The 106932-nt window shown below is 35.1% G+C and overlaps 2 protein-coding genes and 1 non-coding gene across 13 annotated transcripts; 2 read left to right on the top strand and 1 right to left on the bottom strand.

The window, feature by feature from the left end:
* Positions 1-8151: 8151 nt before the first annotated feature.
* LOC123535656 (putative uncharacterized protein DDB_G0277255) lies at positions 8152-16821 on the top strand. Its single transcript, XM_045318396.2, has 7 exons — positions 8152-8302; positions 8534-10060; positions 10596-10674; positions 11229-11304; positions 11981-12050; positions 12551-12696; positions 13680-16821. Exons 1-7 carry the CDS (start codon positions 8279-8281, stop codon positions 14602-14604), a joined length of 2847 nt encoding a protein of 948 aa, XP_045174331.2. The 5' UTR covers positions 8152-8278; the 3' UTR covers positions 14605-16821.
* Positions 16822-26650: 9829 nt separating this feature from the next.
* Positions 26651-103641, bottom strand: LOC123536288 (uncharacterized). Of its 11 annotated transcripts, none has more exons than XM_053527592.1 (9): positions 103560-103641; positions 94088-94187; positions 76233-76552; positions 71051-71223; positions 46980-48408; positions 36326-36753; positions 34429-34710; positions 33351-33623; positions 26651-32146 (listed from the first exon to the last, which is right to left on the bottom strand). In XM_053527592.1, exons 3-9 carry the CDS (start codon positions 76444-76446, stop codon positions 31973-31975), a joined length of 2973 nt encoding a protein of 990 aa, XP_053383567.1. In that variant the 5' UTR covers positions 76447-76552; positions 94088-94187; positions 103560-103641; the 3' UTR covers positions 26651-31972. The 11 variants fall into 11 exon arrangements, with proteins under 11 accessions (XP_053383567.1, XP_053383568.1, XP_053383570.1 ...); XM_053527593.1 differs by having other exon boundaries at positions 76239-76552; positions 103560-103640; XM_053527595.1 differs by lacking the exon at positions 76233-76552 and having other exon boundaries at positions 103560-103639.
* Positions 103642-103724: 83 nt separating this feature from the next.
* On the top strand, positions 103725-103796 carry Trnaq-uug (transfer RNA glutamine (anticodon UUG)). Its single transcript has one exon. It is a non-coding gene; the product is annotated as a tRNA-Gln (tRNA).
* Positions 103797-106932: the final 3136 nt, after the last annotated feature.

Here is a 106932-nt window from a genome sequence, read left to right on the forward strand (position 1 = left end):
AAAGTTATGATCGTTTTATTTTTCTTTTAAAATGATGTCTATATTCCCTTCATCGTCTTGTTTACTATAACTGCATTTATATACACCATGGTTTATTTTGTGAAAACAATCTGGTCTTATATTAACAAAAAATTTTCTTCTCGACTGAGTTTGATAATTAAATTTTATTTGCAATTTATATCTAAAATGTAATTTATATCTAAACTGGATGTCTAAAAATGAATGTTAGGTACATGACTATTTCCAAGTAACTGTTCAGTATTGATGGTCAGTCTCAACTGGAATCCAATCTTGAAGTTCTAGTAAAAGCTGCAGTTAAAATTTAACAATCAGAAAAATTATTTTGTGAACATGTTTGTCGATCTGTTCATTCCCGCTACTTAAATGTCTTAACAATGCCAACCTTGTCGAAAGACTGTAAGTGGACAAAGAGGTCAGTGGCGGATTTAGTATCTGTGTTGAATTTCCGGCAATGCCTTTTTTCCAGGCCATTAGTGAGGATGAATCATTAAGAAATAAAGTTCTTGAAGCTTTCAAAATGATGCTAGATTTCTATGGAATGGAACTTGAACTAGAGCCATTGACGTTCAAACGCGGATACAACTGGAAGGAGAGATATGAGCATCTAAATAGGTAATATGTCTGTTCATTAACTATATTTATTCTGCTAAAAGAAACAGTGTGCTTTTCAAAAATAAATATGAAACGAAAGGAATTGAAGGTGGAAATCCGATTAAATATCATGAAGATGCCTGGAAACCTTTCATAAACATTCATGACACGGTAAATAGAAAGTTCTTTGTTTTAGAGGAGTATGTAGAGAATTTTTACGTGAGATAAAAACAAAATATTGATGTAGGTAGCCGTATGCGATTCCAGCAAAGGAAATCGGTTTTCAGGTGAATACTATTATTTCGTATGTAGAGATTTATAACTTAAGCGGTCTGATATTTCTTCCGTTTGCTATATTTACATCAGAGTTGTTGCCGAGATCATCATGCATAGCCTCCTTCTATTCAGTTCTATAAAAAAATCTCATTATATTTGTATACATTCCGTTTAGACTATTTACCTCTTCCAGAAGTTATGCGCCCGCCCGCTTAGCTCAGTAGGATCGCGGGGTCGTGAGTTCGATCCTCTGGCGGGGCGTATATTCTCCGCGACTATTTGATAAACGACATTGTGTCTGAAATAATTAGTCGTCCACCTCTGATTCATGTGGGAAAGTTGGCAGTTACTTGCGGAGAACATGTTTGTACTGGTACAGAATCCAGGAACACTGGTTAGGTTAACTGCCCTCCGTTACATGCCTGAAATTCTGTTGAAAAATGGCGTTAAACCCAAAACAAACAAACAAACAGAAGTTATGCCATTTGACTTCATTGTGTTAGTTAGGTTTTAAAAAGCAAGCCAAATGAACAGCGTCACAGATCCAGTAGTAATAGGGTCGTGTCAATCATGCAGTTCCACTAAATGATTTTAATTGCTGCTTGAGTATTAGTTAGATGAACGTCATTTCCTAATCTCTTAACAACTATACAGGTTTTTAACAACTGCGCCATTTCGTCTTTTCTTCTATCTACAGACGGAATCGTTTGTCTGCCTCGATAATAAAACTCATTTCTGACTAGAGACTAGCTTAACCAGCGTCATCTGTATTGTTTCCAATACAGGGCTGTGGCGTTTAGAGGCGGTGCTTTTTTCTATTTAGCTTCCGTTACATGAATCTTTTGATTTGTCTGAATGATATTCCATTGATATGTCGTTTAGTTTAGAACCACACTTTCAAATTTATCATCTATACTCTAATGAAATTAAGTTTCCTATATTTAAAGGTGTTATCATTTACTTTACTGTTTCGTAAACAAGACCTATTTAAGTCTATCTATGACATTCTGTTATGCTGCTGATACAGATTCATGGCAAGTTCTCCAAGAGCCTTAATCACTATTAAATATTTTTCATCCGTATTTTTCACAAGAATGGGAATAATTGACATTCGAGTTTTTTATCACAGCTGACAGAACCAGCGCCACAAGATATAATATATACGGCTTTGCGTTTCCATTCTAGTTTCAGTGAGTCATAGTCTGTGTAACACTCTGTTTATTTATTTTTTTTAATCTCTAGTTTTCACATTGAACATTATCATTAGCCGTAGTTCACAACTAAATATCGACTTGTGCTGATTCATAAGTTTTATTTCAGGTCAATACACAACTATTTCCGAATAACAAGAATTATAAAAGCGCTTGGGGAGTTGGGTTGGCAACATCTACAGAAGCCTTGGTTAGAATTCATGATACATGAAGCAACTATAAATCAAGCTCTACCAAAACTGAATAACTCCTCTACTGTGTGTCACTTTATCGATGGTTTAAAAGACGTCGAAGATCAAGGAATGATATATCATTTGATAGCTGACTTGAATGATCTGTTACATAAAAACAATGCTGATGTTAGCAAGAATGATGGTTAAGATGCTTCTAATAGGAGAGATAAAGATGATGAAGGAAGCGAAGACAACAGTGTAAATGATGATGATGATGAAGAAACTTTATTTGGGAAATAGATTTTACTTTTGCGTGCTTTGTTTGCAAATAAAACACGGTTTTGAGTTCAGATGCGTAGTAATCTAATCACGAAGGCCTGAGTGATTAATTACGACGCATTTGAACGAAAATTGCCAACAAAGCACGCAACACTAAAATCTATTTCCATTCTAACACGTTCGAATTACACCAGGACGGGATACTAGTCTGGAATCCTTTTTTAGGCGGAATTGCCAAAAGTAGGTCATTTTGTGAAACGTGTTTTAATCGACGAGACAATACACGGTAAAATCCTTCTTTGTTTATATAAAAGAAACTATTAAAAGTGTTAGAATGATAGATAGCACATAAAGAGTCAAAAATGATAAAAAAAAAACTGACAGGAGTGAAGGAACATAGAAGTCCTGTTATCGGTAAAGAAAATATAAATCAGCATGATATTTTAGAAAACAGAACCGTTTTTGATAAACGCAATGCTAGAGATATGATAAATGAATTTACGGATAACAAAATCTTCGTTGATCGGATATTGATAATCGCCAGAAATGAAGTAGTTGAAGGCAATGAAAGTCACAACGGTGAACGAGAGTAACACATAAATGGATATTCGGATACTAAAAGCAATAACGCCGAGGACGTTGTAAGTGACGGAAAGAGAGATCAAGAAGAAAAGTTTTTATGCCAGGCAGAAAAAAAAAACATATCGGCGTCGCCAATATCATTTTGAATATTTTTCCGCACGTAGCTTTACATGATTCGAAGAGTATACTGAGTGTTTCTAAAATGTAAAAAGAGAAAAACATAATTGAGGGTACTTGTGTTGCCATATTATGTGTGTCTATAAGTGATGGCGAGTAACAGCCACGCAATAATATATATATTACATTATTTCAAGTTTTGTAACAAAGTATATTTCTCTGCTATTGAATCTGACGTTCTTATCAAAGTCAATCCTGATCCGAAAAAGCCTAAGAGACACATAATATCCCAACCGTGGAAAACATCGGTCCGAAAACATGAACAAACGGCCAAACAAGAAGTAAATCTGTATCTAGTAAATAAATGCAGTCCTACGACCTATTGGCTGCTGTAATTTGAATAATGACTTAAATGAACTGCTATAATCAACAGACAAACACGCTACATGTAGGCAATAAAACAAAGTCTTCCAGGCTCTTCCTTTTTATATAATGGCTCAATAAACAAGATCCTGATAAAAACCAACAAATATCTGACACTCAAAGAAGGCAAAAGATGCTAGAATGGAATATTAAAAGTGCACCAGAGTGTTTCTTTGCAGCTGAAATATTAGGTGCTATAGTATATCACCATACCCAGCAGACGGAATGCACTTTTGCTCGCCGGTCTTTATCGTCGGGAATCAATGTGACTCAACTTGTTGTCTAAATGCCCTTTTGAGTGTACGTCAAAAGACTGCACATACACTTTTATTAAATGTAAAACGTTTTCAAAGATCAGACAAAACACTGGTTGACATTGTGAATACGTCGCTGTATTTGGGATGAACGTAAATTGTGTAAGTTGTACAAACAGATTATTTGTTGAGAAACCATCGGTAACAAATCTTTTTTATATAGCATGTAAACACAACGATCAATGCCAACTAACAAAGCTAAAAAGTGTGAGATCTGGATACTTGGTCATCAAAGTTTTAAAGCTCCTTTGATTTAAACTTAAGTCGGGTACTTTTTTGTTTTTCTCTCTTTTTATTTAGTTATCTTTGTTTAACGTCACACCAACATAATTGTAGGTCATATGACGACTTCCTAGCTTTTTTGCGAGGAGGAAGACCTTAGTTGCCCCTGTGAGCCTCATTTTAGGCACGGGAGGGCACCTGGGTAGAATCATGCGTCTTCCTTAAGCCAGTTCGATGGGTTCCTCGCATGAAACAATTTTACACCCATAGCATGGTTTTAGGCCCATATCGGTGAAAGGAGAATGATTCAAACTCGGCCAAGGAAGTCTCCTAGATCCCTAGATAATAATGTCTGTTTGAATATTTGTAGAGCTCAGACAAAAATTCATATTATGCAACATGAAGGAATTTAAAAACAAAATAACAGACGCATTCAAAGAACGGGACACAATAAAACAGAACTATAAACCAGTGTGTGTAAGAATATGTACATAATGGACATGTTCACAAAAAGAATGACGTAACAGTTTAAGGAGATCTCTGTGACAAATGTATATATATTGCGTATTATGTCAGCATCAGACAGTACAAACTCTCACACCATACATATTAATTTCAGTACTTCAAATCCTGCTAAATCAAGGTATACCATTTTCTTTTATTGTGTAAGTTAAGCCAGGGACACCATTTTACAAATCAACTGCAGGCCCGTAGATCAGGAAACACTGTTCTTAATATATAAAGGACTGAGCGTTCTAAAATAAATATTAAACGATTCCCTCAGATAGTTCTTATTTGTAACTGTCGATACGTTCCAGCATAATTATATGTATACATATGATTATGTTTGACTTTTAAGTTAAACATAATGTAACATGTTAGAAACATAAACATGAAAATGAGTTGATTTTAGTTTGAAATACATATATAAATATATAAATCCATTGCGGCATTTACATTTTTACTGAAAGATTTTTTTATGTTGTTGTGTTTAAAGGAAATAGCCTGTGTTTCAAGTCCCTTAATAAAGATTTACCTAGCTGAAACCACTGGCACCAGACCAGATAGAAAATGCTTCTTTACATATTATACCCTACCCCTATGTACATAGTCATGGACGGGAAAATATACTAACCAATTTCAATCGCACATTTCATACCTAAAACGCGCAGTTCGGTAAATGCGAGCTATGGATATTGAACAAGTGTTAATTTATCTTCCATTGTGTACCGGTCACATTTCTTCAATATTAGTTCCGGTCAGGATTACAAACGTTAATACGCTAAAATGTGTATATGCAACATAAATATGCAATATGAATTAATTAAACAGTACAACTGTATATATTCAAAAATCAAAATTATATTTAAAATGAATTTCATTCATCATTTTGAGTTTTATTGTAAAACTGTGAATATTTTGCATTCTGTTTTAGTTTGTTTACATTTCGCTGAACATGTGCACATTTCTGTGACCTTTAGACCGGATTTTCATTAGGGCAGTTCAGGCAAGTTTTTTTTTCTGTAACGTTGACGAAAACATAACATATTTGAAGTATCTCTGCAATATGAAATGTTGAGACAATGTGCCTGGTGCACGATTGAAGATAAATTACCGCTTGTTCAATATGCTTGGTACCCATTCACCAAATTGCGCGTTTTAGGTGAGAAATGCACGATTGAAATGGGTAAGTGCACTTTCCCATTCATGACCATGGTTCTTATAGTATACCTAGGCGTAGGATATAACATGTATAGAGGCATTTTTTCTGGTATGGCGCCAGTGGCTGAAACTACATGCTACATGCTACATAAAGTTATAGCAGCATGCTACATAAAGTTATAGCCATGAAGATTAGATTTCATTGTCTGATTTTTGAAAGAAAAAGTGACAAGTCATATAACGTCAAGAATCAAAAGGCTTTTAAAAATGAAAATTCTTCAAGATGTTCATCAATATGTAATAAATCAACTTCTATTTATATGTCAGTTACCTTGCCCATTACATGATTCTCTTGTTGACGCTAGCCCGCCTGCTGAGCACAATAGGGCGAGCGCACATGAACGGATCGCGAGGTCGCGTGTTCGATCTTCGGGCGAGGCATATGTTCTTCTTGACGATTTGAAAAAAAAGGCATTTTGTCTGAAATCATTCATCCTCTACATCCGATTCATTTGGGGAAGTTGGCAGTTTTTTGTGGGGAACAGGTTTATACTGGTACAGAATCCTGAAACTCTGTTTAGGTTAACTGCCTGCCGTTACATAACTGAAACACTGTTGAAAAACGGCGGTAAACCCAAAATAAACAAATAAACAAACCTTATTGCTGCTTATCCCATATACATAGTTTTTATGATGAGGTCATATAAATTTACATACTTAATGACACAAAACTTTGAGAAATAGAAAAAGCCATCTACTAGGATGTCTGGAAGTTTTCTCATACAACTGCTGGTTAACAAGTATGTGACAAAACTAAGACTAAGACTTACTATTTTTGTCGAAATAATTGTATGTTGATTCAGTTTTATTTCATTTTGATGCATGCATGTAGTTTTATGCTGGATTAATGTTTCCGGCTCTGAATCTAGTGGGGATTTTTGTCGTTTTGTTTTGTGAATTAGGCGAAAAAGTATTTCTTTTTGTTCATACGAATAAAATCGTTCGACCGTGCGAAGTGAACACATGAATCATTTAACCTACTTTCGTTTTCAACTGTGACAAATAACACAGAAATCGTCATGAGACCTGTGACACTTTGCTCACAAATCCGTTGCCAAGGCTCGTCCAAAACCATTTCTTCGTGTGACTGACATCACTAAACGTTGATAGGTGTCATAATATGCAGTAGCACGAGGTTTCAAGCTTGCTAGGAGACACCGACTAAATCATAATTACAGACATCCGATATAAGACAAAATAAGATAACAGACAAAAAGCAAAGTTATTACTTTATTTAATGTCACTTAAAGCAATCGAAGAAGTTTATTTTGTATACAATTTTTATCGGACGCAGGTAAGAAGAACTGAGAACTGTTTATAGCCCGCCCGCTTAGCTCAATAGGGAGAGCGCCGATCTACGGATTGCGGAATCGTTAGTTCGATCCCTGGGCGGGGCGAATGTTCTCCGTGACAATTTGATAACATACATTGTGTCTAAAATCATTCGTGCTCCACCTCTGATTCATGTGGGGAAGTTGGCATTTACTTGCCGAGAACAGGTCTGTATTGGTACAGAATCCAGTTACGCTGGTTAGGTTAACTGCCCGCAGTTACATAACTGAAATACTGTTGAAAAACGGCGTTAAACCCAAAATAACCAAACAAAACATCTCTGTATGTATTGTATCCCTTATATGCTTTTTATATTGTAATATGTAAATGATAATCAGAATTACACTGAATAAATAGTTCGACTGAAATGCTTGCTAAGAGTACACATCGTGTAATTCAAAATATTTAATGTTTGATTATATGTGACACATAATGATATACGGTCTGTTGTTCGGTTTCCAACGACTAAATGTACCAACATATATGTTGTGCTTTTTATTTTGTTATGATTCCTAATAAGGTTATCTGAGATGGTTGTCCATAAGAGAACTGGCATTTTCAAATTATGATACCGACATTTGCAAAAACTTTGCCGAATCACAATAGCTCATCTTTGTGCTACTACACTATATCATCATTTACATTGTTATCATTTTGCATATGCCTATATACGTTTAACAATGACAAATCCTATCGTTTATCCATGAGGTGGTGATAGCACTTATGTCTCCATATATCTTTGAACAGGTTAGAAAATAAGATTTCAATATTTCCTGGCTGTAAAAATATGAACGACAAAACTCCTACGCCCATACAACAAATCATTTCCATTGTATTGCCACCTAATATGTAGGAAGAAATAAGATTGATCGCGCTTTTAATTGCAACAAATATTTCTCTGTTAAACTAGGTTATGATAAAAGATAACGGTGTTAGGGGCTGGTTCCCAGCTGATCTTGTGTTAACAACGTGAGCATGAAATAAGGAAGTAAATTATTATTCAATATGTAAAATTATGGGCTCTGGGATTTCCAGAAAGGTAGAGCTAATTTTTCTATTGTGATTAGTTTAGTAACAAATGAAGCTAAATAAATATCTAATTTATATTTAAGTTTACTTTCGGTTTTAACAAAATTTCTTGTTTCGGTTTTAAATTTAATGAGTGTATATATGTCAGTTTCATTGTTGCTAGATCATATCAAGTGTTCACTATTAGATTACACTTGATTAAACAAGCGTATTTCGTGTTTCATGGTTATCAAATTTTCAGAAAAAGGAAAAAGACGAGAAATCAGACAAAGAAAGCAAGAAGAAAAAGAAACCGTCAAAAACTTCAGCTCGTTTGAAGAATAATAACAATTTAATAAATGCTGAGGAAGGAAACGTCGGAAGGAGGACGGAAGATACACATTCAGATACAAATACGGATATGGATGTTGGAGGCAATATAAATGGTAGTTCGGCTTTAAATGAACAAACTAAAAGCAAAGTGGTCCAAGTGTATAACAAATCAACAAAAGACATGGAGAAACTGAATTACGATAACAACGCGATAAATGGAAGGAAGGAGGACGTACAGTTTGATAATTCTTCGATGGATATGTCAGAAAATTCGTCTCCGGCAGACAATACATGTATCGGTTTGGACACTACCTGTGGAACAGAAAGTACTGGGAGAAGTGCTGAATTTTCAGAAAACGAAAGTGAAACTACAACAGCCGAAAAAAAGAATAACAATGTAGTGCCTTTGGACAATGTTAGTTCTGGTGATAAAACTGAACCAAACAACAAAGCGGGAAAAGGTCAGGTATATGACCAAATTGATAGTTCTACTGGCGATAATACATTTGACAACAAAACTGGAAAAGGTCAGGTATATGACCAAGCTGATGGTTCTACTACGAAACATTCTGGTGACAAAACTGGATCCAACAACAAAGCTAGAAATGGTCAGGTATATGACCAAGCTGATGGTTCTACTACGAAACATTCTGATGATAAAACTGGATCCGACAACAAAGCTGGAAAAGGTCAGGTATATGACCAAGCTGATGGTTCTACTACGAAGCATTCTGATGATAAAACTGGATCCAACAACAAAGCTAGAAATGGTCAGGTATATGACCAAGCTGATGGTTCTACTACGAAACATTCTGATGATAAAACTGGATCCGACAACAAAGCTGGAAAAGGTCAGGTATATGACCAGACTGATGGTTCTACTACAAAACATTCTGGTGATAAAACTGGATCCAACAACAAAACTGGAAAAGGTCAGGTATATGACCAAACTGATGGTTCTACTACAAAACATTCTGGTGATAAAACTGGATCCGACAACAAAACTGGAAAAGGTCAGGTACATGACCAAACTGATGGTTCTACTACGAAACAGTCTGGCGATAATACATGCGACAACAAAACTGGAAAAGGTCAGGTATATGACCAAGCTGATGGATCTACTACAAAGAAACAAAGCGAAAACGTTACAAGTCAAAATGAACCTGCTAATGATGATGATGCTGATGTTGAAAGACCTGCGAAGGAATGTAAGAACGAAACGTTTGAAGAGTTTCCCCCAAAAGAGGAAAATGGCTCCAACGTACTTGAACCTGTCAAATTAGAAACTGTACCGAAAATATCAAATTCAGATGCCACAAACAGTGATTCTAAACAAGAGCAATTATCATCTTCTGAGGGCAATGGGAAGACTGAAAATTCCAGAGATGAAGCTCCTGCCAAAACAACTGATGGGCAGGGCACAAGTGTCTCTACAGATTCTAACAAGGAAGAAAATGTTAGTTATTTTTGTTAGATGTAAAAGATTTTTGTTCTATCTCGTAACTGCTGATCCGAATGAAATGAATACAAGGTTTAGTCCATGCAGCATGTTGTTTTTATATTCTGATACACTTTTGTTCAAAACAATTTTACTCATGTGCTCTTAGCTATATCGTAGAACTAAGTTCAAGCATTGCTATTAAATTAAACGAATATGTCTGTGCAGTGCGTATGTTGTTTTTTTTTTTATTATTAATTTGCTTAGATGTATTCCAAGTTTAAACAATTTTATGTGCTCATTGCTACATGTTTTCAGCCAGATTGCGAAATTAAAGGAATATACGTATGTTGATGTAACTATCTACATGTATAACTACATGTACTTATATATACATATAGAGAAGCGTGAGCGTAGATCCCTGTTTATCAGTTACTGAGAGGTGAAAAAAATATGTGCTTTACAATCCCATTTCGCTAATCGTGTGGTGTTTCAGAAGGTCAATAATATAAGAATTCCTTTCAGATATAAAGCCAATTTGATTTCATTTCAGAAGCAGGCGACAAAGGAGAATAGGCTGAATGACAATTTAGAGTTCTATAGAAATGAACTGTATTCAAGACCGTTCCCGGGTAGGTGTCTAGCACTCTTTTCACTATCTATACATTACATTCTTCATTCATGTAAAATCAATAGTAGTACCAGAAACAAGCGCATTCAGTTTTTTATCATTCTTTGAAGCAAATAAATTAACTATGCATTATCCATGTTTACATGATATAAACAATGTTTTATTGATAAAACGTATTGTTTGCTAGATTGAAAAAAGTACACACTAAATAACTTAATAGATGTATAAATATCTAAACACATTATGCGTTCGTATTGCCGCTAAAAACTGTCTTCTTTATTTTTTAACAAATGGCTATTAGTAGATGTGATTTTTTATTGTGATGTCAGCTTCTAATTTATTAGTCAAAGTTAAATACATAGACGTTTAAAGTTTATTATCTAATGATAAAATATTTTTGTGTAAGATAAGCGTAGTGTATCTTAAACTAAAATGTGACAAAACCAAAAGTATTAACAGTTACATGAAATATTTATCCTGAAGTAAGATATGTGTAACAAGCAATATCATGTTTTGTTTGTATACTAACATAATTTCAATTTATGTTTGTGACAGGTGCAAAGATTGAAGATATGTTAGAATGGAAAGGCGATTATCTAAGGCTAGAGCGAACACATTCATATATACAATGGTGAGTTAATTAAGTCACAAGTTACATCAAGAATGCTATGTTTAACAGTCATGTATATCAACACATCACTCTTTTCTATAAATTAACAAAACGTAAAAACAAATCATAACAGCAAAATACTAGCATATACTCATTTAAATGGGTCAACAGTGTTGTTGTACTTATAAAATAGACTGGCCCTGTTTAAAGGTTAGTCAGGGCTACGACCAAGCAAAATAATAGCAGACTCTGAAAGAGTCTGTTCTTGACATGTACCCCCAAAACAGCACATATTTAAAGGCTGCTGCTGTGGAGGTGAATAAAATGATATTAATAGATATTAATACAATACTCCAAGTGGACTACATAAGGACTACATGTTCTACCTTCTTCTTTAATTTGTTTTGATCACTTAAAGCGTAATTATCCGCTTATTGCAATTCATTATGTCGGAGATTGAAGTTATAAACAAATTTTACAAACTTTGAGTGTATATATGTATATATATTTGTGTATTAGAGTTTTAGTTAAGTCTACACCACCAAACACACACCTCACCAAAAAGACATTTTTATAAAGAGCATATTTTGATAACAAAACAAAAAAATCTCCCAATTTAGAAATGAACTATTGCTTAGAGTCACAGAATTATAAAATGTATATCCAAATCAAAACTGACTTTTTAATAATATTTCAGGCTTTTCCCAATACCAGAAAGTAGGGGTATGAATTATTCAGCACAACCTCTCCAAGAGCATGAAGCACAGGTGAGCTCTTCAGAAAAAAGATAAAGTTATCGTTTTATTTTTTCTCTTAAAATGATGTCTATATTCCCTACATCGTCATGTTTACTATAACTGCATTTACACACAATGGTTTATTTTGTGAAAACAATCTGTGCCTCGTGTTAATAAAACATTTTCATCTCGGCTGAGTTTGATAATGAAACTATTTGCAATTTAGATCTAAAACGTTGCAATTTATATCTGAATTGGATGTCTAAAATGAATGTTAGGTATGTTATTTTTAAGTGACTATTCAGTATTGATGATCAGTCTCAACTGGAATCCAATCTTGATGTTCTAGTAGAAGCTGCAGTCAAAATTTCAACAGGCAGAAAAATTATTTTGTGAACGTGTTTTGGGGCCTGTTCATTTCCGCTACTTTCCTAAATTGTCTTAACAATTCCAACCTTGTGTCGAAAGAAGGTAAGTGGCGGATTTGATTGAGTATCTATGTTGAATTTCCGGAAATGCCTTTTTTCCAGGCCATAAGTGAGAATGAATCATTAAGAGATAAAGTTCTTGAAGCTTTCAAAATGATGCTAGATTTCTATGGAATGGAGCTTGAACTAGAACCATTGACGTTCAAACGCGGGGACAACTGGAAGGAGAGATATGAGCATCTAAATAGGTAATATACCCTTGTTTGGTTTGACACCACAGTCTTGGTCGTAATTATGGCGACTTTCCAGATAGTATAAGTGGAAGAAGGCCCAATGTGCCCCCTCTTGCCACTGAGTATTATCTCGGACAGGGGTGGTAACCTGGGAGGAACCACCAACCTCCTAACGTGACGATCCGGCGAGAATATACCGATATTTCGTCTATCCACATTTATATTTTTAAGCCATCTTTGATTCACTCCCGTCTGGTAATTATACTTTTGATAAAGGTGGATGTTGTCGATATCCCCAGAGATGAAGTTTAAAAAAAAATAAGTTGTCAATATATATCTAGACTCAACAGTTTTGGAACGAGGCCGTTTTCGCCTTCCAGAGGCCATGATATTTCAAGTGCTATGTTTCGTTGGTTTTCGGGCATTTTAGCATTTTCTCAATTCTGTATGTTGTATCAGTCGACAAGGAATCCCTAATGGATTCCTAAACATTATACAAAGGGTTTACAATTTCTACGTATGGTTTAGCAACAGTATCCTTCACGGTATTGTCCAATGTATTCCAATGTCTCACAATAGACTTAGAAAACTTGTTGTTAAACATAGCATAGTAGGTGTAAAATGTAGTTGCTGTGTTTTAAAAGTACTTGTCGTACATCTGTAGCAAATTACTAAACATTTACTTACAAAGGTCATAACATGATAACGCATTAAGTATAAAGAGACTCTATATTTTATAAAGGGTGGGGAGTTTTCATGGAAATCGAGATAAATGAGATACAAGTAACGCTGACTTTTTTCACATACTAACTTAAAACGCTGACAGATACTAGCGACACAAGTAATAATTTTGCATTTCGTTTTTAGCAATACGTAGTCTCTGTAACTCTTGCAGACTAGAAACCTGTGTAATTTACGTAGAAGAATATGTAAGTCGTATTTTTATCATGTTGTCATGCAAGTAAAAAATAATCTAATTTCGACATTATGTTTTCCAGGTCAATACACAACCATTTCCGAATAACAAGAATTATTAAAGCACTTGGGGAGTTAGGTTGGCAACAACTACAGAAGCCTTGGTTAGAATTCATGATACATGAAGCAACAATAAATCAAGTTCTACCAAAACTGAATAACGACTCTACTATGAGTCATTTTATTGATGGATTAAAAGAAGACGAAGAAAAAGGGATGATATACCATTTGCTAGCTGACTTGAACGTCACGTCACATAAAAACGCCGCTGATGTTAGTGAGAATGATGGTAAAGATACTTCTGATAGGAGCGATAAAACTGATGAAGGAAGTGAAGACAACAGTGTAGATGATAATAAAGGAACTGAATCGATAGAAAGTATAAGTGAAAAGAGTGCTAAAGACGGCAAAGAAGAGAAACTGGATGAAGAGAAGGAAAACAAAAATCTTGTTGTCGATAAAGCAGATGTGGATGATAATAAATCTGAAGAAAATAGCGATAGCAAAGGTAGTGATAAAAACAATAAAGGGGATATAACGAATGAAAATAACGATGAGAACAATATTGATGATGATGGTAAAAAAAGTGATAGCAAAGACACAGCTAATCCTAATGTTGCAGATGAAAATGAATTAGGTGAAGGCAATGGAACACACGACGGTGCAGATTTACGAGGGTTGAAGAAAGCTGGAAATTCATTAACGGAAATCAATAAAGAGGAGGACGTTGTTAGTGACAGACAGTATGATAAAGAGGAAAACAAAGCAAATCAATGTGGCCCTGAAAATGATAAGAAATACGCTGATAGCAAAAGCAACACAAATCTAGCTGATACTGATCAGAAAGATGAAGTAGGAGAGGTAACTGGTAAATGCAATAAGGACAAGAAAGATACAGAAGATGCGGAACAAAAAGAGGTTGATGAAAATTTAACGGAAAGAGTGTAAGAGTAGTAATGCTGGCACAAGGAAAAAAAAAATACTTACGTTTGACATAAGCATTTTCCATGAAAATAAAACTAAGTTGATCATTACATTTTCAAGGTACCTGATCACTGTTAGGGTGAAATGTTTGAAAGCATTAACTTAAGTAGATTTTGATACAAACATGAAAATAGGAGAAGTAAACGATGTTTGTTGAATATTTCTGAAACCTCATTTATGTTAGAGGATTGGGTTTGTCCATCATTTCAGAGATTTTTAACCTCCTCATCGAAACTGTACATGACCCTTAGTTTCATATATAAATAAGTTTGTACCAAAAGTCACTTTTACCAAACATTAAAGATATACTAGACCCAAATTTCAAATGTGAAAATATGAATAATTATATAAAGATTGTGTAAACATAAAGTTAACAAGTTTATGCGTGTTATCTGCATTATGCATTGGATGTAAAATACTCCATACTTACATGCAGCACATGTATATATAGCTTAACACAGTATAAATGAGTAATGCCACTACGAAAACTGAAAGTTAAGTGAAAAACGACTTTTACTACAAGGTATTTAATCGCGAATGTAGCTGAATATACACAATTAATTCATATATTCGATGAGGTTTTCATATTTGAATTAAATATCTGAAGATAAAATATTTTAGTGAAAGGTGGACATTGGATATCTTTAACCAGTATTAACGGGATGACTTTCAAAAATGATGTCTTAAAAAAAGGGCATTTTCACCGAATTATCGCGTTTTGTATTTCAGTGACAATAACCACATTCTCTGGCGTGATGTTTATGTCAGTAAATTGACCTTCCTTTAAATTAATGATTGAAGTTAATTGTCAAGGAAGACAGTAAAATTAGAAATGGCAAACATTAAAGCACTAAGTACCATATTAATTGCTAGGCTGAGTAATTGAGGTTGTTGCCGAATGTTACGTACAAATGGGCGATGAGTACATTCGTTAGAAGTCGTTCCATTAGTTTTATTTATGTGAATTTCACTTTATGCCATTCTCTACATTTTTTCGAACTTTGCTATATGTATTTTGGTGACACCATATATGACATATCTTTGTCGAATTACGTGGTATCTTTGTCCCAATATATATACATACAAATAATATGCTATTTTAAATGTTTTACTATTATAGACGGTCATATTATTGCTACTACAGTATGTTTTTTATGCCCCCGAAGGTGGGCATATTAAACTTGTAGGCCTACTGTCCGTCCGTGCGTCCGTGTAAATTCTTGTCCGGGCTGTACCTCTGACATCCATTAAGGGATTTTAAAATAACTTGGCATAAATATTCACCATAATGAGACGACGTGTCATAGCAAGACCCAGAGCCCGACCTCTAGCTCCAAGGTCAAGGTCACACTTAGAGGTCAAAAGTTAACAGGGTCTGTTTCGTGTCCGGACCATGACTCTTCCATCCATGAAGGGATTTTGAAATAACTCAGCATAAATGTTTACCATAATGAGACGACGTGTCATGCGTAAGACCCAGACCACTAGCGCCAAGGTCAATGTCACACTTAGAAGTCAAAGGTTAACAGGGTCTGTTTCATGTCGGTTCAAAACTGTCATTCATCAAGAAATTTTGAAATTTCTTGGCTTAAATGTTCCCCATAATGAGACGACGTGTCATGCGTAAGATCCAGATCCCTAGCTCTAAGGTCAAGGTCACACTTAGAGGTTAAAGGTTAACATGGTCTGTTTCTTGTCCGGTCCGTAACTCTGCCATCGATGAAGGGATTTTAAGATTACTCAGTATAAATGTTCCCTATATTGAGATGACTTGTCATGCGCAAGACCCAGGCCCCTAGCCCCAAGGGCTAGGTCACACTTAGAAGTCAAACGTGTGTAGCGCTTTTGACCCGGGCCTCTCGGGTCAAGGTCAAGGTCACAAAATGATGTGTGATTTTTTTCGCAGACAACTGTAACATTCTTGGGCTTCGGGGGCAATTATGGTGAACATTTATGCCAATGTGTGATATCTCATACTATATTTGGTTGTAACGACAATTGTTTTTAAGTGCATGCTTAAATTGTGATAAGCTTTAATCATTTAGTATCATCTTTTCTCTCTGCCTTGTAATTAAGATGCAAATGGTTATGTAAAATATTTTGTCTTTTTTTTTCTACAAGTTTATGAAACACCAGAAAACGCACGTAGCACTGTAACAACAATAAATGAAAATTAGAAAGCATGTTGTTATGTTGTTAAAGGTTGTTATGCAAAATGTGTTGAAAATTCATTATTAATCCAGTCTCAGAATACACCTTTGCCATTGATCATGTTCAAGAGTGCGCTCAAAACTAGCCAATCAGATGCCGGGATTATGTGGCTGGTCTCCCAATTGAAATAATTCTGTTAAGACGTAGGAATGTCTTTAGTTTGGTTGTATTGAATGCAACTGTAATTTCATCTGTGCATATCACTCTGTTTGACTGGGACTGTTTTCTTGAGAGGTAATGAAATGTGTCACATCCCTCACGTCCGCTAAAGCCGGCTTAGGTGGAATTCTGATATACAAGTATATAGCATGGACACAATGACCCCAAAGAACCAGAACATGCAGCGTTCTGGGATACCGTTTACAGCCTCTCCGCGTTACATACAGACTGCTGGTAATAATTGTTAATAAAAGATATAGGAATATCATTTGCGGAAGCATAGAGTGCAACCAAGCAATGTAATAGCTGACTCGATTTGATCGTAAGAGGCTATGAAATGTAGACACTTTTCACTGGTTTGAACGGAATTCGATCATACATTGAATTGACTTTTGACCTCAGATGGACAGAAAACACCGAGTCCAAGGAGACGTTTTAACCTTGAAGATTTTTGATGTTGCTCATCATGTCAATTGCGTGCCTTTCGAATCACTGATTCTGAATATTATCGCGACAAGGTCTACATTATTTTTTATCAGCCCTTGTACCGTGACAATTTCTGAGTAAGTTTACACTCAATGCAAAGTTCAAGTTAAAGCGGTCATTTCACCCACAAAGATTGCGAGTTAATCGCATTGACACACAATTTCGAGTTTCACAGATAAAAGGTAAGGTTAGATTTCCCGGAAACACAAATTTAAGAAACGAAAGAGAACTTTCGAAGGGAAAATACCCATTCTTTCTCAAAGTTCTGCTATCTTGAGTTATTTGCCTAAAGTGCCATTGACGTCAACTCACTGCAAATATTTTTGTTTGTTGTTGTTTGATTTTTTTTTTGTAAAATTAAAGACCCACCTCAGAATAAATGTATTCCTTTTTTTTGTTGTATATGATATGAATTAAAAATTGAGGAGAAAAAAACAAGAATCTAGTTACAAATTGACAGTCACGTTTATTAGGCAAGGACAATGTGTTAAATGTCGTAATATTTTTCTGAATTAATGTAGCAGTATGCACAGTACTTTATGTATTTAGTTAAGTTTAGATCACACTTTGTTTTTACTGTGTCAGATAGTTATTTAACTTTGGTTTTAAACTAAGCTGAAAGAGACTGGCTGTATATGTTTGCAATTGTGAAAAGTCATAAACTCAGGAAAGGCCTAACTTGTCCACCTGTCGTCTTGTAGAATAGCTGTAATACAAGTATTATAAAAATGATTTTCATGGAGTTTATGTGGGATGAGTGTGGAAGTAGTTCTCTATGTTGCGATGAGTCTTTAAGCAATTTGTATTTTTCATTCCCTGGTTGTGTTGACTTAGTAAAACAAGAAAGAGACAAGACAAGATGAACGTGAATTGTATACAGAATGTATTAACTGAAATACAATACTTGGTACTGGTTCCAGATTCATCAACATTTTGAGTCAGAGATTCATACCTAGAAAAAACACAAGTTGCCGTAACTTTATTAAAATGCTTTATACTGCTGAAAATATTTAGACATTTTGTTATGGTATATATGGATTTACACATCGCGCGATCCTTAGCAATAGAAGTAAATTTTCACGCATGCGCACTCTACGTAAGGCTAAAAGTACTATCAGCAAACAAAGTTTCGCGAAAAGCACTACTCATTTCTTTGGTGGTGATTTCTGAGAGCGTTAACACAGACGTGAAAGGTAGAAAAAACTGCTGATTTGCGTTTCGAGACGAAGACTCACGAAACACTTCAGACGAAGTAACGAAACTTGGCAAACAAACAAACAAAAAAAAAAACCTGACACGAACAACTTTCTACTGGCAAACGTGTCGGCGAGTTTAAAATGTGGTGTCGCCGTATATTTGACGTGTCGTCGTGTCTTCGAACCGAGCGCACGATTAAACGATAGAACACGATACACCGGACAGCAAAGCCGCGTTGAAGTTTTGATCACTGATACGGACCCCGTCTTTTTAAGCGGCAAGAAAACTGCCATTAGTATGTCCAAAAAGTATAGTGCGTTCACTTCCGCGAAGTTTTTTCCTGTTTCTGTTTTTACGTTTACGCGATAGATTGATATTTTTGCCACTTGATGTCACTCTGACGTGTATGTTTGGCAATAAACGTAAATCTAACTCACCAATAAACAATAAAACGACCGATTTTTTTGCCTTGACATCGCATAAAATCGATTATTTTTACTTGTTCTCCCGGTGCGGAATTCGAAGAATCTCGCGTCAGTTAAAAGACTTGTAACATGTATCTATTTAGACATGTCAAAGGTTCCGCATATTAAGAGCCACTTTGCCGTAACAAACGTGTTTGACAAGAGTTAGGTCACCAGAATGATCCTTGTTTTGACGTTACATCATGTTAGCAGATAAAACAGTATGACAATTTGAAATTACTTTTAAACAGTTAACGGGCGGCTTAATTGCATTGTTTATGACTTCGGCGGTAAAAAAAAGATGACCCGTATTTTTCAGGAAGTCAGTGTTTTATTGCGGATTGTTTTTCAAATTGTGTTATTTTAACATTGTGCTTGATATAATGTTTTAATTCAAATGGAACTGATTTCGGTGATAGCTTTGTGCATATTTCTGCTTGAAAAAGCGGCGGATGGTAAGTTTATTATCTTTTTAATATTTAAATTTAATCAAATATGATTTGCATAAAAACAACGAAAATATGGTATTTCTCTTGGATCTAACTAGCCTTCATTCAAATGAAAACATAAAAAAAAAGATCAGTAACAAACAAATAATAGTGTCTGAACAAAATATTGATTTCTTTGAAATATCAGACATTTTCAATAAAAATTGCTCGGATGGTTTGATTAGAAAAAAAAGAATACGTGTTATATCAATAAGATATAGCGCAACTCATGCGCCCTTGATGGGACACGCAAGGACATGGATATATTTTGGACACTTTTATTCGTTTGAAAATGTGTCAATATGCAAGTTTGTGAATTTGGACGATTTCAATCGATTTTTTTATGTGAAAAACGGACCAAAATATCACGCTTGGCTGTCAACTTAAACAATATGTTATATACGCCCTATGAGCTTAAATAACGTGTTCTGAGTTAAAAAAAATGCAGAAAGGTATTTCTTTGAATTTCGAATTTTTAAGTCTAAGCAAAATGCTCAGTTTTTGTCATTCTTAACCAATTTATCTTAATATTAATAATAATAATAATAATAATGTGAATGATAGTAATAATAAAGTAATAATAAAATAATTGGCTATAATCTAACATATGGTCCTATAACATAATAATGTAAAAATTCATCCTAAGTATGTAAATACATAATTTACAAAACATGTATTAACAAAAAATTAAAGCTTGAAGGAACATTCCACATTTCTAGTAAAATAATTGTTTGGAGTTTAGATGCGAAGGAATTATATCACGATTCTTCATTTCATCTCGAACCAAATATCCAGCAGTCCACCTTTTTTTCATTTGGGCAAAGTCATGGGGCCGTGTGTGTGTTGGGAGGGGGGAATGGGGGGGGGGGGGGGGGGGGTTGGCGGGGGCAAATGTCCGGATCCCATCGCGACTCATGGTAATAGGGAAAATCTCGGTGCAAAATTTGCAACACTGGAAGGGTCGGGGAAAGGGTCCTACATGAAATCGATTATCGAAATTCAGTATGCATGAATTTAATCAACATTAACGTAAATGACAAAATACCTTCAAATTTGCGAAGTGCAATCATTAGTAAAAGATTTTGAAATGTACTTTTTCGGTCCATACGTCGTAAGTTGTGATTCAAATTTGCAATCATTAGTAAAGGATTTTGAAATATATATTTCCGATCCATATGTCGTAAGGTGTGAATGAAATTTGCAATCATTAGTTAAGGATTTTGAAATGTACATTTTCGGTCCATACGTCGTAAGTTGTGATTCAAATTTGCAATCATTAGTAAAGGATTTTGAAATATATATTTCCGATCCATATGTCGTAAGGTGTGAATGAAATTTGCAATCATTAGTTAAGGATTTTGAAATGTACATTTTCGGTCCATATGTCGTAAGTTGTGAATCAAATTTGCAATCATTAGTAAAGGATTTTGAAATGTATATTTCCGATCCATATGTTGTAAGGTGTGAATGAAATTTGCAATCATTAGTAAAGGATTTTGAAATGTACATTTTCAGTCCATATGTCGTAAGTTGTGAATCAAATTTGCAATCATTAGTAAAGGATTTTGAAATGTACATTTTCGGTCCATATGTCTTAAGGTGTGAATGAAATTTGCAATCATTTAAGTGAAGGGTTTTGAAATGTACATTTCCGGTCCATATGTCGTAAGCTGTGAATGACGGCACTGAGCCTGTCGTTCTATGAAAGTGAAAAATGAGTATAGTAGACACGTATGTTTATAATTAATACATTTAACTCGTAAAAAAGGCAAATATAGAATCTATCAAACACGTTGCTATTACTGCACACTACAAGCAAGTACACGACAAAGCGTGTACTGTCTTCACTTTAATGTGTTTATGATGTCCGTCGCAGTGACTTTGCAAATACAAAATTTAATCTTGTCGTAATAAAATAATTCTTAGAAATGTTTTTATTTTTTATTATTTGTTCTTCAAAGTAACAGGATGTATAGATACATGGCCATTGCATTCCTTTTTCAAACATTTGTTTACTAATTTTACAAATTGTGAATGACAAACCATTATTGCAGTTATTGGATAAGGACCTTGATATGTACGTTTTGTAATGTACGCTTTTTTACAAAACATTATTTATATAGTCATTTTAACACGTAAAGGATAAAACTATTAAATTATATTTTCCTACCATATACGCTCCAAGCCAATGACATGCGTTGCAGTACAATCCTGTTAATATAATAAAAAATATTCCTAGAACTGTTTTGTTGTTATTTTTCAAATAAACAGGATGTACTAATACAGAGAAAATTAATTGTTTTTTTTTTATTATTTGTTTACTTTATTTTACAAATACAGAAAAACAAGAAAACAAATACAATGTATATGAAAATACTAGTATATTATTCCAAGGTTAAAACAGGACTACGCTTGAGCAATATTTTTCGCTGCTGTTGCCGGGATGATTAAATATATGAGCCGTGCCATGAGAAAACCAACATAGTGGTTTTGCGACCAGCATGGATCCAGACCAGCCTGCGCATCCACGCAGTCTGGTCAGGATCCATGCTGTTCGATTTCAAAGCCTATTGCAATTAGAGATACTGTTAGTGAACAGTATGGACCCTGACCAGACAGGCTGGTCTGGATCCATGCTGGTCACAAAGCCACTATGTTGGTTTTCTCATGGCACGGCTCATATTTTAATTGTTTATCTAATATGTTAATCATGGTATATTTACATATATCCTTCATATCACTTGTACTTCGGAGGATTCAGTTATCACCGAAGTAAGGCCGTTTTCAAACAAACTTTGTAACCATATCCCAAACTTTCCTAAAAAAAATGATGAACAAAAACAGTTCTTTCCATTAATACAGTAGACTTTTATAGGCAAAGTTCTATCTGCAAGATGCAGTTAGGCTTACTTTAACCTTTTAACTACTCTTTCCTGTGAAAACGAAATTGGGACTAAATATGTTTATAAGGATGATGGAGGGGGGCGGGTGACGACATCACATGTTAACTCAGTGATCGCCACACTCCCATCCCCTCTGGCAATGGCTGAGTAGGCAAAAGTCTGTATGTTTGGAGGGAGTGGGTATCCGTTGGGAGAAAGGGTAGACTAGCTCCTAGACTTTAGTATTTTTTTTTTACATTTTTATGATTTAATGTAGTGAACTGAGCCAGTCTATATCCTATGTCCAATATCATATGATAATTTTAACATCATTCCTCTGTGAAAATCTCTATTTAAATAGACTAGCTTTTGTCTCAATGGAATTCGAATTCGACAAAAAAGGGGGAAATGAAGAAATATATTTATTATCAGTCTAGTGGCTAGTCTAGAGAGAGTGTGTTACGCATATAGATGTTTTTATATATTGTATACTAGTAGCAGACATGTATGTTGTATTCTAAGTCACTTTAATGTTTCATCTGCAGGTATGTCTTTAAATACACACGGTCCTATGGATCAGGTTATACAGCTCCGGCTTCTCGAATACACAAAAGGAAGTTCTCTCGTAGAGGGACTGGTTTTGGCGGGAACAATCGTCGAGGGAGGTCCAGTCTTTGGAAGATCTCGTCGAATTCTCGGAGGACGAACGGTACATCCGGGTCTCCAACTTCTGAATTTCGCTTTCAGTATAGAACAATGTCCAAAATTTACTTTCGGATACCATTGTAAAAACTGGGTTTCACCAGAATGTGCAGTAACTAGACATCTGATGTTCCGAATGAAATTGTGTACATGTAAAGTTGATGTTTGCTGATGTTTGGAAAACCGTGTACATAAGCAACTTTGTTGTGGATGTGGCTAACGCATTCCGGTCCAAACACATCTTCGTTGGGGACATAGTGTAGGTACAATTTTGTTGGAAGTTATGTTGACACTAAGAGATTGTTTACTTTTTCGTATCTCCCTTGTAAGTTTTAGACTGTCTTACAGTCTGTTTGTATGCGCAGTGTAATTGTTAGTTTGTGCCATTGTGGATTTTGAAGGGTCCGGAAAGTCGAAATGAATGGCGCAATTCCAAATATCAGCCTGTTCAATAATAGTGTCATATGGTGCCAGAACGTGCCCACTAACTATAGACATTTTTGTAACCGCATTGAGGTTTCGTTTCGTTGCTGTTTCTGGAAGAAACAAGTTCGTTCTTTTACTTTCTTATTTTCGTGTATTTGTTAATTGTTAATAAAACAGGATGTATTCGCGCCACGGCGTACGTTTTGAAGTGTTTCTTATCTTACGACTACTTTCATTCATGTATAGATGTCGCTCTACGACAAATTTCATTCATTCACTGTGACTTTTATGGTGAATGACACTTGTCTTTGGTTTTGCTTTTTTGCTGGTATTAATAATATATTTATTGCTTCCATCGTGTCATAGCTCATGTTCCTAAATACGTAAAATCTTGATTGATAAAAGCTAATGCGTTTATGGTTACAATGGCAGGTAACAAGTAATTGATATGCCTTATATAGCTATGTCCGATGATGTTGAAACTATTATGGCGACAAGCATATAATTTGCTTATTATACATGGCTCCTAATATAAATCGCCGGTCCATATTTTGTGGTGTTGACTGGTTTACAGTTCAGCATTAAATTTTGCTGGATTACTGAATTCAAAACTTGAAGAAATAACTCAAAAAAAAAAATTCTGGTGCAATGCCAGAAGACTTATTGAATGTCCGAGGAACCGAGGGCAAAATGTTCTGAGTATTGACCTGCAAGCCATTAAGTAAGTGCATAAAATCAGTATAGAAAGTCCTCCTTTCGGGACAAAATTGTGATTTTAAAGCCGATTAAATACTCCATAACTTACTCTTTTCATCATTGCACAGGAGTATAATTAATTGATTTTTTTTACTGAAATTAATATACATATTGCGACAAATTAAAAAACTTGTAATTCTTCTTCCTCTTGTATCAACTGTCAGTTTTCCAAAAGTGAATGTAAAAAGAACACTATACAATTATGACGGATCCATTTTTCGCAAGTATCGCGAGTTGTAAAATAAATATGACCGCATTAGAACACCAAATATAGCACACAAAAAAAATGTAACCCAAAACCAACTATTGTCCGACAGACTAGTCAATAACTTCAGGCCCGAAGAAAATCGTACCTGGAGTTATTTCAAGTTTTCACTGGGTGACCGATTTTTTAACCAGGCACTGGGAATTTTGAAACTGGCCCGAGTTATTAGGGTAGGCATTTCTCTAGCCACGGGAATGCCATGGTGAGCCAGCCAAGAAAATATTATCTTTCGACAGTCTAGAGACCTTAACATTTTAACAGCAGATTTCCACAACGCCAGATCTCAGTATATTGGCCCTATTGTAACTGTTGGTATCACTTAACAACTCGACAATAACCTTCCTGTTTTTCTTGTTGAGCATATTTTCTAGTGTTAATCGCAATTCCACAAAGCCACCAACAGTAAGAAGAATCAATAACTAACAAGAGCACCGCCTTGCGGGTGCTGACGCTCATCTGATTTTTTTTGTGTAATAGAAATATTGTCCTACCCATGATTTTCTAAGTCCAAAAAGGGCCATCATTCTTGCAAAAAGCAGGATAGAGTTATGTTTCTTGATGTACAGTGTCCACTTATGATGGTGAAAAACTGTTGCAAGTTTTAAAGCAATAGCTTTGATAGTTTATGAGAAAAGTTGACTTAAACATAATACTCAACCAAGAAAATGATTTTCTAAGTCCAAAAGGGGCAATAATTATTGCAAAAAGCAGGATGGAGTTATGTTGCTTGCTGTACAGGGTCAGCTTATGATGGTGAACAAGTGTTGCAAGTTTCAAAGCAATAGCTTTGATAGTTTAAGAGAAAAAGTTGACCTAAACATAAAACTTAACCAAGAAATCTGATATTTTCTAAGTCCAAAAGGGGCCATAAATCTTGCAAAAAGCAGGACGGAGTTATGTTTCTTGCTATACAGGGTCAACTTATGATGGTGAACAAGTGTTGCAAGTTTTAAAGCAATAGTTTTGATAGTTTAGGATAAAAGCTGACCTAAACATAAAACTTAACCAAGAAAACTGATTTTCTAAGTCCAAAAGGGGCAATAAATCTTGCAAAAAGCAAGATGGAGTTATGTTTCTTGATGTACAGGGTCTGCTTATGATGGTGAACAAGTATTCCAAGTTTCAAAGCAATAGCTTTGATAGTTTAGGAGAAAAGTTGACCTAAACATAAAACTTAACCAAGAAATCTGATACTTTCTAAGTACAAAAGGGGCCATAAATCTTGCAAAAAGCAAGATGGAGTTATGTTTCTTGCTATACAGGGTCAGCTTATGATGGTGAACAAGTATTCCAAGTTTCAAAGCAATAGCTTTGATAGTTTAGGAGAAAAGCTGACCTAAACATAAAACTTAACCAGGCAACGCCGACGCAGACGCCGACGCCGACGCCGACAACCGCTCAAGTGATGACAATAACTCATCATTTTTTTTCAAAAAATCAGATGAGCTAAAAATGTTTGGCATTAATTTCCCAACATTGCAAAAATCGCACTTCTGGCGTTGTGGAAATAACGCGACGGCCCGACGGAAGGTAATAAACCATAACAGGATAGGTTCTTCAGGTAACATTTCTGTTGTTTTAAGGTTACTACACGGACAGACGGACGCACACATGCAGAAACGCACATGCCGAGTTAATCGTAATGGGGTTCGACCTAGTAAGATAACAGGACCCGCTATATGTTCAAGGATAAACAAAAAAACTGTATCAGTCTATTACACGTTTTGTTTAGTACGAAATATATCCATAAATTTTGCTTTGGCTGTACAATACGAGCTTAAACATACTTGACCAAGGAAGAAAACATGAAACAGTTTTTAGTTTCAAATGCAGCCTTGCCATTAGTCAAACTTAAGTCATTCCACAGAATCGACCAATCAGAAGCTGGATATTTCACTGATTGGCCTACACTAACCTCTTTTTGGTCTTTTATCACTGAACAGCAGTTGTAAAACAGAAAAACTAACAATCTAGTTCTGTTAACATTTTATTTCATATTTTAACAACATTATGTCAACATTTGGTAGTGAAGTAAACTTGGTTTACACAAAATTCTTTCTCCTACATTAACCTGTCCATTTACTTCATGATATAAATAGCAACATGTACTAGTATATTACTGTATCTGACCTAGATAAATCGGTAACTATCACTTGAGTCACTTTAATTCATTAATCATCTGGGTGAATCTTCTAATGCTAATAAAACATACATTTACAAAGATAAACAAAGCATTAAACTGGCCATTGAATCAATTTTCTGGCCTTTTAAGATGGTTTATATAACATTAACATAAGCATTGGAATCTGCAAGCACATTTAAAGATATACTATGCCCAAATTTCATATTTTCATCCAAAATAAAAACAGTTATTAAAAAGCATCTGTGTAAACACAGAATAAACATATTTTTGTGTATAAACAATTTTAATTGTATGTTAGGTTTAAAATAGTACACATGTTCAAAGAAACACAGTATAAATGTGTAAAGCCACTTAAACAACTGGAAGTCTTTTTAACAAACATGTGTATGCAAGGTTACATTTTATTGAAAATGCAGCTCTCCATACACAATAAATTTACATATATAGCCAAGTAAAATAAACATGACAGATATTTTCTAAATTTTAATTAATAATTCATATTAAATAAGTGCAGTTAAAAATGGGCATAGCATATCTTTAAAGAAAAACTTAATATCTTGAAAAATAAAGCAGTTTTCTTTTTATTTAGCCGCGGAATAGACAGTATACTTCTAAATCATACCCCGCCCCCCAGTTAATCATCAAATTATGCAATGACCTTTAAAATCTCATTTGTGTATAAAATTCTGCATTATATATTAAAATACATTCATTTAATTTATGTATAATACAATTTCATGCTACATAAATTTTAACACTTTTATTTCCGACCTTCATAATGGAGAAAGCCTTTTTCCGGGGGTAAATAAATTATTATCACTATCTTACAAAGTATATATCACCTACATCTCATAAATAATGCAATTATTATTCAACAAAACATTATGCAAGCAAAATATAAATTAAAGTAGCAAACTTGACTTATTATTAATTACGTTATTATGCCATTACAACAGTAACACCCAGTGTGAAAGATGCCCCTACCTCAGAGATAATGTAGATAATGGTTTACAAGGACACCATACCTAGCTGCTATTAATCAGTAAGGTATTTAAGTGTCTTATCCTTTTTAAGGTGGTTCTGCACGTTTGACAAACTTGTAGTAATGACACAAAGTCATTTATACAGATTACATGGTAACATTATTTTCTTTGTTCAAGGACAAAAAATGATAAAAGAATGTAAAAATAATTCCATATGTCATCAAATCTGCTTGAAATTTCCAGATCTCTTAAATCATATGCGAATATCTCAAGAACAAGCACAAAGACTTATATATTTTAGTTGATCATAAAACAGATAATATGTTGATTTACAACTGTGGAAAATTTCATTAAAATCTGCACAGTAGAAAAATTTCTATTCACAAAACTGTTAGCAAAATTAAGATTATCCCATAGACTCCTACACTATACAAAACTAACTTGAGCTCCAAATTTTTGAATTCAGTCCAGCAAAAAATCAAGCATAAGACCCTATCATTTTTATTTGCCACATTGTTTTCAGTTTATTCAAAAGTTTTGAAAAATTTAGGTTTAAACCATTGGTCTACATTTTAGAAGAGAAAAATGATATGAACATGCAGAATTACCTTAATGACTGTGAAAGAACACAGAACCATTTATTTAGGTGAAACTTTTGTAGTTGATTGCCAGAATTTAAATTTCTTATTTCAGTAAGTTTCAGAGCTTGTCAAAATTAAGGGCATCAAATTATTCATGCCTTTGCAAACTTGACTTGTAAAATCTAAACCTGAAATGTTCACAGATTTATTTCTAGGGGGAATCTTGTTTTAATTTTTTAAATTATCAAATGCTTATTACTGTAGATTATGTAACATTTGCAATGGTTTTGCTTTTGTCAATATTTGTGAACAGATCCACATACAAATTTAGAAAAACTGGAAAGAAAATTAGTTGCAATATATCCAGAAGCATTACCTCCCTACAACTCACAAATTGTCATCACTAATGTCTAACTTAATAAAAGCACGAAATAAACGTGATGTGAAAATTTTCCAATCTATAGCATTAAATACAAATAACCTCTTGTGGAGGGGGAGCTGTAAAATGGAAGTTATATGGTATATCGTATATCTTCAGATTAAACCATTTCCTGTTCTGCTATGAAAAGACAGTCTACCAATGTCATGTATTACAAACAGAACACACAAGTCTATGTTACTTATACTGTCATTGACTTTTGAAATTTCTGAAAACTGGGGGCCAATTTCCTAAGTAAATCCTAAGTAGTCCTTTAAATTTATAAAGGTATATTGATAATCGTGAGATGAACAAAAGCTGATACATGTGTGCCTGGCTATTTAAGAAATATGAAAACAATTCCATGATATCATTTCAGTAAAACTGCAAACACAAAAAGAAGCAAGAGCAGGCTAAAAGTTGTGGTCCAAAATTTGTGGTCCTAGAACTGAAACAGATTTGTCTATATAAAAACGAACTATATTTATAAATTTTTAGTCCTTTCTTAATTAATACAAAAAGCTTTCTCTTTACTATCAAAAAATAAAGCACATGAACCAAAAAATATAAAATCTGCTCCCTAAAAAAATGTCTTCGACGAAAAGTGAAATGTGAAAAAGTGATATTCTTTATAAGCATGAGAACTGTTGCCAAGCTTAATTTTTTGCTCTTCTTGTAGGGGAAAATGACAGGAACTGGTTGTCCGATTAACGTGAACTTCTCCTTGTGTTTTAACATTTATATCTACCTTTACTATACCACAGTAACTGTAAAATCATTAATATTCAAGGGGGACTTATTTATGTAAATCGACAAAAATAAATCATAACGAAAAAGTAAAGTTCCCATTCATTTTATATTCTAAACTTGAAATCCACAACTTTATATCCCATGAAATAGCCTTTTCTGGTCTAAACCATGAACATTTTGTCTACGAAATTAAAGATTTTACAGTACTTCAAATTAACTACTTGTCTGCACGATTTTTAATGAACATTTCTTTAAACTGACATGTTTTATCGTTACTTTTTTCACACTAAGTTTTAGACACTTAAAAATCTATCATTCCAAGATTACGAACGAGAAACAAAATAGAAAGAAGGCAGGCAGGCAGGCAGAAAAATAATAAGCCCTGACAATGGAAGTTCTTGCTTTGTTTTATGAGATTGTACAAATGAACACAAAATCTTTAGTCAAATGATAAAAAAAGAATACCTTGAACTCATCCTATATAATAGCACCAAATCAACAATATATGCCGACATGCAATGTAACACAGAACTAAACAAACATATAGGTTTAAAGAAGTGCCTCTGTGAGAATACAGTTACGGATTTGCGACCAGTTTAGATCCAGATCAGCCTGCACATCTGTGAAGTCTGATCTTGATCCATACTGTTTGCTTATCACTTACATATAAGGGCTGAATTGATAAATGAACAGTACGGATGCACACTTATCTGGTATTCTTGCTGGTAAAAAGGCCCAAACACTGGTTTTTGCACAGTGGCACTCAATTAAAAATCTGTGTTGCATAAAAACAAATAATGTGTATGGAATGACCAAAACAGTTTTACAATATGCAATATATACTGTGGTATTTATTAGGTAAAGTGCAAATGGTAGCTTTAGTTATGGGTGCCAGGTGTATACGAAAACTGCTTCTTTGCCATGGAAATATATAGGGACCTTAATTCCTTCTGGCAAACAATCAACTCATTGCACTGTCAGAACATTTTTTTTTTCATTCTGGGTCTGACAAGGCAGGGGTCTGTGCCATTTATAACAAAGGTAATACTCGAACAGTGCAAGAAAGGAAAAGAATGGTCTAAATATATCTAGCGAAAGAAAAAGAAGCAGAAAAGCCTGGGAAGGGAACACATTTCATTTTTGTATACCCAACTTAAACAGAAATCTTTCAGGAGTAACCCAACTTCGGCAGAAATCTTTCACAGCAGTTGGTCCATTTCAGTTTATAGCACCGGTTCATAAAAGACTAGCAAGCATACTGGGAACAGCAAACGAAAAGTTTGAAAGACAACACTTTGGGTAGAGAAAAAATAAAAGGTATAGCTGACACTGTGACAGTTTGACAGCTTATTACAATAGAGTGAGTTTGTGCAAGATGTGAGCCACTCACAACAGTAGAACAAACTCAAGATCCGACGAAACTAAATAATTAAACCTAAGACATGGGCTAGGGTAAACAAGAATCAAGAGTTTGTCTAGTAACAAAAGCCATCCGTGTTCACTTCGACACCCGCACCCCTTATGAATTCAAATGATAAAATCTGATCTAAAAAGTTAAAATGATTTTTCAACTTTCTTATTACAGGAGAATAAGGGATCGTAATGTGTGAGCTAGCGTAACATATCCTATCATGCGATGCAGTAATCTGCTAACCAACCGAAATTCTATACACCAATGGGTATATTGAAATAATGAATAAAACAGATGCTTTCTCTTGAAATTCCTTATAACCTTACAGAAATAAAGCGATATTTTTCATAGAAATTACTGCATTTGATGCAGAATGTAAAAAAACCCCAAAAAACATAAACAACAGAATGAGAATGGCTGATAAGCTATATGACCTTGATCAGTTACAGATTATGGTGACTGTATACACTCTTGGTTATGTCTGAAGGTAGAATACCATACTGGGTTATAACATTAGTTTTGAGAAGAGTAGCTTCCCTTTATATTCATGATGCATTTGTACCTCGAATATCTTTTATTTTTTTGTTGCAACTGATTTTTCATTATCTTTCAGAATAAGCAACACTTAGACAAACATATTTTGCTCAGTCCTTGCAGTGTATATTTCTGTGAAAAGTTAAAAAAAAAACTGTTACTATTTAAAAACCTGCAAACACATTAAAAACAGAGTTCCTTCATTATTTCCAAAAAGGACAAGTGCACTGGAATGAGAAGCGTGCTTATCCCTATAAAACATTCTTAGACTACTTATTCTGCTCAAACCTTTCCTGTAATAAAAACTTTATTACTTGCACACCAAAACCCACCGTCTTAGTGATGCTACCTTTAGAGGTGTTAAAATCCTTGCTCTTTAATAAAAATATTGGCCAATTTGTTAAGTCATTATTAAATTTGTGTCTGAACATTGAACTTTGGCTAATTAAATCCCTGACTAAAGAACACACTCAAAATCACAACACGGGAACATTGTAATGTCTATCGTCCTCTGCGATCAAGGAGACCACAGGCCAGGAATCCGTCCCGTCTTCTGGATAGTATGAAATAAAGTCCTCCTCTCTGAAATGATGCAGCCGGAAGACACGAATGCGAACACCTAAACTGTATCCTAGAAGACACATCTCAACCTGTAAAACGCAAGATTAATCTTTTATTGTATTATAATATCATTGCCTTCCACTTGAAAGAATGTTGGCACAAGTATCCATGTTTTGTATTGTTTTGGGTTTAGCACCAGTTTTGAATAGTACTTAGGTATATAATGGTGGGCAGTTAATAACAGTACTAACCTGTTCTTCAAAGTGACATCAAAATTCTCCACAAGAATCAGAGATGGAGAACCAATGATTTTCGGACACAATGTCTTCTATCAAACTGTCAAACATACACCTTACCTGGGGATCAATCTCATATGTAGCCATATCAAGTTAAGCTGGCGCCTGTAGCACCTAGGCAATCTCAAGCAATTTATGTTCACATATTTTCTACTTTCAGAATGCTCAAAGTGCCGAATAACTCTGGCACTACCCTCATCCCAATTTTGAGCTGTATGTAAAATACATGTAAATTTGGGTTTATATAAATCATCTATGACATGAAGTCTGAATGGGCATGTATTGGCAGTTCTGAAACCCTTTATTTTCTACATGCACAAGAAAGGACTGAAGTTCTGGCAATCAAACAATACAAATAACAAAAGACAACAACATTGAAAGATGTAACTATTGGAAATTTCCCTGAAATGAAAAGAATATGCTTTATTTCACTCAAAACTCTGCTAAACCAAAAGGCCAAATCACTTAAAGGTCCAATACTAAGGAAAGTGAACATTTTAATTTCTTTTAAAAAGCACAGAAACTATTTCATTTTATTGGAAAATGAAAGCTGGTATGTAGAAATTTGAAATAAATAGCAGTATATGTACAATTATTTTTCTATGAAGTATGAAGGAAGTTAAAAAGACCTGGGGGGTCATTCTGTTGATTCATTGAAATTTCAACATAATACACATACATTTCTTTGAGTTCTAAAGACCTTCTGTAAATTTTGACCTGCCAATCTTCATTATTTAGTGTCTTGCAGAAGTCTATGCACTGGCTATGAAAAAAATTGCTAACTCACTTTCCCTTAGTAATGGACCTTTAAGTCAAGCACTGCTACTACTTAGGAAGCCGCAAAATATTAAGGTACTCATAATCATCCTTGACCTTAGGTGACCCTGTGACTAGGGATGATCACTTGTTCCGTTAAGCCTGTGCAGTGAAATTTGGCTCTCTTACAATCTTTATAAACTGGTTTGACAGTATCTAATAAATTTCTATTTCCACTAACCTGTTCCAGGCCTCCAGAATCACCGACGTGGTTCAGATGATTTCTAACAAAACTGGAGACACTTTCTGATGTATCCCGTGCAAACATTAGCCATGCAAACACGGGAACATCATTTCCTTGTTCCATGTCGTTATGGAGACGTAATGCACTCAGTAACATTAACAGTTTGACCCCTTCCATAAGTTCAAGGTCACAATCACTGTCAGTGTTCAACATCTTCACTAAATATTGTTCTCTCTCGGTGTAACTGGAATGTTGAGTCATCTCCTCCATCTGGTAAGGAAGGAAATTGATACTTAAATAATAATTCACACAGTTTAAAACAATACTGGAAGTACTGTTAATTCCTCATAAATGCTCCAACAGTGTTACATTTGCAAAGGGGGAGGCATTTATTAAGGCCTTAAAAATATCTTTTACTGTAAATGTACTGTAAATGTAAACTATATATCCAATTATCAAATTTATAAGGAGTAAATTTTAACAATTTTTGCACAGCCATAGTTAAGTCCATTTAGGCGCATATTTTTCTCAGCGCGTGATATCAAATATTGAAAAATCTACACAGAAAAGATTTAAATAAATCACTATAACTTTGTTGCCTTCGTAAAGAAGTGCAAAAGAAAGAACAGAAGTCATAAATCCCTAGAATTTCTTTTTGTTGTTTTATTGCCATTTTTCATTAGTACCGGTATTTCAGTTATGTAAAGACAGGCAGGTAATCTAACCAGCGTTCCTGGATTCTGTACCAGTACTAACCTATTCTTCGCAACTAACTGCCAACTTCTCCACATGAATCAAAGGTGGAGGGCAAATGTTTTCAGACACAATGTGTTTTATCAAATCAAATTTTAAGGGGAATGTTGAGATGATTTGTGTGACAACAAAACCTACATCTTTAATCATTCTTCCACTTGCTGCGTCAAATGGGGAAAATGTCACTTGCAGAAAAAAAAGTCAGTAAACAGGTTTGCAAACCAATGCAACATGATAGGTTAATGAGCCGTCATATATGAATGAATAAATTTTTCTCATACTGCATTTATCACAATGACTGAATGAAAGAAAACACACCTACCTTTGCATACAGAGTAGATAAACAATGCTGCATAATTTCGAACTGATTTTCAGTATTATATGAGATTCTATTTGCGAAGTTCCACTGGTGTATTCCTGAAGTTCTGTTACTGTAGGCTCTCTTTAGATGCTGCAATGTCTCGCCCATAGAAGCCCAGACGTTCAAGGGAGGTAAGCAATTTACTAAAGTCTGATATACTGTGCTCCTAATACCACAGTAGTTGTCTCCTCTTATTCTTCGTAGATGACAACATTGGCAGTGCTGGGGGATGGCTCTGTATGCCTGAAATAGTAAAAGGGAGGTTAAAGAAAATGAATATTAGAATATCAAGATATTGCAGTTGCTTCCCTTTAATTTGGTTTTAAGTGCCATCATATAATACCAGTCATGTATATAGTTATAACACTTTTTCAGTTCACAGTTGGTTACATTTGTATATCCTTATTTACGAAGTATGACACAAAGCGTGAATCTGACACTGATAATTTTCTTTTAAGTTTTGTTTTCTTTTGTTTAAGGTTTAGGAGTATATCACCAAAACACAGAAATATTTTATAAACGAATAACATCGTTACCAATATCTTACCTGACCATTACATGTTCTGCCGTACTGTCCCGTACTGAAAATATTCTGAAAAAGTTGTCCCCCTTTGAAAATGAATGCCATTTGTAAAGAAATAAAAATAAACAATCGCTGAAAACTGTGTTCCACCTAGTTATGTGAAATTTCAACATTCGCACGCTATTACAAATGCATCAAAACAAACATGTGTAACAGTTCCTTGAAAATGGTAAGTTTTTAAAAGCGCTTGACTGTCTGGAAGTGGGGACTGTTTAAACAATTCTTTTTTCGGAATTCAATGCTTATATCAGTACACTGACACTTGTTTTGTAGAGTAATATAAGTAATATACACGCTATCATTACAAAAACAACACAACAAGTGTCAGTATACTAAAATAAACATTGAATTCCGAAAAAAAGACTTCCTAAATGGGACCCACTTCCGGGCAGTCAAACGCCTTCAAAAACTCACCATTTTCAAAGAACTGTTACACATGTTAGTTTTGATTCATTTGCAATCGCATGCGAGTGTTGAAATTTTACATAATTAAGTGGAACACAGTTTTCAGCAATTGTTTATTTTTATTTCTTTACAGATGGCATTCATTTTCAAAGGGGGACAACTTTTTCAGAATATTTTCAGTACGGGACAGTACGGCAGAAACACGTAATGGTTAATTAAAATATTGGTAACGATGTTATACGTTTATAAAATATTTCTGTGTTTTGGTGATATACTCCTAAACCTTAACATCGCACCAACACAATTACATGTCATGTTGCCTTTCTAGCTTGTGGTGGTGAAGCAAGACTCAGATGCCATTCTGGACATAGTTACAGGCTCGGCTCAAGCAAGCACCAGGATAGAACCACCAACCTGATGTAAGCCAACTGGATGGCTTCCTCACATGAAAGAATTCTACACCAGAAGCAAGGTTTTAACCCTACATCAGTATGGGGCAAGCAAGCTGAAATCCCTCACCTTAACTACTTGACCACAGAGCCCCTACTGAGTTGTCTTAAGACATGAAGATCAAGTCTACTGGAATGTCAGCAGTATTTACTGAGCATGTTTCAAATCCTTTCCTTTGTAAATACATGCAACAGGATGCATCCTGCAAATGTTTACAGTTTTGCGCAGGATTTTTACATTTAAAGTTAGGCTAATTCAGTGGTAAGGCTGTCAAGCCTTTGGAAAATGTTTTTGTTTAAAAAGCAATGTAGATCATTTTGATTTTTCCTTGGGGGAATGTTTACTGAAATAAACTTGTATTATTAAAGTAGACAAGTCAATTTGTCGACTGATTTGTGCATATTATGTGAGATCTTTTACCTCTCGTATGAGTTGAGCCCTAGGCGTGTCTCCTTTCCACTCACTGTCAGCATAGTCTGTGATATCCTGTTTATCACTAATATTGCATAGGACAGACAAACTGACGGGTAAACATAGTTCAAGTTCTGAGCTGACATCTGTTGAACAAGGAATACTATGCACATCCATAGAACAGTAACCATTATCTTGTTGGTTGGTTCCCAGTTCTAAATGATTGTGACCATTTTCTACAGGATTGGTTCCTAGCTGTGAAGACACAGGAGCATTCTGGGATAAAGTTTGCTTGGTTTCTGGCTGTGATGAGCTATGGCCATCTATTTCCAGACTGGTACCGTGTTCTAGAGGTATATTATCAGTGTTATCACAGGCACAATTATTACTTTCAGGACTTGAACCACATTCTTTGATCACTGGCAAGGCTTTTGTACCTGAAAAATAGAACAATCTTTAAATGAAACTATTACAAAGAGTATCAAGGGAACATTCCCCTCATCCCTCAAGCATCAATGGCTCAAGCACAATGGCTGACTGAAGCAATCCATCTGGTTCGCAGCCAACCAGGGCTGACTGAAGCAATCCATCTGGTTCGCAGCCAACCAGGGCTGACTGAAGCAATCTATCTGGTTCCCAGCTAACCAGAGCTGACTGAAGCAATCTATTTGGTTCCCAGCCAACAAGGGCTGACTAAAGCGATCCATCTGGTTCCCAGCCATTTCTTGTTATTCTTTTATGTTTGGATTGCTGGGAACCATATTTAACTTGAGCAGTTTTTTTTTCCTTGCGACGTTGAGTGATCTGTGTTCTACCTTATATTACATAATGCAGCCTGTCGCACATTTAAAGTTTAAGGTACATGCTATAAGCTTAAGATATTATGTTAAACAAGAGCACCGCCTACAGGTGCCATCGCTCGTCTGCAAGTGCTGGTCAGTATGTAAGAAAAGAGTCATAGCTAGAATTTCTAAGTACATAAAGGGCCATAATTCTGACAAAGTGCAGGTTAGAGTTGTAGTTCTTGGCCTACATAGCCATCTAATGGCGATAAATAAGTGTGCAAAGTTTCAAGGCTGTAGCTTTTATAGTTTTTGAGAAAAGAAGGACCTAAACAAAAATTTGAACCAAAAAACTCAAACGGCATAATTTTGACAAAATGCAAATCAGAGTTATGGTTCTTTGCCTACTAAGTCATCTAATGATGACAAACAAGTGTACAAATTTCAAAGCTGTAGCTCTTGTGGTTTTTGAGAAAAGGTGGACCTAAACAAAAATTTTAACCAACGCCTACACCGGCTATCAAGTAACGACAATAACCAGACAAGCTAAAAGCAGCATGCCTCCAGATTTGGCTAAAAAATAATCTTTCTTTCAAACTAAGTTTTTTCATATTATGCATTAGAATATGAATTTTTGTTTCTAACATATTTCAAAAGTTCCAAATCAAGAAAAAAAAATGACCGCGTCGGGAATCGAACCCCAGACCGCTGCGGCAATAAAGACATTTTCCCGTCATCGTAACCAATAGCGCTATATCTGAAGTAGTGAATAATGACTTCAAAATATAGATGTTTATAATGGAGACAGTTTACCTGGAGTAAAAGTGTGACAAACGTTTATCGATTCTCATCGCAAAAAGTAAAAACAGCAAATTCTCATGTGTATCCATACCAGAAAGTTTGTCAGTAATTAAGTTTTAAAGCCTTCTTAAGAAATGTAGCATTTATTTCAAGATATCTAAAAAAAAATTATTTTTTTTGTTGTCAAACGATCTGGAGGCATGCTGCTTTAAGATGTCTGGCTCCAAACTGCAGATAGCTTGAATCCTGTACATTGAAACCTCTTTAGAAAGAACACCCCTTGGAAGATAGAAATGTATATCATGCACATAATCATAATGAGAAAAAAAATACAGTCAATCTTGTTTTCAGCAGTCAGTCAAGGATGAGACACAATCTGGATATTTAAGGCAGATGGCTGCTAAAGACAAGACAAAATTAGAACAAAATGTGAACTTAGGAAGGTCGCAGACTGACTGCTTTTAAAGGCAAGCGACTGCTGAATACAGGTGGCCACAAAGGCAGGTTCAACTGTATTTTCCTTTGTTTGGAGTTGTGTGTTATAAGGTATTCTTAACCCTTATCATGCTGGACACGATTAATTCTGCCTTTGCGACCAGCGTGTAGATCTGCACTTTTCACCATTCAGTCAGTACATGTATCTTTTTGGTAACATCTCTTTTAATAGTTAATGGTATTGCCTAAAATAAATGACGGACCAGTCCATTTTAGAAATCTCGCAGGCTAAAGGTTAACAGAAGTTTAACTGTACTGCTGTAACTCATGTTTGTTTTTTGCAACATTATCTAAATTTATTGTAGCCAAAAATTCAAGCTACATAGGTAATATCACCTTCTGGTATGCAACATATCCCTTGTACATGAATTAGTACAATTTATCATATCTAATGGCTAAAACGGTTATATAAATACAGTTAAAATATCACTAATGGAAATAAAAACTTTGTACACAGTTGTATCACTTAAGTTTTGTTTTATTAACCTGATAATCTTTTGTCATAACTGCTTGAGTTTCAGAATTTGATACGAAAAAGATAACAATTTTCAACCAAGTTACTGTTCCAGTTACAAATTTGATATTTGATGAGGATAAATTTGTTTACACTGGAAGACTATGGACAAATGCATGTTTAACAGTCTTTTTTAAAGGTAGCACCATCAGCCTCTGAATTTCAATCAGAGAAAATCTTCTTACATGCCTGTTCACAAAAGCCTGAGTAAAGAAACAGAAATACATACAGGGCATCGTCGCTGTCATCGATTCTCGAGAAAAATTTTCAAAACATTTAGGGTTAAAATAAATATTTTTACAGCCAATCTACGGGTTACAAAATTGAAGAAGAGATTTCTGAAAGAATCGAAAACAGTCATGTTTTACCATGTTTACAAATGTTGCGACATTTCCTTCCTAAATTTGTCAGGTACTTATATCAAAATACTGTGAAATCATTAATATTCATGGAGGACTATTTTTCGTGGATTTTGTGTTTGAGCAAATCCACAAATTTCAATCCCAATGTACAAGTAAAAATGTCATACATCTAATTTGAAATCCACAAATTCATTTCCCAGTAAAATAGCCGTTTTCACCCAAATCACAAAATTTTGTGCTCGCGAAATTAAATGGTTCTGCAGCAGACTAAGTATCATGATTCTTGTCATGGTATCTACAGCTGTTAACAAACCTGGTAAAACCAGTAAACCATTGAATACAGCACATCCATAACAGATAAAGATACATATTCGAATGGAAATAGCTAATTGAGCCGTGCCATGAGAAAACCAACATAGTGGGTTTGCGACCAGCATGGATCCAGACCAGCCTGCGCATCTGCGCAGTCTGGTCAGGATCCATGCTGTTCGCTAACAGTTTCTCCAATTCCAATAGGCTTTAAAAGCGAACAGCATGGAGCCTGACCAGACTGCGCGGATGCGCAGGCTGGTCTGGATCCATGCTGGTCGCAAACCCACTATGTTGGTTTTCTCATGGCACGGCTCAATTGTTATAATGGGTCCACCAACTTAATAGATCTATAAATTTTTATTGTTTGTTTTGTTGAGTTTAATGTCGCACCAACACAATTTAGGTAATATGGCGACTTTTCAGTTTTGATAGTGGAGGAAGACCCCAGGGGCCCCTATGTGCATTATTTCATCACAAGCAGGCACCTGGGTTACTAAGAACCACCGACCTTCTGTTAGCCAGTTGGATGGCTTTCTCACATGAAGAATTCAACGCCCGAGTGAGGCTCAAACCAACATCGGTGAGGGGCAAGTGATTTGAAGTCAGTGAAGTTAACCACATGGCCATGGAGGCCCCTAGATCTGTATTTCGAGCTCCAAATTTGACTACCCTATCGGCCCTCTGTCAAACAGCATAACGCCATTACATGCAATCAGCTGTTTAGATGGAATTGACTTCCTTAAGTATCCTTATGTAAAAGTTCATGCATTGTACAAATAATCATAATATTTGGAGTTTGACCAAAGATTTTTGGAATGTATTATTGGTAACATAAACAAATGGAAGGGTTAACCTTTGTGCCAACATTTTAACTGAACAATAATATCTCCAAATACCTCTTAATCTACTCCCAAACAAATTTCTACAATTATATAAAACCTGAATACCCAAAGTAATGAGTATTTCAGTTATTTGTTGTCTTCTTTCAGAGCATCTGTTTTACGTAATATGGCAGATATTGTTTCGATAATACAGAGAACGGGCAGAAATCAACTGTAGCTTCCAATAATGATCAGACTACATATGAAATAATATAATCACCATCTAAATAATATAATTTCTCAACTGTCTGACAATTTGTTTTCGTTCCAATGTTTTCCCCCAAAGGAATTGCTTTGTACAATTCTACATTATCCCATTCACATTCCAGAACAACTACATTATTATGGTATTACAACGTATATTTACAGAGAACTGTCTTTTCAACTTGGATCACTCATGAAAATTGTTCTATTTTGGCCAGTGTCACATCGAACAGAACTGTTCTGATCCGACAATCATTTTTAACTGACTTAAATTAATTTCATAACCTAGACAGAATCGAACCTGGGCAGACCACAAAACCAACTTGATGGTAATCCTTAAATAAAAGAATAAAAGAATTCCACATCCCTTGTAGGTTTTCAAACATGCAAGCGACTGGAAGTAAAGGAACCACTCAGCCACGGCAGCCCCAGAAATGGTTTAAATTCTTGCAATTTCGTACAAACAAATTAAAAACCATCACTGGGTATTTTTCAAATTTCATGTAGTACATGTATTACAATGAACAAGTCAGAATGCTAAAAGTTGTGAAGTAGATAATTGAGTCCTCTTGAAAATATATTTATTATCTTTTAAGTTAAAGCTTACTTTTGGCAAACAAAACTATCTATAAATATATACAAATATGAATAGTTTACCAATAATTTTCATATATGTGACTGGATAACACCTGTGTAGGCATTTCTTGAAGATGCAACTTTTATGTGTTATATGTGAAGTATATGATATAAGTAGTTCATTGATGCCGGTAGTCACAGTCCTAAGGTCAAATTTAGGTCAAGAAATTAGGTCAAAGGTCATTAAGTGCAGTTTTTACAAATTTCACTTCTATGGCATCATATCTTCGCCATTTGAGTAATAAGTGAGCTAAAATGGTATTTAATTGTAGCCAAAGGATTTAACTATGAAATTAAATCAATATATGCAAATTAGCTTATTTGCATATTAATCAATATTAATGAAAACGGCAAAATCGTACAAAATTACGATAAAAATTGGCATGCATGTACATCATCCTGGCTATACATTTGTATATATAGGCTACTAAGGGTATCTTCAATTTACATACACACCATTCTGGGTATCTTGGGTATATAGATATGCCATCAGGTCACTTTGGATGGCATTGGTATACAGACAGGTTACCTATGTATCCAAGGTATAAAGCCATGCCACTCTGTGTAGCCTGGATATCTAAACATGTCATCGTGACCATATATACTGGCCATTATGGATATCCCGGTTTTACATATAATAAGCCTTTCTAGGTAAAAACCCTGGGTATACAGGCAGACCATCGTTGCTATACACTAGGCCAGTATATGCGTTGAGTATGCTTGGTATATAGATAGGTCACCTGAGTCCATCCTAGGTAGGCCACCTTGAGTATCCTGGATATACAAACATGCGATCCTGACCGTTTACTTAATATCACCACTATGAATATCCTGACAATAAAGTTGTGACATTTTTAAAACAATGTCCTCTGGTATTGTGTATAGAGAAAAAACTATGAGCAAGACTGAACTGTGTGAACTACGATATGCAGTATTTCAATGTGTTAAATAATAATATATATTCTTAATGTTTGGAATATTTACAAGCTTTACTTGGACATTTATAAAACTGATAAGATTCTTATCAATGGTTAAGAACAGATATATGTGTACTAAATGAACGTTTAAAATGCATATTTGATAAATTTTAATTAATATTCATGCATGCATGAGTATGCAAGTGAGCTGAAAAACACTTAATTAATATTTCTGAAGAACATTATTACAAAATCAAAACATCTTACTATCACAAAATATGGTTTATATGTGAGATATATAAATATTGTCAGTTTCTTTAATATTTGTCTTTTTAATGATTATTATACCCCACCCACTTTTGACAGTATTTACTCTTGCAAACAACAAATAATGCTACAAACAAATATATATTTATATAAAGTAATGTGTAATGTTCAAATGTAATAATGCTTAGTTTTGTCCATTTATAAACACAAATAACGGAGATTTGATCGTTTTATTATTTGAAAATATCATTTTTAATGAATTATTTGCCAATTTTTTAAGTTTTCATGAATATTCATAAGTATGTAAATGAGAAAATTTTTGATTAAGTGTTTGTAAATAAACGTACAAAGCCCTGGCTTCATTTTGATACCATTGTTGTTTTTCTACACCGATAAATGACCAAGATACAAAGTATTTATGTGACACACATGAAAATATGTACCAAATGAACTTTTACCTCGTTTATTTCACTTTAAAGGGCCTCTCAATGGTGACTACCGGGCAAGTCTTTCATGTGGCACCTAGTAGTTAATGTTTAACATGGTAGTCATCCATCTTCAGAGAATGCCTACGTAAGTCACAATTTTGAAAACTCTATGCATACTAGAAGTCATATTCTATTTCAAAATTATACAGTGTATTGATATCATATCTGGTTGTCTTTATTAGATCATTTCCTCATCTTGTAGGTAGTAATTTATGAACATGTTTAAAAATAGCTTTCACTTTGCCTTTTATTTAAAGAAACTTTAAGTCATGCAAATTTAAAGTATTTTCCTATCTCTGTAAAATTGGTCTTTTTTCTGCTCATGGAAGACCCACGTCAACAACATTTTTTCCTCAATCCCCTAGGACCATTAGTTGCGCACAAACTATTTTTGTTGGACATTATTAGCAGAAAAAATTCATTCTCAGGGGTCCATTATAACCATTTACTAAAGACATTACGTGATAAATCTTCATGTACTGCCTACATTTATCATGAAATATAGATGGACAATCACAGAACTGATGTAAAATATTTCCCAGACCTTCTCAATAACAGTTGTTTACTGACCTTGTCAATGTCCATTCCTACCCCTTATTCTAAACAATTTTTTTGTTTTTTTTTGTTTAACACCGTTGTTCAACAGTATTTCAGTTATAGAATGGCAGACAGTTAAATAAATGTATCTAACCTGAGTGTGCCTGGATTCTGTACCAGTACAAACCTGTTCTCCGCAAGTAACTGCTAACTTCCCCGCATGAATCAGAGGTGGAGGACAAATGATTTCAGACGCAATGTCTTTTATCAAATCATCACAGAGAACATATGCCACGCCCAGAGCTCGAACTCACGACCCCATGATCCGTAGATCTGCGCTCTCCCTACTGAGCTAAGCGGGCGGGCAAACAAAATGATAGTGTGACATCTGGGCAGTATTTATTTGATAAAACCATTTATGTTGTTTTATTGAAAGCCCTTCCATTAGTCATGTAACAGAAATGTGACATAAAACAAGAGGACCATGATGGTCCTGAATCGCTCACCTCTTCCCACATGACCCAGTTTTGAGTATAACGTCGTTTTTTCTATTATTTGATGTAGTGACCTAGTTTTTGAGCTCATGTGTCCCAGTTTTGAACTTGATCTAGATATTATCAAGATAAAAATTCTGACCAATTTTCATGAAGATCTATTGAAAAATATGGTCTCTAGAGAGGTCACAAGGTTTTTCTATTATTTGACCTATTGACCTAGTTTTCGAAGGTATGTGACCCTGTTTTTAACTTTACCTAGATATCATCAAGGTGAACATTCTCACTAATTTTCATGAAGATCTCATGAAAAATATGGCCTCTAGGGAGGTCACAAGGTTTTTCTATTTTTATACCTACTGGCCTAGTTTTTGACCGCACGTGACCCAGTTTCGAAACTGAACTAGATATCATCAAGGTGAACATTCAGATCAATTTTCATGAAGATCCATTGAAAAATATGGCCTTTAGAGAGGTCAAAAGATTTTAATAATTTTAGACCTACTGACCTAGTTTTTGACCGCAGTTGACCCAGTTTCAAATTTGATCTAGATATCATCAAGATGAACATTCAGACCACCTTTCATACAGATCCCATGAAAAGTATGGCCTCTAGTGAGGTCACAAGGTTTTTTGATTATTTGACCTACTGACCTAGTTTTTTAAGGCACGTGACCCAGTTTCAAACTTGACCTAGATATCATCAAGGTGAACATTCTGACCAATTTTTATGGAGATCCATTCACAAGTATGGCCTCTAGAGAGGTCACAAGGTTTTTCTATTTTTAGACCTACTGACCTAGTTTTTGACCGTACATGACCCTGTTTCGAACTTGACTAGATATCATCAAGATGAACAGTCAGACCAATTTTCATACAGATCCCATGAAAAATATGGCCTTTAGAGAGGTCACAAGGTTTTTCTATTATCTGACCTACTGACCTAGTTTTCGAAGGCACGTGACCCACTTTCGAACTTGGCCTAGATATCATCAAGATGAACATTCAGACCAACTTTCATACAGATCCCATGAAAAATATGGCCTCTAGAGAGGTCACAAGGTTTTTCTATTATTTGACCTACTGACCTAGTTTTTGATGGCATGTGACCCACTTTCGAACTTGACCTAGATATCATCAAGGTGAACATTCTGACCAATTTTCATGAAGATCTCATGAAATATATGGCCTCTAGAGAGGTCACAAGGTTTTTCTATTTTTAGACCTACTGACCTAGTTTTTGACCGCATGTGACCCAGTTTCAAAACTGACCTAGATATCAACAAGATGAGCATTCTGTCCAATTTTCATACAGATCCCATGAAAAATATGGCCTTTAGAGAGGTCACAAGGTTTTTCTATTATTTGACCTACTGACCTAGTTTTTGAAGGCATGTGACCCAGTTTCGAACTTGGCCTAGATGTCATCAAGATGAACGTTCTGACCAATTTTCATGAAGATCTTGTGAAATATATGGCCTCTAGAGAGGTCACAAGGTTTTTCTATTTTTAGACCTACTGACCTAGTTTTTGATGGCACGTGACCCACTTTCGAACTTGGCCTAGATATCATCAAGGTGAACATTCTGACCAATTTTCATGAAGATCTTGTGAAATATATGGCCTCTAGAGAGGTCACAAGGTTTTTCTATTTTTAGACCTACTGACCTAGTTTTTGAAGGCACGTGACCCAGTTTCGAACTTGACCTAGATATCATCAAGATGAACATTCTGACCAACTTTCATAAAGATCCCAAGAAAAATGTGACCTCTAGAGTGGTCACAAGCAAAAGTTTACGGACGCACGGACGACGGACACCGCATGATCACAAAAGCTCACCTTGTCACTTTGTGACAGGTGAGCTAAAAAAGAGCAAAATATCTGTTGAATTTAACATCAGACTCATAAAACATATCAGATATATCAACTGAAATATCATGGATTGAGTTACTGATATCTAAAGATTTATTATGACTGTGCTGCTATCTATCTTTTTTAAATTTCTGAAGTTTTAATGTTCATCTAGCAGTGTCCCCTTTCACGTGATTCATCCCTGTATACATGTACTTTATTTTCATTTCTCATATTTTGTTATGCATAACTTATTGATGGTAGTACTGTGGTATCTGTCACATTTATTATGTTTATGGTAATATGATTGTTTTATAAATAAAATGAAGATAAAATGCACATGGTGCACAAATCACTTAAAATTTCACCTCACATACCACTTTTTATGTTAGGAGATATATACGGTTTCAGAAGATGTTTTGTGAGCTTTTTATTTGGCACATAGCAATGAAATACCATAAAAGTAAGTTGCCTATAACCGGAATCAATATCTCATCAAAAATTGTCAAACACATTTATTAGAACATGTGATTGAATTTCTCACAGTTAATCCAATATAGTCCTGCTTGTCATTTACGTCCAAAGAATAGCCTGTTTTTTTCTCATATCAATACAAATCCCCTCAGGCGAAGAAAGTCTGGCATTTAATTTAAGTTACATAGCCATAGACTCATTTAATTAGCTAGTCCGTAAGGAAAAAAAATCAAGGTCTGAGGATTGAAAGCAGTTCTGGGACCAGTCAAAAAGAATCTCGCATAACGATTGGTTCATTTTATGCACAATCTCAAAACTGACCAACTGCAAGCTAGTACTTTGAGACTGGTCTCCAAATTCAAGTTTTTTTTTCACCTTGGACCCAGATCTGTTCTACATATAAATCTCACTTTGCAGAAAGATGGTTTGTTGATCACCTTTATAATAAACTTTATCATTTTACTCAGGTCTTGTTTTTCCTCTATGTATTTACTGTCGGGCAGTCAGAAGAGAATATTACATGGGCCTTAGCTCTGCTTCAGTCCAATATGTAACATGTTTGGTCTAACACCCCAATCCCTAAACCTGCATAATGTACCTCTGTGCCATGTGCTTTCTTAATCTGTGCTTCAAATTTATATACATACCGAGGTGGAGATGAAATTCATCCTCGTAAAGACTTCCGCCCAGATCAACACTGCAGTTCACTGAACTGCTGTTCTGTGATGTGTTCACACTGGTATTGGATGGACCAGCCCTTTCATCAGCCACTTTATTTAACTTCTGCGCCAGTGACTGAGCCGCCTGCGCAGACTCTAACCCTTCACTATACACCATATCCATCATATTTTCAAGGTCCCATGACAGATCTTTGTCAGTCTCCTCATCCATTGACAAACTATTTCTCCTTTCTTCGTAATCGCTTTCTGATCCTGCGTAGTGCACTCCTCTCTCTGATTGTCGAACACGAATTGAGGGGTATCTTTGAAAAATGTCTTTAAAAATTTCTGAACCTGTGTCTATGTGTTCATGTGTTGAATAACGTTTAGTCAATTCTTGAATATCTTTACTTATACTTTCGAATTCGTCTTCCACTACATGAATTTCATCTTCCAATTTAACAAAAGTGCCTGTATTCACCACCGATTCTTCACCATTTTCACTATGTAAAAGCTCCAAATCAGGGGAGCTAACTCCCGATATACTATTCTCCGGTAAACTTCCTGTCCGTTTGTGTCCGTAAGAATAGGAATCTGGACTTGTGCACGAACTCGAATTTGCACTAAGCGAGGAACTACGAGACCTGATTTCCTCAAGTTTTAGTTTCAGTGTCCGTGCATGCGGAGCTTTTTCAGGACTATTATGTTCTGGTTTATCATATGGTAAGGGAGACAACTGTTCTCGTTCCTCATCAGTTTCAAATTGTTGTAAATCAGCTAATTCACTGTGTATATCTGACACATCTGATTTTGTCGACTGCTGACTTACTTGTCCTATACCAAGTAAGGGATGACTAGAAGAACTCTCGTCTTCGGAGGGAGGAGTTAATAAAACACTACTCTTTCCTAAATCGGTATTTAAATCCAAATAATCAACTTTTGGCGAAATTCCTGCACCGTTAACATCAACAACACCATTCGTATCAATATTACTCTCTGATTCAACACCAATTCTGAAGTTCTTTTCACAGAGGGAGGTTGGACTGAAATTCCCCTTTAAGGAGTTACTTAATTTATCACCATCTGCTTCTAATCCTTCTTCATCCACAAATCCACTCTCATCAATTTCGATTCTCAATTGTCCTAAATCTCGTACCCGATTTCGAATATTTCGATCATTTATTGCTTGTGCTTCATGTTCTCCGTTTGAATTTTCAGTCGCTACCAGTCCATTTTTCGTACGAAGGTTTCCTTTAACGATAGTTTCAGCAGCTTGAGGACCTTTAGCACCAGGTTTACGATTGCGTAGTTTTCCGCAGTCTATCGGCTTGTTGAAGGATACACCATAGCCGGCCTTGAAGTAGACGGGAATGTCTACCGGCGACGACTGCTGGTTCCCCATCTCCTCATGCCCCTTCTGAAACAGATAATGTTGTCTTTATATACAGTTCTTTTTTTTTCTTTTAAAAACGCTTGGACAAAAAGTACTAGCTAAAATTGTCTCCCTATTGATTTAAAATCAATTCACATTTTGCAAGCTATTTCCTCCTAAAACTGTCATTTCAGACATCAACATCAGAAAATTTTCTGTGGCTAATTCTAAAATTCTTCCACTATTTGTAATAAAAATGCCTCAATAGAGGTCAACTGATGTAATGTTCATCATAATCCACTTGGATGTCTGCCTCATTTATTTTTCTAAATCAAGAGTTATCTTTTTATTCCATGGGTGCTGGACATATTTCTATTTGAACGACAACGATAATGCCAGTAATGGTGATGCTGGTGATATTTACATAATGGTGATGATCGTAGACATGATATGCTACAAGAGGAGATAAAAACTGATTTTTTTTTGTTTCCTTTTTTGTTAAATGCTTTTTCACCACTTGTGTATTTCAGTTTTAAAATGGCAGTCAGTTAGCCTAACCATAATATTGCAATAACCTTTCTGTATCAAAGCATGATCTGCCAAATGTATCAAATTTTCTTCAGTGCAAAAAAGTAAAATTGGGTAAAAAAGCTTTAGTAGCAATTTAATTTTTTTTTCTCTCAAAAATTTTCCTTCATTATTTCTTTCAAAACAGCATTATGATACAAATTGATGATATTTTGTGTAACTAACAAGTACTAAATATGTCTGGCACCCAATAATAATACCCTTGTCAAATTACCAAAAAATGATGTATCATTGTTGTAAAACAAGTACCATGAAATGTGGCCACTTTCCTCTTTGTGAAAAAGTATTTGAAATATGAACTAACAATTTAATTCCGCTCTCATACCTCTGTGATGGGATGAGTTTATTACAATAACAACAACAGCCCTATAAAAAGTAAATTGTCTGGTTACAAACATATAAATAAGTTGAACATCTAATCAATAAGACTTGAGGATATAAATGCCCCTAATATGTGATGTGTAGGACAAAAGAGTGTGTTCTGTGAATAACAGCACTGAAGACAACTGGTCAATCTTGCACTGTGACCTTGACCTTTGAGCTGCTGACGTACTTTAATACCACACATCATATTTTTATGGTGATCATTATTTTGGGCTAGGTAATTTCAAAACCCAATAAGCCGCACTGAACAGGAAAACAGTTACTGTTATGTCATTATGGTTTTGAACCAAGTTAAGTACCCTCATAGTGACCTTGAACTTTCAAGCTGGTGATATGGTTCATGCCTTGTTATTATGGTCATTCTATGCAAAGTTCATTCAAAATCCTGCCATTAAAAAGAGAGTAAAATCTCGGCTGGACACAAATTTCCAACCAGATGCACATACAGACAGATGTCTCAGTATAAAACACTTGCCATAACTGCTGGGGCATATGAAAAACACAACTAAGCCGCAACTCAAACCTCAAAATACTGACCCAGGCTATAGATAGCTTAGAGCAAGTAATATTTCAAGATTGCATGGCAGATGGGCAATAATGTTCAAATTTAACTTGCAACAATGAAAGAGACAAACACTACCATGGTCAAACAGATGACTGAAATTTGAAAGGTATAATGGGGGGAAGAGAAATGTCACATTAAAATGACAATCGTAACCAGCATAGTTATGGAGACTCAAGTAAATAATGACCAAAATAGTCTCTGAAAAGCTTGCAAAAGCTGTCACTTTACAGCGAAATTTATGTTATTTCTTTCACTAATGAATACAATTTAGGCTTTACTGCCCATTACAATTTTCCTGTCTTCTCTTTTTCAGAATCTGTCTTATTTAGAGACATTTACAAAAGGCAGATTAAGGACCTGTCAGAAAATAAGCTTGTCTTTACTGTTAAAGCAATAAAGATGTTGTAGAGAACATAGGGTTATTCTGTTTTTTCCACAGTTCAATGTTCCAGACAACATGATTGTGTTCTGGAGTGAGCTGGACTAATAAATATAACACATATATTACATTTTACCAGAGTTATATAGTGTCCTTTTCATGACAAACACGTTCAAAGACCCTTTGTACTGTAAAATCATTTAATTTCGTGAGCATGAAATTTCGTGGTTTTGGTCAAAAAGCAAATCCGTGGGATATGAATTTGTGGATTTCAACTTTTGAACATAAAATGAATGGGAATTTTACTTGTTCCTTGGGATTAAACTTTGTGGACTGACTCATCCACAAAAATAAGTTTCCCACGAATATTAATGAACTCACAGTATATGTTACACTAGCACACAAAAATGTTCATTTTCCTGCTTTAACATAACCTTTTGAAATAAAAACTGCAATTGAATTAGGTAGAAAATTCATCAAACTACCCTTTAACCCAATAAAAATCATTTAACAAGCATTATTATTAGGTAAAAAGGTAAAAATAAAATTTTATTTGAAACAATTAACAATGTTAAGCTTAGTTTATTATAGAGATTTTGAACTATCCCTATTTTAGTAATTAAATCTTACCTCTAGCAATCGCCTGGTACTCATTTACATTTGAGACAACTAAAGAAACCATTGTTACAATAGTGCCTTTAACCCTTAGCCTGCTAAATTTCTAAAATGGACTGGTCCATCATTCAATTTGGGCAGTACCACTTATTATTCAAAGGGGTGTTCACTGAAAATTTACTGACTGAATAGCGAACAGTGCAGACTATGATCAGACTGCACGGATGTGCAGGCTGATCTTGGTCTGCACTGGTCGCAAAGGCAGAATCAATTGGCGCCAGCAGGCTAAAGGTTAACCAAAAACTCACCACATTTTGGAGCAGCCAAGATTTGAACCTGCTGCTCTTCACTCCTTTGCATAATGTCTAAAGCTCTCTAGACCAAAGGGTCAACACATGATTCAACAAACCTGACGTTTAAGGGAGTCCTTTTTGACAGACTGTTACCAAACAAAGAGATAAAGAAAAATCTTACCTTAGCTGCAAATCTCCAGCAAATACAGGAAAATACACTGTTACAGTTCCCCATTTAGTTTTTTACTGATTATTTCTAGTCTTTAACTCCTAAGTTCCTCCATAATAGGGAAACCTTTCTTAACACAGTACATAACAAACCATAAAAATCTAGGCACAGTAGAAATACTAAATGTTTACTGGATCATATATCACCATTAAAACAAATAAAATTTTCACAGTTTACGCCTTCTTTTAATACTTAATTGTCAAAAAAATTCGGAACAGCTGTTAAGATTTTACTCCACGAGTTAAGATTCCTCCATTTTTCACACTTCAGAAATTTAAAAAATACAGTTTTTATACAAAAGTAAAATAACACTTTAAAATATGTAAGTAAAACCTATTAATATATTTTTCTGTCCTTAATTATTAAGCATGTTATATTAATATCTTTATAAGTATTTATGTAAGTTGACAATAAGTTATTTGTTAACACTTTGTATTATATAATTAGGGTATCAAGTCTGCAGACAAAACAGCTGGATAATCTTAGTAGCAATTATCAGTAAATCTCTCTTAATATTAAAATTTTAATACTAAAATATCCAGATTTTAGAACTTGTTTTCCCACTGTGTAATAACACAATAAGACAAAACATAAGTGTCCAAGTGCAAATATCCGTCAGTTTTTACGTCCGCATCGTCTCGGGGGAATAAATTCCATAGTAGCCGCATATAAGTAAAATTCTGACTATCCTCTTAGTATCGAATAAATTATGTTCAAGGGATTAAAATCGGAAATTAAATCTGCTAAAATGGTGTCGGATGGTGTCACATCGCCAGTAGCATTTTCGAACACAATATACGGGAAGATAACCGTATTAATTGACCTGTCACTTTCAAAACATCATCTACCCGCAATAAAAACAAAACACCATGACATTCTTAAAACACCTGTCAGTTAGATCAGGTACATCACAAAAAATCCTTCAAGAAAATGAGGAGCTAACTAAATTGGATCTTATTAATAAATGCTATCTTGTCAAAAATAATAATGCCCCATCCTAAATAATTAAAACGACAGACTCTTAAACATTTAATAAACATTTTTTAGGATGAAGGGATAGGATTTTTTCTTGTAAACATGTCATACAGTGTAAGGTATAGCTTTGACTCACATTTTTATGAGGATGAAAAAATTTAATGTATTAGTTTTTGCATTCCTTTTGTCATTTTGACAATTCAACTGGTTACAAAAAGGAAAACTTTATTCGACTTCTGAGTAGTACATATTAAAACATGAAACAGATGTCATTTCAGTTGCTTGACACCAGGGCATTTATTGTAACAAATTTACAAAATGAAACCAAATAAAATTCTACCACAATTTAAAATACTAAACAAAATTATAATTATGTCTGTTTATACTTCTATGATATGTCTGACTTTTTAAAGTCATATTTTATAACAGTTAATTGTGAATAAAATGAGCTATAACTGATAAAAAGTCAAACCTGTATTAAACAGCCAGCCATGGAATGTACACAATCTATGTGCTTAAGACAGCGGGCTGCTTATTACAAGTTAAGATTGAACGATGAGTCGATATGTGAAGTTAGCTGACTGGCTGCTTAAGACAAGTTAAGACTGAACTATGAGTCGATATGTGAAGTTAGCTGACTGGCTGCTTAAGACAAGTTAAGACTGAACAATGAGTCGATATGTGAAGTTAGGTGACCGGCTGCTTAAGACAAGTTAAGATTGAACAATGAGTCGATATGTGAAGTTAGGTGAACGGCTGCTTAAGACAAGTTAAGACTGAACTATGAGTCAATATGTGAAGTTAGTTGACTGGCTGCTTAAGACAAGTTAAGACTGAACAATGAGCCAATATGTGAAGTTAGGTGACTGCCTGCTTAAGACAAGTTAAGACTAAACAATGAGTCGATATGTGAAGTTAGGTGACTGGCTGCTTAAGACAAGTTAAGAATGATCAATGAGTCGATATGTGAAGTTAGGTGACTGGCTGCTTAAGGCAAGTTAAGAATGATCAATGAGTCGATATGTGAAGTTAGGTGACTGGCTGCTTAAGACAAGTTAAGAATGATCAATGAGTCGATATGTGAAGTTAGCTGACCGGCTGCTTAAGACAAGTTAAGACTGAACAATGAGTCGATATGTGAAGTTAGCTGACCGGCTGCTTAACACAAGTTAAGACTGAACAATGAGACGATATGTGAAGTAAGGTGATTGGCTGCTTAAGATGAGTTAAGACTGATTAATGAGACGATATGTGCTGCTTAAGACAAGTTAAGACTGAACAATGAGTCGATATGTGAAGTTAGGTGACTGGCTGCTTAAGACAAGTTAAGACTGAACAATGTGTCGATATGTGAAGTTAGGTGACCCGCTGCTTAAGCCAAGTTAAGACTGAACAATGAGTCGATATGTGAAGCTAGGTGACCGGCTGCTTAAGGCAAGTTAAGACTGAATAATGAGTCGATATGTGAAGCTAGGTGACTGGCTGCTTAGCCGACTTGGTTCTCCAGGCAACTTTTATCAGTTATCTGCTTACAGCTATAACATGGAAATTTAATGGCCATTACGCCCAGCATGAATTGCAAGAGAGCAATTAATTCGGTCAGTTTTCGGAATCAGGTGTGTGTTGTTACATGTTGAAATTTCACACCAAGCATGTATGCTGTATAAATATCTCTGAGAGAAAACAAAAGTTCAACTCTGAATCTCAAAAAATATTCACACAAAAAAACAAGATAAAAATACACAAATTAAACTATAATTCAGCACTAACGTTATTATGACATTATGGTATTTGTGTCACACTAAAAAAACACATGAAGTAATGCAACTACTTATATCACAAAATAAACTACAACAGTGTATGTTTATTACTGTATCCATGTCGTTATCCATTCACTTGCCCTAATTGATTAGGCTTATTATATTTCTACAGTATATTATTATTCATTATACATGTATATTAATATTATCATTCCATGAAGTAAATCCATATCTTCGGGAATATTTGATATGTAATTTATTGTAAATACATTTATTGTTACATATATGTAAATTTATTGTATATTATTCTTTCTTCATCTGTTTATATATATGCGCAGACATTTATAGTTATGTAAATAAATTACTATCAGGCCTTTTCTTCATCATTTTGGGAATGCCAACAAAACCAGTGGAATTGAGATAATGCTCTTGTGGGAATATTTTCATTTCAAAATCTACGTAAAAATATTAATAGATTGCATAATAAAGCATTTCAGTAATTGTTAGACAGTATAACTGTTCCTTTGGTAACCAAAATATACATAAACTTTATCAAAACTATTTTAAAACAGCAAAAAAAAATGAAATGAAAAAAAAGGTAACACTCATTTGGGAATCTGGAATAAAGACAGTTGTTTTTTTATGCTTTGGGATTACCTCGTTTTACCGGGGGTGGGTGGGTGGCTGGGTCGGGGTAGATTTATAGGGGGAAAAGTCCTAACTATTATCACATTCATGATTGTGTTATTTTGTTTGTTTGTTTTGGGTCTAACGCCGTTTTTCAACAGTATTTCAATCATGTAACGGCGGGCAGTTAACCTAACAAGTATTCCTGGATTCTGTACCGGTACAAACCTGTTCTCCACAAGTAACTGCCAACTTCTCCACATGAATTATCAGAGGTGGAGGACGAATGATTTCAGATACAATGCCTTTTATCAAATCGTCACGGAGAACATACGCCCTGCCCGGGGATCGAACTGTCGACCCTGTGATGCGTAGACCAACGCTCTCTAGTTGTCTTATATTTATTTAAATAAATTACTTTCATCACATTCATTTCAGTCATGCACATAGATAGTAATGTACAGTGTCACCTCAAAAGGGTGACGAAATGACCAATTTGAAATCACCGAGGGGGACGAAATGACCAAATAGGGAACGAGTTGACTAGGGGACGAGTTGACTGTAAATCCATAATTGTCTCATATTTATGTAAATAAATTACTAATATCACATTTAATTACTTTGAAATACAATAGATCTTAGTATGTGTTTCATAAAAACTAACCCCAATGATGAAAACGATGAAAGATATATTTCAGAAAAACAGAAACTCAAGTACTAAGTAATGGGGGTTTTAGTTCCCAGACCCAGTGATTGTACTACAAATGATTCGCAGTGATTGAACTGTAAATTATCGAATTACTGGTATATATATATCATTGCACATGACATCTGACTGAATATTTTTTCTGTATCACAAGTGCAATTCCACACTGGAGCATGAACATATTCTCTGAGAGGAACCAAGATGGTCTGTGAGCAACCATGTCCAGCATTATTGCCTTAGTGTGTACCTGGTAATGGCTGATCATTGAAATGCGATAAACATTATGATAAAATGGGCATTAATGTCAGGGAAAACCACAAGACTCTGGAAGCTAATTTATAGCCAAGTCGGCCCTTTAAGACAAGTTAAGACTGAACAATGAGTCGATATGTGAAGTTAGGTGACCGGCTGCTTAAGACAAGTTAAGAAGACTGAACAATGAGTCAATATGTGAAGTTAGGTGACCGGCTGCTTAAGACAAGTTAAGACTGAACAATGAGTCGATATGTGAAGTTAGGTGACTGGCTGCTTAAGACAAGTTAAGAAGACTGAACAATGAGTCAATATGTGAAGTTAGGTGACTGGCTGCTTAAGACAAGTTAAGAAGACGGAACAATGAGTCGATATGTGAAGTTAGGTGACTGGCTGCTTAAGACAAGTTAAGACTGAACAATGAGTCGATATGTGAAGTTAGGTGACTGGCTGCTTAAGACAAGATAAGACGGAACAATGAGTTGATATGTGAAGTTAGGTGACTGGCTGCTTAAGACAAGTTAAGACTGAGCAATGAGTCGATATGTGAAGTTAGCTGACTGGCTGCTTAATACGAGTTAAGACTGAGCAATGAGTCGATATTTGAAGTAAGGTGACTGGCTGCTTAAGAGGAATTAAGAATGATCAATGTGTCAATATGTGAAGTTAGGTGACTGGCTGCTTAAGACAAGTTAAGACTGAACAATGAGTCGATACGTGAAGTTAGCTGACTGGCTGCTTAAGTAAAGTGGCTGTTTAATACAGGTGGCTGCTAGTGCAGGTTCTACTGTAGAAAACCACAATGTGCTCAGAGAAAGTGCAAACATTAAGACTTTAAATCTGAACTTAAAACTTTACATCCTGCTTCCTGAATCAAATACCGCTGAAATATGAACTCAAGTGCTGTTTCTAAAATAAAATTACAGTGCAACCTGCCGTTAGCAGTCAACTGTATTGTGCAACCATTTGCCTAAAGCAGCCAGTCAGCTACTATTCATACTCATTTTCTGTTCTAATATTAACTTATCTTAAGCAGTCATCTGCCTTTAGCAACCAGACTGTGTCATTCCCTTGACTGGCTGCTTAATACAGGTAGGACTATAAATTTTGTATGAAAACAATACTGAAAATAATATGAATACAATAATGTAACTTTCCAATTATCAATAAAAGAATACCCATTTTATGGAAAATTTATTACACTGTGCATTTTTTTTTTGAAGTTTCAGTTTCGGTTTCATATTTAGCTGAAAATATAATATATCATTAATGTTCATATACCTTTGATTTGATCAATATTAAAACGACATGATACAAATAATAAAATTAAGGAAGTGTTAAAAATAAAGAACTGATACCATAATATGTCCTACGATGTTAAACATCATGAATTCACGACAGTCAGGCAAAGACAAACTTCTAGTGTAAAATTCAACAGATAACTGGTAGTATCTTGTAACAAGGAGGAAGAAAATTTCCCCTTTTCCATTCCATTTAAATCATTTCCTTTATCAAGTTTATAACTATAATTGCATGTTCAGCTCTGCATGTTCTCATAAACTTTAACTTCCTTTAATGAAGGTTTACTTATAAGTGGTTTATTCATGGAAGAGCCAAGAGGCCATGCCCTTTATGAATGCATTATGAAAGCTTAAAGGCCCATATTCATAAGATTTATAGATTCCGAAACTAAAGAAATGCAAGTGTTAAATTTTCCTTAACTTTCTTTGTAGCATGTTGATACTGGTGAAGTTCTGAAGGAATTTCTGAAGGTGCCCACTGCACATTTGTGTAAATTTAGTTTCATCGTGATGTGTGCACATATAAATACGAAAGAGCAAAAAGAAAATTTTGCATTTTAAAGTCTAAGTCCTTGTTTCAGATTTAAAATATTAATGAATATAAGCCCAAGGGACCCCAGTAGACAATATGCTAAATTCCAATTCAGTTTTTTTTAAAGCAAAACTGCCAAAATATTGAAAAGAACATGCACAGAAGACCTGCTTAAAAGTACTTTTCTTGTTTATGAAAAAATTTTTTTTCTCAGGTCACCAAGATGTTACTGATGAAAGACATAACTTTCACCAGTGACATAAGGCCAATTAAGAAGTAGGGATCAATGACTAACTGTGACAATTAAGACAATTTTAAGCATGACAAGCACAAATTTTTTATCAGATCTAGTAGCAGCATGAACTCGCAGATATACCTATTTCAATAAATATCAGGATCAATAGTCCCTCTTAGATTATCACAAGCTTTTTTTCTACAGTTATCAAACAATTTAGATAAAATGAGCCACGCCATGAGAAAAACAACATAGTGCGTTTGCGACCAGCATGGATCCAGGACAGCCTGCACATCTGCGCAGTCAGGTCAGGATCTATGCTGTTCGCTTTTAAAGCCTATTGCAATTAGAGAAATGGTTAGCGAACAGCATGGATCCTGACCAGACTGCTCAGATGCGCAGGCTGGTCTGGATCCATGCTGGTTGCAAACACACTATGTTGGTTCTCTCATGGTACGGCTCAAATAATTCCACCATGACATCTTAGCAACAAATATATTCCCTTATGGAACAGTCAAACCTGCGAACAAAGACCACATGGCTCTTACTGCAACCATGGCAGTTTTATTTCTAGTTTAAATATTAGATGACTGTAATTTATTACCTAAAACAGACAACCAGGTCTGCCAAAAAGGACCATTTTTTTACTCTTTCATGTCGGTTTTACAGTATGAAGTTTTTTCCAATTATGAAAACAAAAAAAATATTTCACTGTATCTCTGCTGCTCCCGTGAGCTTTGTCAGTACTCGTACAGAAGTTAGGCTCGCTGCAGGTTGTTGAAAAATGGTGTTGCACTAGCTGGTGTAAAACATAATTACAGAGATCAAACTAGCCATATTGCAGATTTCCATAAAACACGTTACTCAATAAGCTAAACGTACATTTTACTTTCAAATTTGTGTCTTGTCCTCGAAAGTGCTGTTGTTATTAAAGTTTGCTTCAGTTCGCAAGAGTTTCTTTTCTTATCTTTGATAACTCATCAGTTTAGCGATGCAGCGAATGAGCAAATATAAAACACCCACACTTACGCCCAATTTCATTGCCTTTATGCAATAAACCATCAGATTAATCACAGTAAATATATTTTGAAGTAAATTTTCACTTTTCCAGTATGCTGCGTAAGTATTTTTCATGTTCTCTGCAGCTCAATAACAGATTTCAGTTGGGTTTTGATGTCACATAGACAGTTCATATGGTTGATTTCCATCTTTAATGGAAGGAAACTTCCCAAAATTAATTCCCTTCATGACAGAACGAAATACTCTAGGCAGAAACACTGCCATTCCACAACCCAGCTAAATGACAGTAACTATTAGTGCACCTAAATATTATGATCAGAGAAGGGTTTTCCTCTGTGTGCATACATGTGTTTTTAAGCTTATTTGTAGTCACCACCAGTAACCAATACCCCCAACTCCTCAAGAAGAATGTTTGTAATTTTTAATGAGAGGAAAGTGCAAAATACAAAAGATGCTCCAATTCCAAAAGTTGCAATTTTTAGTGCTCCAGATGTAAAGCATCCCTGGAAGGGATTCTTACACAAATGCATGAAATCTTTGTTTGAGGAACAGGGGTTCGAACTCAACATCCCTTATTCATTAGTCAGACAGAGTTCACACTGGGCCACCGTGTCCACTCTAATGGGATTAACCTTTACCATGCTGGACACGATCAATTCTGCCTTTGTGACCAGTGTAGATCATGGTCAGCCTGCACATTTGTGCAGTCTGATCATGATCTGCACTGTTCGCTATTCTGCCAGTATCTTTTTGGTAAGCATCTCTTTTTACAGTTAATGGTATTGTTCAAATTGGAAGATGGACAAGTTCATTATAGAAAGGTTACTACCGCTTACATGGCAAAGTTTTATAAAAACACTTATAAACAACAAGTGGAGCACAAATATTTTACAAAAGCACCATTATTCTAGCTTTCAATGCCCTTTAACTGACATGCTCTTGAGATATACATCACAAGTATAGTCACTCCATCAAAACAAAATATTGGCAGTTGGTCAAAAACACCAGTCAGGAGGGAACAGATCATTGACAAGTGCCAATATGAATATGGGTAATCTTTTCTTGCTATGTCAGAACTTATCTTAAAAGCTAATGCTGAGATTTCTATAACTGGGTAAAACATTGGCCCAGATTCATCCATCATTTGTTTCAGAGTCCATTATTTTGTTTGTGATCAAAAGCTTTGAAGTTTATGATGTTCATGCAATATTAACTCCTTGATGGTTTCTTACTGATATGGAAGTAACTGCTCCCTAAATTGTCATGAATTTCTTTTTATTATTTATTAGTCATACATTATAACACTGACTGTAAGTACAGTTAATCCTATAAAAGCTTCATAAAATATTTAAGTACTGGCCTCTTTCTAAAGGGACTGTAACTCCAGTTTCAATTCTGAATACCAATAGTGACTTGACTGTAACCTTGAGCCCATTTGTGGAGGACCAGAACTGACCTGACCATCCAAGCATTGGATCTGGATATAAACTGCTTTATTATTTAAGGTCGTTTTCATGTAGTAGTGATTGGCTGACTCAAAGTCTTGAGAAAATTAAAACATTCTATATTTAAAGTCGCTCTTCTCTCCATGTGACCTACAACTGGCCCAATGGTCTAGTGGTAAAATGCTTCACAGGCAATCCAGAGGTCTGGGGTTCGAATCTGGGTCCAAGCTCTGGAAAATTCTCAGATGCTCTTGAGTGCATGTCTCCCATTTAACTTAGAGGCAAGAACTGCAGGTGCTTCCCAAGAAAGATGGTTTTGCGTGTATTGGTGTTTTACACCTGCCAAGTGAAAGAACCAGAGTGTCAGTTCAGAAAAAGCTAGCCAGACATGCCTGTATCTAAATGATTTCTCTGATTCTGTGGGGTTTCTCTTGCTCTGTCCTTTTAGTCAGATTCTTCTGTGTCTGTGCTAGTTAAAGATGACTTTAGCACCCTGAGTGGCTGCCTTCCCCTTTGAACTTATTCTATTATAAAAAGGGGGCTATAAATCTGGTATATTATCATATAACTTTAAGTTAATTCACAGCTTTCCTAAGACACATCACCTTCAGTCAGATCATCACAAGAAATGTTTCTAGAGCATCAAACTCACAACTAATGGATGGGTGGTCACGAGAACCCCATACTGAAAAACTGACTTTTTGATTTCCTAAACATTTTTGTTCAAATGTAAACACAGATTTAAAGCGGCATGCCTCCAGATCGTTCGACAACAAAAAAAATGATTTTTATTTAGATCTCTTGAATAAAAGCTATATTTCTTAAGAAGGCTTTAAAACTTAATTACTGACAAACTTTATGTTACGGAAACACATGAGAATTTGCTGTTTTTACTACTTTTTATGATGAAAATCGAAAAGGTCACGCTTTTACTCCAGATAAACTGTCTCAATTATAGATATCTATATTTTGGAGTCATTATTCACTACTTCAGCTATAGCGCTATTGGTTATGATGACAGGAAAATGTCTTTATTGCCGCGGCGGTCCGGGGTTCGATTCCCTATGCAGTCATCTTTTTTTCTTGATTTGGAATTTTTAAAATATTTTAGAAACAAAAATTCATATTCTAATGTTCATAATATGACTAAAACTTCAATTTGAAAGCAAGATTATTTTTTAGCCAAATCTGGAGGCATGCTGCTTTAAGTAAATACTTTCTTGACGTTTCTTGATTTACCTCTACCAGAAAAAAAGATCATTTAACTTAATAAATTGCCATATTTCAAACAATTTTAAGAAAGAAATTGACCAGGATGACTCAATTACACTTAATTAGTCTCTACAACAAACTAAAAAGCTAATTTCAACAACATAAAATGTGTCATGTAAAAACAAAAGATGGAATAAAGAGCACCCTTTGTTGAGAATTGGATCAATAAAACCCTTACAGTTTTGGAACAATAGCAATTGAATGAAACATTTCATGCTATCTGAATGTAATCGTAATCGACCAATAAGCGACCCAAAGTTATACCATGTTAAATACAAACAACAACGAAAGCAAACTTGTTTTCAATAGAAGAAATTACATTTTCAAAAGAAGTTTTGTTGCATAACATTTTTATTCATTCATTATATGAAGTTTAATTGAACTGTGATGCATAACCCTTAATGCGTTAATACATGTTTTAAAGAAGAGTAAAAAAAAGTATACATACCTAAAGGTTAATTATTCAATTTCTTGCTTCCAGTTGGAATTTCCCATTCACTTAATTAGATTCCATCTCATGCTTTTAAATTATTTAACATTTTTGAAATGCAGCATTGTTGTTTAGTAAACAACACATGTACACACAAAGTATAAACTTTAATCAGGAATCATGCGCATGTGATATTAACCAAACCATGACATTGAATATGGCTTATGAATTAGGTTAAATTAATTTAACAAGCTGTATTCAAAGCGATCTGACATAACCGGTGTTCAATAACATAGCAAAACACTTAAATATAGCTATACACTAGGAAGGAAATCCGTTTTCAATCAATTCCTGACCTCAAACTGGCTGGGTCAATAAAATCAGGGGAGGTAAATCTTCCATGCATATTGGTAATCAATAAATCAAGGGAGGGAACTGCTAGACATACTATTACTCATATGAGATGGAGAAGATTCCCAGTTTCTGGTAATTGCTAAGAGGAAGAAAATTATATCTTTAGCAAATGGAGAAAGGTCAGTCTGATTAGATGGACATCAAGCAGACTGCTCCAAGGCTGCCGTGACCAGTTTTTTATGCAAGAAATTATTCAAGTTTCTGGTTTTGTTTCAATAGTTATTCTTCTTGTATAATCTAATCCCTGGCCCTAACATAAATTGCCTTATTCTGTGAAATCATTTATATAATTGAGGGACTAATTTTTGCGGATGTGTCTATCCATGAAATTAAACACCAGAGAAAGAAACAAAATAGTCATTTTGGTCAAAACCTCAAAATTTTATGCCTATGAAATTAACCCTTAGCCTGCAAAATTTCTAAAATGGACTGGTCTATCATTCAATTTGGGCAATACCATTTTTTATTCAAAGGGGTGTTCACTGAAAATTTACTGACTGAATAGTGCACACCATGATCAGCCTGCACGCATGTGCAGGCTGATCTTCGACTGCACTGGTCGCAAAGGCAGAATCACTTGCCGCCAGCAGGCTGAAGGTTAATTTAAAATGATTTCCAATAATATAAGATACTAAAAAACAACATGCTATTTCTTTTACAATTCATGTCAAGTGCACTATATAAGGATCAATACCGTATCAAATAGCATGGAAACAATTCACTGTTTTTTCCTTTCTTATAACTTTACATAGACTAACAAACACTTCATATCAATAACATTTTTATATGTGTTCTGATTTTACGATATTTTGCTACTGGGGTAAAACCATTTAATCAATGGTTATGCTTTATCATTCTTCGGCAGTTCTTGGAATAAATGATTCATACCTCAAATGCACCGAGTGACTTATAAGTCATATATAGAAATTTTTCTCTTCTTTTATAATTTATTTATTCCTATTATTGACTACATGTACTTTACTCCTATTTTTGTCTTTACCTTTTTATACTCTCGACCTTACTTATTCATATCTTTGAATTTACTTGTTCATATTCTTGAATTTACTTATTCACAATCTTGACATCTAAATTCTTGACTTCACTTACTCATATTCTTAAAATGGAAAACTATCAAAGCAAAGTCATGCGAATAGTTATACAATCTTTTTGATTAATCAATGGTACATAGTTAAGCCTACACCATCTAAACCAATCTTAGCCATTATCTAACTTGAACTAGATCTTATACATTCTGTACAGAGAGTATACAAACTGATGAAAAAATGATGGTAACTTAGAATAAAGATTGTGAAATATGGCATTTTTCGTCCATAAATCAAGTGCAATTAAACTCTGGACCCACTGGTTCTGAACTGGCATAATGTTCTCTATCTAAATATGATTAAGATTTAGTGAAGAAACGAAAATGCCAGAGTTTTAAACTTGACTGCAATTTTTGCATTTTTTTATGAATCAAGGGATGTAACTCTAGACACTATGGTCAGATTTGGCGCCTAATCGAACTTGACCTAGATCTTATCACCGTATTCACTGTGTCTTAGAATGATTGATAAAGATTGCTTCAAAAATAGGGATACTGGAGTGTAAACAAACATAATGTGAATGCTCTATGACAGATGTCAAACAATCCTACCACCAGATCTTTGATAACCATCAGCACTTTAGTGCTCAGGTGAGCTAAGAAGTTACCATTTTCAGCAAAGAACAAAATTAAGGTTAGCCTAACCAGAAGCCTGAACCCAAAAAATAATATTAAACCTTATCATGCTGGAAATGACTGATTCTAACTTTGCGACCAGTGTAGATCATCTGCGCAGTCTGATCATGATCTGCTCTGTTTGCCATTCAGTCAGTATATTTTTGGTAAACAACCCTTTTTACAGTAAATGGTACTGCTGAAATTGAAAGATAGACATGTTCATTACAGAAATTTAGCAGGGTAAGGCTTAATAACATCATGGAAAGAAGATCTAGTTTAAATTTCTTACAACTGGGAAACATAGCTCCCTCAACATTGATGGTTCGGACACCAGGCCTGATCCAAGTTATACATTTAGTCTCCAGTCATTTTTCTTGTACATGTATTTGTAAGTTTGAATTCTCAAAACCCTTAATAAGTCAAAGGGTTTTACCCATCCCCTTGCAACTTCAAACAATCATGTTTTTTCTGTAGTTAATTATCTCCAGAGAAGAATTTTGCAAAGAGAATTGTATGTATGTTCTTAAACACTTGTCAGCAATGAAAAAATGTTAATCTGCAGCGAAAATACAGGAAGAATTATTTTTTTAGGGTGTACCTATTTGTTTTCCTCTGATAATTGCACTTGCAGAATGTAACACTTGGCAAAGTTTTTGAAAAAACTGACAAAACCTTGTTATTTAGCGTTCAATGTTAAGGTAGAATTAATGTACAATCATGTAAAGACTTATATAAAGCTAAGAATGTTAAAATTGTTATTTCTGTAAATCTTTTTATATATAGTCTAACCTGTACTAACGGTCATCTCCTATCGGCGGACACCTCCATTCAGCAGTCATTTTGTGACTCTCCCCTATGGATTTTCCTCTGTTTTATTACTTTATTCAGCAGTCACCTCCCAGCAGCCACCGGAATTACTTCCCAACCACCATATTTGACCCCTTTCAGTGGCCATGTTTCTTTCAAAACATATTTTTGGGTGAAAATTGCAGAAGATACCCAATTCTTGAGGAACATGTGATTGCTAAGTTTCGCGTTTTACTCATCATTTTACCAGGATACACTGACGTGCATTTACCTCTGTAGATACCCGTGTATAATGCGCACCCCCGATTTGCGCCCAAAATCATGAGAAAAAAATATTTTTGGTCAATTTTGAGGTAGATTGAAAACAAAAGTAGGATTTAGATCAACATCAGTAATAATTTACCCCCACGGCGAAGGGTGGAATTGGTCTCGCTGTACTACTGATTTTTTGTTTTCTTGAAAATGAAACCAAGAAGATATCGTTATTTTTAACATTTAAATATTTTTTATTTTTTATAAATTTTGTTTAATGAAAAATAATGTACTATTACCTAATACCTTATACCAGCAGTGGTCCTGCGTCGTATAAAGATAATACGTTACGTAACGGCAATCGAAGCTTTTAGCCTAGACAATTAGCGCGGAGAGTAGTTTCCCTTTACTAAAAGCCTTACCAAAATGACAAAAATCATACACAAACTCGTTTCGAACTGGAAATTGTGTATACTGTGCATAATGTGCACCCGCAATTCGGAGGTGGTCTCGGGGGTCAAACAACTGCGCATTATATACACGAGTATCTACATTGCGAAGGCAAATGCACGTCAATGCGTCCTGGTAAAATGATGAGTAAACGAAAAAGAAACGGGCCTAAATTCATGACAGAACACTGGTCAGAAGTCTGAAATATATATACACTGGCTGCCCTTCCAATCAGTGGTCACCTGGCTTAAGCAGCCAAATTGTCTGTTTCCCCTGGCTGGCTGCTTAAGACAGGTTAGACTGTAGTCTAACGTAGTGAACAGCTGACATAGTTTCATAAATTACCGATAGATTTCATACTGACTAACGTTTTGACCAGATTCCTATTCAGATTTCATGCAAATCAGGTAAAGAATATGACCTATAACATATTAATAAATGTTTTCTATGGTATGACCATGAGATTATAGTTCTTGACCCGAAGCGGCCAAGTGTTGAACTTGACCTAACAGAATGTGAAAGGAAAGCATTCAGATTACGTTAACTAAAGTACAAATTGTTAGAAATGAGTCAACTGAAGGGTTAACAAGCGCTGTTGGAGGTCACAGCGCTCTTGGATGTTCCTATGCTTGATAATGAAATAGGGCATATATGAGCCGCGCCATGAGAAAACCAACATAATGGCTTTGCGACCAGCATGGAACCACACCAGCCTGCGCATCCGCGCAGTCTGGTCAGGATCCATGCTGTTCGCTAACAGTTTCTCTAATTCCAATAGGCTTTGAAAGTGAACAGCACGGATCCTGACCAGACTGCGCGGATGCGCAGGCTGGTCTGGATCCATGCTGGTCGCAAAGCCATTATGTTGGTTTTCCCATGGCACCGCTCAATTATTGGGAAACTTGAGCTTAACATCTGCAAATGTGGATGCACTGATGACGTGGGAAAACCATTTTGTAAGTTTAAGTCAAATGTATTCAATAATAACAGAGACAGACTGAAATTACATCAAAATATTAATCACAATTTCTGACCCTTAATGATGCAGTCAAGGATAGACTTAATATGAGGCCTCTTAGTATCACTAAGGTTTTTCTACAGTCTGGCCTAGCAACCTACATTTTTTTACCTATTTAACATGGACCCAGAACAGAAATTGTCTAAGGTTGTCCTAGGGAAATCATTCTGTTCCATTAATAAACTAACACTGCGACCTCTATAAGGTCAACAATAAAACTGTGCACAATGGGTGTATAGATGGCTGGAGCCGCACCATCTACCTATACTCAACAGTCACTGTAAACATTTGGTTCCTGTAAGCTATAAACTTTATTTGAACCGCACCATGAGAAAACCAACATAGTGCATTTGCGACCAATTCCAGAGCAGCCTGTGCATCCGCGCAGTCTGGTCAGGATCCATGCTGTTCGCTTTCAAACCCTACTGCAATTAGAGAAACCTTCAGCAAACAGCATCCGCGCAGTCTGGTCTGGATCCATGCTGGTTGCAAATGCACTATGTTGGTTTTCTCACAGCGCGGCTCATTTAATGTTTTGAAGCAAACAATGAGAAAGCTGATACAATACCTATACCTGATCAGGAGATGAAAGCCCACAAGATGTTTGACTAGGGCATTTTATCTGTTGACTTACCTTCAGAAACTTTCTATACATCAAAGCTAAGGAATCTAACAGCGTAACAGTGGTTGAGATATCTTACTTGTATGGGTGTGTGTATGTGACAACCATTTGAAGAATAAAACTTAACAAGAGGACCATGATGGTCCTGAATCGCTCACCTGTCCCCACATGACCCAGTTTTAAACCGAGTATGATGTCGTTTTTTTCTATTATTTGATATTGTGACCTAGTTTTTGAGCTCATGTGACCCAGTGTTGAATCTGATCTAGATATCATCAAGATAAAAATTCTAACCAATTTTCATGAAGATCCACTGAAAAATATGGCCTCTAGAGAGGTCACAAGATTTTTTATTATTTGACCTACTGACTTAGTTATTGAAGGCACGTGACCCAGTTTCGAACAAGACCTAGATATCATCAAGGTGAACATTCTGACCAATTTTCATGAAGATCCATTCAAAAGTATGGCCTCTAGAGAGGTCACAAGGTTTTTCTATTTTTAGACCTACTGACCTAGTTTTTGACCGCAGTTGACCCAGTTTCAAACCTGACCTAGATATCATCAAGATGAACATTCAAACCAATTTTCATATAGTTCCCATGAAAAATATGGCCTCTAGAGAGGTCACAAGGCTTTTTAGCTATTTGACCTACTGACCTAGTTATTAAAAACACGTGACCAAGTTTCGAACAAGACCTAGATATCATCAAGGTGAACATTCTGACTTATTTTCATGAAGATCCGTTGAAAAGTATGGCCTCTAGAGAGGTCACAAGGTTTTTCTATTTTTAGACCTACTGACCTAGTTTTTGACCACAGTTGAACAAGTTTCGAACTTGACCTAGATATCATCAAGATAAAAATTCTGACTAATTTTCATACAGATCCCATTAAAAATATGGCCTCTAGAAAGGTCACAAGGTTTTTTTTGTTATCTGACCTACTGACCTAGTTATTGAAGGCACGTGACCCAGTTTCGAAACTGACCTAGATATCATCAAGGTGAACACTCTAACCAATTTTCATGAAGATCCATTCACAAGTATGGCCTCTAGAGAGGTCACAAGGTTTTTCTATTTTTAGACCTACTGACCTAGTTTTTGACCGCAGTTGACCCAGTTTCGAACTTGACCTAGATATCATCAAGATGAACATTCTGACCAACTTTCATACAGATCCCATGAAAAATATGGCCTCTAGGCCATACCAAATTGATTAATAGTTCTTCGGAAAATTTTCAAAAAAAAATAGGAGCGGGCGAGCGAAATTTTTATTTTATTTTTTTTTTCTCAATTTTGTTTTTTTCAGAGGCGGGTAGATTTTACATGGAGCGAGCGGGCTTTTTTTATTTTTTTCCCCAGCTTGGATCTTTGAGGAGGCGGTTATGATTATACATAAAGTTAACATTTCTTTAGAAATAACACAGAAATCAAACATTTACAGTGTGGGTATCACAGTATATAGCTTTTCTATATGTTTTAAAGACTACATGAATGATTTTGCAAATAAATTCTTGCCAAAACTCACTGAATCACTTTTTTTTTATTTTGTAATTATAATTACTAAGGGATGAGTGTCTTATTTTTAATTTTGATTTTTCTACATTAATCTGAAGGCGTTGCCTATTTAACGGTACATGATGAGGAATATTTAAGACAAAACAGGCACATGTGTGGAATAACATTTCTTCTGAAACACAGTTAGATGGCTTTGACACATGAACAAATTTGTGCCCCTAGTGGAACTCCAACCCATAGAGGTGAGGGGAAGTAATAAACCACTTGACCAGTGAGACCAAAGGGGGTTGGGCAGACAGATGCTTTGACATTGCTCAAATCCCTTTGGAATAATTTCTTAACAGATCAGGCTAGCTTAAGTTTTTGTGGTAGAGATTCATTTCAGGCAAAAATGATAACAGACGGTCAAAGAATGATCCCAATATGGCCACCCTTAAAAGTGGTTTGTTGTGCTTTGACTGAACTAGAAATTTAGAGTTGGGGGGGGGGGGGGTCTGTTTTTTTCAGTTTCTTTCGTTCAATCAATTTACAGCCAATTAATATATCCTGGCGTCATGTGTACAAACAGGCAAAAATGGGGTTACAAAAGGACAGATTTTGTTAGAAATTATTTTCATATCAACACTACTTATTTGAAAAGCTAAACAATTTTTAAATTGACAAAATGCGTTTTGATTGAATATCTGACTGCTGTACTAAAAAAGTTACGTTCAAAAAGATTTGGGCCGAGACAATGTGATAGGTCGGTCAGGATCTGTGAACAAATATTTTTTAAGATAGTAGTTGGCCTCAGCTTTGGGCTCTAGATATAACATGCTGAACTAAACAACTGATAACAAATGGTTTGAAAACTTTATATCTGAACAATATTTCCAAATACTTTTAACTGCATCCCCGTGCACGTCTTACAAGTCGGGCTTCGTTCTTTTCACTGTATTGAACAAAAGTAGAATGTGCCTACTTCATTACCTACCGGCACATCGAAGGCCATGTGTGGCACTAGCACAGACACTCCAGATTTAAAACAAATGATGAACAACACCATAATTCCTGACTTTTTGAGTTTGGGACATCAGCTACATGTATTATGGACGTATGAAATCCGATCAATATCACTTTGACGCATTAAAACAGCGATAAAACCTGTTTTGCCATTATTATTCCGGACCGCGTAATCGGAAAAAAAAATTTTTTTTCGGAGATTTTTATGTACGTGCGGGCGGGTGATTTTTATTTTTTTTTCTCGGGAATGAAATTATTGATGCGGTAGTTCCGACGAACGACATATCAATTTGGTATGGCCCTAGAGAGGTCACAAGGTTTTTTTATTATTTGACCTACTGACCTTCTTTTTGATCGCAGTTGACCCAGTTTCGAACTTGACCTAGATATCATCAAGATGAACATTCTGACCAACTTTCATACAGATCCCATGAAAAATATGGCCTCTAGAGAGGTCACAATGTTTTTTTATTATTTGACCTACTGACCTAGTTTTTGACGGCACATGACCCAGTTTCGAACTTGACCTAGATATCATCAAGATGAACATTCTGACCAACTTTCGTGAAGATCCCATGAAAAATATGGCCTCTAGAGAGGTCACAAGGTTTTTTTATTATTTGACCTACTGACCTAGTTTTTGCCCGCAGTTGACCCAGTTTCGAACTTGACCTAGATATCATCAAGATGAACATTCTGACCAACTTTCATACAGATCCCATGAAAAATATGGCCTCTAGAGAGGTCACAAGGTTTTTTTATTATTTGACCTACTGACCTAGTTTTTGATCGCAGTTGACCCAGTTTCGAACTTGACCTAGATATCATCAAGATAAACATTCTGACCAACTTTCATACAGATCCCATGAAAAATATGGCCTCTAGAGAGGTCACAAGGTTTTTTTATTATTTGACCTACTGACCTAGTTTTTGATCGCAGTTGACCCAGTTTCGAACTTGACCTAGATATCATCAAGATAAACATTCTGACCAACTTTCATAAAGATCCCATGAAAAATGTGACCTCTAGAGTGGTCACAAGCAAAAGTTTACGCACGCACGGACGCACGCACGGACGCACGCACGCACGGACGACGGACGACGGACGCTGCGTGATCACAAAAGCTCACATTGTCACTTTGTGACATGTGAGCTAAAAATATACTCACTTTCAAATTCTTATACACAACATCCATTGTTGCTTATTATCAACTCGCCATGCTCTTGAAGCTACAACAAAAGCTTTAACCCCCAGGTTATAAAGTCATACTTACGTTTTCATTGCACAACTCATCCTCTTCGGCCTCTTCACCATCTGAGCAGTACTCTCCTTCGCTGGGTTTACGTGATTTCGGGGGTCGGACAAACTTGTCGTAGATCTTATATAGTACGTATGTACCTATGCCAAAACTTATCCCGAGCACACATAATACACCTGCTGCTTTAACTGAAATACAAAATCACATGCCACTTTATATGTATATAAAAGTGAAAGTTTTCTAAAACGAAGGAAAATTTATATACTTAAATACAAACTTGTACTTCAGTAATAAGAAGTGACAGTGAATAACTTACACAGACCTAGAATGTAATAACTTTTTTATAATGAGATTACACAAAAAGCCTTCATAAATAAAGGATTTAAGAACAAGAAAATTATTAGGAAATACTTATTGAAATCAATAGTAAATTTATAGTAAAAGAAATGCTTACTAAAATCAATAGCAAACAGAGAAGGATTAATTTATAGACTGATTAAACGTGATTATATTATTTATTAATACCATCATTGAGTACATAATTATATAGCTGCATGTTAGCAGACATGCATGGTCATTTTAAAAGCATTTTCGATAGCCTCATTTTGGACAATCTCTCAGAAGAATTCGCTCATCAATCTAAATGTTAGAAAGTGGATCATAAAAGATGGTTATATTAAATTTTCAGCAGTGTCGGGTTTCTTAATAATTTTATGTCACACGCAATTTACAGAACAGAATGAGGAATAATAATATTATGACTTGCAGAACAAAGTTCTACATTTAAATTCATCTAAATTCTGTTGTTTGAACTCTCACTACGATCTTCTTTGCCCTCAGCAGTTGTTATTCCTTTTGAAGTTTTGTTCATTTAATCTTTAACTTCTCATTTCTTTTCCCTACTGGAAAAATATTGCATTTTCTTTTAGTTCTAACCTGTTCCCCTCTTCCACTTCCTACCCCTCACGCATTTAAAACAAAAAAGTTTACAAAGACCTCACCTACAGAATGGGGTATATCCGCAAACAGTGAACTCAATTCTGACAAAGCTCTGGTGTTATTATTATACGGAGCCATTGCAGTGGAACATATCATCAACAAATAGTTGGTGATGAAAATCAGATAAGCTTTCTGTATCTACTTGAAAATCCACACATATTTTTTTTCTCTAAGTAACATACGAAAAATTTTATCAATTCACATCAGCAATTTCTCGAAAAAAACGAAACTCTTTCGAAAAGTGAGAAAGAAAACATTAATCCACAAACGACTGCAAAGTATTGAACAAATATTAACGAATGACGTAAACAAAACAAATGCAACAGCTTTTCCCTTTTTTTAAAAGTATTTTCTCTCTCTTTGAAGGTGAGCATTAAAACAAATGGTCAGAATTGATTGTATACTTGGTAACACATGGAAGAAATGATACAAGTATTAAACTAACCATGGCGGCATATGGTTCTCCATTTGTAAACAGCTTTCTTTTATAAAAGACTTGTACTGGAATAATTGACTTTTATTAGTGCAGCCTAGTTTAACTGGAATGTACTGTGGAATCATTTATTTTCGTGGACATGAAATTTCGTGGTTTTTACTATCAATTTGATTTGGTAGACTGATGTATCAACAAAATCTATGAAAATAAGTCCCCCATGACTTCACAGTAAATAAAGGGAAGTGAATGAACTTTAAGAGCCCTAATATGTGCAAGAAAAACTGATTGGTTACAGTCACGATTAAGTTGATTCTAATATTCAAAATCAAAAGTCTGAGCACTTTCAGACGGGAGATTTTTTTTCTGAATTTCCTTCCAAAGGCAAGGTGAGCACGACTTATCAACTTATCAACAGCTTTATCTAGCAAATCAGGATGATAATTATATGTACTGTGTGCCCTAATGTAAATTAAAGGAAAGATTCATAAAGCAGACAATTCTCTTGTCATTCTTGGATTGGACACTATTACGTATTATGCCACAAGAGCATCCTTCACAGTAACATTGGTTTTATATTTATCTGTATAGTTACATTTCTTTTTTCTGTCAAGGGAAACACTTGCATGTGGCACAATGGTAAACACCACTGTCTTCTAAATACAGCATTTAGCTTAACTTGCTTCAAGACGGGTTCACTGTGTACATATTTATAGACAGGTCATACCAATTTCACCATCAACACTATACTTCCTAATTATGTTTGGGGTTAGCAACTTTTCCAATAATTTTTCAGTCATATTAATGCAATGTCTACTTCTAACAGTGAGCGCAATGCCCAATTATTCTAGTACTGCCTCACTAGAATATCAGGCCTTTGGCACGTGACAAAATACCCCTACCAGGCACATAATACTGACACCAGCCTAACCAGTTCTATAACTATCCTCTTTTTACTTGCCCCTTTACACTTGCAACACATACAATATATAAAATCTTTGGATATGATCCATTTTTACTGATCTTTATACAAATCTTTACAAACAAGATCCACCTGTTTGCCCTGAAGGTATATATACCTGGAACTTACTTACCTAAAAACAAACCAAAATCATCCAAGATCATCTTGCACGGCCATTATAATCTCCAACGGATTACCAACGGAATTATTCCAAACTTTCATGCAAAACACACACACAAACAATACGAATGAATACATATGCATTCCATCTAAATACATGCATTATGCATAAATAATATTGATATACACGACTTGCACAAAAAGACTGAATGAGAAGTTACTGGATTCCTTCCAGTAATAAAAACACAGAATTTCTATTTTTCCACCTTCTCATTCAAATGATTCCTACTTTTCAAAGGAGACTGGGCAATTAATTTTTTTTTCACAAGCTGCTAAAATGTGATTCCAATAAAGCTCTATAGAGCTCTATGAGTCATGCAGCCAGTGACACATGCTGCTACCGTGAGATAACAAGTTACACTCCATAATAAAACCAGTAGCACCACACGCCAGGCGCATTCTCTACATGCTTCTGCAGGTAGCTTACGAGCTCAATACTCAATACATTTTTAATTAAAAGAAATTCTCTATTTAGATTTCCTGTATAATATGTAGGAGTAAAATTAGCTGGGAATTTTCAAGATACACTTTTCTATCCATTGATTTATATGGGAAAAATATCCTACCATTTAAGTTTGAAAGGATCAAAACACAAAATCTAGGTAAGGTTACACCAAATGGAGGGTTGGCGTACGCCTCACAAAATAAAAGTTCCTTCCTTAAATAAATAAATTATTAACATAATAAAACAGCAATGAATTAGAATGTATGCAAACATTTACTTCATAAAAAAATCTTTTAAATAACTACATCAAGGTGCATTATAAAGTTCTTCATTATAGTAATGTTAAACAGGTGGGGACAAAAAAAAATTACTCCTGATGACGTGCAATTTGTCATGTCGACATACTGTCATAAGCAATTAACATTCTAACATGACTTGATTTGATTTCGAAGGAAATCAAGCACTGTACATTCTGCGATAAACAACGGTTGACATGCCGACCGGTAAGAGAGCATTATGACATCAAATTGCCGCATGAGGTCCGATACATTACTCCTCGGGTAAATGAAGTCCAGCATAATATTTATTAAAATATGTCAATAAGCATGTCAGAATAAAAACAATCAAGGCCTTCTTGTGATTTATCGTCTAATTTACCATGGTTCATCGTTCAGATGCTTTCGTATTTAACCACGAGGGCGGTTCCTATGCATCTGGACTCTGAACCTTCAGGTAAATTAGATGACAAACCACTCAAAGGCCTTGATTATTTGTTATGTAACTTAAAAGTATTTTTAAATAGTAGTGGATGTATTTTACAGTATCACACAAAAAAGTTAAAGCATATAAATATCTTTTATAGAGACAGATGTCCACTAATTTGGAAAAATTAACTCTTAAGCAATACAATATCATATCTGATCTGACAGAATGATAATAAGCTGTTTCCTTTGTCTTAAAAACCCAGAGCAATTTCTCAAGTAATGCCTGAGGATTAGTAAATTAGTAACGGTGCACTTGTCTCCCCTGCCAGACCCCACTGACAGGTACCAGGTTAGATCCTGATCTGAGCTAGCTCCAATATGCACTCTGAGTTCCAACAGTAATTTAATATACCTGTTTTCCCAGCATGCAATACTGGCACAAAAATGCTCTGTAGAAAAGATAATATAACAGTGAAAAGCTACAGAAACTAAAGAAATCAATTCATGCCATGAAAAACAAGAGGGCGTTACGGATCCTGGATAGCTCACCTGAACTAGTTTTGACACTCGATGTCAGTTTCCAACATTCTGAAGACGTTTCAAGAAGATCAAGTAGAAAATGTGGCCACTAGAGTGTTAAGTTGTTAACATAATTATTTTTTTTGTGATTTTTACCTTGTGGCCTAGCTTTTTATATTTGATGGCCTAGTTTCAATCATAAAGACGAACCTTCTGATCAAGCTGCATAAAGATTTGGTAAAAGTGTGGCCTCTTGAGAGTTAAAAAGATTTCTCTAAGATTTATCATAGTAACGTTTTTTTTCTAAGATTTGACCTAGTGACCTGGTGTTTTACATTCTAGCAGAAGATATAACTCAGTTTTTAACTTGACCTAGATGTCATAATGACATATATTCTGGCAAAAATTCATGAAGATCAGTAAGGCAATGGGGTCTCTAGAGAGTAAACAAAGTTTTTATTTTTTTTTTTAATGTTTTTGTCAATCTGACCTACATGTCTACCTATTTACCTAACATGACCCACTTTCTATCTTGACCTAATTAATGTCATACATACATTCTGTCACTGTTTCACGAAGATCATGTACACAAAGTAGCTTCTAGCGTATTAACAGTCTTTCTATGATCTGACCTAGTGACCTAGTTTTTGAACAAAGATGACCCAGTATTGATACCTTACAACATTTTATTGCTGCAAACATTCAAAGCTTCATTAAGACTGAGTCACAACTGTAGTATCTAGAGTGTTACAACTGTACAATACAACTGTTGAGATGGACAACGGATACAGGGGTATCACAATAACTCACCACGCCCACTTTTTCCTCAGGTGATCTATAAATAAACCAAAGCGAGTATAATGAAAGAATCTACAAAAACATGCAAAAAGAAGAAGTTAGTGTATGCAGACTAATATATCTAGAATGACAATATAAGATCACAAGACAACACCTACCCTTACCATTTCCGATATCTATATGAATCTGGGTACCAGGCAGTGAGAAGTGAACGATTAATCGTTTCCCACAGGGACCTGTAGAATTCAAGCAGCCAAATACATCCCAGCAGACATCAGTAAGGTTTTCCCAGGAGGAAGGACTAGGGGTCACATTGACCCCTTTTCTAAGAGAACTACAGCTGCTGCAACCCTGAATCATGGGTTTTTCCATCCCAGACTGTGTCACATTATTTTTCAACCAGCTTCAACACTCATTGTCACTTAATTAAAACTGGGAACCAGTCTGGCTGTACCCATCTTCAAGGCTAAACCTCACACTGCAAAAAGTAAGATAACTCCAATTTATTGAAGATCTTAATCAAATATTTTGATTCTGCTGAAAAGAGACATTCACAGTTCTTGACCTGTGTTAACAAAATTAAAACACCATTTAGTTTAATTTTAAAACTCCTTGTAACTCCAAAATTTGCACTCAAATATCATATTGCATAATAAAAACTTCATTTAACATTCAGATTTTTTTCAACTTGACAATCAAAGGTTCACTGAGCTGTAAATATCATATCTTACATTATCCTGAGGTGAATGTCACTGAAGCTTGACACATACACCACCAGCACTTGTATTTTTTTCTGCTTTGTTATTAACAGGGTTTTGTTTTTATTATGATTACCAGTCAAACTTGGTTACATCTACCCAGAAAACAAGACAGTTTAATTGCACTATGTAAAGCCTGTTGTTCTCTTAATCATCGTATCACAGACTGCTGCTTAAAGAAATATGCAGTTTTCTATAATATTATGTACATGTATATAGGTAAAAATTTTCCTAGACAGAATTTCTTTAAACTTTGTGTATTGACTGAGAATCAATCATGTTTAAAACGAAATGTGCATAAAAAATCATAGGTACCAGGCAGATCTTGAATCATCTTAAATTATCTTATATTGTCTGATTAAGACTGTCCTTAAAGTGTCAAAACATGATATGTCATCTGTTTGAATTGATATTTTACTTTAAAGTACTGAGCTAATGACTAATATATCACAACTGCCACAGCTACTGTAGTACCTTTTGGTCCATAGGTCATATTTCAAAACATTTGCTGACTATTACAAAAGCAAGATTGACTTCCCTACGTTTTAATAAAAGTAAGGCTTGACTTCAGTGTCTTAACAAAAGAAAGACTTACTATCACATTATTTTTTCCTTTTTCAGTTAGTATTTCTAACATACTAAAATGCTTTCTTAATTTTGGGAAAAAAAATAAACAAATGTACAGCCATCCTGCTTTAATATCAAATACCTGTTCTGCTTTAATTTTGGATAAAAAAGTCATAAATACACGCAGACCTGCTTTTAAATACCAAATATCTTGCTTTCTTAATTCATGAAAAAAGTCAAAAATCTGCACTCAACTTGCTTTAATATATCTGTTTTCTTAATCTTAAAAAGAAACAAGAGGGCCATGAAGGCCCTGTATCGCTCACCTGACCTACTGACCTAAAGATCATCAAGATTAACATTCTGACCAAGTTTCATTAAGATATGGTCATAAATGTGGTCTCTAAAGTGTTAACTAGCTTTTCCTTCGATTAACATAGTGACCTAGTTTTTGACCCCACATGACCCAGATTCGAACTTGACCTAAAGATCATCAAGATTAACATTCTGACTAAGTTTCATGAAGAGATAGTCATAAATGTGACCTCTAGAGTGTTAACAAGCTTTTCCTTTGATTTGATCTAGTGACCTAGTTTTTGACCCAACCTGACCCAGCTTTGAGCTTGACCTATAGTTCATCAAAATCAACATTTTGACTAAGTTTCATTAAGATTGGGCCAAAATTGTGACCTCCAGAGTGTTAACAAGCTTTTCCTATGATTTGACCTGGTGACCTAGTTTTTGATCCCAGATGACCCAATATCAAACTCGTCCAAGATTTTATTAAGAGTAACATTCTGACCAAGTTTCATTAAGATTGGGCCAAAATTGTGACCTCTAGAGTGTAAACAAGCATTTCCTTTGATTTGACCTGGTGACCTAGTTTTTGACCCAAGATGACCCAATATTAAACTCGTCCAAGATTTTATTGAGGATAACATTCTGACCAAGTTTCATTAAGATTGGGCCAAAATTGTGACCTCTAGAGTGTTAACAGTCAAATTGTTGACGACGGACGGACGACGGACGACTGACGGACAGACGACGACGGACACAGGGTGATCACAAAAGCTCACCTTTGAGCACTTTGTGCTCATGTGAGCTAAAAATCATTAATTTGCAGTCATCCTGCTTTTATATAAAATATTTTGTCTTGTTTTTAGTACAGAAGTATTTAATTATTCCACTGAGGCAAAAAGATAAATTATCAAAATACACTGTCATATCCATAGAAACAAAATCGGCTAATCCAAATTTTCTTTAGGTCACTTGTCATTTTCAAATCTAAAATCCATTAAGCAGATACCTTCTCTACTTGCCGATTATACCACCTTCTCTACTTGCCGATTATGCCACAAAGACATGAAATATTTAACAAAAGATTTTATATCTACAATTACAAAATGAAATATATTACTCTAAATGTCTTTCTTATCTTACAAATAGAAAGCAAATGGGAAACAATTGCATGATGATCCGTATCATGTCGAAACATTAAATGCCTGATTTCTTTCAAATACCGAAATATATCACAGTGTTGTGAATTTCACCTTTTCTCACGTTTCCACATTTTTTACATTCAGGTAGCCTTAAATATTAACAATACCTTATTGTTTTAATCAAAGCCTAATTAATGCATAACATAATCTTATGATTAAATTGTATTTAAATACATTTTAACTTCTGTTCACAATTTTAACATATGAGCCGTGCCATGAGAAAACCAACATAGTGGCTTTGCGACCAGCACGGATCCAGACCAGCCTGCGCATCCAAGCAGTCTGGTCAGGATCCATGCTTTTCGCTTTCAAAGCCTATTACAATTGGAGAAACTGTTAGCGAACAGCATGGATCCTGACCAGACTGCGCGGATGCGCAGGCTGGTCTGGATCCATGCTGGCCGCAAAGCCACTATGTTGATTTTCTCATGGCATGGCTCATATGTGTTCAAAATACCATTACATCAGCAATCTGATTACTTTATTATCTTGCAAGCCTCATCACAAACTTAAGTGTCTTTTAAAATAGCCGCCAGAACAAGAGCTGTCTGTTGACAGCATGCTCGACTATTCGAAGAATTGAAGGAAGAGTGTGGTCAAAATATTACCAGAGATTTTCAGACAAAAGAAGAAAAATAGATAAGGTAAACAATTTACCTGTATTTGGGGATTTGGCTAAGTCTTGCACTATATGGCAATGTGTAAACATGATGGTAAGCAAGTGTTCAAAGTTTCAAATCCTTATCAATATATCAAACAGTTCAGACAAAATATGGAATGGTGTATGCCAAACTTAACTAATTTCTATGTTGAAAAAGGGCCATAACTGAGCTAAAATCCTTGTCCTAATTATGTAGTCTTGCCTGCATATGTAGACTATGATGGTAACCAAGTGGTCCAAGTTTCAAAGCCATATAATTATGACAAACAGGCTAGACAAAATATGGACTGGTATGAAAAATTTAACTGATTTGTAAGTCCAAAAGGGGCCATCATTCAGCCAAAATAGTTGTCAGAGTTATGTACTATTGCCTAAAAATGGAGATCATGACAATATACAATGTTCAAAGTTTCAAAGACACATGTCAAATAGTTTTGGCAAACTGCAGACTTATACCAAAACTGAGCCAATTTCCAAGTTCAAAAAAGGGCCATAATTCTGAGTCATGTATTCTTGCCTACAGGTAGAGATTGTTATAATAAACAAGTGATAAAAGTTTAAAAGCCATATGTCAAACAGTTTACACAAAATGAACTGATACGAAAAACTTAACCAATATTTGTATGTTCAAAGGGGCCATAATTCAGCCAAAATCCTCGATGGGAGTTTTGTACTCTTGCCTAAAACTGGACAAAGTGATGGTACACAAGTGCTGACAGTTTCAAAGCTTTATCTCAAAATTTTTTGTCTAAATGTGGACTGGTACCAAAAACTTAACCAAGGTGTGATGCCGACTTATAATGCCGTGGTGAGTAGGACAGCTCTACTTATTCTTTGAATAGTCAAGCTAAAAAACAATTACAACATTATAATTTGATCCAAAAGGTTTTTCTCTAACTTACTATATCAGTTAATTTTGGTGGCACTAATATTCACACTTGCAGAACTGGTGGTCAAGACTTTTTACGACTGAATAAATTTCTGGTGTTTTTCACCATTGAAATAATCAGTGAACTGCTTTAATGGTTGCTGTAAATACAGGCCTGGTTGAAATTCACCAACAGCAAATAAAGCAACGATTTAAAAGATGTTTTAATTCAAAGAAACATTTTTTAATAACATGAGCCACACCATGAGAAAACCAACATAGTGGCTTTGCGACCATCATGGATCCAGAACAGCCTGCACATCTGCGCAGTCTGGTCAGGATCCATGCTGTTCGCTAACGGTTTCTGTAATTGCAATAGGCTTTGAAAGCGAACAGCATGGATCCTGACCAGACTGCACAGATGCGCAGGCTGGTCTGGAGCCATACTGGTCGCAAAGCCACTAAGTTGGTTTTCTCATGGCATGGCTTACATATTTACAGCTCTAACATTCCATTACGTTTTAGCTTTTTATTTATCGTCATAAAATTTGAAGACAGTTAAAACAATTTACATTATATATAAATTATGTACAGTAACGTACAAAATATTCTATTCATAGCTATAGTGTCAACATTTATAAATATGAAAACGTTTACAACACTAAAAGTAATGAAAGAATTTACGGTAAGTTCATTTTGGCATTTTATTTCTTAAATGAGCACAATTTGAATTGGGGGAATATTTAAACTGCGCCAATAAACACATTTTGATAAATCGCAAGATTTTGGTGCCTTCAAAATTAAGTGTTATACGGTAACTGTTTCCTTAAAGATTACATAAATTATGATAATGATGTGCCCCATATTAACACTTATCAAAACTTTGTTAAATGTATACATGAAACGTCAGATTTAAGAATAATCTTGTCAAACGAGAATATTAAAATTTTGCAGTAAAAAGACTTACATAGCAGAATTTTAGCTAAGCTAAGACCCCTGTTTCTTTCAGAATTCTACCATCCGGTAACCATTAGAAATAAAGATGCAATCAAATCCAAACAATAAATAAACTATTGAACAACACTCAGCAAATTTTTCACCTTCATCAATAATTTAAATCTTAGACTGTAATCAAACGTTCCGTGGGTTCCAAATAAAGACTTTCTATTTTTATGTACGAGATATATACTCAAGAGTTATGGAGGTGAAATGACGAAATGTCGTCATTTAAAACAGCTTATCACAAGGTTTTTGATATCTACAAACTTGCCGCTGAACAGGGAAATACAAAGGTATACCAGCTCCGTCGCACGTACCTGTATTGTCCATTTTCCTAATCACGTATGCACTTCTGTACTTGTTATAAAAATTACACTGAAAGTTTGATCCATGTTTGAACTGTCTAGATGTTTAAACAAGAAGTACATCTCCAAGCAAACAAAACTTTAAATGAAAGTTTGTAAATGAGTAACAGCACATTAAGCTCTGGACCTTCCAATCAGAATGAAAACCTCCTGTAACCTTTCAAAGATGTTATACAGCAAAACCTGCCATAGATAATGTTAAAATCTCCTTCTTCCTGGGTGATTCAGCATCTTGTCATTGGAAACTAAATTTTTTTTCTCTAATAAATAACTTCTATAAAAGCTTAACTTGTGACTCTGATCTTTGGGCTGGCTGAATAAGAAAGCTGATGCAGCACAGTATGTCCCAATGAGTGGAACATATTTTGGACATCTTTAACAAAAACTGTCTTAAGAAACAGCCATATCCCTACTGCTGCATTTTGTTTTATTAATGTGGAAAAGAGGGAGACAGGGTAGAAGACTTGTGGGGGTGTTAAATCAGTATTTAAAATTGATGAAGATATGGGTCTAACACATCTAGACAGTACTATCCGATGAATAAATATAAAGCTCCCTAATCAGTAATTGCAATAGGTTCTATTCAATTTCAGTAAAATAAGGGAGATAATTCAAAAATTACTTGAGACAACTTTATGGTTCTTCAACTTCTTGTACTATCTGCTCATTTCCATCTAGGTATTGTATATGTAGAAGGGGGGCATCATGGCCCTGCATCACTCACCTGAGTGTCAGGGCCTAGAGAGTGTACAACTTTGGAAGAGGACCATATTAATGTGCTCCAGGTGTCAAACATTCTACATGCAGTAGAAAATGATTACATCTGAGAATTTTTGGAAGAGAGGTCCTTACAATGATGCTACAGACCAAGTTTAATGAAGATCCGTAAAGCTGTTCAAGAGAAGCAGTTGTTTAAAGGTATTTCTATTTTTATCTCTTCAAGTGGACACTAAAATGGATAGAGTGACCTCATTTGAACAAATAACGGAGCAGACCTTACAATGATGCTACAAACCAAGATTAATGAAGATCCAATAAGCAGTTCATGAAAAGAAGTTATTTAAAGGTTTTTCTACTTTTACCTCTAGCATCGCCTAAACAGACAAAGTTTGATGATAATCCATCAAGCCAGTTCATTAGAAACAAATTGTTTAAAGGTTTTTCTAGTTTTAGCTCTAGCAGCTAGTAAAAGGGGCCTAATTCCAAAGTTTGATGCAATTCTGATATATAGTTTCAGAGAAGATGTCATCTGAAGAAAAGAGTAGCTAGACGGATTACGGACGGGTCAATTTTGGACGGCGATCGATCATAATAGCTCACCTAAAGCACTTCATGCTCAGTTGAGCTAAAATAAGAGACATTTATTGTCCCCAAACTGATACTAATACTCCATGTCCAACCATGATTGCTTGTGTTACCCAGTAATGCCCAGGTGAATCAATCAATCACAATTATTTGACAAACACAGATTAGAGATGTCTTAACAATAACTGATGAGCATTTATTAGGTACAAAAAAATAGGTTATCATTAAATTTATAAACTTTAATATCCTGACTTTTGGATAAATCTTTTGAAACCTTTAAACGGGGTCACTGTCCAACCTTTTTCAGATGGAAGGAAGGATGGACTGACAAACAAGGCAGCAATGCTGTGCCAAATGCCATAAAAAATTGCAAATACTGCATTCAATAAAATTTCAATGCAAGTATTAATTTGTACAGAGTTATCCAGACAACCCTTTCATTTCAAAGGGCCATAACCAGGCATATTACATTATGACCATATTTATTTCATAGAGATTCATTTTTTTAAGTTGCAAGCAAATCCTTGAAAACAACATTAGGACTTACATGTATCTTGATAAGCCTTTCAATGTAAAACTGAAACTGTCAGTGGACAGCAACTCTCGACAGTTGGAAAAAAAAGTCGAAACAAGAGCTGTCCATAAGACAGTGTGCTCGACTTTTCTCTGTGCTTGACTCTGAATTAGAGCTTTGCCAGTAAAAAAAATTCCAGGTTAGAAAGGGACAGAATTCTGTCAAAATTCAAATCAGAGTTATGGGAACTGTGTCTCCTGGTGTAGACTTTGATAGAAAGTAACTATTTTGAGTTTCAAGTCAAAAGCTTTCATAGTAACAGAGATATTTGACTTTATCAAAATTTTTTTTAAAAAATTCTAAGTTAAAAAGGTGCACAATTCATTCTCTCAAAATTCAAATCAGAATTATGGGAATTGTGTCTCCTGGTGCAGACTTTGATAGTAAATAACTATTTTGAGTTTCAAGTCAAAAGCTTTAATAGTAACAAAGATATTTGACTTTATCAAAAATTTTAACAAAAAATTCTAAGTTAAAAAGGGGTATAATTCTGTCAAAATTCAAATCAGAGTTATGGGGATTGTTTCTCCTGGTGTAGACTTTGATGGTAAATAAGTATTTTAAGTTTCAAGTCAAAAGCTTTGACAGTAACAGAGATATTTGACTTTATCAAAAATTTTAACAAAAAATTCTAAGTTAAAAAAGGTGCATAATTCTGTCAAAATTCAATCAGAGTTGTGGGGATTGTTTCTCCTGGTGTAGATTTTGATGGTAAATAGGTATTTTTAAGTTTCAAGTCAATAGCTTTGACAGTAACAGAGATATTTGACTTTATAAAAAACTTTAACCAAAAATTCTAAGTTAAAAAGGGGCATAATTCTGTCAAAATGCAAATCAGAGTTATGGGGATTGTTTCTCCTGGTGAAGACTTTGATAGTAAACAACTATTTTAAGTTTCAAGTCAATAGCTTTGATAGTAACAGAGATATTTGACTTTATCAAAAACTTTAACCAATGCCAACGCCAGGGTGAGTGCAATAGCTCTACATTTTCTTCGAAAAGTCAAGCTAAAAAAGGCATTATTTTGTAAAAAAAAAACCAAAAAAAAGCAAAATACAGCATGTGAATGTGCAATAGGCACCTGTGCAGTGTAAGTCAGTTCTTCACAGTGAATAAATGTGTGAAGTTAAATCCATTCCACATAGTCGAGCTTAAAACCAACTACTAAACTCTAATTATCTTACTTTGTGTATAGTTAAAAGAAATAAAGTTGAAAAACGAAAGTGGAATATGGTATTTCATAGCAATTTTCAGATGTTATCATAATGTAGCCTTATTCATCTGGCTTATCGGGATGACTTATTTTATGATCTGATATTTTAGTTGTCATCCCTCTAGGACAGCGGCAGTCAAAAGTTATCAGCTGTCCCCGATATGTCCTATTATTTGGACTATTAATGTTAAAGGTCAGATCAACAAAATATAGCCCCCACTGGACAGAATAAAGTTATCACAAAGAAACAACATTTCCTGTAAAGAGAAAAAGTGACCTTGCTGTCTAATGTGGCATGGTTTTCTGACATATTCAAAAATAATCATGTTTGACCATTCTGGTAGACCTAACAACATTTCAGTAAAAATTGAGCCGTGCCATGAGAAAACCAACATAATGGGTTTGCAACCAGCATGGATCCAGACCAGCCTGCGCATCCGCGCAGTCTGGTCAGGATCCATGCTGTTCGCTAATAGTTTCTCCAATTCCAATAGGCTTTAAAAGCGAACAGCATGGAGCCTGACCAGACTGCGCGGATGCGCAGGCTGGTCTGGATCCATGCTGGTCGCATACCCACTATGTTGGTTTTCTCATGGCACGGCTCAAATGATTTCTAAACCAGAGTAGCAACTAAGGAGAAGGCCTTGACTGAAAGATTTTTTTATTTTTAGCTCTGGTGGTCACTATGTGTTACAGAGCTAGACCATTCAAACATCTTAGGAAAAAGATTATTGAAGGAACAGTCATGAATGCCATTGGTTTAAGAGCAGATGACTTGTTTAAAGAAATTTCAACTTACAAAACCTTAACAAACGTAAAACGGACCAGTATGAAGGACCGTCATTGATCACAATAGCACACCTTAACATTCAATATTAAGATGACATCAAATATTTACCTCCTCCTTACAGAAAAACAGCACAAAACAGCAATCCAACTGCAGCAATCTCAGATATCTATTCCTTATAGATCCATTTTTCCACTTGCATAACACTCCGGAAGTTGTCAGGCTGACCCCACCATGACACGGAATCACGAAACTAGTATATATATACCTAACTCTCCAGGATATTCCCCCAATATGCAGTGAGTTTGTACCAACTATTGAAAATATTTGCGTAATTGCCCGATGTTCGATCTGGCATGCTGTATTGCTGTAGGAATACAATCTATTCAATTTATTGGAAAATCACAAAAATCCAGACAACAGACTTTAATGCAGTTTGTTCAGCATCTGTATGATGTATACCCATCTAGTACATAAGAAACATGGGAAATAATTAGATTATGACTATTTAAACAGTACAAGAAATATACTATATACATAAATGCATGGAAATGAGGCAGTACGTGTTGTATGTGTTGTACTGTTGTACGTGTGATATGAAAATGAAGAGATGACCTTATCACTCTGAGGAAATTAACGACAGATGGTTTTCTGACATCAGAAGACAAGTAGAACAATATTTGTTTGTTTGATAAATGGGTTAAGGCAGTTGACAGAAAGTCAGTCTATATTCAAGAGTTTCTTGCTTCCATACCAGTTGAATTTAAAATTTATTCTCTGCAACTAACTAACAACTTCTCCAAACCAATCAGATGTGGTCATCATCATCATCATCAGGAGGAGGATGAAAACTAAGGATATAGTGTTATCTACTAGGTCATGATAGACTACCTTGCCAGGGATCCAACTCGCAACCTCTCCCACTGATAAGCCTTTGCTTTCCATACAATCTACAAGGTACTATCTGTATCATCCTTGCAATGATGAGATTATTTAATACCATGGATATGAAATTTTGTGGTTTCTGCCGAAACAGCTATTTCGACAATTTCGTGCGGATATGAATTAGCGGATATTAACTTCGGATGATAAAATAAATGGAAATTTTATTTGTTGGTTGTGAATTAATTTTGTGCAAAAAATCCACGCAATTTTGTCCCCCATGAAATAAATGACTTAACAGTATATTATAAACATACTTGGGACACAAGCTATTGATGTAATGCAGTTGCATGTTGATGTTACAAGACTATACATTGATGATAAAATGGTAAAAGCTACAATCAATGCAACAAAAACTGTCCATTACTGCATATTTTCTTTGATCTATTCTTTGATTCCTGAAAAGAGTTTACATAACAAATAATTACTTTGCAGCAAGCAGTACAGAAGAAATACACAAGCAAATACCTTTGTGAAATTCCTTCAAGGTCAACTGATTATGACAAGACAGCATTTTTGTAAAGTTCATCTTTTTATTATATTGGTGGTTTTCTGAGTTTTTCATGGTTGCGCTATTCCATGACATGAAATTCAAACAGTTTTTATCTATTTTTATCTTTAAACTTTAAAAAAACCCACAAAATCGTGTCTCCTGTACTAAGGCAAATAATGACTCAAACCACCAAACTTTATACAAACATAAATGATAATAGACAAGCAGATATTACAACAAAATTCTATCACATTTTTTTTTCGTTTAAATTTCATATATAATATTCGTGGCCCTTGGAGACTAATGTTCATGGATTTTGTGGTTGAGTCAGTCCACAAAATTCAATCCTAACAATCAAGTAGAATCCCCATTCTTCTTTGTGTCAAAAGTTGCAGGGTTAATGCAAAAAGGTACCATAACCTTCAAATATCAGCACTTGGTACCTTTTTGCATTATAGTCTGGCTACCGACTAGATAATCTTTTTAACCTTTTTTTTTAAATCATTTCTCTTTACATTCTGAACGATCTTTCTTGGCTCTTTGAGAAAAGGGACATAATTATACAAAATTTGAATAGCCTCCGGAGTTATCTCCAGTGTGAAAAAAACACACAGTGTGAACTATTTTTGCATTAACCCTGTGCATCCACAAACTCATATCCTCATTAAGTAGCTGCCCATGACAAAAAATGAATTCACAGTAAAACTTTTTATACGGATATAAGTAAATTTTTTAAAAATGACATACTAATTAAAACAGTATTAACTTATCTGAAACCTGGTAATATCTACAGTAAAATGCAACCAAACTTACCTGAGGTAATAATTAAAATCCGTTTCATGTATGACTAATCTAGTTTTTTATATAACTAACAGGAGTATTATGTAACTACCTCATTTATCCTATGAATGAATAAATTTTGGCAGGTAAGACAGCTGCCGTAACACTTGCATATAATTTCTTGTATACACAGCAGAATAGAGGTAACATCTGTTTATATTATTCACATTCTCACCTAATCTTTCTCCTAAAAGAACAGTTACTGTAATTATTTTCAATAAAAGACAAAGGCAAGTCTCAGCATGCCCCTACAGTAACCAGTATTAATACTTCATTCAAAATTATTTGTCCCCAAACATAATTCATTCCAAATAATTTGTTCTCAAACATTACCGTACTTATAATTCCAACAACATTTATCCCCTAACATACTTCATTCTAAGTCTTTGTCTCCAAATATACTTTGAGTCCCCCAGAAGCAGAACACTTGCGGGCTTATATATCACAAAATATACCCATCCCATCCCCATCCACCTGCTCAACCAACTTTATAACACTGTGATCTGATTCTAACCTAGGTGAAACATTTTGTGCTGACAATCTGTTGAATTCAGAAAATATTTGGGTCCAAACACTCAAATATAAAATTGTTAAAAAATGCACCAAGAAGCAAGTCTAAAGTTGTTAATATAAAGTTAGAGATACCTCATAATAGCAGTAAAGGTATTCCGACAAAATTTAAAGCCTGAAATTTCAGAAACACTTTTTCGAAACTAGTCCTTCCTTACCGAAACACAGTCTGCTCTATTATTTAAGTACATGTTTGTATATATACCGAGTAAGTGTATAATTAAAATAGGCATTTATCATAATATTCACACAAAGTTCAAGCACAACAAGACAAAAAGAAACAACAGATGTGTAATACTTCATACCAACTGACAGTAACTGAGAACAAACCTGGCAGACTCTTCTCCTCACAATTAACAAGATGTACTTTTATCAATCTCCTTCAACATTTTTTTGCATTCCAGATAACTCTTGTTCAGAAAATAAATTTAAACAAACTGGCCACCATGGCCATAGGTTTGACCTTTTTTCTGACCAAATTTGGTGAAAGTTGTTTAAAGGCTTTTTGATGTTCAGGATTGGTACAAAACCATCTGCACAGGCCAAAGAAAGGTTTATACAAAAATGCTTCTAACCAAGTCAAAGTGAACATGAACAGATCATGAGCAGAAGTTGTTTAACCCTTAGCCTGCTGCAGGCGAATTTAACAGCCTTTGCAAACAGCTTGGAACCAGATCAGACGCCGATTAAATCGGCGTCTGATCAGGTTCCAAGCTGTTTGCTACTCTGACAATATTTCTTCCAATTTTGGAGCAAATTGAATGAACTTAACAATTTTAGCAGACGACATTTCCAGCAGACGACAATTTACCTAGCATGCTAAAGGTTAAAGACAATTTTTCTTTTTTTTAGCTTTGAAGTCCTCAAAAGAAGTCAAACATAACCTTTTGAATAAAATTGAAGAAGGTCAAAACAAGTAAGCTACAAACCAAGTCTGATGAACATTCACAGAGCACTTCATAAGATAAAGACATCTAAACTTAACTTAAGGTTTTTCTATTTAAAGCTCTGGTGGCCCCTAAGTGCAGTCAAGTATAACCAATTGAAACAAGAGCACCGCCTTGCGGGTGCAGACGCTCATCTGAATTTTTTGTCTCTGTATAATAGAAATATTGTCCTACCCATGATTTTCTAAGTCCAAAAAGGACCATTTATAATTCTTACAAAAAGCAGGATGGAGTTATGTTTCTTGATATACAGAGTTAGCTTATGATGGTAAACAACTGATGCAAGTTTCAAAGCAATAGCTTTGATAGTTTAGAAGAAAAATTTACCTAAACATAAAACTTAACCATGAAATCTGATATTTTCTAAGTCCAAAAGGGGCAATAATTCTTACAAAAAGCTGGATGGAGTAATGTTTCTTGCTGTATGGGGTCAGCTTGTGATGATGAACAAGTGTTGCAAGTTTTAAAGCAATAGCTTTGATAGTTTAGGAGAAAAGCTGACCTAAACACAAGTTTTAACCAAGAAATCTGATTTTCTAAGTCCAAATGGGGCAATAATTATTGCAAAAAGCATGATAGAGTTATGTTTCTTGCTGTACAGAATATGCTTATGTTGGTGAACAGGTGTTGCAAGTTTCAAAGCAAAAGCTTTGATAGTTTAGGAGAAAGGTTGACCTAAACATAAAACTTAACCAAGAAATCTGATATTTTCTAAGTCCAAAAGGGGCCATAATTCTTATAAAAAGCAGGATGGAGTAATGTTTCTTGCTGTATGGGGTCAGCTTGTGATGATGAACAAGTGTTGCAAGATTTAAAGCAATAGCTTTGATAGTTTAGGAGAAAAGCTGACCTAAACACAAGTTTTAACCAAGAAATCTGATTTTCTAAGTCCAAAAGGGGCAATAATTATTGCAAAAAGCATGATAGAGTTATGTTTCTTGCTGTACAGAATAAGCTTATGTTGGTGAACAGGTGTTGCAAGTTTCAAAGCAATAGCTTTGATAGTTTAGGAGAAAGGTTGACCTAAACATAAAACTTAACCAAGAAATCTGATATTTTCTAAGTCCAAAAGGGGCCATAATTCTTACAAAAAGCAGGATGGAGTAATGTTTCTTGCTGTATGGGGTCAGCTTGTGATGATGAACAAGTGTTGCAAGTTTTAAAGCAATAGCTTTGATAGTTTAGGAGAAAAGCTGACTTAAACACAAGTTTTAACCAATAAATCTGGTATTTTCTAAGTCCAAAAGGGGCTATAACTCTTGCAAAAAGCAGGATGGAGTTATGTTTCTTGCTTTACAGGGTCAGATATTGATGGTGAACAAGTGTTGCAAGTTTCAAAGCAATAGCTTTGATAGTTTAGGAGAAAAGCTCACCTAAACATAAAACTTAACTAGGCAAAGTCGACGTTGACACCGATCAAGTGATGACAATAAGTTGAATAACTCATCATTTTTTTTCAAAATTCATATGAGCTAGAATGGTCCACTAGAGGATGGCTATTTAATGTTTGGTGAAGATCTATGTCTAGAAGTTCATTAAAAGAAGTTGTTTCAAGGATGTCTATTTTTAGCACTGAGATCCATGCATGATGCTACAGACCAAGTTTACCTGTAATACACAAATGTACCAATCAGTACTTTCAGAGAAGATGTTAAAGTAAAAGTGTCAAAGAGGAACAATGGATGAAGGTTCCTCGAAAAATTTCTCTGGTAGAATGTTAAAGATCCAAGCAAGAAAATTGACAATCACATGTATGTCCATGAAAACTCACACTTTCCCTAGCTTCTGAAACAGCAAAAATACTTGACAAATTTCCAGTTATTATTAGCACTTTTGCAGCTGCAGTTTATCAGTATAATAACAAAGAGAAATCGTTTGAAATAGACAAAAAGTAGGTAAACAATCCCTCTATATAATACTGTGAGCCTTTAGGTTTTATCAAAGGTAGAAGCTAAAATGCAGTCTGATAGGAAGTGTGCCAGTTTCTTCAATATACCTGAAAGAAAAACTTCAATATACATAAAAGAAAAAAGCCTGTTGTGTTTACAGAGAGAAGAATTTGTTAGAGATCTTAAACCCTAGTTCAATCCAAATGCAATATGAGCAGCGCCATGAGAAAACCAACATAGTGGCTTTGCGACCAGCATGGATCCAGACCAGCCTGCGCATCCGCGCAGTCTGGTCAGGATCCATGCTGTTCGCCTTCAAAGCCTATTGCAATGAGAGAAACCATTAGTGAACAGCATGGAGCCTGACCAGACTGCGCGGATGCGCAGGCTGGTCTGGATCCATGCTGGTCGCAAAGCTACTATGTTGGTATTCTCATGGCGCGGCTCATATTTATTTACATTGTAACCTCTCAGCCAAAAAACATTCATTTTCATGCAGACATTATACCAATGTAAAATCTTTATTTCAAATTTGTCTTATATATCTTTTCTGAACATACCAACTGAACAGTCCCAATGCCACCATCTACAGGGCTCATAATAAATATCTGAAGCCAAAGTACCTTAAATTTAGTTCACTTTCCCTATAGAGTTACCTCAACAAAACACAGACAATCTAAAGTCCTATTAAGCAAATTCATTCAAATGGTTTTCTTCCCCCTCGCCCCAGAAAATATGTAAGCAGAGTGGCATGCATCAGGCTTTCTTAAGCTGCTTTTGCATGCTTGACCTTTAAAGATGACCTTAACATTGGGCTTGCTCAGCTGTAACGTAGGTCAAACACACTGTAGCCCAGCATTCAACCTATATATCCTGCAAGGGTTTTAGAAAATAATTATGGCCTTGACAAACAAGAGGACCATGATGGTCCTGAATCGCTCACCTCTTCCCACATGACCCAGTTTTGAGTATGACGTCGTTTTTTCTATTATTTGACATAGTGACCTAGTTTTTGAGCTCATGTGACCCAGTTTTGAACTTGACCTAGATATTATCAAGATAAAAATTCTGACCAATTTTCATGAAGATCCACTGAAAAATATGTCTCTAGAGAGGTCACAAGGTTTTTCTATTATTTGACCTATTGACCTAGTTTTCGAAGGTACGTGACCCTGTTTTGAACTTAACTTAGATATCATCAAGGTGAACATCCTCACTAATTTTCATGAAGATCTCATGAAAAATATGGCCTCTAGAGAGGTCACAAGGTTTTTCTATTTTTATACCTACTGGCCTAGTTTTTGACTGCACGTGACCCAGTTTTGAAACTGATCTAGATATCATCAAGGTGAACATTCGGATCAATTTTCATGAAGATCTATTGAAAAATATGGCCTCTAGAGAGGTCACAAAGTTTTTTTATTATTTGACCTACTGACCTAGTTTTTGATGGCTAGTGACCCATTTTCAAATCTGAACTAGATATCATAAAGGTGAACATTCTGATCAATTTTCATGAAGATCTTGTGAAATATATGGCCTCTAGAGAGGTCACAAGGTTTTTCTATTTTTAGACCTACTGACCTATTTTTTGGCCGCATGTGACCCAGTTTCGAACTTGACCTAGAATTTACCATGATGAACATTCTGACCCGTTTTCATAAAGATCCCATGAAAACTGTGACCTCTAGAGATGTCACAAGGAAAAGTTTACGCACGCACGCACGGACGCACAGACGACGGATGCTGCGCGATCACAAAAGCTCACCTTGTCACTTCGTGACAGGTGAGCTAAAAAAAGTCAGCCGAGACCTTGGCCTTAACTCTGTATACCTTAAACATTGGTTCTGCACCTCAAATGGCCACTCCATCTAAGTTTTATAAAATTATATATTCTTAAAGGGAGTAAAAAAATTATGGTCCTATTTTGTTAGTTACACTGACAGACAGACACACAGATGTTTGAACAACATTTCTATATCCCCACTTCCACTTTACAACAGGGGAAAACAAAATGTTTTCAAGACTAACAGTTTCAATGAGAATGTCTGAATATCTGAATACAGAAAGGGAGATAATTTTGGAGATAATTTTATCAAATTGATATCCAGAGTTATGAAACTTAATTAATACAACTGGAATTATGATGGCAAATACAACTGTAAAGTTTCTCTGACGCATGACATATAATTACTGAGATACTAACTCGCTGACAGTAACTGTTGCAAACAGAATTTTGTAGCCATATATGAAAAGAAAGATAATTTCATTAAAACTATATAAAGAATAATAGAACCTACTTAAAATTCATTTGGTTTTGCCATGGGAAAGGCCGTGATGATGTGTGAAGTGTAAGGTAGTTCCTGAAAAACTACAATGTAACTTTCTGATTATTGCAAACTGAATTTAGCTATGTACAAAAGGGGCAATACTTCCATCAAATGAAAGCAAGAGTTATGAAGCCTAGGTCATTCACAGTAAGAAATGTGCGAAACTTTGTTTCAGTGAGTTGTGGTGCATTCTAACAGAGATATAAGCTTGCTGAGAATCGTTAACACTGTACGCAAACAAAGCCGGTGCCTCAGGTAAAGCAATCACTTCCTTGTCTTTTAGCCTGATCTAAGCCACAGCAAGCAAAAAAGACCTGAAAGTACTTTAATGGCCATGCAAGCTAAATTACCAGAACAAACGGGAACAGGAGACGCTATTACCATGAAAGTTTTATTTCAAACTTACCAGGAAGAGAAACAGTAAATCTAACAGTGGATGACAATTTCTCTCGACCCTTCATGTACGTCTTCCATAACATGTCAGTGTTATGGCCATCATATATCTCCTGAAATAATACACAATTGTATTTAAATTACATGTATAACATGCCATTAAATAAGATTTTAGCTTTATTATAAAGGAATGCTTTTTAGAGATGATACATGCAGCTTAGTATTATCCTGAGGGAATATTATAACAATAACTTGACAACTTGATCTTAAAGCTACTTGCCCACAGTTTGGGTGAATTTTTTCAACATGTTCCTTTCCATCAAGGCTGTCACAGCATAGAATGTGAAAGTGAGTGAAACTAAGTAACAGATATTGGTGAAAAAGCAAGTGGAACGTTTATTTTCTCCATTATTTCGAAAGAACTACAACAGTTAACTCCCTTCTGCACAATATTTTTCTTTGGTAATTTAATAGAATATCTTGCAAACTTCATGTCAATCATATTGTACCAATGGTCACTTTCATAGCACCCACATTTAATCCATTTTCTAGCAAGAAAATATTTATAAATTCACTAAAAATATCTGAACCAGTTGCTTTAAGATCAATTATAATGAATCTGTCATTTCAACATTTAAATTTATGTTCTGTCCAAATTTCATATTTATATAAGAAGCAAATATTACTAAACAAGAAATAAACATGTTTGTGTGTATAACAATTATTTATGCTCGGTCAAATGACAAAATAACTTATATAATAATGAAAAAGCATTTTCGTGGCAGATTATACCATTTCTTTAACAAAAAGCTGTGAATTTGGAAATATATGCTTTATACTACAATATAGCCTACACTGAAAGTGTAGTTTAGAATTATCAAAACTGAAACCAAAAAGGCAAACAACTTTGATAAACAAGAAGCTGTGTTCAATAAACGCTTGATGCAATCAAAGTCCAAAACGAGGTCAAGTTCAAGGTCAAGGTCAAACTGAGGTCAGGTGATGTCTGAAGATGAGGAATGGTCACAGGTTACATCTGCATTAGTATCAAGTCATTCTAGTAAGGGGTATTGATGCTAGACGAAACGGTCCCATTTGGTTAACCTCGTATGGACGGACGAACGAACGAACAGACAGGACAATCACTATATGCCTCCTGCATCAGTAGATGCCGGGGGCATAAAAACACTTTTTGATGGAAGCAATTCAAGTTTATTGCCTGATGTCCCAGAGTATCAAGGGAGGTAAATGAAATTAGACTTGGTGGCATAAACAACACCCTAGGACAACAAACACCCTCTGTCAACATGTATTGTACTATTCGAAATGAGATAACATTTTCTAGCAAGAAAATTAGAAACTGGTTAAGAATTTATCAAAAATAACCCACATACCATGTCTTTTTCTGTCTTATCTGCATCTGTCTCGGACATTATTAAAAATCACAGTATTATTCTATCAAAAATTTTATTAATTCGACACAAAGTCCACATAAATTATTTTCATGTGAAGTGCACGCATACAGTCTATGCACAGTCATCCACTGAAAAAAACTGCATTTATAATCAGTGTACACTATCTAAATGGACTCAGACTAAAATAAATGCATGTACATTATTTTGTATGACTCACTGATAATTTGTAAATTCGTATCAATGTTGATATAAAATAAAGCTGCAGCTGATAAAAAGAGTCCATTCCAAATAAACAGAGTACTATTATGTCATGTTATATATTTCCCCATTCAACATTTAAAACTTAAATACTATGAATTCATTAATATTTGTGGGGGATTAATTTTCATGGATTTCATAGGTTGTGTCCATCCATGTAGGCATAGTAAATAGAGATCGATATAATTGCACCTTTACTAATCCTACCAGGTGTTCTGTATTACAAAAGTGGATCTATTGTGACATTTTGATACAAGCAAAACTGTATTATCTGCACTATTATTTACCTACTGGTACTTCGTTTTATTATTGGCTTGTTAAAAGTTAATTTTTTACCATATGTAAGTTGACAGAATCATAGGAACCATGTCTTGAGGGGTAAATCAAACACAAATGAATGAATCCTTAATGATTTTGTTGTGCAAAAAAGTATGATATTGTGTCTTAAACAGTTTTCATTTTCCACTCAATTGTGTAATTGCAAGGGAAGTAAACTAATAGATCTCTACTTATAAGTACTAGCCCAAGGCAAGAGTTGTCATTCTTTTGTGGATCACAACTTTAAATTAAAAATTAAAACTTCTGTTATTGATATTAACAAAAGTATCATAAACTTCACATTTGTGAAATCATTTTTGGTTATTTCAAGGACTTGGAAATTAATTTCTAGACTTTATTTAATGTAATTCTATCATTGAAAATTTTAGGGCCTATCTCTAATCCATGAAATTAAAAACCCAACAATTCAAACTTTAAAGTTCAAAACAGACGCAAATTTCTACTACTATAAATTAGTATAATGTTTGAAATCCATATTAAATTTAAGCTCCCCCACCTACCCCACATGAAATAGCAATTCTGGCCAAAATAACAAATTATAAAATGCTAACAAAATTAAATGATTTTACAGTATACAGTATAGTTGTATGGCAGTATTAATTTTATCAAAGTTTTCAATGCTAAAGATAAAATACTTACAGATAAATAGCTTGTACTTAACTATCATAGGAAATTTTTAGTGTTGCCATGACATAGTATTTCACTATAGATCTCAATCTGACTAAAGTACTTGATCTTCTAAACGAAGATCTGAGAACGACCCATTCACATTCGTCTTCTGTATATTTTGGATTTCCAGTATTGCTATTTTTATTTTATCCAATCAGACGACTTGTTCGAATGTCAAAGAGTAAGAAAAATGTGCAGACATTCTAAGGACATTCTAGGGCTCGAACCCGGGACCCCTCGCTTACAAAGCAAGTGGCCTACCAACTGAGCTAGCCGGCTATCTGATATATTACGACATAAGAATTGTAAATATCAAAAGTCAAGGCTTCAGGTAGATTTGCAAGATGTTGTAAGTTAGGCTCTGATTGGCTAGCGAAAGGGTCGTCAGAACGAGGCAATGAATAGGTCGTTCTCAGATCCTATGCGTAGCGTAATAGGATATGTACTTTAGTCAGATTGCTATAGATCTGTACATCCCTAAAACCATTACTGGTAGATCTATTTAACCTTAAGCCTTCTGGTGACAAGCGATTCTGGCTTTGCAACCAGTGCAGACCAAGATCAGCCTGCACATCCCTTCGAATAATAATTGTTATTGCCCAAACTGAATGATGGACCAGTTCATTTTTTAAACTTAAGGTATTAGGCCCATAATAGAGTACCTCCTTTTGAAGAGTATTCAGTTCCTACCATAATCCTACTTTGACTGCAATTTTTCAGGAGTGCGTAGGTTCAAGCCCCACTGGGACGAATTTTTTCTCCTTATTTTTATTTTTTTTTTCAAGTAAGTTTTGATGTCTTTCAATACTTGTTATTGATTTATTGTACAAAAGTGGAAAAAAATTCATTCGATTTCTTGCTGTTCAATGTGAATTTACCTCTGAAACTGAAGGGGTAGAGTTAGACATGATTAAAAATACTGAGTTACATGCGGTAAAAGTTCTCCATTTTGCTTTCATTCTTTAGAGTACATATTGTGGAAGAAATATAGGTAGGTTTTACTTCTGCCCCAAGGTTATTTTTGAATGAAGTGAGCAAAATTCAAAACAGACCCGCAGGATTTGCCCTTAACTTTTCAATGTTGGAGTTAGAATTCTGTCTCATTAAATCCGTTTACTTTAGGTACCCTGGAAAAAATGATACTGACAGTTTTATTTTAAATTTTATAATTGTTTACCAATAGTTTGATGTTTCTTTCATAAAAAATAATGGTATAATGAATTCTCTGCGAATGTTTTGGATAAAGGCTGCCACTTTGAAATTTGTCTCTACTTGAACTTGAGGAAATACCGTAAATTACACAGAATTTATAAAATATGGCACGGTAAAAGTCTTTAAAAATTTGCAACAAAGTGCAAAGTACGGTCAACTTTAAGAATATACAAAGCAAATGTCATTTTTTAAACATCACTGTTAGGGGCCTAATACCTTAATAGAAGGGCAAAAGTTAAAGCATCAACACCAACATGATTTGAATGAAAATTTACTTTACTATACAAATTATCTATGTTTTGGAAGGGGCCTCTGTGACCGAGCGGTTAAGGTCCCAGTGACTCTGAATCACCTGCCCCTCGCAGATGTGGGTTTGAGCCTCACTCAGGGCATTGAATTCTTCATGTGAGGAAGCCATCCAGCTGGCTTACGGAGGGTGAATGGATCTATTCAGGGGTCCACACATGATGAAATAATGCATAGAGAGGCACCTGGGGTCTTCCTCCATCAAAGCTAGAAAATCACCATATGACCTATAGTATAATTGTGTCAGTGCGACATTAATGTTTTGGTATTTTATGATTTTCAAGATAATACAAACAAGTAAAATGAAAGATGAGAACCGTAATGTCAACAAGAGCTGTCACAGGAGACAGCGCGCTCGACTATTTCGAAGCTGGATAGTGAAACTGGGCACATCTGAGGAAACTAGAGCTGTCACTGGAGGGTTTAATGACTCCAATTGTGGATGAAGATACTGCACAATAGCCTGAGTCTATGTCAAAAATATCAACTTAAAGTAATAAGAGAGGCAAAGATAAAATGTATCAAAACACTATATAAGTATATCCTAAGCAAAAAGGGGCATAATTCATTAAATATTGGTGCCAGAGTTATGCACCTTGCGTCATATGATGTGGGTGATGATGTTGCACAACTATTTTAAGTTTGAATCAAATCCATTCAGTAATAACAGAGACAGAGTGAAAGTGCATCAAAACTTTAACCTAAAATTGTAAGTAAAAAGGTGGAATAATTAATGAAAAATTGGTGCCAGAGTTATGCACCTTGCATCATATGGTGTGGGTGATGATCAAATCCATTCAGTAATAACAGAGACAGAGTGAAAGTGCATCAAAACTTTAACCTAAAATTCTAAGTAAAAAGGGGAAATAATTCACGAAAAATTGGTCCCAGAGTTATGCACCTTGTGTCATATGATAAGGGTAATGATGTTGAACAATTGTTTAAGTTTGAATCAGATCCATTCAGTAATAACAGAGATAGAGTGAAAGTGCATAAAACTTTAACCTGAAATTCTAAGTAAAAAGGGGAATAATTCATGAAAAATTGTGCCAGAGTTATGCATCTTGTGTCATATGATGTGGGTGATGATGCTGAACAACTATTTTAAGTTTGAATCAAATCCATTTAGTAATAACAGAGGTAGAGTGAAAGTGCACCAAAACTTTAATCTGAAATTCTTAGTAAAAAGGGGGAATAATTCATGAAGAAATGGTGCCAGAGTTATGCACCTTGTGTCATATGATGTGGGTGATGATGTTGAACAACTATTTTAAGTTTGAATCAAATCCATTCAGTAATAACAGAGATAGTGAAAGTGCATCAAAACTTTAACCTGAAAATCTAAGTGAAAAGGGGGGATAATTCATGAAATATTGGTGCCAGAGTTATGGCCCTTATGTGAGATGATGTGGATGATGATGAGGAATAAGTATTTCAAGTTTGAATCAAATCCATCAAGTAATTACAGAGATAAGTTGAAAAAAGAGAAAGTGTAAAAAAACTTTAACCAAGGTGGGGATGTGGAAAGACACTGACGCCGGGTCGAGTAGGATAGCTATCCTTATACTTCGTATAGTCAAGCTAAAAATGGCTTATTTTTAATACAAGAATTAAGATACATTACAAAATATCTAATAGTCAAGAAAATATTATTTTTAAACTAAACTCATAGGTAAACTAAATAGAATAACATAATAAATCAGATCCAAGAAAAAAGTATTTTCTAATGTACCAAAAATGACAGAATGTACCCATTTCGAAAATATAAAATACTGTGTAATACCAATAACTTATATTTTCGAAGTTTCAATTTAATGGTATGATATTTAATACTTATGCTAACATAATAGATCAAAACAGAATCCTACTTTAAGCTAAAAAAATCGCACATGTATGCAGGATTGTTCACTTCTTAAGGCAGTTCTGCATGTCTGATAAACCCGAAGTGATGGCGTAATGTCATTTATCCAGAAAATGTACAATAAAGCCTGGATTCAGCGTACGGAAATGACACTCATTTTTTGAAATAATGGCAACCCATGAGTAACTAGAAAATGCTTTTGTAAAAAAGCGCATGTCTCCCCCAATGCAAAGTCCTATAGGCAAGAAGTCAATAGGGGTCAGGAGCGAAAGTCAAAGAGACACTGATGGTTGGCTGCAATAGGGATCATCTACTTGGAATGTCCAGTCATCCCGCTAAATTTCAACACTCATGGCCTAGTGGTTCTCAAGTGACTGTTCAGGCTCCTGTGACCTTGACCTTTGATCAAGTGACCTCAAAATAAATAGGGGTCATCTACTCTGCATGTCCAATCATCCTATTAAGTTTCAACATTGTAGGTCAAGTGGTTTTCAAGTTATTTCCAAAAAATGATTTTACATAAACAGGCCACTGTGACCTTGACCTTTAATAGACTGACCCCAAAATCAATAGGGGTCATCTACTCTGCATGTTCAATCATCCTATGAAGTTTCAACATTCTGGGTCAAGTGGTTCTCAAGTTACTGATCAGAACTGGTTATAAATGTTCAGGCCCCTGTGACCTTGACCTTTAACGGAGTGACCCCAAAAACAATAAGGGTCATTCACTCTGCATGAACAATCATCCTATGAAGTTTCAACATTCTGGGTTGAGAGGTTCTCAAGTTATTGACTGGAAATGGTTTTCCATGTTCAGGCCCCTGTGGCCTTGACCTTTAACAGAGTGACCCTAAAATCGTTAGGGTTCATCTACTCTGCATGACCAATCATCCTACGAAGTTTCATCATTCTGGGTCAAGTGGTTCTCAAGTTACTGACCGGAAATGGTTTTCAATGTTCGGGCACCTGTGACCTTGACCTTTCACAGAGTGACCCCAAAATCGTTAGGGGTCATCTACTCTGCATGACCAATCATCCTATTAAGTTTCAACATTCTGGGTTAAGTGGTTCTCAAGTTACTGACCGGAAATGGTTTTCAATGTTCAGGCCCCTGTGACCTTGACCTTTAATGGAGTGATCCCATAATCAATAAGGGTCATCTACTCTTTATGACCAATCATCCTATCAAGTTTCAACATTCTGGGTCAGGTGGTTCTCTAGTTATTGATTGGAAATGGTTTTCAATGTTCAGGCCACTGTGACCTTGACCTTTGACGGAGTGACCCCAAAATCAATAGGGGTCATCTACTCTTCATGACCAATCATCCTATGAAGTTTCAACATTCTGGGTCAAGTGGTTCTCTAGTTATTGATCGGAAATGGTTTTCAATGTTCAGGCCCCTGTGACCTTGACCTTTGATGGAGTGACCCCAAAAACAATAGGGGTCGTTTACTCCAGCAGCCCTACAATCCTATGAAGTTTGAAGGTTCTAGGTCAAATGGTTCTCCAGTTATTGCTCGGAAATGAAGTGTGACGTACTGACGGACGGACGGAAGGACGGACGGACAGGGAAAAAACAATATGTCTCCTGGGGGAGACATAAATATATTACAATGTCACTGTTATTATCTTTCTAGGGTTAAAACATGATATCAAAACATCTGACATGTTAAATAATTCAAAATAATGTCTTAAAATTAGCTTAAAATGTGCAGTTCACTTTAACCATGGTCAAATATCTCAAAAATAAGCACACGCACCTATATATTTTATTTCACCACATTATAGACCATATGTTTATTTATGACTGTGTGAAGTTTCATTAAAAGCAACATTCTAGAGACTATTAGGGAAAATGTTATGAAAGATGTGATTTTTCCATTTTCCATGAAAAATTGCGTGAGGTCCAAATTTTTTTAATTAGCCTAGCAAAAAATCAAGCACACAACTGTATCTATTTTATTTGCTAAATTTTCTAAGTATATTTTGAAGTTTTGAAAAATCAGGATTTAAATAATTAAATTCTACATTACAGAACAATTTTCAATCTGAACGTGCAGAACTACCTTAAAGGCACTGGCCTCCAGATCATAAAACAACAACAAAAAAATTTAGATATCAGAAAAGTATTGCTATATTTCTTAAGAATTAAGGCTTTGAAACTTAGTTACTGACAGATTTTTATGTCATGATGTTATGGGAATGCATAAGAATTAGTTATTTTTACTACTTTATCTAGTGTTTGTAATGGAATAGTCATACCAAAGGTAAACTGCCTCAATCATAAAGCTTTATATTTTACGGCTATTAAGTACTAGTATTAGTACATATTTCATTTATTGCCTCGGCTGCCGAGGTTCAGTTCCCAACTATAGAACTGGATAAAAAGGCTTGATTCTCTATGTATCAGATCACAATAATGTATTCAGATTATCATCATCATCATGATTAAATTACATTTCAAATACTGAAGTGGATGTATTGGTCCAGAAGCCCAGGGCTAAGACATTTTTTCAAGGAGGTGAAGGGTGCAATTTCAATTCCTGGCTACTCCCATTGGGGTGTCCGGACGAGCAAGACACTTCATCAGTCTACCCAGCTGTCTGCTGTAAATGGGTACCAGCAAATAATTTGCTTGCGGCAAGGTGTATCATCACACTACAGCTTGAATATAGCTCCTAAGTCTGGTCTCCATACACACAAACCCAAACAGACAAAATAGAAGCGGTCCAGAGACAGGCACCTCCAGTGACACTGACATGCTACAATGTGTACAGTCTAAATGGCGCAGGCTAGATCTCTGACACATTTACTCCAAACTCTCTCTTATAAACACAAATCAGCTGGCTGCAATCCCCATGGAAGATTATCTCATCCCCCTACCGGACCCTAGCCACTACATGCTTAAAACAGTGCCACTCAAAAGAGCTTATGTTCATTGTTTCACAAAGTGATGGTAGGTCAAAGTGAACTTTTCCTTTACTTTTACCTTTTTTCACCTTTCATGTCTTTATTTTTGACTGTTGGATCAAAGAGCTATAAAAAATAAAGCAATCGCTCGCTGACTTTTTATACATGTTTATACTTCTTTGGTTGGATCAATGGACCAATTCGTTTCACTCAACCTGGGGCACGCCGGTCATTTGGGCAGCAAGAAAAAAATCTCTCCAGTTTATTGATAAACGAATGTTTCGGCGGGGGGCGACACCTCATGTACCCGGTCTGTGCCGGGCAGCCAAACGAACGCCTAGGCGTACCCCGCAAAAGTGAAACGAATTGGCCCAAAAAATTTAGGATATAAAAATCGTTTTTTCAGTCACCTGGTTTCTCTAAAACTGAATAATTTTCAGATTTTTAAAAAGCAGAGAAATAATTTGCAATGTTGAGAAACATAAATAAGACTTAAGTAATCCGTGATATTTACCCCAGTTAAGAAAGCAGATATATAAAAAGTCAAAAAAATCTCAGTCGATTCTCACATCACTAGAGGCTTGATACATTAAATATGCAAGCATTTCGTCTGACACTGATCTATTTAACACATACACTTATTTTATATACTAAATTGCCGACTAATATTATCACGAAAGGTTCTATGGTGTAATGGTTAGCACTCTGGACTTTGAATCCAGCGATCCGAGTTCAAATCTCGGTAGAACCTTAAATTTTTTTCTTTAAACGTAGAACTTTTTTTTTTACTAGTTTCACTGGATCTTTCCCAAAATAATCTATAGATACTGGAGATTTCTATTTATAGTTCAACAAATTATATTGTTTATGAATTTTTATGGTACCCTTTTATCAGTCTAGGTTTATGATATCAATAAATGATTTTTTGACGTCACAAAATGAATTTAAGTTATCATTTAATAAAATAATTGATATTATTAAGAGTATCACACAATAGAACAATTTTCTGATACCTCAAAATCCATTTTATTTTATCATGAAATGAATTTGAGATACCTTGGATTTGATTTTATTTATAACACCATTATATGAATTATTGAAGTCTCTAATTTTGGAACAGCAAATCCTAACTTTATTTATAATATAACTATACTGATGAATTTTGCATTCAAGCAGTTTCATTACTGTCTTGGTTTATGCAACAAAAATGGAGCAAAAAGCAAATGCTGATAAATACAGGCCCTAGTATGGAAGCTTGGAAGGGCTGAATCTGTATTTTTTCCTATTTAATAACATGTAATAACCAGTTAATAACATGTAATAACCAGAAAGTATCTCGTAATACCCAGATACTAAGTCTTAATAATTACATGTAGTTAGTAATTTGTAATTACTAATTAGCTTCATGTAGTGACCAGTTAATAACTGGTTGGTAATTACCAGTTAGAAAAAAATACTCTATGCAGTACAAACCAAAAGCTATTTCCTGCATTAGTCATACAGAAAAAAATTGAAGTAAAACTTCAAGGATTTAACCATACTGTACTTATAAAATATCAACTATGATTTGCCCATGCATAACTTTATTGACATATTGCACATGATTTTCCATAATGCCCTTGGTTATTACTAACTAGAGCTATCACTGGAGGTATTAATACTCCCCGCAATGGGTTTAATAATTGGTTTTAACATAAATCAATACTTTAAAATCCCTTCACTTAAATAACAGTTATTGCCTTACATAAAAATATGAATTACAGGACACTTCTAATTATTCAAAATAGTTGTAGTTTTTTTGGCCTTCCTCAAATTGCCCTGTTGTATCAATTTGTATTAAATTCCAATGTAAAACAAGACAAAATATAGGGAGATAACTCTAAATTTGTTAAAACTTATGATGCACTTCTTGTGCTGCAAACTTCCTCTTATATTTTATCAAGTATTAGTCAATCTGTTTGTTTTTTTTGGTTTAACCCCGTTTTTCAACAGTATTTCAGCTATGTAACGGCTGGCAGTTAACCTAACCAGTATTTCTGAATTCTGTACCAGTACAAACCTGTTCTCCGCAAGCTGTTGCCAACATCATGTGGAGGATGAATGATTTTAGATACAGTGTCTTTTATCAAATCGTCAGGGAGAATACGCCCCGCCCAGGGATTGAACTAACTGATTTGCGCTCACTCTATTGAGCTAAGTGGGCGTGCTTAAACTCTATAAATTATCTATAAGATAAACAAGAGGGTAATGATGACCCTGGATCACTCACCTGAGTAATATTGCCTACATGTCATCAATAACAAGAAAGTACGCCAAAAGGTAAAATAATGCATAAGTATTGAAATCTTCGAACATGGTTCAAATATCAAAGCTGAAGCTAAAATATTCAGAAAGTAGGTCAGTAGGTCAAATCTCAGGTCATTCAGCATCAGAATAATTAAAAATCTGCATAGTACTTATTTCCTCTTTAAATACTTCAGACTGAGCACTGCTAATTTACAAGTAAGGACATGCATTTTGTGTGATGTTCAGAAATTTCCATTCTATAGAAAGCTATGTTGTCTTTGAATATGGAGATCACCAAAATAGTCAATTTTTTTACCCTTTCAGGAGCCAATAACTCTGGAACCAATCTGGTTCAAGAAAGGAACCAAGATCTTATGGTGATACAACTTGTGTGCAAGTTTGATTAAAATCCAATCATAAATGAAACTGCTGTTGTGCAGACAAGACCAAAAAAGCCAATTTCTGGCCCTTTCAGTTACCTTAACACTAGAACCCATGGTGGCATATGGCTGGTTCAAGAAAGGAACTGAGATCTTATGGTGATACAAATTGTGTGCAAGTTTGGTTAAAATCCAGTCACAAAATTAATGAAACCACTACAATGCAGACATGACCAAAATAGCCAATGTTTGCCCTTTCATGCCCTAGCGGCTATGTTTTTTGACGAATCATAATTTTAACATTCTTGGTAGAGGGTTACATAAGAACCATTTGTATGAAATTATTTCCAAATCAGACCAGTCGTTTAGGAGGAGATGTCATTTAAAGATTTTTTTATTTTTAGCCCTGGCGGCCCCTATGTGCAACCAAGCGGAACCATTTGAACAACTTTAGAAGAGGACCACCAACAGAATATCCAGGCCAAGTTTCATCAGCTTCCATCAAATGGTTTCAGAGGAGACAGACGTTTTTAAAAGGAAAGTGTGGCCGGCCGGCAGGTGAGCAATCACAATAGCTCACCATGAGCACTTTGTGCTCAGGTGAGCTAAAAATGTGGCAGCCACATTACAAAAAAAAAAGAATTATGACATGATACAGGTCAATTAATTTATCAGGAAGCACAACTTCCGTCATGATTTTGCAGGATCAAACCTGATCATGTCTTCAACCGATTTGAAGTCCTTTCTTTTACCTGATTGGATATTATTACCTCATTAATATTCATAACTAAGCAATATGTTGCATTTGCATATAAATACCACCATGTCCCAATCACACTTAGCATAAATCACGTATATCAAATTAAAGATAGAGAGAGATATATATATATATTAATGAAATTGGTAAACAAATAAATGACATGATATGTAAATGAACCTAACCACACAATGATTTTACAGTAATTCTAATGGGATTATTGGCTTATCAGTGGTTGCTAATCATGATTATGCTTTGTGAAAGAGGCCACTGTTCTACAGCAGATATCTGGTTTATCAAGAAATTCTGAAATAATTGGTCACCCCATGGCGTCTCCCAGATAAGGACAAAAGATGTCCTTTACCTCTATTAAATTAATAGGTCACTTGTAATCTGAACTCAACTTAATAAACAGGACAAAATATGATTCTGATTCACAGTTCTTGAGGAATTCATGATAAATT

Source organism: Mercenaria mercenaria, chromosome 17 (assembly GCF_021730395.1).
Source record: "Mercenaria mercenaria strain notata chromosome 17, MADL_Memer_1, whole genome shotgun sequence".
In the NCBI taxonomy this organism is placed as follows: domain Eukaryota; kingdom Metazoa; phylum Mollusca; class Bivalvia; order Venerida; family Veneridae; genus Mercenaria; species Mercenaria mercenaria.

What these genes read in the sequence shown, in the direction of transcription:
- LOC123535656 (XM_045318396.2), top strand. Translation starts at nt 8,279, where the DNA reads ATGGGCTCTGGGATTTCCAGAAAG. An exon ending in ATTCTAACAAGGAAGAAAAT is followed by an intron (nt 10,061 to 10,595) that starts GTTAGTTATTTT and finishes ATTTCATTTCAG; the next exon opens with AAGCAGGCGACAAAGGAGAA. An exon ending in TCCAAGAGCATGAAGCACAG is followed by an intron (nt 12,051 to 12,550) that starts GTGAGCTCTTCA and finishes CCTTTTTTCCAG; the next exon opens with GCCATAAGTGAGAATGAATC.
- LOC123536288 (XM_053527592.1), bottom strand. Translation starts at nt 76,446, where the DNA reads ATGGAAAAACCCATGATTCAGGGTTGCAGCAGCTGTAGTTCTCTTAGA. An exon ending in TATCTACTCTGTATGCAAAG is followed by an intron (nt 33,624 to 34,428) that starts GTAGGTGTGTTT and finishes CTTCCTTACCAG; the next exon opens with ATGGAGGAGATGACTCAACA. An exon ending in ATTCTGGAGGCCTGGAACAG is followed by an intron (nt 32,147 to 33,350) that starts GTTAGTGGAAAT and finishes TGCGTTTTACAG; the next exon opens with GTTGAGATGTGTCTTCTAGG.